The sequence below is a fragment of the Ziziphus jujuba genome, chromosome 12 (assembly GCF_031755915.1).
Source record: "Ziziphus jujuba cultivar Dongzao chromosome 12, ASM3175591v1".
Classification (NCBI taxonomy): Eukaryota; Viridiplantae; Streptophyta; class Magnoliopsida; order Rosales; family Rhamnaceae; genus Ziziphus; species Ziziphus jujuba.
Genome location: NC_083390.1, coordinates 12536751 through 12655721, shown reverse-complemented (window position 1 = coordinate 12655721; position 118971 = coordinate 12536751). Strand labels below are relative to the sequence as shown.

The 118971-nt window shown below is 33.4% G+C and overlaps 2 protein-coding genes and 2 non-coding genes across 5 annotated transcripts; 3 read left to right on the top strand and 1 right to left on the bottom strand.

Moving 5' to 3' along the window:
• The first annotated feature begins 53550 nt into the window (after nt 1–53550).
• On the top strand, nt 53551–55882 carry LOC107434336 (amino acid transporter AVT1I). Of its 2 annotated transcripts, none has more exons than XM_025067442.3 (3): nt 53551–53712; nt 54077–54684; nt 55221–55882. In XM_025067442.3, exons 1-3 carry the CDS (start codon nt 53619–53621, stop codon nt 55731–55733), a joined length of 1215 nt encoding a protein of 404 aa, XP_024923210.3. In that variant the 5' UTR covers nt 53551–53618; the 3' UTR covers nt 55734–55882. The 2 variants fall into 2 exon arrangements, with proteins under 2 accessions (XP_024923210.3, XP_024923211.3); XM_025067443.3 differs by having other exon boundaries at nt 53686–53824.
• Nucleotides 55883–57026: 1144 nt separating this feature from the next.
• On the top strand, nt 57027–59162 carry LOC107434337 (pentatricopeptide repeat-containing protein At2g02980, chloroplastic). The gene has a single exon (XM_016045795.4). The coding sequence runs from the start codon at nt 57169–57171 to the stop codon at nt 58954–58956; it is 1788 nt and encodes a 595-aa protein (XP_015901281.3). The 5' UTR covers nt 57027–57168; the 3' UTR covers nt 58957–59162.
• Nucleotides 59163–66036: 6874 nt separating this feature from the next.
• On the bottom strand, nt 66037–66143 carry LOC112493258 (small nucleolar RNA R71). The gene has a single exon (XR_003057686.2). It is a non-coding gene; the product is annotated as a small nucleolar RNA R71 (small nucleolar RNA).
• An 18222-nt stretch (nt 66144–84365) lies between these two features.
• LOC112492659 (small nucleolar RNA R71) lies at nt 84366–84472 on the top strand. Its single transcript, XR_003057106.3, has one exon. It is a non-coding gene; the product is annotated as a small nucleolar RNA R71 (small nucleolar RNA).
• Nucleotides 84473–118971: the final 34499 nt, after the last annotated feature.

Sequence of the window (118971 nt, the reverse complement as noted above, 5' to 3'; positions counted from 1 at the left end):
TAAATAGAAACCAAATAATTAACTAATTTCCTAAAACAAAAAGTCAAAATCAAATTAGGAAACTAGTTGACTAGCTTAACTACTAAGGTATCTTTGAGCTTGTTCGAGCTCTAAATCAGCTTCCATATGCCATGTAGGATGCCAAATATGATTAATAATGATTCCCACACGTTGCCCCGTGATTGGAATAAGTCAAACTTGCTTGAACAAGAATAAAAGTCAAAGCGAACGGCTAAACATCACATTTTCGACCAATTTTCGATGTTGTCCGTACAAGATGATTTTAGGTGCTTTTGATTTTGCCTTGTCATGAATCCATGGCCTCTTGGTGATATCCATTGAATCCAAGAAGTGTTGGATCCATCCATGGATGTTCGGAGTCCATATTTGCACTAAAACAACTATTTGGGTCTGTAACGGCTTCCACCACTTGGATGCTCAAAACAGGCTTTGCATCTACAGGTATTGATAAGCCCTTTTGAGAATTGATTACTCCCTATATAAATGCAGACAAGTTGTCCTTAAATCTCTTGGTTTGAGTCCTAGTGATCTGTCTTGTCTTCATCTGTATCGAATCAACACCCAACCGGGTTGTCGATTGTACGGGTTCGGACGGATTCTTATTAAACTATTAATTCAATTACCATTGGAAATAGTTTTTGAGATGTTATAAAGGAAATCCCAAATTTAGATAATCATACTCGTTTCAAGGCATCTAAGATCCTAAATACCAAGGAAAGAAGATTGAATTTTTGGAAACAACACTGAAGAGCAAATTGAATTGATATGTTTTGAAACAATAAGAGTAGTATTTCTTTGATTTTTTAGATGACTAGTAATGACTTATATTATTTTTAGATGTCAGTTACACTATCTTATGATTTTATTTTATTTTATTTTGAGTAATAATGGATTCTCTTGAATTTGGAATGTTAATTATATTGTTTTATGAGGTTCTTTTTTCTTTAAAAAAAAATTAAGCTAGCAATGACTTTTTTTAGAATGTTAATTAACTATCTTATGGGTTTTGTTTTATATATTTTAATTTAGGCTAGTAATGAACTATATTTTATTGGCAGCTAATTATATTATTGTTGGCTTTATTATTATTATTATTATGTAAGAAGTACACAAAAATGTAAAAGACATTAGATGTTTTAAAATACATGTTCATACATTATTTTTATTTTCTTTATTTAGGGATATACAATGTCTTAATCTAACATGGAGTAGAAGAAATGGAAAAAGAATTATATGAAGCTATAAGGTATTCATTGATGGCAATTTGTCAAGCAATTTTACATGTGCTAAATGAGCTTATATAGTTGCAATGCGTTATTAACATGTCCAATGCCCACTAACTAGGTAGCCAAAAATTAGAAATGGATATAAATATATACATAAAATATTGAATGAGGATCTAAACATTTTCAACAACTTTATAAAATATATTTTAATGTGTTGTTAAAGCTATGCAGCATCATTAAAGAAAAACACTTTTACACGATACTAGGTTATTTGTGTTGAAGAAATGCTTGCAACATTTTTATTGACTGTCGATCAAAATTCTCAATATTGCTTAGTTTGTAAATATTTGATCGATCATATTTTGCTTTAAACAAAAATTTCAACAAGATTTTGAAGGCATTGAACACAATCCCAGTAAATATGATGGCCAAACCTAGATCCACAATACCCAAAAAAAAAAAAAAGGAAAAAAAGAGAGGAAAGTACGAGGTCTTTTCCTTACTTTAAAGTAATTGATGACATTATTGTTGCTGTTATTAATGATGATATAATTATTGCTGTCATTATTTATTATTATTTTAGAATTGAATTGGAGCTATTGACGACATCCATATTTCAACAATGGTAACTGAACGTGATATAAGCAGCTATTTTAATCGTTATAGAATAATTTCACATAATGTTTTAACCGCTTGTAATTTTGATTTAGAATTTATATAAGTTTTTAGTGGGTGGGAGGGGAGAGATCTGCACATGATTCAAAAGTATTAAATGATGCTTTATCAAGGAGGAATTGACTTAATGCCACAAACTTTTTTTTTTTTTAATTACCATTCTTTGCACTTTCTACCACCACTTCTTTATCTAATTAATGTTTTTTTTTTTCTAATTATACTTGTTATATATATTGTTTACTATTTTCATTATTATTGTATGTTTGGTAAATATTTTTTGGTCGATTGTGGATTTCCAATTCTTAACTTCTCTTTGAGGTGTTCATTATTATATTTAAAAATTAGCTGGTCAAGGTCGTAATCCTGAAGATACAAATGAGTTATTAAATCATTAGCATTCTCTTTTAAGGAATGTAATTGAAAAGATATTTGGTATATATAAATTGCAGTTCACAATTTCCTCCATTTCCATTTCAAACACATGCAAAGTTGGTATTAGCTTGTGCAAGATTATACAACTTTTTATGCAAAGAATGTCATTATGATGAATTTCCAGTTGAATTAGATGATGAGGTTTCATCATCTTCATCATTACCATTGAATGAAGAAGATGATTTTGAATTAATTTTTGATACTCAAGAGTAACAAAGGATCAATGGAGGGCTGTTATATCTTCTATTTGTCTTGAGTTACCTTCAACCTTCACGAATGATCCAAACTTTATCGACTGTCCAACACACAGTTAGGACCTCTAGGCTGCTAATCACCAACCTCATTCCTACATATAGGAGTTCTACATTGCCTCCCATATAAGGCTTCATAAGGTGCCATACCAACGCTCGAATGGTAACTGCTATTGCAAGTGAACTTGGCCAAAGATAGATGAGACTCACATGTCCTTTTGAATTTTCGTATACAAGATCTCAACATATCCTCCGAAGTCTATATAGTCCTCTCGACAACCCATCTATTTATGAGTAAAAAGGCAATACTAAAACCTGGTTGTGAACCATGTGTCTTTATCTGAGATAATAGACGCAGGAACTCAATGTGAACTCACAATCTCCTTCACATAAAGTTTGGCTAAGTCTTGCAATGTATACGTGTCATGAATCGACAAGAAGTGCAAGACCTTCATGAGTTGGTAAATAATAACCTAAATATCATCATGACTTGCCTAAGTACGAGGAAGTTTAAACAAAAAGTCCTTAGTGATATGCTCTCACTTCTATACTGGAATAGGCAAAGGTTGCAAAAGTCCTAAAGGCTTTTGCCTCTCTACCTTCACTTGCTAAGATACCATAAACTTGGATACATAATATGTGAACTCCATCTTCAGCCTTCGCCACCAATAATGCTCTTGTAAAATACGATACATTTTGGTTCTGCCATAATGCATGGCATATGCTAAACTTTGAACCTCATCAAGAATCTCCTTCTTAAGTTCCTCATTTGTAGCAATGCAAAGTCTAGTACCCATAATCAAAGCTCCATCATTTCTAACTATAAAAGCTGTACTCGAGCCTTTACAACCATACCTCTCAACTTCATAATATTGGGTATCATGATTGAGATCAATAAGTATAGGTCAAACTCGAAAACTAGTCAAAAGAGCTCTTAAGGGTCCATCCTCAACACATCGCCTAACTTTCACAACTCTACCATCAAAGAAAGCTGGATAATTTGAACGTATGCAGAAGAACCTATAGCATTTCTACTAAATATATCAGCTACCACATTTGCCTTACTAGGATAGTAGTTAAATAGTGCAATCATAATCTTTAAACAGCTTCATCTATCTCCTTTGCCTTAAGTTTAATTTCTTCTGATAAACAAATGCTTAAGGCTCTTATGCTTGGTGTAGATCTAACAAATAGATTCATACAAGTAATGTCTCTAAGTCTTCAAAGCAAAGATTCACCGCTGCAAGCTTCAAGTCATGAGTTGGATAGTTTAACTCATGCTTCTTTAATTGCCTAAAAGTATAAGCCACTACCATCTTTTATTGCATCAATACACATCATAAGCCTTGGTGAGAAGCATCACTGTAAATCTTAAATCCTTTGCTGCTTTCTGGTAAAGTTAGAGTGGGCATTGAAGTTAATTTTTCTTCAACTCTTGGAAACTTTACTCACATCTATCAGTCCATAAAAGCTTAACTCATTTCCTGATTAGATAGTGAAGTGGTCCTATTATTTTAGAGAACCCTCGATGAACATGTGGTAATTACCCCACTAAAACCTAAGGAAACACTTTACCTCAATCATTATGATAAGCTACTCCAAATTCAATATCATTTCCACCTTCTGATCACCCATATTAATGCCATTAGTAGAAATGAAATGTCCAAGGAAACCCAATTTATCTAACCAAAAGTTGCATTTGCTAAACTTAGCATACAACTAATACTTCCTCAAAGTCTATAACATGAATATCATATACTCCTCATGCTCCCCATCACTCAGAGAGTAAACAAAGAAGTTTTCAATAAAGACTATAATGAATCGATCTGAAAATGAGCAAAAGACTCCATTCATAAGGTTTATGAATGCTGTAGGAGCATTGATCAACGTAAAAGACATCATTAAGAACTCATAGTCCATATCAAGTTCTTAAAGCAGTCTTAGGAATATTAGATTTCTTAAACCTCAACTAGTGATACCTTAACCTCAAGTCAATATTGGAAAATACCTTAGTACCTTCTAGCTGATCGAACAAATTATCAATATGCAACAAAGGATATAAGTTTTGCATGATAATCTTATCCAGCTGCTTATAACCAATGCTTAATCGCATAGTGCCATCCTTCTTCTTTACAAACAGAATCGGTGCACCATAAAGGAAAACACTCAATCTCACAAATCCCTTATGAATTAGCTCCTACAACTAAATCTTCAACTCCTTCAACTCTGCTAGGACCATTTGGTATGGTAGTTATGAGATAAGACCAAAATCAAGAACTAGATCAATAGTAAAGTCTATCTCTCTCTTTGGATACAATCTAGGAAGATCATTGGGAAACACATCTAAAAAGTCCCACACTATGTAAATATTCTCAAGCCTACCTTATTAGCTTAAGTATCAATGATGTGTGCCAAAAATCCCTTATACCCTTTGAACCACACAGTATGCAACAATAATAGAAATCAAGTTGGAAGGCAGAATCTTGCACTTCCCACGAAATATAACCTTAGCTAAGCTTGGTCACTTAAATAAAACATCCTTACTAAAATATTCCACAGAAGCATGATTGGTTGCAAGCCAATCCATCCCCAAAAAGACATCTAAGCTCTGAAGCTTTAACTGAATTAGTTATGCTTAATCTCGTGGTCACCATTGGTAATCACACACCTTTTTCTCACCTGATTTGGCCATAATGACTATCCTATGGTTGTGGAAACATCTATGGTCGAATTTAAAGGAACAAGATCTCTATCCAACCATGCTATTAGACAACGTGATACAAAGGAATGTGTAACTCGAGGATTGTCAACCTCAAGAATTGATATCATAACTATAACTAAATCAGGTGTGGCTAGAGCCTTCTATTACATCATTAAAACTACTTTACCTCTAGCACGTAGTCATTCTCGCTGACCATTGCTTGAGTCCCAAGTGTTATTGGTGCTTTACTACCTAAATAAGTAGCATTAACTTGTTTTGCTTGAGCACCTTGCCTGCTCAGTAGCTAGGACCAACTTGCTAATAGGATCCAGTTTGCTAATAAGATCCAATTTGATGATATGGGTAGCTAGACTCAATAGCTCTCATACTTGCCCCCAAACAAAGAGAACATTCCCTTTTAAAATGATTCCGCTGTCTATAATATAAACACCCACCACTAATTTGGTGTACACCTGTATGAAATTTGCCATAAATGTTACAAAGTGTATGGGTGGTTCACTAGATTGATCTCCCTAATAGCCATTGTACTATCCAAAATGTTGAATTCCAATGCCACTTCTAATAGACCGCTGATCAGTACTATGACTACGGGCACCCCATGCATTGGTAGTATGTCTGCCTCTTCTAAAATCATCTTTGCTAGATGCCTAATAACCAAAACTGCCATTCTTGGACAACCCCTTATTAGGACTGCCCATAGATGTACTCTTCAAAGGTCGCCAATGAGGCCATGCATCTTTATATGTGCCTTAAGCTATAAGATTGTCTCATGCAGAGCTTGATAAGTAGGATGGTGAGCTCTTAAGATGCTTGTAACAATGTACTCACTCAATCCATTCACGAATCTCTACTTCTTTGTGGCATCATCAGGAATCATGAAAAGGCCAAATTGTAATAGCTTTTTGAACTTCTTCTCATACTTTGCAATAAATATTGTCCTCTAAGTCAATATCTCAAACTCCAACCGTTTGGACTCCGTGTAGGCTTGAAGGCAATATAAAACATCAAAGGTCTCCTTAAATCGCTCCCATGTGTGATTCCATACTGCTTGCTGATCAACACACTAAGTGCAAGCATCACCCTCCAAAAGGAAATTGACAATCCTAATTTTGTCTTCATCGGGACATTGCATGCCCTCCTCCAGAATCTTCTCAATCGTAGCTAACTAAGCCTATGTTGCTAACGGACTCAGTGGTGCCTTTAAGTGCTATTGCTCCAAACTTTGTAAATTGTCATACTATGGAACCCGAAAGGTTAATACACATACCCTTCGCCATAGCCTTATCCAATCGCTCTATGTGCTCAACCTCTAGGGTGGCCTCACCCATACCTTGTACTGGCTCCTGCTGACGTCTAAGTCTACCATGTTTGGAAGGCATCTTTGAATTTGAATATAAAAGACAAATTCAAATCAATATGATATTCAATCCAAATCAAATAAGGGAATGAAACAATGTATATGAAGAAGGAACAACATCAAAAGGCTATGATACACACAGCAGTGCGCATTCAATGGAATCCAAAAAACCTAATGCTTTGATACCAATTTGACAAGATCACTCTCGGGGCCCTTTTTGAGCACCCATGATGGTCGAGCCTAAGGAAATCCCATTCAATCGGTACCAAAATTTTAGTGAAATCTCCTTATAAATTGGATATAACCCACTAGCATAATAAGAAAAATAAATGCTTTTAATGGAAGTTGTGAAATCATAATCATGCCTATCACGGGTTACAACTCGAGAGAAAGATAAAAATAATACATATTAGATTAATTTACTATAGCATACTAAAGGGAGTAAAGGAGTCGAAAAATAAAAAAAATAAAATAAATAGTAGTTTTACAAGAAAGCATAATAGAGACAAGATAGAGTATGCAGCAACTATCAACTACAGTCTAATGAAATAGTTTAAAATATGAAACTATAAGATGAACTTAGTAAGTGAACAAGTAAGATATTATGAAAATAAATAATATTCTTAAAAAACATCTTTTAAGACCTCACTTTCATTCTTTGAACGTTCCTTTATTTTGACAAACGATTTTCACAAAACCCATGATCATCCCCAAAGCATTGCAAATTCATAAAACACTGAATAAGGAAATTAAAATCAAATAATATCCATCACCTCATAAATAATTAATACTTTTACGAATCATAATTTATGAGTATAGATAATCAAATATATACATGTACATAAACATATAAATATATACTATAAACAATATCCTTATGTACCATAACTACTACCATATCTTGTTGCACAACCATAACTAGCGTCTTAATGTATCTTTGATTACTAAGGGATGGGGAAATTGCCAATGCGACACTTAGTGTCCTAGAGGCATTGCAAATTGGGACCTTCTATCAAACCTTAAGAATCACATGAACAAGTAGAGAATGGTAAAATAAGCGCATGTAATCATAATCAAACAAAATTCATATCTATGATACAGTATGGTATACAATACTTCATAACCCAGGATCCAACTCATAACCCAAATATTTATAAAATTTATCAATTAATACCTATAATCATCATATCAAAATATTCTCACAAATACTAACATAAACACATATATATACTTGTATAGCCATATACTATAATTTATTATGCTAAACCATTCCTTTTAATGTCTATAATATGATAAATTAAATAATTTTTTCATAGCATGTAATAAAGTATATGACTTAAAGAATTCCAGAAATAACAATAATAATATAATTTATGTATCATATATGATCAAATACATAATTTCCAAAACTATTTTAGAAAATAAGGTTCACTCATAAATCACAGCTTAAACCAACTCCTATACCTGATCGCATCTAGTATCAGTCTTAGTGCCTAAGATAATAGTAAAATATTTGTCACACTCCAAAAATTAGCCTAAAGATGGTATATACCAATGTTCAAAAATAACTTTAGTAACTTTAAAATTTCAAAAATTGGACATCGAATAGTCTAATTATATTGTGTGCCCTAAATACCTAACACCTAAAATTGAGATTTTTCACTTAAAGGCCAATTTAATGAAATTAAACCTTCTGTTAGGTCCCATTGACACTAATTACACTAACCCAATTTTAGTTTTGTTCAATTTATCTAATTGTGTCCAAATATAGTCCAATTTTTATTTGATATTAAACTAATTGATCCAAACATGGAAATATTATCAAACATATCCAAAATTTACAAATTTTATACTGATGGAAAGCCCCATGAGAAAAGGAATATGATGGTGTACTCACCTTAGTCCATAAGCCTTGTCGATGGTCATAAAACCTCCTTTAAATTTTATCCAAACTTGATGGATTTCTCAAACTATGAGGAATTTTGACAAACAGAGACCAGATTTGAGCTTAGATGGTTAAAAAATGGTAGGTAGGAGGTATGGGATAGGCTGAAGTGGCTAGAAAACGACCAAACTCTATTGACCTGATTGGAGCATAGCTGCTGGCTTCGTTGGCCCAATCCGAGTGCATCTAGCAGTGGTTTTGGCAGAAACTCCATGGTTTTGGTCACTAGCTTATGGCTTTGCTAGGTGGCTGAAGGTGGCTCAAATTGGTGTTGACCCAGTTTGTTGTTAAATGGGTCATGAGTGAGGTTCTAGTTGGGTTCGTGGATTTGGAGCTTGTTTAGACTTTTTGGATTTTTTTTATTTATTTGATGATGGCATGCATCTCCACAAATATATATAAACCTAGGGTTAACTAAATGGCAGAATCTAGAACTGGTTTGGAAATAGATAAACACTGATATTTAAAATTTTTTCAAAGTTATAACTTTCTAACTGTAATTTAGAATTAGGCATGCCGTCAATTTATGAATTTGTATTGACGAGCTCTACACTATGGTATACCAGTCAAACTAAAATTCTTGACGAATAAAAGTCAATCATAAGACTAGTCGACACATCATTGATACAAGTTTATAGGCTAGCGACATGCTGAATTTCGAGTTGTGTTGAAAAGTTATAGTTTTGGAAAGTTTCTCAATATCTTAGGTAAAATTTTCAACTAAAATAACCTTAAAATACATTTTAACGCTCCAATTATGATAAAAAAAAGATTATTGTGCATAATTCCATTAAACTCTATAAAACCTTGAAAATAAATGTTGGAGATCTTATCCTCAAATCATTAAATTGCATCCTGAAGCTCTCGAAAAAAATCATGTCTAGTTGATCTTCATAAACTTGAAACGTTTAGGCCCCAAAAAATGCATCTCTCCAAAATTTAACTCAAAGAATCCAAATTATAAACAAATTTACCATATTTTAGTCTTTTTACCTATAAATAATAAAATCAGAAAATCAATATATTTTTGTTCAAATTAATAACAAATTTCTAAGAACATAACAAATAATAAGTAATAAAATAGGTTATAAAATAGGAATATTTTATGCCTAACAGTATTATTAAGAGAGGTTTCCAAAGTAAAATGGAAGATAAGTTTCTAGCAAATTATTTAATTGTTTATATTTAAGTAGAGATTGCTGACACATTTGTTTTGGATGAAATAATGGATGATTCTTATGAATTTAAAGATTATAAAGTGCAATTATAATGTGATCCTTTTCTCTTTTCTAATATTATTTTTATGGTAGCTTTTCTTTTTGTATTAGTAAATAATACTTTAGTAATATATTATTATGAAATTCTTAATTTAATTAATCTATTTCAATATAATTTTTTTGTTTTTGAATATACATATATTGTTATACTATGATCCCTTCATTGAAATTTCTGGACTCGCTCTCGAGGTCATGCTCACGGCAGGGTATATCTATGGATCTTTTTCAATTATTCACGCAATGCAAAGCAGCTCTAGAAGGATCGAATATTGTCGTTTGTAATATGCCCTCAAAATGCTCACGTCTACCCATGCATGCATGCAAAAGTGTACCATATTTGTTCGTCATCTAATGATAGCTAGGCAGACTTTTTCAAGAAGATTCTGAAAGGATATTTTTTTTTATATGTTTTGGAAGATTTTTTTCTCCAAGGAAAAAGTTTATAAAGTTGTAATGTTAGGAAATGATAAGTTTCATGATCAAATTGAATTTTACACAAATGTTTTTCATTTAATTTTTCCAACAAAATATCAATGGGTGGAAAACATATAAAAAAGGAAAATATTATTTATCACTATTGAAGACCATATTACCAATATGTTTTCATTACCTCTCAATTTGTGACAAATTCATATTGAGAGTTCACCTACATAGATTTTTAGTTTAAAAAATCAAAATTAATTTAAAACATTTAATTACTAGTTAACATGGAAAACCTGTACATAAATTCACCAAAAAATTGAAAATGCATATTGATTAATGAGCTTTATATTCACCAATGTGGTCTATTTTAACTTAATTATTTGTTTGTTTCTAATTTTGGTGATGTTTGATATGTTTTGTATAATTTTGTAGAAAAAGCTTCAATAATGGAAATGTAAGAATATTAGCTTATTTTATGGAGTTTTAAAGCAATTTCAAATGCTTTTCATCTTAGAAGTCAACGTAAATTAAGATATGATTATTTTCAAGATATCATATTAGTTTCCAAATATATTTTGAAGCAGCAAACCTCAGTCTTAAGCTAAGAAATAATCGAAAATGGACCTTAAGACCCGCTCTTGCATGCAGATTGAAGATTTGGGCATGCATACTTCAAGAAGAGGGTTGTAAACGCCACAATTGAGCCATCATATGGAAAACCAACAAGAGTGGCATGTATACTCTCTATCCGAGGTGTACACACCACTTATTCGACCGGTACTAGAATTTCTAGCATGTGCATGGCCTGTTAGAGAGAGTGGGCAAGCCCAATTTGCCAAAATGACACATTTTCCTTGGATTTTGGCTACTTGGAGCCGAAATCTTATGTTTTTTAAATAAGCATGTGAGGGGTAAGGGTGGAGTCAGGAATGTCTCTAGGGAGAGGACACGTTATGACCAAAAAATAAAATTTAAATATATAAAATAAAAGAATTTTGTATGATTCTTTTAATAAAATAATAGTAATAAAGGAAAGAAGGTAGCTTTTTTAGGATATCATACTGATTTTATTTTTGGATGGATCATTGAAATAGAAATAATGATAATATTGGAGTTTTTTTTTTCTTATCTCATGTTAGAGAATGTATTTATATTAGCTAAATGGAAAACATTCACAAATATCAAATATTAAATTACAAAATTACAATAAGAAAAAAGGGTACAACATACATAATCAACGGAAAACAACCACATATAAAAAGTAACATTAATTAACAAGTAATTAGAAAATTAAAAACTTCAAATGAAATGCCAAAAGTTCTAGCGAATGCTAAATAAAATAAATATTAAGTATTAAATTTGAAAACAAGAATACTCATTTAATGCATCCTTATATTAATATATTAATTAAACTAATTAAGTTTATCTTTTAGAAGCACTTACAAAAAAATAATAATGTAGATAGAAAAGATAAATATTTTGAACAAGAGGGGGAAAGGAACAGGAGGGAGTGCCATTATCAAATTATAGAGTTATTTTCATAATTTTTGAAAAAACACTTTATATATCTAAAAGAAATTAAAATGCTCGGGGCGACCATGGCCCCCCAGTTTATAACGTGGCTCCGCCATTGGTGAGGGCACATAATTTGATATGGATTATTCGATCAAGATTTAAAGGAGATTAGGCTAATAAAGCAAGGGTTTTTGCCTTGTCTTTTGAGATGGAGACTAGGATTTTCAATCAACAGGCAATTTTACACAAAACAAAGAGGAGCTTTTGGGAAGGAAGAACATATACTTAGAGAAAGAAGCTCTAGTCTTGAGAGCTCGAAGAACACATACTACTAAATTTAGAGAGAGAAAGTGCTTTCTAGAGAAAGAAGCTTTAGGATTTAAAGGTTTGCTTGAAGATATTAAGGAATTGGAGTATCAAGACCCTTCATCTCTTAGTTTTCTTTAGTCTTTTTACTCTCTCTCTTAAATTGTGTAGAGAGACTTTTTGGGATTTTGTATAAAAATGGTTATTAATATAGAATTCTCAGTGTATTATTTTTGGGTCTTGTTTATTTCTATGAATATGTGTAGATCTTTGATCAAGGATCCTGACATAACTTATATTTGGACTATGATGATATAATTTGGTTGATTATAGGTTTAATTTCCCTCCGGTTATTTGTATTTCCTTAAGTCAATTGAACAATATGCCTATTTAGAATAAGAATTTAGTTGGGTGTTGTTTAGTTTTTTGGATGGTCACTTGAGAAAGCATAATTCGCAAATTGGTCAATAACAAGACAAAACTCAGGCACTAATTAGAGCTTGAGAAAGCCAAATTTGGCTTGCATAACCTAAATCTAGGCTTGAATTTAGTTTGAGAGAACCAATTTAGCTTGGGTGACTAAAAAAGAGTCTCAATTGCACAGTTAATTGGTATAATTTGGAAGAGACTCTAAATTGAGTAAATTTTTCATAAATCTTACTTACCTTGAGTGGGGGAGGGAGTGAATTTAGAAGCCATTTATTATAACAGGATTGAAATTGGTCATTAATTACCAATTAGGTGGTCATATGATAGGTTTAAGTGAAATCAAGGTTTTAGACTTTTAATTCATAGATTCCCTTACATAATCATTGATGTTTGTTTATTCATTCCGATTATCTCTAATGTATTAAATTAGTATTTATTATTTAGTTTATTTATTTATTTATTTGTTTGCCTAAGTAAAGTTGGATTATGATTATTAGGGTAATTTGCTAAGTGTAAGTTTATACAATTTTTGTGGGAACAATACCATACTTATCATTTTATTATTTGTGCACCCTATACACTTTTAGAATTAATCAAGTTTTTGGCATTTAATGAAGACTTGGAATGTGGTCATTCATGCATATAAAAGTGAAATTTTAGTACAAGTCTGTTAGTTATTAATTGACACATAAACTACTAGGGTCACTGGTGGTGACAAATAGAAGCACTATAACAGATGGTGGTTCATCACAAATAATAAGAAAGAAAAAAAATAAAAATAGAAAGAGTCAAAAAAGAAAAATAAAATCTCTACCAATTAGGCTTTATTTGACGTGATTTCTAAAATGTTATTTGTGAGTGTTAAAGCTCAAAAGCTCAAAAACATCTTTTGAAGTGTTTAGAATTTTCTAAAAAAGCTTAAGTCTATGAAATATAGCTTCTCATAAAATTTTTTCTAAAAAAAAGGGAAAAAAAAAAAAAAAACACAACTATAAAGAAGCATACTAAAAATTATTCCGAAACCATCAATTTCATGGTTCTAGTTATTGGACTAAAATTAGCAAAAGAAACGTAAGTTAACATCCATGAGTAGCAACAATCTTACATATCAATACCAACACGCAACAACATGTACACGGAATCTCTTATAACGACAGACACAAGCAAATATATCTAATACCATATGGAATCTTTTATAACGACAGAAATAAGCAAAGATATCTGATACTACGTTTATCTAATAGATTGCATGGAATATTAAACTTTAATTCGTAAGTCGACAAATGATTTATGCGGAGAGAAAGATATGGTTCGCTTTTGCTAAAGCCCTTTACAAAAGTTCTTCAAATGGAAAATGGTTGCTCTATGATTTCTGATAAAACGTTATCTTGTCCGCAGTAAGAGGCGGAAGGATTGGTCTCTGGGGCATTTCATTTTAGCACATATCCATTAACTTTTCTGTATGGGAGTTGACTGGCATAGGATATATATCTATTACGCATAAAGTTCCTTCTTTATTATGCATGCATGCCAAGTTTTTCGTGATTATTATTTTTTATTTTCAATCCAATTATGAAGCAAAAAGCACCTTTTCTATCAACCACGCACTCGCATAGATAAATATACAGTGATTCTCTTAAAAAGGGATATTGGACTTATTATTATTATTATTATTATTTTGTTGTCCAATACGAACCTATTACCAGTAGAGCACTTTGTCCAGAGTCCTTGTTAAGAAATTCTTTTCCTTTTTACATTATTTTTCTACGATATAAATGTATGTACGGTTTTAACGTGTGAACGCACTTTAAAAATGATGTTTTTGAGAATATTATTGTGGTGTTTGGGTGATAATATTGACAATTAGCATATAAGTTCTACTTTTAGGATCCACATAAAAAAAAATATATGTATATATACATATTGATTAGTGAGCTTTATACACATTAATTTAGCCTATTTTAGATTAATTATTTATTTGTTTACTCAAATTTTTGGTGACATTTGATATGCTTTGTGCTTTTTTGTAGGAATAGCTTCAATTATGGAAAAGGAGGAGTATTTGTTCAATTTATGGACTTTCAAAAATATTTTGGAAACATCTCATCTTGGAAGCCAAGACATAACAAAAGATGAGCATTTTCAAGGCAACATCATGGTTTCCAAGTATATATTAAAGCATCAATACTCATCTTGAGCCAAGAAGATAGTCAAAGAAGAGCCGAGGACCCTTTTTGGCATGATGATAAAGTCTAAGGCATGCACACTCCGACAAATGTGGTGTACATTCCATTTTTGAAGTGAAACACCTTCCTAAACAGCAGATGTGGCATGTGCACTCTCCCTGAAAGAGTGTACACAGCCTACAACCTTGCATCATATTTTAGAATGTGTCCACACCCAAAAGGAGTGCACATGCCTAAGCATGCCTGAATGACCTTTTTCCTTTGATTTTGGCTATTTGGAGCCAAGATATTATTTTCTAATGAGCCACATGAAGGGCATGTGACTTAAGATGGACCATTTAATCATGACCTAAGGGTTTTTAGGTAAAAAGAGCTAGTGTTTTTGTCCTACTTTTGGAGATGAAGTCTAAGGATTTCTATAAAGAGGCAATCTTACACAAAGCAAAGGGAGGTTTTGGAAAGGAAGAACACACACACACACACACTTAAAGTGAGAGAACTATAGCTTTTGAGGGAGCTTTTGGAAAAGAAGAACACACCACAAAATTTAGGGAGAAAAAGTGCTTTATAAAGGGAGAAGCTTGAGTATTTGGAGATTTACTAGAAGAAACCAAGGAGTTGGAGCATCAACGACATTCCTCTTGTAGTTTCTCTAATCTTTCAACTCTTTCTCTATATTTGTGTTGAGATTTTTTGGTGTTTTTGTTAAAATGATGATTAATATGGAATTCTCTTTGTATTATGTTTACGTTTTGTTTATATCTCTAAATATGTGCTAGATTTTTAATCTAAGGCTTTGATATAGCTTTGTTTTGGATTGTGATGATATAACTTCATTGATTAATGATATAATTCTATTATTTGTATTTCCTTAGATTAATTGATGAACACACCTAAATAGATTGAGAAATTGGTTTGGTATTGTTTATATTTGTGTACCTTAGTTTGAGAAAGCATATTTTGCTAATTGATCACTAGGTAGACACAACTTAGGCACCAATTAGAGCTTAAAAGAGCCATATTGAAGCTTGGTAACCTAAACCTAAGTCTAAATAGAGTTTGGCGGAACCATTTGAGATTATACAAAGGGACTTAGTTGCATGGTTAATTGGTAGAATTAGGAAGAGATTGAAGCTTGGGTACCCTAAATCTCAGGCACCTATGAAAGCTTGATAGAGCCATATTGGAGCTCAGGTAATCTAAATCTGAGTCTTAATAGAGTTTAACAGAACCATTTGAGACTATACAAGGGACTTAATTGCATGGTTAATGATACGAACCTAGGTCGACTCTCATCTAAACCCGTATTACATAAGCCCGGATCATGATTAAGTTCAAATTCTTATGGAAACCTCAACCCCTAATCAACTTGTGATTAGAAATCTTGGTATAGATTGAAGACGCCACAATAGGTGATGGATGTACTATTGATAAGTCAAACTAAAATACTCATTCTCTAATGGTGTTTTATGTATTCAAAGAGAACTAAGATCTCATAAATAAATTTCTGAATAATATTAAAGGTGTCTTCTCATTGAAAAATAAGCCCTTAAATAGGCTAAAGTCAAAATAAACCCTAACTTGCTAGGTAAAATTCGACCCAAAGGAATTAGGAAACAAGTTTGGCCGAATTTTTCATGCTTTTTCTAAATTAATTTTTATTAATTAATTTCTTTATTATGAATTAGGAATTAATTAATTTACAACTTAAATAGTAAAATAATAACTTTCCTAAGTTATTTTTTCCAGCAAATAAATAAACAAAAACCAAATAAAAGACTAATTTCCTAAAACAAAAAGTCAAATTCAAATTAGAAAACTAATTGACTAGTTTGACCACTAAGTAATCTTTGACCAATTTTCAACTTGTAAAGGCTCCAAATCAGCTCCCATATGTCATGTAGGATTCCAAATAGGATTAATTATGATTTCCATACGTTTTCCTTGATTGGAACAAAGAGAAAATGCTTAATCATCAAAATATAGTAAAGCTAATAACAAATACAGCAATTTCAGCAAAAAACTTCTTCTATGCACAAATGGCTTCTTTGATTACTTTTTCTTCTACCTTGACTTGTTTCCATAAATTCTTAGTGATATCAACTGAGTTCAAGAAGTATTGAACCCATTCCTTGCTGTTCGGAGTCCAAAAATGCACTAAAACAGCTATCCGGGTCCATATTGGCCTCCACCACTTAGATGCATGAAATGGATTTTGGATCTTCGAGTATGGATAAACCCTTTTAAGAATTGATAACTCCTTGTTGTCCTTAAACATCTTGGCTTGAGCTCTAGTGATTGGCATGGTCTTCAACTGTATAGGATCGACACCCTAGCAGGTTGTCGGTTGTACGGGTACGAGCGGATTCTCAGTTAATTGGTAGAATTAGGAAGAGATTCCAATTTGAGTAAATTTTCCTTATATCTTTCTTAACTTGAGATAGGAAGTGAGATAATTTAAAAATCCTTTGCTAAAAATTGGTTTGGAATTGGTCAATAATTACTAACTAGGTAGTCACATGATATGTTTAAGTGATATTAAGGTGTAAGATGCTTAAATTCATAGATATTCTTCCATAATCATTCATGGATGCCTATTCTTTCCAATTGTCTCCAATAGATTAGATTATTAATAAGTATATTAGGTTAGTATATAGTATAGAGCTTAACGTCTATATGTTTATAGCCTGAATAAGGTTGGATCATGATTGTTATGATAATTGGCATAGTTTTTTAGGTCTAAATAATCATCGTGGGAATGATACTCTACCATTTTTTTTTTTTTGGTAAAAACTGGGATTCCATTGAAACCAAAAGATTGATACAAGAGATTGACCCAGACTCAGGGAGTTTCCAAAGGTGCACTATCCCAAGTCTCACACTCGTTGCAAAAGAAAGGTAGCAAATGAGGGTCAACAGGGCCACTAAAACTTTGTTTAGTTGCCCGTTTTCCCATGCTGTGCGCTACCTTGTTGGCCAGCCTTAGGGCCCAACCAAAAGAAATACAGTCAAAATGAGAGATAAAAGATATAATGTTTACAACAATACTCTCTGTTGCCCAATGCAAACATGAGGTATCTTTCTTCGTAGTAGCTTGTTTAACTATTAAAGCGTTAGTTTCCATGTAAATAGTTCTCCATCCAAAGGCCGATCCTACTTGGATTGCTCTCCAGATAACTTCAGCTTCTCCCACTTCAGGGATGGATATATCTGACCGAAAAGTCTGGATATGTAGGACGTCCCCCTTTTCATTACCCGCCACCATAGCCAGGAAGCAGCCACCTATTGTCATTGCTGCATCAATATTAACTTAATCACACCGGTCGAAGGTTGCTGCCAAGTGTGCTAGAAAGGCATCGTTCCATCCATGGAGGTTGTCGTATCATCGGTCTTAGAAGCTTCTAAGATTTCCCTCTATCTGTTGGTTACACTGTTCACCACATTTATTGGATTAACAATGGCATTTTTATGAAGGGTTTGGTTACGCTCCAACTGTAAATGCTCCAGAATTAAAACACTGAAAATGAAGAAATTTTTCTTATCATCGTGGTGAACTGGTATATTGCCTTTTGGTTTCGCTAGGCATTTGAGATAGGAAGTGAGGTCATTACATCCAATGTTTTCCCATCATACACTCCACAAGTAGGCAAACCAGACTCATTTGGCCACTTCACAGTGGAAGAGAAGATGCAATTCATCTTCGCGGCACTGACAACCATGAACGCGGTGATTGTAGTCAACCTTAATACCTTGGGCCTCTAAATTGGAATACACCGGTAACCCATGATGGGCAAGTTTCCAAAGGAAGAATTTTGATCTCTCATGAATTTTACTTCCCCATAAGATCTTCCACCACTTTGCACCGGGCAGGCTTCCTCCTTCCTTAAGCTTATAGGTAGACTTCACGGTGAACCGACCTGACTAGACCCTAACCACACAACTTTTTATCTTCTTGGAACATATTTGTCCAGAACATTCCTTTTATATTCTCCACCGTTTGTTGGTCAAATAGGTTGTTGATGTGATTCTAATTCCATTCACCATTACTTTCCTTCAATGAACTAACCATGCCCATAAAAGGGGGAGGATGGTCCATGGAGTCGGTATAAAATTAGGATTATTGGGGATCCAAGGGTCTTCTTATAGGTCTATGGAATTTTCTCCCCTAATTCGATAGTAGAGACCTTTTGCTAACAAAGGCCTTACTTTGAGGATGCCAAGAGCATCCATTTTTCTTTTTGCATCTCATAAAAGTAAAGAATGGAAAGTATTTTGACTTCAATGCTTTAACCCACATCTTGTTTCCTTCCGCAGCCAGGCTCCACCCTAACTTTGCTACAAGGGCTTTGTTGAAGCTCCATAGGCGATTAAAGCTGAGCCTGCCAGATGCTTTTGGTTGGTAGCTAAATTTCCATGAGACTGGAGTGAGAACTCTCAAGGCATGCATATCATTTCTCCACAGAAAAGCCCTGGCCATTTTCTCTATGTTTCGCACCATCCTTTTGGCAATAGAAAGGCGGACATTGAGTACACTGGGATTGAAAATGCTACATGCTTGATCAATGTGGCTTTTCCTGTTTGAGATAATAGCTTTGGCTTCCAGCCTTGAAATCTCATTTCTACCTTACTACTTAAATCTTCAAATGCCACTTTTATATTTTTTCCTAAAAATAGAGGGAGTCCCAAATATTTTGCTGCCTTCTCAAGTTCCTTCATTCTTAAGCATCTTCGAATTAGCACTCTATTTTATGGGGGGACGATGTTAGAGAAGAAACATCCAATTTGTCAATGTTGAAGATTGGCCAGTCCATTTGCAATAAAGGCGTAAGCACTTCACAAAATTTTTAACTTCTTCCAAGTTCGCTCTACAGAAAATGAGAATATCTTCAGCAAACATAAGGTGGGTAATAGCTGGAGAGTTTCTTCCAATCTTGACTCCATTCAGCTTCCCATTTAAGAAGCATTCATGAGAGAAATTCTAAAAAAATGATGAAAAGGAATGGTGATAGAGGGTCTCCCTGTCTAAGACCCCTTTCCATAGGAATGTAGCCAAAAAATGCCTCCATTGAGCAGTAGCTCCATCGATGTAGAAGAGATGCAATTTAAAATCAACTTAATGAATCTATCTGAGAAGCCAAAGAGTAAGAATTCTCGAGAAAACAACCCAATCGACTCTATCATATGCTTTTTGCATATCAACTTTAATTCCCACTAATCCTTTCAAGCCTTTCTTGTGTCTCATAGAATGTGATGAGAATTTGCCCGAACCCACACAATCTACAACCCACTAGGGTGGTGAACCAATACAAATGAAGATCGGGCCAATCACTAGGGGTCAAGTGATGTGATTCCGCCCGAACAGGCTCAACCGATAACCCGCTGGGGTGCTGACCTGACACGGATAAAGACTAGGCCAATCACAAGAGCTCAAATTAAGAGATTTAAGGACAAAATGGGAGCATTTATACAGGGGGTAATCAATGTTAACAGAGCTTGTCCATACTTGAAGATACAAAGCCTATTCTAAGCATCCAAGTGGTGGAAGCCGATATGGACCCGGGTAGCAGTGTTGGTGCAAATATGGACAACGGGCAGCATGAAATGGTTCCAACTCTTTATGGATTCAATACATATGTCTAAGAGGATATGGAATCAAGTCAAGCCAGCTTCACAGGCATTCAAAAAGGGGTTGTACGGACAGCTTCAAATTTGGCCTGTTTTTTATTGTATTTTGTGCTGGCTATACTGTATTTTTCTGAGTTGGCTTTTTCTTCCTCTTCCAAGCATGGGAAATGTGTGGGACTTCATATTCAACTTATTTGGCATCCTACAAAGCATATTGAAGCTGATTTGGAGTTCAAATTGGTCAAAGATTGGTCAAAGTCAACTTAGTCAAAAAGCTAGTATTTTAGTTTCCTAATTTGATTCTACTTATTGTTTTAGGAAATTACCATTACTTTTTAGTTTTTATTTATTTATTTTCTGGAACAATAAGTTTAGGAAAGTTATGATTTTATTATTTTCATTGTAAATTAATTAATTCCTAATTCAAAATAAAGGAATTAATTAATCCAAATTAGATTAGAAAATGAGTGAGAATTTCGGCCACCATAGGAAACTACTTTGTATGGCCGGTTTTCCCTTTGTTTTTAGGGTTTTATTTCGTGGCTTTGTAGCCTATTTAAAGGCTTATTTTTTCAATAAGAATACAACTTTGATTTGATTGAGAAAATACTTGTGAAATTAATTATCTCTTTGTTCTTTGAGAACACCTAAAACACCATTAGAGAATTGGTTGTTTTAGCTTGACTTATCAATAGGTTTTCCATCCCTTATTGTGGTGTCTACATTATACCAAGGTTTCTAACCATAGGTTGGTTAGGGGTTGAGGTCAATTCTATTAGAACTTGAACTTAATTAAGATCCGGGCTAATATAATACGGGTTTAGGAGCAGGTCGTCCTAGGTTCGTATCATTTGGTATCAAAGCTAAATTTTGTTCAGGTTTGATCTATCTTTATTTGCTTTATTTATTTTTGTGTTAATTTACAATTTTAGCATTAGGTTAAGATTGCATCCATCCCATACACATTCTGCATCTTAAAAAAAAAATAAAAATTCATTCCTAGTTGAATTAGGATTTCCTAGTTTTACCGTATTATTTTTGTTTCCTAGTTTGTTGGTTGTCTTTCATCATTGTTCTTTTAATTTGGTTATTGTTGATTTTTTTTGCTGTTTTAGTCTTAAATATTTGAATTCATCTATTCAAAAAAAAGAGTTTGCGGCAACATTTTAAAAAAAAAAAAAAACTGCACATTTGTGTTTATTTTGAGGTCACGGGTTTGGTGAATTTTTGGAGTTGGAATTCGAAATTTGTGTTTATTCTTGCTACTACAGTTTGTTTGATATTTAGTGAGTGAAAAAAAAAAAGAAAGCCGAATATAAAAAAATATATATATAGGTTTGTTGAAGTTTGTTGCTGGAAATTTCTTGTAACTGCTGCTGTGTTGATTATTTATTCCATATTTGGAGTTTCTGGAGAGTTGTTTTTGCTGCTGGATATTTGAGTTTGAGTGCTAAATTATTTGGATGAAAATTAGTTAAAGGATTTGATACAAAACTTGAATTACAAGAACAACAACCAACACTTTTCTATATTTTTGTTCTCTTTGATTCTTGTCCGTATTTGAATATCTTTTTCTAGAATTTTATTCTTGAACTCATAATATATTACCATCTGGTCCAGTTCTTCAAAATTCCAAAGTTTTCTCATTAATTTGCTTTATTTTGTCTAGAAAAACCGAAAATAGGTATTTTCATTCCGTTCGGTATTTGTTTATTTTTGCTCACTGTTTTGTTGATAAGTTTAACTAAAACATACTAGTGATCTAATTGCTGTTTTGTGGGTGTTTTAATTAGAACTTTGAGATAATTCATTGAGTGGAAAAAGGCAAGAGTGTGTGAGCTTAAAAGAGGGTAAAAGCCGAAATTAGTGTGCAAATACGAGTGTCGAGACCTTGTTTGAGCGAAACACGTGAGGGAGTGAATATTGTGAGGATTTATTTTATTTTTTTGTAGTATTTTACTAACATGGCAGATTCTAGAATAAGAAGAGGAGACACATCACTGAGAATTAATGAAGAAGAGTCCGTAGGATTTCATGGTGATCCACGAGCTATCGGGAGTGGTGAGCAAACAAATTTGAAAGCTGTTTTGGAGCAATTACAGCGGGTGAGTGCTCAAGTTGAGCACATGAATCAAAGGATGGGAAGGCTAGAAGTTTCCCAAGGAATTTCGAACACAAGAAATAGGCAAGAATTCCATGAAGGTCGAGGTCGAGGACGAGGAGGCTGTGAAAGACCGAGAGAGGAATTTGAGGAGGAGAATTTCGGTGGAGACTTTGAGGAAGGCATGGACGAAACCTTTACTGTCCAAGAGAGAGCTGGCCAGGGAAGGTATAGGAGAGAAGAAATAGATGACAATCTTAGCAATATCAAGATCAACATCCCACCATTCATGGGAAAAAGTGATCCCGAAGCATAATTGGAGTGGGAAGAAAAGATGGAGGTGATATTCGACTGCCATAATTATTCGGAGGGTAAGAAGGTGAAGTTGGCAGCAATGGCCATTATGAACTCCAATGGTGGACAAATGAGCAAGGCACTCGGAGGAGAGTTGGTGATGACTTGATCACAACATGGCGACAAATGAAAGGAGCCATGAGGAAGCGGTTGGTACCATCACATTATCATAGGTTGCTGCATCAAAGGCTTCAATCCCTATCTCAAGGAAGTATGTCCGTGGAGGATAATAACAAGGAGATGGAGATGCTTATGATGAGCTTAAACATGAATGAGGATAGAGAAGCAACCATGGCAAGATTTCTTGGTGGTTTGAATCGTGACATAGCCAATCAATTAGAATTGCAACAATATGTAGAATTAGAAGAGATGTTGCATGTGGCTATTAAATTAGAGCATCAATTTAGGAGGAGGGGTGTAGGCTCACGGTTTGGAGGAGTTTCCAACAGCGGAAGATCAGTTCCAAGTGGCTGGAGAAACAATCCCACCTTTGAAGCAAGACAAAAACCGAAACTATGAGAAGAAAGCTCCATTCGGCCAAGAAGGGAGTCCAAAGCCGAATCTGTCCAAGCACCTAAACATGAGGTAAATCTGATCCTAAACCTTCAAGATCTAGAGAAATTATTTGTTTTAAGTGCCAGGGACAAGGACACATCGCTAGCCAATGCCCGAATAGAAGAATCATGGTGTTAAACGCCAATGGCAAGCTAGAATCGGAAAGTGAAGAAAGTGAGGATGAAGCCAAGCAAGAGGAGGAGGACTTGGAGGATGAACCCGAAACCTTGCAAGCATCCACGACTGAATTAAACTTGGTTTCTAGGAGAGTACTTGCTGCATACAAAGATGAGGAAGAAATTCAAAGAGAGAACATCTTCCACACCCGATGTGAAATTCAAGGTAAGATTTATAGTATGATTATTGATAGTGGAAGTTGTAGAAATGTAATTAGTAATCTTGTAGTTGATAAATTAGGTTTAACCTCTATTAAATATCCAAAACCTTATAGATTACAATAGCTTAATGATAGTGGTGAAATAAAAGTCAATAAACAAGCCAAGGTAGAATTTAACATAGATAAATATGTGGATGTATTTTGTGTGATGTTGTGCCTATGCATGCCGGACATATTCTATTAGGTAGACCATGGCAATTTAATAAAGATGCTACTCATTTTGGTCGAGAGAAATGTATTGTTTTTAGATTCAAAGGCAAGAAGGTCAAGCTGGAGCCATTAACTCCAAAGGAAGTATATAGAGACCAATTACTAATCCAAAAAAGGAGGGAAGCCGAAAGGCTTAAAGAGAAGGCTATTATGGTACCAAGGGTTCCACCATCCATTCAAGAGGAGAAAGGTGAGCTTGCTGTCCAAGGTAAGTCCTCTAAAACCCAGGTTGAGTGAAAAAATTTAAACAAATCCGAGAGTAAGAAAATTGGAGCAAAAGCCGAGAGTGATGCAAAATTCAATGAATCCGTGAGTGAGAAAGGAAATGAAAGAAAAGAGAGGAAAAATAGAAATTTTTATCTTAGCTTTGGTGATGTTAATAAATTAATTATGAATAAGAAATCATTGTTGGTCATGAATATTAAAGATACTTATTTAAAGATGTTTTTGTTGCAAAGAACTTTATCTGCATTATTGAAAGCTTTACTTAGTGGAAATTTGAAAATTTGGGAGAGATTATTTGCTAAAATTAAAACGTGCAATGAACCTGTATTTCTAGTAGTTTTTGTGATAGTATTTGACCCAGGAGATTGGTTTTGGTTTCAACCAAGGAAGGAGAGGATTCCCGAACAAAGAAAGTCTAAGCTTATGCCACGAGGAGATGGATATTTTCAAGTTTTGGAAAGGATCAATGAGAATACCTACAAACTTGATTTAACAGGTGAGTATAGTGTTAATGCCACATTTAATGTTGCTGAGTTATCTTTTTTTGCTGCAGGTGATAATCTTGATTTGAGGACAAATCCTTTTCAAGAGGAGGGGAATGATGTGATTCCGCCCGAGCCAGCTCAACCGATAACCCGCTGGGGTGCTGACCCGACACGGATGAAGACTGGGCCAATCACAAGAGCTCAAATTAAGAGATTTAAGGAAAAAATGGGAGCATTTATACAGGGGGTAATCAATCTAAATAGAGCTTGTCCATACTTGAAGATACAAAACCTATTCTAAGCATCCAAGTGGTGGTAGCCGATACGGACCCGGGTAGCAGTTTTGGTGCAAATATAGACAACGGGCAGCATGAAATGGTTCCAACTCTTTATGGATTCAATACATATGTCTAAGAGGATATGGAATCAAGTCAAGTCAGCTTCAAAGGCATTCAAAAAGGGGTTGTACGAATAGCTTCAAATTTGGCCTATTTTTTACTGTATTTTGCTGAGTTGGCTTTTTCTTCCTCTTCCAAGCATGGGAAAAGTGTGGGACTTCATATTCAACTTATTTGGCATCCTACAAAGCATATTGAAGCTGATTTGGAGTTCAAATTGGTCAAAGATTGGTCAAAGTTAACTTAGTCGAAAAGCTAGTATTTTGGTCTCCTAATTTGATTCTACTTATTGTTTTAGGAAATTACCATTACTTTTTAGTTTTTATTTATTTATTTTCTGGAACAATAAGTTTAGAAAAGTTATGATTTTATTATTTTCATTTTAAATTAATTAATTCCTAATTCAAAATAAAGGAATTAATTAATCCAAATTAGATTAGAAAAGGAGTGAGAATTTCGGCCACCATAGGAAACTACTTTGTATGGTCGGTTTTTCCTTTGTTTTTAGGGTTTTAATTCATGGCTTTGTAGCCTATTTAAAGGCTTATTTTTTCAATAAGAATACAACTTTGATTTGATTGAGAAAATACTTGGGAGATTAATTATCTCTTTGTTCTTGGAGAACACCTAAAACACCATTAGAGAATTGGTTGTTTTAGCTTGACTTATCAATAGATTTTCCATCCCTTATTGTGGCGTCTACATTATACCAAGGTTTCTAACCACAGGTCGGTTAGGGGTTGAGGTCAATTCCATTAGAACTTGAACTTAATTAAGATCCGGGTTAATATAATACGGGTTTAGGAGCAGGTCGTCCTAGGTTTGTATCATCAAGCTAAGAGATTTAAGGAAAACCTAGCTGCATTTATACAGAGAGTAATTAATTCTCAAAAGGGCTTGTCAATATCCGAAGATATAAGATCCGTTTTAAACATCCAAGTGGTGGAAGCTGTCACGAACCCAGGTAGCTGTTTTAGTACAAATATGGACTCCGGGCAGCAAGAAATGGTTCCAACACTTCATGGATTCAATACATATCTCTAAGAGGTCATGGAATCAAGTCAAGGTAGCTTCAAAGGCAATTAAATAGGTGGTGTGCGCAAAGGAGGAAGTTGGCTGATTTTACTTTATTTTGTTGCTAGCTTTATTGTATTTTGTTGAGTTGGCATTTTCTCTTTGATCCAAGCAAGGGCAATGTATGGAATTCAATGATAATCCTATTTGGCATCCCACAAGGCATATGGAAGCTGATTTGGAGCTTAAATTGGTCAAAGATTGGTCAAAGATAGCTTATTCAAAATGCTATTTTAGTTTCCTAATTTGATTTATGCTTTTTGTTTTAGGAAATTAGTCTTTTATTTGGTTTTTATTTATTTATTTGCTGGACAAATCAACTTAGAAAATTTATTATTTTATTATTTTCATTGTAAATTAATCAATTCTTAATTCAACATAAAGGATTTAATTAATCAAAATTAGATTAGGAAAAGAGAGAGAAAATTCGGCCACCTTTAGGAAACAACATGCTTGGCCAGTTTTTGCCTTAGTTTTTTGGGTTTATTGCTTTGTGACTTTTACCTATTTAAGGGTTATTTTTCAATGAGAATAGAAGCTTGAATATTTTACAGAAAATTAATTGTGCGATTGAATTTCTCTTTGTTCTCTTTGAACACTTAAAACACCATTAGAGAGTGAGTGTTTTAGTTTTGATTTATCAATAGGATATCCATTATCTATTGTGGCATCTTCATTATACCAAGATTTCTAATCACAGGTTGGTTAGGGGTTGAGGTCATTCCATTAAAATCTGAACTTAATTGAGCTAATATAATACGGGTTTAGGCGCTTGTTGACCTAGGTTCGTATCAGAATGCACTATTTCATTGCCCAAAAAAGTGTTTTCCCTGCTCCATCTTCCAAGAACAAAAGTTGATTGGTTTGGAGAAATGAGATTCGTGAGAAAGGGTCGATAGGATTGGCTATGATCTTCGAAATGATTTTATAGGCTATGTTGTACAACTTGTTAAACGGAAATGTTTAACAGATGATGCCCTGTTGACTTTAGGAATTAAAACAATAAACGAATGATGTCTCTAGGTAATAACCCCGAGCAAAAGACATTTTGAACCATTTTGACATTACTGCCAACTATATCCCAATACTTTTGGAAGAATAAGGCCGACATTCCATCAGGCTCGGGAGCTTTGATGGGGTGCATAGTCTTAACTACTGACCAAATTTCTTTAGCTGTTGGGATTGCCTCTAACTGTGAATTCTCTTCATTGGAAACACTGCAATTGATAAAATCAGCTAGTCGTTCACATCTTCAAAATTCCTTTGCTTTGAAAAGCTTCTTGAACTCATTTGTGAACGAGGATCCAATTTCTTCCCTCGTAATTTTCCACACCCCTTCGTCATCTTTCACGGTAGGAATAAAGTTCCTCCTTCGATTTGCCACTGTCGATGCATGAAAGAATCTGGAATTTTTGTCCCCTTCTTTAAGCCATATTTCTTGACATTTTTGTCTCCATAACAATTCCAACCTCTTCCTCAATTCATTTAAATCCCTTTGGAGTTCCCTCTCCTCTTGTAGAAAAGTTACTTAAGGCTGTTGATTTGAATCCACTTGATTTTCTCTTTAATTTCATTCACTTTTGATTGGCAGAAACCTTTAAAGCTAGAGCCATGCTATGTAATTTGTATCTGACCGAAGCCACTCGGTTTTCATGATCCACCTTTGTCCATGCATCGTGTACCACCTCTCTGTACCGAGGATCTCTCGTCCAAATTTCTAGGAATCTGAACGATTTTTTCTTCGGGGTATGATCCATAGTAAATTGGAGTTGTCTAAGAATGTGATCGGATAATGCACTGGAAAGATGAATCACCCTTGTTCAGTCAAATTACCAGTGATTGATTTAAGATTTATTGAATGTGTTTTCGTTTTTAGATTCAATTAGGTCTTTCGAAATGTCGCATCAACAAGTCATCCTAAGCTTTGCTCAATAGCATTTAGAGCCATTTCATAGAGCATGGTGGAGTTATGAGGAGTTAATTTGATGATTTCCTTTCCATGGCTTCTCGAATGAGTGTCAAATGTAAATTTTCCTCAACTTAATGGCTTTTATACTACAACAAGAACATGGATCAAAAATGAATTAGTACCACATTTTTCTATCAGCTATCCGATGATTAGACATTTTGGTTATTAAAGGATATAGCGGACTTTGATCTTCAGAGTTGGAATTACATTTTAGAGCCATGGTTTGTAGCTTAATCTAAAAAAGAACACGTTTCTTTCGATCTAAAAGCTCTTTTAACACAATTTATGGAGGAATGTGGGCTCTTTAGAGGGAAAATAGTGACAAATGAAGCACTTCACCCACTACAAGTTTTAGTTGATGAGTTATAAGAGGAAAATTTAAGGTCTATGTCCATTGAAACCTCTCAAGTGCAGCTATGGAAAGGAATCTAAATTTGGTGGAGTTAAGTGACAACTTTTAAACAACTAATGAAGTCTACCACCATGAAGAACTAAATTCAAAACTTGTGTATCAAAAGTTGTTGAATGTCGATTCTCTGGCAGAGGAAGAGGTTCAAGACATATGTATTAAAGAAGACTTGCAAAAAGAAGTTGGTACAGATAAGCTTAAGAGATAACCATCACCATGACATCTTTGAACAAGCAATAGCATATTTATGATGACCCAATGTGGTAAGCAACATTTCCTTTCAAGCCTTTAGCATTGTTCATTCAAGCATGCCAAGCTTATAATTTGGAGCGTTTTGTTGTTGAGCATACAAGTAAAAAATTTCTTAATCTAGCCAAACTTGAAGGTGTCTGTAATCAAGCTCTTAAGGAGTGGAAATGCATTAAGCAAGAGTTAATTCTCAAGTTTTGGAAGAAAGAATTGATAAAGAGCATAAAAGTTTGAAAATTGGAGCTTTGGACATGTTTTTGGTGTGGAGGACTGATGAAAACGCTTAGATTTTGAAGCAATTAAGAAGAAAGTACACACGCCACCATTTGAAGCCATCAAACTTTATCAGTTAAGAAATGGCATGCATAGGTGGTTAAGCAATTATACATGCTAGCTAACTTTCTGTTTGGCCGTTTTGACAGCAAGATTAGCATGTGCACCCTTTTTTGGTTAAGTATCAGACCTTTGAGCCTTATTTAAAGAGTAAAAGTGCACACTCTCCCTTTTGAAGGGCACATGCCAATCAAGCCTAAAAGTGCAACCGAGTCACCACTTAAGCTCCTTTCCCTCTTTTTCTCTTTCTTTCTATGTCAATTCTCTTATACCCTCTTCTTTGACCTCTCCATAGTTTAAATTTCATTTCACCTAAAGTCTAAAACATAAATTTTCAATTCTAACAAAATTTCATACCTTTAATTCATATAATTTAAGATCCATTACTTAGTTTACAAGAATTCAAGTGGCATTCATGGCTTCATATACTTTTCATCAAATTTAGGAGATAAGTTTGACAAATTATTGGAGAAGCTTTTAGGCAAGCAAAAATTGAATTTTTAAAGCTTCATTAAAGTTTAATTATCCAAGTAAGTGTTTCTTCCAAGCTCTAAATTATAAAAGGGGATAATTAGCTTGAGTTTTTATTGAATTTTTTAAGAAGAGTGGTAGTGGTGCCAAAATCTATTGGGGTGTTGAATTCTTGATTGCTATTTATTGTTGGTTTGGTTTGAGTATTGTTTATTTGTTGGTTTTGAAGTATTTGAGGACTTGGGAAATCATTTTCTTACTTTAATTTCGATTTGGGCAAAGTTAAAAGATTCAATTTCTTTATTGGGAGAGTGTGTCAGCTTATACGCAGAATATGTTTGATTAAAAGTTCTAAGTTACAATTTGGAGGTGGAAGTGAAGTTTTGCATTTGCTAATTAATCTTAGGTAATGACTTTTGTTAAATTTTGCCTTTTCGGAGAATGAAGGAGCATTAATTTGTACATGGACACATTATTAATAGGTAATAAAGCAGCTAATTAGGTGAACGAGTAGTAAAATTTTGAGTGAGGATTTTAAAGGTTAGGGCTTTCATATGTGTTATATTTTAAGCTAGTAAGATGAATTTTGAAAATAAAAGGTTTATTTTAGGGATATAAAAATGAAGAGAATGTTTATGTATTGGAAAGAACAATATAAGCCAAGTCCAAAACAATAGAATATATATATACACACACACACATATATATATATGCAAAGAAAGGGGAAAAAAAATAAAAATCAAGTTGTTGACAAGTTAACTTTCCCTAATTAGGTCAAGCATAAAAGAGACTAAAGTAAATTTGTTTTGAAGTTATCACTCTAAAAAAAAAAAAAAAAAAAGAAAAGAAAAGAAAGAGATTAAGAATAAAATTAACAAGTTTTGGGCTTGTTTGAAAAAGAAAGGAACCATAAGCATACATTCATTAAACTATCTTGCTAAGGTTTAGGTGTAAATGAAACAGAAGATTATGATAGTTTATGTGATTGGAAACTTAAGGGATGAAGGTTGAAGCTAAAAAAGGAGGTAAATAAGTTAAAAAAAAAAAAAATTGGTATAAGCAAGTATTCATTGATTTTTTATTCTAAGTTGCCTTCTTGCTTTTATTTTCCCATACTTTTTCCTTTTTTTAGTCTTCGTCTCTTAACCTTAACATTACAAGATGTTAATGACCTATTGATTGGAGGCATTGCATCTAGTCTACATTAGTGGAGATCATTACGTTTTATGAGGAAACAAAATCTTAAAATTTTAAGGTCTTGGCTTGTGTCAAATTTATTTAAGAGCATGAAATTGATTGGATTAATTGGCTATACACAAACACATTTCGAAGTACAAATTTGCATACAGTCTACTTTAGTGGAAATCATTAGGTTGTATGAGCATATGAACTTCAAAATCTTAAAGTTTTAAGACCTTGGCTAGTTTTGAGTTTATTCAAGAGCATGAAATTGATTGTATTAATGGGCTGTACACATAAACACAAACTTGGAAGTGATAATATATTAAATGGAATATGAGTGTTGGGTTTCATTGCTACTTTGAAGTTATTTTACGAATTACACTTGATAGAAAGAGAAAACTTTGAGGTCTCTAGATCACATTATTTACTTCTCATTTACTTCTCTTTTATTTTATTTTTTAACAAAGAATTGAATAAATTATTTTTAATATGAATTTTTAATCTTTAGTTTTTGTTTTAGTAGTTTTTAACGCTTTTGAATAAGAGGTGCTCTTTTGCTTGAAGATAAGCAAATAATTAAATTTGGGGGAGTCATTAATGAGATTTATATTCACTAATCTAACCTGTTATAACTTAATCATTTGTTTGTTTCCTCAAGTTTTTGGTGATATTTGATATTTGCTCAATTTATAGAGTTTTTAAACTATTTTGGAAGCTTCTCATCATGGAAGCGAAGGCAAAGCAAGAGATGAGCACTTTCAAGGTAGTATCTTGGTTTCCAAGCACATTTTGAATCACCAAGTCTCATCATAAGCTACAAAGATAGTTAAACAAGAGCCACATTCTTGCATGGACATCATGTTTATGGTGTGTACACTCCACTGAATAGGGTGTACAAGCACTGCTAAAGAGTAACAAACCCCTAAATGATAGTTGTACCTTGTGCACCCTCCATGCGAGAGCACTCTCCCTTAGATATTGTACACACCACCCTACACTCTTGCATCAGATTTTAGGGCGTGTGCGTGACCAATGAGAGCGTGAGCATGCCCAAGCATTCTTAAATGACCTTTTTCCTTGCATTTTGGTTACTTGGAGTCCAAACATTGTGTTTTAATGATGCATGTGAGAGGCATGTGACTTAATATGGATCATTCGATCAAGATCTAAGGTTGTTCAAGCAAAAAAAGCTAGGAGTTTAATCTTATTTGAAGGCTAGAATTTTCCATAAAAATGCAATCTTACATAAAGTGAAAGGAAGCTTTTGGAAAGGAAGAACACACATAATTAGTGAGAAAACCTATAGTTCTTAAGGGAGCATTTGGAAAAGAAGAATGTACCACCAAATTTAGGGAGATAAATTGCTTTCTAGAGATGTAGCTTTAGGATTTGGAGATTTGTTATAAGAAAGTAACAAAATGGAGCAACAAGGGCGCCCATTTCTAGGTTTTCTCTAATGTTTATACCATTTCTCATAATTTGTATAGAGATTTATACGGATTTTATGAAAAAGATGATTAATGTGGAATTCCCTTTGTGTTATGTTTGGGCTTTGTACATATATCTATGAATATGTGCTACATATTTGATCTAGGATCTTATTGTAGCTTAGATTTGGATTGTGATGACATAATTTGGTTGATTGATGATATAATTCCTTTTCAATTATTTGTGTTTCAATTGATTAATTGATGAATAAACTTAATTAGTTAGTTAGGTGTTGTCTAGATTAGTGAATCTTAGCTTAAGAAAGCATGATTTGCAAATTGATCATTAAGAAGACATAACTTAGGCACTAGATAGAGCTTGAGAGAGCCAGATTTGAGCTTGGGTAACCTAAATATGAGTCTTAATGGAATTTAAGAGAATTATTTGAGATTGGGATTATAAAGGGGGATTTACTTGCATGATTAATTAGTATAACTAGTAGAAGATTTCAATTTGAGTAAAATTTTCATATGTCTTGCTTATCTTGAAAGAGAGAGAGTGTAAGTGAATTAAGAAAACTTTTGTTAATAATTGGATTGGAATTTGATAGTAATCACCAATTAGGTAGTCACATGATATGTCTAAATGAAATTAAGATCCTAAACATTTGAACTCAATGTTTTCCTTGCATAATCATTGATATGTGCCAATTTTTTCCAATTGAATATGTCAGGATAGTATTTAGTATATTGGGTTAGTAGATAGTGTTTAGTTTAATTTTTATATGTTCGGTTGCCTAAATGAAGTTCGATCGTAATTAATAGCATAATTACCCTTATTTTGGAATTCTCATGGGAACAATTACTCTATCACTTTATTATGTGAGTGACACATACACTTGCGATAATCAATCAAACATAACCAAACTCATATCAGGTTGATATATTGGTTTTACCATCTATATTTCCTTTATGAGCCATTGGATCTCATCAAGAATTGAGATTTAAAAATACATTTATGGTTTTTTGGATTTCTAAAGGATTAATTTTTCCTAAATAGGATTTTAATCTATCATCAAATTCATTTTAGACCATTATTTGAATTGTAAATTTTAGCTTCTAAAGTGATCTAATGACTAATAAAATAAAATCCAATATGTCAAATAAGGTTGACTTAGTTTGTATACCACTCACACCCTCACTTGGATAGTTAAGCATTTGATATACTAAGGTGTGCCGTTTTGGGGGTGGGGAGGCGGGAGGGGGGGGGGGGGGATTAATTGCTATAAATGACAAAAAAAAAAAAAAGACTAACATTAAGGCTTTAATGTATGTACTATATTGAGCTTGTAAGGTGATTTTTACAAATAAAGGGTTCATTTTAGAGAGAATAAAATGATAAGATTGTTAACGTGTTGCAAAGAACAAGATAAGCGAAGTTCAAAACGATAATATATATATATATAAATCAGTAAAGAGAGGGAAAAAAAAAAAGAAGAGAAAATGATGGAAAAGAATAAGTTTTGGCCTTGTTGAAGAAAGAAAGTAACCATAAGCATGCATTCATTCAAAGTGTCTTACTAAGGTTCAAATGTAATTGAAAGAGGAGATTTAGATGGTTTATGTGATTAGAACCTTAATGGATAAAGCTTGAAGCTAGAAAAGGAGGTAAATAAGTTAAGAAAGTTACATAAGCAAGTAACCATTGATTTTTGAGTCTAAGTTGTATTCTTGCTTTTATTTTCCTATACATTTTCTTTCTTGTAGCTTTTTTCCCTTAGCCTTGACATTACAAGCCATTAAAGAGCAATTGATTTGAGGCATTGCACATAGTACGTCAGTTTAGATCATTAGGTTATGTGAGCATATGAAGATCAAAATCTTAAAATTTTAAGCCTTGGCTAGCATTGAGTTTATTTAAGAGCCTAACATTAAGTGTATTAATTGGGTTATGTAAGCATACAAAGTACAAAATCTTAAAATTTTAAGGCATTTACTAGTTTGAGTTTATTCAAGAGTATGGCATTGAGTATATTAATTGCTACACACACACACACTTGGAAGTGACAATATGTTGAATGGAAAATAAGTATTAGATTATGTTGTCGCTTTAAAGTTATTTTGGAAATTGCAATTGGTAGAAAAGAAAATTTTAAGGCATCTGAATCACATTATTTACTTTTCTTCTATTTTTTTTTCAAAGTTCTGAATAAATTATTTTTTATATGAGTTCTAATCTTTAGTTTTAGTTTTGGTAGTTTTTAATGCTTTTTAATAAGAAGGTGCTGTTTTACTTCAAGGCTTTTAGACTTTATGACAATTTTAGCCACATAATCTATGTAAACCCAAGACGTATTTAAAGCCAATGGAGTATTTTCCTTCTTGTTTTCATGCTTGTATTAGGTCATTTAGGATTTCTTTTGTTAAGGACTTTGAAGCAGGTGTTTAAGAAAACCAAATGACTTGTAATTAAGCTTAAAAGCTAACTTAGGTCACAAGTTAAAGCTACTTAAGGAGCTTGAGATGCTTAACCTACTTGGATAAGGTTGATGCGGCAAGTATGGATTTGACCTAATTATTAACCAATGAAGCATGTGACAATTTTTCAAGCCATAATGGTACTACTTTGCCATGAGGCAAAACTATATGAAAGAGGCAAATGTTAAGCTTCCATTAGACTATGGCAATAACATTGCATTCACACCACTTGTTGCTTCACTTTGAGGCACTTACTTTCATTTCCTTACGTGGACAGTTTTGTAGGTTCATGTTTCAATTATAATATACTAATAACAGCAATGGGTGGTAAATATTTTTAGCTAATATTGATATTCAAAATCAAGAATAAAGACTTAAAAACCCATCGGCTTTAAAAGACCTAAAAATCTTCACTCTTTGTTTTCATATCAGATAGCTAAAACTTCGACAAGGTCATATAACAAGAATTGAAACACCTTTTTTTTTTCTCCTTTAGAACCAACATTGCCTTACAAAATTAGAGCTTGTTTCAATCCTTTGTTAAGCAAGTTTTTAAGTGAGAAACCAAAGAACACCCATCAGTTTCAATGGCATTTTCTTATTTTTCAGCACCAATGAAAGTGAATAAACATGCCAAGATGAAATTTAGCATAGATAAATATGTGGATGTTGTTTTGTGTGATGTTGTGCCTATACATGCCGGACATATTATATTGGGTAGACCATAGCAATTTAATAAATATGCTACTCATTATCATCGAGAGAATTGTATTGTTTTTAGATTTGAAGGTAAGAAGGTCAAGTTGGAGCCATTGACTCCCAGGGAAGTATATAGAGACCAATTGCAAATACAACAAAGAAAGGAGGCTGAAAAGCTCAAGGATAAAGCTAGTATGGCACATACGGCTTCACCATCCATCCAAAAAGGTAAGTCCGAGCTTGCTCTTCAAGGTCAGCATTCTAAACACAAATTGAGTGGAAAAACCATGAGAAAGCCAAAAGGAGTGAGAAAAATAGAGAAAGCGGAAACCCAAAGTGAGAAACCCAAGAGAAAGGAAGAATGTGTGGTGGTCGAGAGAGAGAAAGGAAAAGAAAGAAAAGAAAGGAAAAATAAAAAATTTATTTGAGTTTTAAGGCTATCTTGAGTAAGAAACCATTACTAGTCATAATTTATAAAGCTAATTATTTGAATGATCAAACTAATCCCGAAGAACTTGAATTGCCAATCTATTTCTTCTTTTTTACAGGAATTTTTTGATGTTCTTCGGGATGAAATTCCAAATGGATTACCACCTATTAGAGGGATTGAACATCAAATTGACTTTGTTCCAGGGGTTTCCATATCAGATAGAACTGCATATAGCAATAATCCTGAAGAAACAAAGAAGTTACAAAGGCAGGTAAGTGAGTTACTTGACAAAAGTTACATTTGTGAGAATATGAGTCCATGTACTATTCCTATTTTGTTAGTGCCTAAAAAAGATGGTTCTTGGCGAATGTGTATTGATTGTAGGGCTATAAATAATATCACCATTAAATATAGACATCTAATTCCTAGATTAGATGATATGCTTGATGAATTGCATGGTGCTTGCATGTTTACTAAAATTGATCTTAGGAATGGATACCATCAAATGAGGATGAAAGAAGGTGATGAATGGAAGACTGTATTTAAGACTAAATATGGGCTGTATGAACGGTTAGTCATGCCTTTTGGATTAACTAATGCACCTAGTACTTTCATGAGGCTTATGAATCATTATATGTGTCCATTTATTGGTAAATTTGCGGTTATGTATTTTGATGATATTTTAGTGTATAGCCGAAACTTAGATGAGCATGTAGAACATCTTAGGCAAGTTTTAAATATTCTTAGGAAAGAAAGGTTATTTGCCAACATGAGAAAGTGTGATTTTTGTAAAGATGAGTTGGTTTTCTTAGGATTTGTAATAAGTGCTGCAAGTATAAAAGTTTATCAATCTAAAGTTCAAGCCATTCAAGATTGGCCGACACCAACATCTATCACAAAAGTGAGGAGCTTTCATGGTTTGTCTAGTTTCTATCAAAGATTTGTCAAGGACTTTAGCACCATTGCAGCACCTTTGAATGAAGTTGTAAAGAAAAATGTTGGCTTTAAATGGGGGGAAGTACAAGAAAAATCTTTTAATTTGTTGAAAGAAAAATTATGTAATGCACTTTTACTAGTTTTGCCAAAAATTTTTAAGACTTTTGAAATTGAGTGTGATGCTTCGGGTGTAGGTATTAGAGCTATTTTAATGCAAGAAGGGAGGCCCATAGCCTACTTTAGTGAGAAATTAAATGGAGCTACACTTAATTATCCGACATATGACAAGGAGATGTATGCTTTGGTGAGGGCTTTGAAAATGTGGCAGCACTATCTCATGCCAAAAGAATTTGTGATTCATACAGATCATGAATCTTTGAAGCATATTAAAGGTCAAGGAAAGCTCAACTCAAGGCATGTCAAGTGGATTGAATTTCCATATGTGATCCACTGCAAGAAAGGTAAGGAAAATGTGGTTGCTGATGCATTATCCTGAAGGTATGTACTCTTTTCTACCTTAGATGCTAGATTGCTTGAGTTTGAACAATTAAAGGAACTATATGACCATGATAGTGACTTTGGAGAAATATTTAGAACCTGTTTGAAACATTGATTTAATAAGTTTTACATATTTGAGGGGTATTTGTTTAGGGAAAACAAACTTTGTGTGCCTAATTGTAGTATTAGGGAGTTACTAGTTCGGGAAGGTCATGGGGATGGTTTAATGGGTCATTTTGGAGTTTTTAAAATTTTATCCTTGCTGCAGGAACATTTTTATTGGCCTAACATGAAGAGAGATGTTGAAAGAATTTGTGAAAGGTGCTTGAAATGCCGAAAGACCAAGTCCACATTGAAACCGCATGGGTTGTACCATTTATTGCCGATTCCTTCCTTTCCTTGGGTGGATTTATCTATGGATTTTGTATTCTTGGTTTACCTAGGTCAAGGACAAGTAAGGATTCAATATTTGTTGTTGTAGATAGATTTTCTAAGATGGCACATTTTATTGCACGCAATAAAACTGATGATGCATCTAATGTTGCTAACTTATTTTTCAAAGAAATTGTGAGATTGCATAGAATGCCTAGGACTATTATGTCAGATAGAGATGCTAAGTTCTTAAGTTATTTTTGAAAAACTTTGTGGGCTAAGTTAGATACTAAGCTATGTTTTTCAACTATTTATCACCCACAAACTAATGGCCAAACCAAAGTAGAGAATAGAACTTTGTCTGCATTGTTGAGAGCATTAATTAAAAGAAATTTGAGAACTTAGGAGGAATGTTTGCCACATGTTGAATTTGCTTATAATAGGTCTTTGCATTCAGTGACTAAATATACACCTTTTGAAATTGCTTATGGGTTTAATCCTTCGAGTCCATTAGATTTAACCATTTCTGACAGTACCCGCCCCGGGAACCCTCCCAGGACCTCCCGGGTGATCCCGCCTAGTGAAGTCCCACTAGACAATCCCTAGAAAATATCCAATGGAACCTCAACTTAAAAACATAGATAATCAAATACCAGCATTAACATTAATACCTCAATATATATATATATATAAATAATTCCACAACCGACCTACTTTACTATAGTCCATAACTACACACATGAGTACCATGGTCTCTACTGAGTCCCATAATTAAAATCAGAGCATTCTAAGAGTGTCAACAAAGTCTATGAGTACCAATAAATAATAAATAAGTCCAGAATATAACAATAGGTGAAGAAAGGATAAATACGGCTGCTGTGGTGGAAGGAAACAAGCGATAAGCTATGCGCGAGGTAGACTGCTACTAGCTGTCTGGGCCTAGGGGAACGAATTTAAAACAATAAAACGTGAGATAAAGAAATCTCAGTGAGTGGCATAGTATAATAGAAAAATAATGATTTATTTCTGAAAAATCTTTCTCTCAAGACCTCTCATTCCACTTGTTGAAAAGTTCCCCGTTTAAAAATTATTTCACAAAATCCAAACTTGTACCCCAATTAATATCATAAAAACCGATGCTAAAAAGTATGAATGAACGATCATTGTAATATTATGAAATGTCTCAAATCCAGATATAAACATTTGAGCATAAACTATAATAAATACAGTTCCACCAAATAAATATGAAAATGCAGAAATCACCACAATATCTGTAAATCAACAATATATACAAACATATACAATGTACCATACGATGTACCAATATACAAACCGTGGGATATACCCACTTCACGACCCTCAATATATGAACGGAGTCGTGGAAATAATAAATAACCGTCGAGATGTACCCAACCTCATGGTCCATGGCAATAATAAACCGTTGGATGATACCAACCTCAAGGCACCATGGCAATAATAATAAACCGTCGGATAAACTCGACCTCACAGTCCGTGGTAATAATAGATAATTGTTGGATGAAACCAACCTCGCGGTACTGTGGTAAACCCAGCGCGTGGTAATATAATATAATATAATACTGATCCAAGGTATTGGCATTACATGGTACATCAATTTAAAAATAACCAATATAGTATACATGAAACAATCTTGTAAGATTATATATATACTTTTCCAAATGATACTGTATCATAAATCATAATTTAACATTTAAACTTCCACCGCTTAATTAAATACTACCAAATCTCAAAACATCATTTCATACGAAAACCAGATGACCCGGTTCGACGATAAACGGGTCGAAACAACCCAGTTTGGACCCACGGGTCTGAGGAGAGAATTTATCGGGTTTTGGGGAAAAATGGGTATTTTGGGCTTTATTTCTTGTTTGACACACTTACCTAGGCTTATATAAAGCCTTGGGTCACTAACAGACAAAAACTGGGGACTGGCTTGGACATTGATTTAAAACTTATGCTTGAAACTTCTTAGAACCATAACTTTTTGTCCGTAACTTAGAATTTGGCGTGCCGCCAGTCTGTGAACTCGTATCGACGAGATCTACACAATGGTACCTCAGTCAAACCAAAAATATTGGCTATTGAAAAAGTCAACTTGAACCCATATATTATTCACTTGGTCAAACTTAGTCAATTTGGTCAAACTTGTTTAATCATGTATATTTTTTGGTACGGGGTGTTACAACCTACCCCCCTTAAAGAAATTTCATCCACGAAATTCGTACTTTAGTTTTGGAAGAGGTAAGGACACTGACTTCACATTTGATCCTCTCGCTCCCAAATCGCCTCCTCGACAATTTGGTTTCTCCAAAGAACCTTCACCAAAGCTATAGTTTTGTTGCGAAGCCTTTTCTCTTCCCTTCCTAAAATCTGCACTGGCTGCTCCTCATAAGACAAGTCATCCCTAAATTCAATCTCTCGTGTCTCCAACACATGTGATGGGTCTGAGATATACTTGCGGAGCATGGAATGTGAAAAACATCGTGGACTCGAGAAAGCTCCTCCGACAAGTCAACCCTGTAAGCCATTGGACCTATCCTCTCTACTATCTCATATGGTCCAATGTAGTGAGGACTTAACTTCCCTCGTTGTCCCAAAAGTACTACACCTTTCCAAGGAGAGAGCTTTAAGAATACTCGATCGCTAACCTCAAACTTAATATCCTTCCTACGCACATCCGCATAGCTCTTTTGCCTATCTTCTGCTGCTTTCAACTTGGCCCGTATAATATTGACCTTATCTACTGTCGCTTGAACAATCTCAGGGTCTAACATAATAGAGTTCGACATTGTCTCTCATACAATGCCTCATAAGGTGACATCTTCAATGTTCGAGTGATAGCTATTGTTGTAGGTGAACTTTGCTAAAGGTAGATAATCATTCCATTTCCCTTTGAACTGTAGCACACATGACCTCAACATGTCCTTTAAGGTCTGAATAGTCCTCTCAGATTGTCCATCGGTCTGAGGGTGAAAAGCGGTACTCAAATTCAACTTGACACCAAGTTCATTCATTAATCTTCGCCAAAATCTCAAAGTGAACCGTGGATCTCTGTCAGATATAATCAATGTTGACACTCCATGCAAGCTCACTATATGATTCATAAAGAGTTCCGCTAACTTTTGAGGAGAAAACTTCTCACGAACGGGTAGGAAATGTGCAGACTTAGTGAGTCGATCCACGATCACCCAAATACCGTCATGCCTCTGAACTGTGGGGGGAAAGCTTGAATACAGAATCCATCGTAATGCGCTCCCATTTCCATTCTAGGATGGATAAGGGCTATAGAAGTCCAAAAGGCTTTTATCTCTCTACTTTCACTTATTGGCAAATGAAACACTTGGATACATAATCAGCAACTTCTCTTTTCATCCCTGCCCACCAATAATGCTTTTTCAAGGTATGGTACATTTTGATGCTACCAGGGTGCATGGCATACGCAGAACTATGCGCTTCATCTAGTACTTGCCTTTTCAGCTCTTCATTTGCGGGAACACAAAGCCTAGAACCAATCACCAATGCTCTATTGCCTCTGATAGTGAAATCTGACTTCCCCCTTGTTTAGCTTTCCTTCTTATACTCATTAAGTAAGGGACTTCAAATTGGATCTCAAAAACACAATCCATAAGTATTAGTCATAGTCAAAAGCTAGAAAAAAGTCCTCATGAAGTATGCATGCACAAATTAACACCCAATTGTGCAACTCAAACATTAAAGAAATAGTGCAATCATAATCTTTGAGCAATATATCCATCTCCTTTACCTTAAGTTCAAATCCTTCTAAGTAAACAAATACTTAGTGCTCCTATGATCAGTAAGGGTCCGACAAGCAACTCTATACAAGTAGAGCCTCCAAGATTGCAATATAAAAAAATTCATTGCAACAAGCTCTAACTCATGAGTTGGATAATTCAGCTCGTGCTTCTTCAATTGTCTAGAAGCATAAGTAACAACTCATAACTTTCTAAAAAAAAAAAAAAAAAAAACTCCATGCCAATTCAAAAGAAGGCTTAGGACTTAAATCTAATTTTCTCGAATCAAATACTAGTGTCACAAAGTTAAAATGTAAATTATTCTCTTTACCTCCGATTACACTCCTAGTACTTGCAATTATAAGATCCATGTTCCTCATTGATTATCCAATTTCCTTAACCTCGACAAACATCTTTCTTTTAACCAAATTCATCAAAGTCATAAAACAAAGTTCCTTATATTTATTCCAATGGAGAGCTTTAGATTGCTTATAAAGCCTAAAGAAATCCTCAAGATTGTCAACACCAAGAAATATGAAGCCAAAAGATCAAGTCCGAGTCCTCTCATCATCTCAAATATCATTCTTGAAGATACCTCAAATTCTTCCAATTTCAAATAAACTCCAAGAATACATACCTCGAGCAATAAGAAATTTTAAATCTTAATTCTAATATCACAACCAAATACTATAAACTAGTTACAAGATTCTCAAATCATAAGAAAACATTTATTACTTGCTTATATTCTAGTTATGCCCCAAAAATCATATTTCTTAGGAGATTAAGTTATCATCAAGAATATCAACCACCTTAGATCCATAAAACATCATCGATATAAAACCCTCAATCTTCAAGAAAACAAAATATCAAAACCAAGATCTAAAATCATCATCCAAAAGCATATGCTACCAAACCAACTTATGAAATTCACCACTTAATTCTCAGCAAATTGTCCTACACAAGATCACCAAAATGCATAAACAAACTTTACCTATACTAGATTCTAATATTAAGAACCTTAATTTCCATGCAACGAAGATAACTACTCTTAAACACCTGACAAGGTTAAAAGAATCCTCCTATGGATGTGGAACCTTTCAGGTAACACCCCTAACGAACTTGAGTCATCTCGACTGGAGTAACATATTCATGTCAAACAAAAGAATGTGTGGTCCTTGAGCCAATAAAATATGTCCGTCACTATCAAGCGTAGATAATGTATCTGTCACAACATCAGAGTGATCCTCCTAATTGATCATAACATATACCTTACCTTTGGTAAGTTGTCATCCCTTCTAACCTCTACCTTTGGCTGTGGACGAAGATCGTTGTCCAGTGTTGATAGAATCTCTTGAAGTCTGGCCTGTTTATGTATCATATACTTTGTACCCATCAATCAGTTGAAATTGTGCACCCGGTCGTAAAGCTCTAGCATGACCATATTCTCGATAAGGTCAATCATTTTTAAAGTGTTTCGACTGCTTGTAATGAAAGCATGATCCATCCCATTGGCACTACCTATCATGAAACCTGCCACATAAGCTACCTCGGACTGCAGATCTCTAAAAACAAAAAAAAAACAAAAAACAAAAAAAACAAAAACAAAAAAAAACTACTATCGTTGTTCACTATCCATTGTTCTGAACCCTAAATGGTGTCTCAACTTTAACCTCTTAATCTTAATAAAGGTTGGAGAACAAAGCTCAATGTGAAATGTAGTCTTAAACTATGTTCAAGGGTGATGTCTCCTAGTCCTTCCATACATCCACCACTTCCTCGAGTTTCCTTCTAGCATAAAGCTAACTAATGTGACCTTGTCCTCAACCGGACATTGCATAGGATCTATGGAGCCATCACAACCAACTGCTCCACGTCTACAAGCCTACTTAACAGAATACCTAATAAACCCACTCCTCTCGAGTGATCAAGCCAGCGCTCGACAAGATGCTCCTCATAAGTGGGTGCATCCGTACTTTCGGATGAAGCCTGCTGAGACCTACGTCTACCTCTGCGCGCCATAAGGAAAAAAAAAAAAAGGATTTATTTCCATGAATAAAAGAAATGAAATCAATGTCAAGAAATAGGTTGGGAAAGTATGCAAAACATAAGATGAGTTTCACAGCAATGCGCAACCCCGAGGAATTTAGAACCTAAAGCTCTGATACCAAGCTGATAGGACCCGCCCCGGGAACCCTCCTAGGACCTCCCAGGTGATCCCGCCTAGTGAAGTCCCACTGGACAATCCCTAGAAAATATCCAATGAAACCTCACCTTAAAAACATAGATAATCAAACACCAGCATTAACATTAATACCTCAATATATATATATAAATAAGTCCACAACCGGTCTACTGTACTACAGTCCGATATATCGTTGGGAAAAAGCAGAAGAAAAGGGGTTCACGGGGAGAAGAAGGGAAGTTCGGAAAAGCCTAGCCGGCGGGACTATCAACCCCTTTCTATTAAGACCTCGGCACCAATCTTCAAGTTCAGATAGCAAGACAGTGAAGAGTTATCAGTGTGACCATGAAGCTGGGTGAGAGTGTATAGTGAGGCATATTGGGATAGGTCGATAAAAAAAAAAGGGCTTTTGAGACTCCGTTTTGTTAACAACAGGTACTGTTTCTGCCTTCACGGGTAAGGATCGTCTGTGCTATGAGTTTATCATAGCCTCGATAGTGATCTAAGGCAAGTAGAAATCTACACACATGAGTACCATGGTCTCTACTGAGTCCCATAATTAAAATCAGAGCATTCTAAGAGTGTCAACAAAGTTTATGAGTACCAATAAATAATAAATAAGTCCAGAAGATAACAATAGGTGAAGAAAGGATAAATACGGCTGCTGTGGTGGAAGGAAACAAGCGATAAGCTATGCGCGAGGTAGACTGCTACTAGCTGTCTGGGCCTAGGGGAACGAATTTAAAACAATAAAACGTGAGATAAAGAAATCTCAGTGAGTGGCATAGTATAATAGAAAATTAATGATTTATTTCTGAAAAATCTTTCTCTCAAGACCTCTCATTCCACTTGTTGAAAAGTTCCCCGTTTAAAAATTATTTCACAAAATCCAAACTTGTACCCCAATTAATATCATAAAAACCGATGCTAAAAAGCATGAATGAACGATCATTGTAATATTATGAAATGTCTCAAATCCAGATATAAACATTTGAGCATAAACTATAATAAATACAGTTCCACCAAATAAATATGAAAATGCAGAAATCACCACAATATCTGTAAATCAACAATATATACAAACATATACAATGTACCATACGATGTACCAATATACAAACCGTGGGATATATCCACCTCAATATATGAACGGTGTCGTGGAAATAATAAATAACCGTCGGGACGTACCCAACCTCACGGTCCGTGGCAATAATAAACCGTTGGATGATACCAACCTCATGGCACTATGGCAATAATAATAAACCGTCGGATAAATCCGACCTCACAGTCCATGATAATAATAAATAACCGTTGGATGAAACCAACTTCACGGCGCCATGGTAAACCCAGCGCGTGGTAATATAATATAATATAATACTGATCCAAGGTATTAGCATTACATGGTACATCAATTTAAAAATAACCAATACAGTATACATGAAACAATCTTGTACGATTATATATATACTTTTCCAAACGATACTGTATCATAAATCATAATTTAACATTTAAACTTCCACCGTTTAATTAAATACTTCCAAATCTCAAAACATCATTTCATACGAAAACCAGAAATACTATAGTGAAATATATTCACCATAAACCAATTTTAAGCACATAAAATTATAAAATATTTGATCGTGCTTAAAATTATATGATTTTCAATCTAGTTTCTCAAACCAAATAGTTTCCAAAATGATTTAAAATCTCAATTTAATTACCAAGATATTTAAATACCACAAGTCCATTTATGGACCCATTAAAATTTAAAATCACTTAAAATATTATCAAAAGTCATATAAAATAATAAGACATATATGTGAAAGCAAATATTTATATATGCACAAAACAACATTTCAATCAAATGATATATACGTAAAATATTTAAACCCCATATATACTATACTATATCCCAAATCATTTAAAAATGATATAACCACTTACAGGACTGTAGATGCTCATGCCTGCTCCTCTACAAGATTGCCTCCAGGCTCAACTCGAATGCCTGTAATATAATAAAATATTCCTCAGGCTCCAAAACAACTAAACCAGAGAGACTTATATAACCTAAATGTCTCAAAATAATTTACAGTACTACAAAATTGCATAAATTGGACACCGGGTAGTCCAATTATACCGCATGTTCTTAGGACCTGGTATCCAAAATTGGGGATTTTTACCCGAAGCCTAATATTTCAAAATCGAACCACCTAATGGGTCCTAATAATATCCAATTTCACTAATTCAACTCCAATTTTAACTAATTTGACTAATTTGTCCAAACATAGTCCCCAACTTATCCGAAAATTAACTAACTGATCCAAAAATGGAAAAATTATCAAACGACCTCCAAAATTCACAAACTTTATATTGACGGAAAGCCCAAGAGACAAAGAACTCATCAGTATGCTCACCTTGGTCCAAAGTTTCCTCCGGTGGCCGGAAAACACTGTTGAAGCGTCGGCCGAATTTCTCGTTATCGAATTTTTCAAACGTTGAAGAATCTGGACAAAATAACCATGGAAATGAGCTCAGAGGGGTCAAAAATAGTGGAAAAGGTTTATGGGTTGGCCTAAAAAGGTCAAAAAATGAGAAAATCCGATGACCTACCTCGTCGGCCGCCGTGAACTTCACCGGCCCAATCTGGGCGCGTCCGACCACTTCTCACCGTGAAATTTCACGGCTGAGCTCACCTTCAGGTGACCTTCCTAGGTGGCTGGCCCATGTAAGTGGTGGTTGGCCGAAAATGGGCAAAACGGCGGTGACCAGGTTCGACGGTAAACGGGTCGAAACGACCCAGTTTGGACCCATGGGTCTGAGGAGAGAATTTCTCGGGTTTTGGGGAAAAAAAGGGTATTTTAGGCTTTGTTTCCTGTTTGACATGCTTACCTAGGCTTATATAAAGCCTTGGGTCACTAACAGATAAAAACTGGGAACTGACTTGGACACTGATTTAAAACTTATGCTTAAAAGTTTTCAGAACCATAACTTTTTGTCCGTAACTCAGAATTTGGCGTGCCGCCAGTCTGTGAACTCGTATCGACGAGATCTACACAATGGTATCTCAGTCAAACCAAAAATATTGGCTATTGAAAAAGTCAACTGAACCCATATATTATTCACTTGGTCAAACTTAGTCAATTTGGTCAAATTTGTTTAATCATGAAAATTTTTTTGGTACAGGGTGTTACAATTTCCTTTAAGTGAATATGCTAATCTAGATGAAAAATAAAAAGCTGATTTTGTGAAGCAGATTCATGAAAAGACTAAGGCAAATATTGAGAGGAGGACCGAGGAATATGCAAGGAGTACCAATCAAGGCCGAAAATAAGTTATCTTTGAACTTGGAGGTTGGGTTTGGTTGCACTTAAGAAAGGAAAGGTATCCCAATCAAAGGAAGTCTAAGCTTATGCTTTGTGGCGATGGACCTTTTCAAGTTTTGAGTGGATAAATGACAAAGCTTACAAATTTGATTTGCTGGGTGAGTAGTTAGTGCTACATTTAATGTTGCTGATTTATCTCCTTCTGCTACAGGTGATGACTTTGATTTAAGGGAAATCCTTTTCAAGAGGAGGAGAATGATGAGAATCTGCCCACGCCCACACAAACGACAACTCGCTGGGGTGCTGACCCAATACGGATAAAGACCAGGCTGATCACTAGGGCTCAAGCTAAAAGGTTTAGGGAAAACCCTGCTGCCTTTATCCAGGAAGTAGTTCATTCTCAAGACGGCTTGTCCATACCCAAAGATCCAAGACCTATTTTGAGCATAAAAGTGGTGGAAGCTGATACGGACCCGGGCAGTGGTTTTGGTGCATGTATGGCTTCCAGACAGCATAAAATGGTTCCAATGCTTCATGGATTCAATGCATATGTCCAAGAGATCATGGAATCAAGTCAAGGCAGCTTTAAAGGCAACCAAAAAAGGGTTGTGTACATGGTGAAGTACTTAATAAGGCAACAATAAGGCAGCTTCATAGTGAAGTAATCAATAAGACAGCAACACTTGTCAAAATTTTAGGAAGCATGTAATGAAGTTACCTTTACACATATACCTACTTCACCATGAAGCACTTAGAAATTATTGGTACTTATGTTCGACAATGGTGTGCTTTCATACCAATTTAGTAACCTATAAATATGCACAACATTTCAATGAATGAATGAATTTTAAGTTTTGGCACAATATCTTAGTTTTTCATTTGAAAACAAGAGAAACATCCATATTCGCCTTAGTGGAAAATTTCAGCAGCTTATTCAAACCAACAAGACTAAGCATTACAAAACACTTCCAAAATCAATTTCCAACAGCTTTGAATCCTTGTCCTCTTTAGATAAACCTTGCCTTTCATCTTTTATTAGATCATTTAGAACCTATTTTGTTTAGGGTTGTAAGTAGGTATCAAAAACATTAAATGACTTGTGATTAAGCTTAGAATCCAACTTAGGTCATAGACTAAGAAAGCTACTTAAGAAGCTTAAAGAGCTTAACATACTTAAAGAAGCTTTATGATGTGACAAGCACGGATTTTACATAATTCTCAGCCAATGAAGCATGTGACAAGTGTCAAGCCATGAGGAGATTACTTCACTATGATGCAAGCTATGTGAGAGAGCAAAAAGTCAAGCTTTCATTGGATCATGATGATGGCATTACATTCACAACATCTATTGTTTCATTTTGAAGTACTTCACTCTCATTTGCTCACATGGACACTTTTCATGCTTATTTTGATTGTAATATATTAACAATAACATTGATTGAAAAAAAAAAAGAAGTATATATTAACAATAACATTGATTGAAAAAAAAGAAGTTTTTCTAGCTCATATTGATATTGAAAATTGAGAACAAAGACCTAAAAGGCCATCAGTTTTAAATAAGCAGCACAAAATCTTCAATCTTTGTTTTCATATCTGAGAGCCAAAACTTCAACAAAATCATATTACCATAAGCCAGACATTTCTTTTCGTCTTTATAACCAACCTTGCCTTGCTATAAGGACAATCAAATAACTAAATTTAGGGGTAGGATTAATGACTTTCATACTAACTAATCTAACTTGTTTTGACTTAAGTGTTTGTTTGTCTCCTTGAGTTTTTGGTGATATTTGATATGTTTTGTGTGTTTTTACAGGAAAAGCTTCAATTATGGAAACGAAGGAGTATTTGCACAATTTAAGGAGCTTTTAAACTATTTTCGAAGCATCTCATCTTGGAAGCCAAAAGATAAGCATTTTCATGGAAACGTCTTGATTTCGAAACATATTTTTAAGCATCTAGCATCATCTTAAGCTAAGAAGATAGTCAAAGAAGAATCCTAAAACCCTATCTGTATGGAGATGAAGTCAAGGGCATGCCTACTTTAGGGAATGGGGTATACACACCACTTTTGAAAAGTAACGTACCTTTGGAAAGTAGTTGTGGCATGTTCTCTCTTCCTAAGAGAGCATACATGCCACCCTACACCCTTTCATCAGAGTTTAGGCATGTGCATGCTCAATGGAGTACAAATGCCCAAGCATAGCAAAATGACCTTTTTTCTTGGATTTTCACTACCTGACTTGTGTTTTAGTGAAGCATATGAGGGGCATGTGACTTAATATGGTCTATTTGATCAAGATATAATGATTTTTAGACAAAAGAAACTAGGGTTTTGGTCTTGTTTTTAGAGATGGAGGCCATGATTTTCTATAAAAGGCAATTTCGCATAAAGCAAAGAGGAACTTTTGGAGAGGAACAACACATAAACATAGAAAGAGAAGCTTTAGTTATTGAGGGAGCTTTTGGAAAAGAAGAACACACCACCAAATTTAGAGAGGGAAAGTGCTTTCTAGAGAGAATAGCTTTAGGATTTGAATATTGCTTGAAGAAACCAAGAAATTTGAGCATCAAGGGCCTTTATCTCTTTTGTTTCTTTTGATCTTTCTACTTTCTCTCAATTTGTTTAGAGATTTCTTGGGATTTTATATGAAAATAATAATTAATATGGATTTCTCTTTATATTATGTGTGGGCTTTATTTATATCTGTGAATATGTAATAGATATTTGATGCAGGGCCTTGATGTAGCTTAGATTTGGATTGTGATATTACAACTTAGTTAATCAATGATACAATTCCTTTTCCATTATTTGTGTTTCTTTGGATTAATTAACGAATACACTTAATTAGATTGAAAAATTGGTTAGGCGCTGTTGAGATTTGTGAATCTTAGCTTAAGAAAGCATAATTTGCAAATTGATCACTAGAAAGACATGACATAAGTTCTAACTGGAGCTTGAAGAACCATATTGGAGCTTAGGTAGCCTCAATCAAAGTCATAATAAAGTTTGAGAGAACCATTTGAGACTAAAATTGTAAAGAGAACTTAATTACGTAGTTAATTAGTAGAAGTAGGAAGAGATTTTAATTTGAGTAAAATTTCCATATATTTTGCTTACCTTTAGAGAGGGAGTAAGTGAATTTGGAAACCCTTCTGTAAATAATTAGATTGGAATTGGTCATCAATCACCAATTAAATAGCCACATGATAAGTCTAAGTAAAATCAAGGTCTTAAATGTTTAAATTCATAGATTTCCTTGCATAATAATTGGTGGTTGCCTATTCTTTCCAATTATTTCAAATATATTAGATTAGTAATTAGTATGCAGTGCTTAGCTTAATTTCTATATGTTTGGTTACCTAAATAAAGTTTGGTTATCATTATGGTAATGACCTGGTTTTGTAAGTCTAAACAATTATCGTGGAAACGATACTTTACTATATCTCAATATTACTTGCGCGACTTGTATACTTATGTTAATCAATCACATATAACTAGGCTCATATCACGTTGATTTAATGGTTTTATCATTTTTATTTCCTTATCAGCCATTGATCTCTTCAAAAACTGAGTTTTAAAAAATACATTTATGGTTTATTTGATACTTAAAGAGTTTATTTTTGTCTAAATAGAATTTTATTATGCCGTTAAATCCATCTTAAACCGTTATTTGATTTTTAAATTTTAACTCTTAAAGCGATCTAATGACTAATTAAATAAAACTTAAATATTTAAGTAAAGTTGACTTGACTGGTATACCATTCATACATTCATGTAAAAGGTCATGTGTTCAAGATATCCAGATATAGGGCTAAAGAAAGGGAGAGGGGAAGGAGGAATTGCTATCAATGATAAAAATAAATAAATAAATAAATACCTAATGCTAAAACCATTAGATTGATATGATTTGAGCCTAAATCTGTCTCTCTTTCTCTCTCTCTCTCTCTCTATATATATATATATATTATGTAATATATACACATCATGTTTTTTTTTTTTTTTTTGGGTGCTTATTATATACACATAATACTTTGTCCGTGAATAACTAATTTGTATATATAGTGGAAAAAAAAGAGCATCTTATTAAAGTGAGCAGAGATGTGCTAAATTAAGCTTACAGCTAGCTAGCTATACCTACTGATTATGATGCCGCTAAAGGGATCTGAATATGCATAGTTATAATAGTCATTTCGAATACTATGCATATGTATGCGACCAAGAGAATTGAGAGATCAAAATGGAGGGTGAGAATGATCCCATACTCTTCCTTTGGAAATTAATTGCCTGCGCCACAATATGTGGATATGCCATGTCTTTGCCACTAGTACTCATGACTTATGAGGTCACACCAATTGAGCTGATTAGATCATGCGACAACTTTGCTGGCAGGTCGGAGATGCTTAGGAAAATTAGGGACCAATCCATCTTTCATTTTGCATGAAGTGCATGTTCTCAATTAAACAAGAAAATCAAAAAGCGAAAAAAAAAAAAACAATTTAATTATTTCATTAGGAAATAAAGGGAAAATACCGAAAACAAGAACAGAATGTCCAGACAACTAGGAAACTTTGGCTTTAATACACCTCATTAGGGCAAACAAGCAGTCAAAATATAGCTAGTAGCTGGTTCCATTTAAGATTAATGGCACTTTTTATGTTTGATTTTTAGAGTTTTGTAATTTAGATCCTCATTTTCCAAAATAGTTGTTTAGATCTTCAAATTATTTAGTTTTTTTGCAGATAGTGAAATCTCAACTTAGCCAAACAAACTATAGCTGTTTTATCAAGAATTTATTCTTATAATAGAATTGAAAACATAAATCTCTGGAGAAAGAGAAGAAAACAACCAAGTAGATGAAATAATTATCAATTTGTATGATCAAATTGGAACATACAAATTGGAAATTGGATAAATTTGTTACGAATTGAAAATTTGAGAATTTAAATTACAAAATCATGAAAGTCGAAAAGATTAAAATACAATTAACATATATTTTATTTTATATACTAATTAAGAAATAAGGTGCTCTGTGGAGTCCTTGTTTCCCTCTTGTTTTTTATTTTATTTATTTACTACTATTAGCAAATGGCGTAAAGAGCTTTACATTGAAAAAAATATATATATATATATGATATTAAATTTTCATAGGTATAGAACGATCACCTATTCTTCTATATTTGTATGATTATATTTTTTTTTCTTTTTTTCTTTTTTTCTTTTTTGTTTCTATTTTTATAAAGTATCCAATCCCTCCTCTTTTCTCTAGACTTCTACTGAAACCATTCCATTAACGGAATGCGGGTGTGAACTTGTGATTATGAGGCACAAAATGCATGAGATGGAGTGGAAAAGTAGACGTTTCCTTAACGATATACATAAATATATGAACTCATATTTTAGTCATGTAAAGAGTATGAATTTAACAACCTACAAAAAAATAAAGAATTAGAAACCTACGTTCTACTCGCGGCTAAAGATTTAAAGAATAATGCAACAGTACTATTATAAATTGAAAATATATTTTTAGCTCGATCCCCATGTAATTATGATTAAAAAATTAAAGGCAAATAAAATTCACACTAAACATATGTCGCATCTACAAAGCGTTTTGTAATTCCAACAGTTTTTAATCAACAATGCTCTAAAGATCAACTCGCTAAAAAGTCATACATTTTGCCCTTCCAAAATTTTCAATGGCTTCGTAAGGAAACTACATATTAATTGTGACACATTTTTCAAATTGCAAATTTGTTTATTTTTTGTTCATTGTTTGGTCACCTTGTTTTTAATTAACCTCATTGGAGATTGAGATCATGAATTTCTAGTTCTACTTAATTGATTTGTATAATATGTGTGTTTGGTTGCTCATCCATATCCCGTGGCGAGCTGATTTAAAAAATTTCTAGTGGCTTTATGGATTGTAATGGGTATAGAGATAAAAAAAAACTTTTAAGGTCTGAATGTCTATTTGGTGGACATTTAATTCTATATAAAATTTATATCTAATGGTAATGTTTAAATTTTAACTAATTAATAATGTATATATTCTTAACAAAGATTATATCTGTTAGACCATCTAAGATAGATAATTTCTTTGATAGTATCAATTTATTTTTTTTATTAAATCAAATTGATATAATATTTAGACAAAACCATTAGAGATATCTTTTTTGAATAAATATTTACATTTCTAGGGTAGCAAACAAAATTCAGCCATCCACAAAGCCGGTAAGATGGTTTTATATCTTATTCCAGTAATAAATACCAAAAATAATTTATAATATTTATCAAATCTTGATGCAAAATGGCCCGTTTGAATTAAAATAAATGAAACTCAATTGAATAAGCAAATGTTATTTGGAAAAGTTTTATTTTTTTGATAAAATTAATATAAAATTTAATAATTGTTGGTGACATGTGAGTGGAATTCCTTTATAAAGTTTGACTAGTAATTTTCACCGATTGCAGATGACATGCCTCTAATTGCTTTTTATTGTTGAACTTTGAATGGCTTGTCTACTCATACACCCACTATCTCCTTTTCTGGAGGGAGACTTTTTTCTCTTTAATAAAATGGAATACTTATGGAGATCCTTTGACACCCACTTAGAAAATCCAATATATAGTGCCCTTATATAAGATTAGAGGGCAACAAAAGAAAAGTCTCAAAGCAAAGAAAATGGAGATCCAAAATCAAATATCACAGCCACAGCAACCAAGCAAAGGCACTACCATAGTCAGAACTTGTTTCAATGGGATCAATACATTATCAGGTCTGGCTCCTTGTGGGCAAAATATGCACCGGTATTCACTTCTTAGGCACTAGCCTTCTAACAAGGAAATCCTTGGCAATAAAACAAATTTGAAGCTGTCAAGTATTTTCTTGTATGTACCAATTACGCCAACTTTATGATATATGCTAATAATTTACTGCATATGTATCGATCAATCTTTATAGTCATTTTCTGATTAAAGGTAGCTTTTCTTTTTTCTTTTTTCTTTTTTTTATTCCTAACCCTCTTTCATATTTTATCATTCAAAAAGCATTTTATAAGCTTACAATGCTATATGCTTTTAAAATTTTATTTTTCTGTTCGGAGAATAATTTATAGATTTCGTACATAATCATTTTTTCAGGTGTGGGAATACTGTCAATTCCATATGCACTTTCAAAAGGAGGGTGGCTGAGCTTAATACTTCTTTTCATGGTGGCTATGCTGTGTTTGTACACAGGGTTACTTCTTCAACGATGTATGGACACGAGCCCCCTTATAAAAACTTATCCGGACATAGGACATGCAGCTTTTGGGCACAAAGGAAGAACCCTGATATCTGCGTTCATGTACGTGGAGCTGTTTTTAGTAGCGGTTGAGTTTCTGATACTTGAAGGCGATAATATGGACAAGTTATTTCCAAACACTAGTTTTAAAATCTTAGGCCTACAACTTAAAGGTAAACAATGTTTTGTTCTACTCACTGCCCTTATAATATTGCCAACTACATGGCTAAGGAGCTTGGGGTTGCTGGCATATGTGTCGGCTGGAGGGGTTCTGGCTTCGGTCATTGTGGTGGGTTGTGTTTTATGGGTTGGTGTAATTGATGATGTCGGATTTCATGAAGGAGGTATGCTTGTAAATTTTGGAGGACTTCCCACAGCTATAAGCTTGTTTGTCTTCTGTTACTGTGGTCACGCAGTTTTTCCCACATTATGCAATTCCATGAAAGATAGAAGCCAATTTCCAAAGGTAAAAAAAAAAACTTGTGCTGGGAGTGTTTTTCATTGTTTTTTCGTCTTTTTGTTTTTTGTTTTTTGTTTTTTTTTTTTTTTTTGGCTGCTTATTATTTGTTTGTTTTTTTTTTTTTTTAAAAGCATCTTCTATCTAATTTTTTTTGTTTTCTTCCTTTGTACTTATCATTCATATATTGTCATTTCATTTATAAATATTAATAAATAAATAAAATAAAATAAATGAAAAGAAGTATCTACTTTAGAATGTGGGGTTAGATTATATTACTAATATTATAGAACATGAATGAGAAATAATAAAAAGGAAATGGAATCTCTCTGTTTTTTTAATTATTAAAGAAATGGTTAATACCTTTGTGATAACATAAACCCATAGAGTATAGAAATATGATTGCAATATGATAACAACTTATTTCGCTTGAGCAAAAGAAAAAGTAATAGTGTTTCACCAAAAAAAAAAAAAAAAAAAAGTAATAGTGGTTATATTGATAATATTATTTGGACTTATCAGCTTTCTTTATTTCCTTATTGCAGGTATTACTTGTTTGCTTTATTACAACCACTATCAACTATGCATCAATGGCCATAATAGGCTACTTGATGTACGGAGAATATTTGAAATCTCAAGTGACATTGAACCTTCCTTTAAGGAAAATTAGTACAAAAATAGCAGTTTGTACCACATTAATAAATCCTCTCACAAAATATGCAGTTATAATTACTCCTATTGCCTCTGCTATTGAAGATAACTTCGTTTTTCGCAACAGCCAATTAATTAGTATCCTCATTAGAACATTACTTGTGATAAGCACAGTATTTGTGGCTTTAGTGGTTCCATTTTTCGGGTATATAATGGCCTTTATAGGTGCGTTTTTGAGTGTGACAGTGTCATTGTTGTTACCTTGCCTGTGCTACCTTAAGATTAACAAAGCTGCTAGGAATTTTGGGTTTCAGTTGATAATAATTCTGGGGATTTTGGTCGCTGGGTCTTTTGTCGGTGTAGTAGGTACTTATACTTCGTTGAAACAACTTATAACCCATCTCTAAAATTCAGGATTATGGTACATTTTAAGCTCTTTTATAGATATGATTCGGATCAAGACTTGAAGCCTTCAGAAAGTGTTGATAAGAATTGCTCACTGCTATGTTGTCATTCGTTTATTAAAGTTTATTAGAGAGAGAGAGACAGAGAGAGAGAGAGAGAGAGGGGGGGGGGGGGGGGGGGGGAGACTGCTGTGGTGTCCCTATTGGGACGAGTGTGCGCACGTTAAGCTTGTAATGTATATATAATTTTATAATAAGATTTTCGAAGAATATAAGCTTTTCTTAGCCAATAATGGAAAACACATTGATCTGTGGAAAATTAGTTTTTATGCTTGAAATATCCAAGCAGCTTGATCTGTAGCTAGAAAAAGAAGTAGATAAAGGATGGGGAACAACTACATTAAAACCCCATCTCGTGCAATAAGATCCACGCACACCATATGCAGCCTTTCATACACGTCAAGACATCACGGTTATGTAATTTGCTAATCAGCTTTCAATTAAATAAATAAATTAGGCAGGTTGTTGGAACCTAATTAAAATATTATTAATTGCTTTTCTTAAAGAATATATTAATAATTACTTAAAATTATTTTATATTATTTAACTTTCCTTATTTTTGTAAATTTTATGGTTTAAACTATTTTATAGCAGCCATAATTTTCTAGTTAGAAATCATTGATTTTAATAATCAATAATTCTTATATCAATTACATGACAAATCATAAAAATTACCGTATTATATTTGAAATTTTAGATTTGAATTCAAATATTAATTATAATATATGATCATATAATATTCTTTAATTTATAATAAAATGCTGATTAAGTTGGTAGTAATTTGAAAATTTTAACCTAATCAAAAATAGGAATTGGAGTTCAAATAACTTATTAGAAGAAAAAATACTTATGAATGCTTAAATTCTCAAACGGAGAATAGATTTATTCAATCATCTCTTCGCATAAATTCTCAAATAAAACCCTCGTTAAGGCTCATCATATTGGAATCATAACAAAGAACAATGATATGCCAGCACATTTTTTAAAGAAATTAAGGAAGAAAAAAGAATAATATGTTGTGCCCTTGGTAAAATATATTATCTGCTGTCTGCAAATACAAGCAATTCTTTCAAAATAATATTTAAATTAAAAAAGAAATTAACATACTACTTTTGAAAAAAAAAATATTATTCATCAGAAAATTGATAAAAAAATTCAAATTATAAACTTTTCTTTAGTTTTAGACATTATTCATCGTCGCTAACATGGCAGCCAAAATAATTTTCCTTTTTGGCTTTTTCGGCAAAATTAAAATTTCTGGTATTTGAGAAGGTTAGAAAAAGACAAAAAATAATAAATAAATAAATAAATGCCCACCTCATCCGCCCTCTTTCATCCTCTCGAGACTCCGTCTGAAACTTTTCTGTAAGCACTTTGCATGGCAGCCCCACCTCTTCAAATAAGCCCCTTTTCTCACCCCAAAACCAAAACCAATACAAACACTCCCCTCTCTCTCATACCCAAGTGCAGATCTCTCTCGGAGCTCAAGCAAATCCAAGCCTTCACCGTCAAAACTCATCTCCAATATGACATCTCTGTCCTCACAAAGCTCATCAACTTCTGCATACTCAATTTTAACTCCGCCTCCATGGACTATGCCCACCAACTGTTCGACCAAATTCCTCAACCCGACATTATCGTCTTCAACACTTTGGCCCGAGGCTACGCGCGCTCTGATACCCCACTTAGAGCGATTTCGCTCTTCGCTCAAATTCTATGTTCTGGACTTCTCCCGGATGACTACACATTTCCATCCCTCCTCAAGGCTTGCGCTAGTGCCAAAGCCATGGAAGAAGGTAAACAATTGCATTGCCTTGCCATCAAACACGGCCTTAGCCTGAATGTTTATGTATGTCCAACCCTCATCAACTTATATAGTGAATGCAATAATGTCCATTCGGCGCGTCGAATTTTTGATAAGATTCAGGAACCTTGTATTGTCATGTATAATGCCATCATTACTGGGTACGCTCGAAGCAGCCAACCAAATGAGGCATTGGCTTTATTTCGAGAATTGCAGACGAGTGATGTTAAGCCCACTGATGTTACTATGCTTAGCGCTCTTTCGTCGTGTGCTTTGCTAGGAGCATTAGACTTGGGTAGATGGATACATGAATATGTTAAGAAGAATGGGTTTGATAAATATGTGAAGGTGAACACAGCGCTTGTGGATATGTATTCCAAGTGTGGAAGTCTGGACGATGCAGTTTGTGTGTTTGAGAATATGCCTGTGAGAGATACCCAGGCCTGGTCGGCTATGATTGTGGGATATGCTACTCATGGGCATGGTTCAAGGGCCATTTCTTTGTTTGAAGAAATGAAGAGGGCAAGAGTTAAACCTGATGAGATTACATTTCTGGGTCTGTTATATGCTTGCAGTCATGCTGGATTTGTGGAGGAAGGTTTTAGATATTTCTCTGGCATGATTGACAGATATAAAATTGTTCCTGGGATCAAGCATTATGGATGTATGGTGGATTTGCTAGGCCGGTCTGGACGCTTAAGGGATGCCTACAAGTTCATAGATGAGTTGCCAGTTAAGGCAACACCAATACTCTGGCGAATCTTGTTATCGGCTTGTAACAGCCATGGAAATGTAGAACTGGGAAAACAGGTGATGGAACGGATATTGGAATTAGATGACTCTCATGGTGGGGACTATGTGATCTTATCAAACTTATGTGCTAGAGCTGGGAGATGGAAAGATGTGGATTTCTTAAGGAAATTGATGAAAGATAAAGGAGTGGTAAAGATTCCTGGATGTAGCTCCATAGAAGTGAACAATGTAGTTCATGAGTTCTTTTCAGGGGATGGGGCATCTTCTGTTTCACCAGCGTTGCATCAGGCATTGGATAAGTTGGCTGAGAAGTTAAAACTTGCTGGGTATGTACCTGACATTTCTGTAGTTTCTCATGCTGATATGGAAGATGATGACAAAGAACTTACTCTTAGATATCATAGTGAGAAATTGGCCATTGCTTTTGGGCTCCTGAAAACTCCCGCTGGAAGAACAATCCGGGTAGTGAAGAATCTTCGGGTATGTGGAGACTGCCATTCTGCTACTAAATTTATATCATTGATCTCTGGCAGACAGATAATTCTTAGAGATGTTCAACGATTCCATCATTTTAAAGAGGGAAAGTGCTCTTGTGGGGATTATTGGTAATCAACGTTTACGAACAACGTATGATTTATATTGCACAAGTGTACATCCCTTCACCTCATTTCGTATAAGAAAATGCTGCCATGCAATGTGTGAATGCTGTCAAAAATTGATATTTTTTTGAGGGCTACTACTATGCGCATATGTATGGATACACATGAATCTCGACCATTAAAAAGCAAATGGGTTTGGACTTTGAACAGGTTTCACTTACTACCGTTTCAGCATGTTACAACTTTAAAAACGCACAGTAGTTATAATGATTCATTGCAATAATATGTGATTAACATATTAAAGCATAGAAAATATAAATTAAACTTAAATACAAAAAGTGACTTCAAAAGTAATTTGTAATTTAAGATTGACACAAAATGATAAAAGTACATATTAGTAAAAAATAAAAATAAAAAATAAAAAAACAAAGAAAGTGATTTTAAAAGGTAATAACTAATTGATTTTGATTTGTTGTATATTAAATAAGTGAAAGAGTGATCAATATGAAATGTGATCAATACACAAAAAGATTAATCACATTATTTATAATATGAATACATGTATGTAATTTGGTCATAAATATATCATAAAGGCCACAAATGTATAATTAATAACAGTTACATAAATATAACTTGGTTATATATGTATAATAATAATAATTGTTTTAGTTGCTAGGTTTTGTTTGTGAAAGCATTTTGAAGTGTTTTGAAGTATTAATTTTGATACTATTGGTTGATTTTGACATCGTGAGTTGTTATGGAGGTATTTTATGCTTATATTTTAAAGTTCAATATAGATGTTCATTTTATTCTGTGAAATTGAGTAGAAAATTGTTGTTGGAAGTTATTGCTAGGAATTATCTGAAGCTAATAAAGTTTTTGTGAAGTTATTGCTTGTCATCGAAGTGTGGTTTTGCATATTTAAGTAATTTTTGTAGGAAAATTTGAAAATAGAATTTGACGAATCAAGTTCTAGGAGGAGGACTGGAACAAATTACTAAGAGACTCCATTTGTCTATATTTCTAGATTATTTTTAATTGTGGAAGCATATGAGAGATGTTTAAAGCTTGGAACGAAGAGTATTGTGATGGACAAACAACATAGACCGAGAGGGATCAATCCCTTGCATTTTAGATTGCCAATTAAGAAGGAAATCTTATTTTCAAGACTTGAAGAACTACATCAAAAGTGCAGAAAAGAAGCATTTGGGTGACCTTAAAATTCAGTTCTAAGCTCTCTTCCTTGGAATTTTTAAGAAATCTGAAGAAATTTTGAATGGGTATCTAAGAGTAGAGGTCAAATTTTATATGTAGCTTTTGAGTATAGGATTTTGCTTTTCTATATTGAAATTTCCATCACTACTTGATTAGAGAATCATGGCAATTGTTAGCAATGAACTATGCAAACCTGAGATCAAGCAAGGCAAACCCAAGACCAAGCTAAAATGCCTTGGCCAAGAAGTCATAACCTAAGTTGCTTTGTATTTTTGCTTGTATTTTGTTCTAGCAATTTTGTGTAATCTAGGCTAGATGAGTTGGTGCACAAAGACACCAAAATGTGTTATTTAAAGTGTATCAACCAAATCAAGGTTTAAGAAAACTAAGCACCTCGATAACACGAAAAGCACATTGGTGACAAGGATCATATCATAGAAGCTACTTGGTGACATAGAGCTTCATCATTCGGCCTTTCTCTCATCCAATGCATGGAAGGACATGTGTCATCATGCATGAGGACTACTTCAACATGAAGCACCTAATGAGGCACCAACACTTGTCAACAACTTAATAAGGATGGTGAAAGTTACCGTGCACATGTGATTTGCTTCACCATGAAGGACTTGTTTTGTATTGTTGCTAAAACTGGCCATGGTGTGCTTTCACACCTATTTTGTATATTATAAGTATGTATTACATCTCAATGAATAAATTGTATTGAATTTTGGAGAAAATACCTTAGTTTCCATTTTAAAACCAAGAGAAACACAAACCAGCCAAAAGTGGAAAATTTTTCCAGCAACTTATTCAAATAAGCTGAATACATCTAGATTCCAAATCAATTCCAAGCTTTGAAAAACCTTGATCTCTTTAGATTAACCTTTCCCTAATCCTTTCAAATTGGTATCAAAGACTTGTTTTTATAAATCCTTGTTCAAAAACCGATTGAAAACTCACAAAACATAAATCGGCTTTAATGGCATCCTCGCACTTTTCAACACCTTCATCTCCTATCTTTGATGGCCAAAACTATCCTATTTGGGCAATCGAAAAGAAAGCCTATCTTTAAGCTTATGACCTTTGGGAGCTTGTTGAGGTTGATTACGAGATAGAACCATTAAGAGCAGGTGCTACTGTGAATCAAATCAAACTTCATCATGAAGAAAATACAAGACTTTTTAAGACTCTCACAGCAATGCAAGCTGCTGTGACCAATGACATCTTCACTAGAATTCTGACTTGTACAACACCTAGACAAGCTTGGGAAGAGCTTCAAGAAGAGTTCCAAGGAAGTACAAGATCAAAAAAAATGCAGCTGCTCAACCTTAGAAGAGAATTTGAAAATTTGAAGATGTTGGAGCTTGAAACCGTGAAGGAATTTTCCAACAAACTTATGAAGATTGTTAACCAAATCTGGTTGCATGGTGAATCCTTTCCAGACCAAAGGATTGTTGAAAAGATCCTTATATGTGTTCTAGAGAAATATGAAGCAAAGATCTCAACTTTGGAGGAAACAAGAGACCTTACACAACTCACAGTTGCTAAATTGATCAATGCCTTGCAAGCCACAGAACAAAGGAGGAGTCTTCGGCTACAAGGTGAATCAAGCTCAAGTGAAGCAGCCCTTGCAGTAAATAACAAAGGCAAATCAATTTAGCAACCAATGCCTTTTCAAAGGCAAAATAGAGGCAAGGAGACCACCAACCAAACAGGAAACAAGATGACCTATGGTCCTTGCATAATATGCAAGAAGCAAGGACACATGGCCAAGATATGCTGCTGGAGACTGGAATGCTCAATGCAAGATTTGCAAGCAATTTGGTCACATGGAAAGAGTTTGTAGGCAAAGAAACGAAAGGCAAGAGGCAAGACAAGCTCATGAACTTGAATAATCAAATGGAGAGCATGAGCATACGTTCACAGCAACTAGCAATCTTGCAACCATAACCAAACACCAATGGATTTTGGACAGGGGGTGGACAAATCATATGTGCAACAACCGTGATTTGTTTATTAATTTTAACTTAAGAATCACAACAAAAATCAGGATAGCAAATGGACAAATCATGGAAGCACAAGGAAAAGGAGATTTGGTCATTAAAACACTAAAAGGTACAATTTAAATAACCAATGTTTTATATGTACCAAGTGTGCCACAACTTATGAAGAAAGGATACAGTTTGAAGTTCTTAGATGCAAGTTGAGAAATATCTAAGGATGATAAAATTGTATTAGCTGTCCATATGAAGAATAATAGCCTTGTAATTGATTTTATTCAACAAAATCAAATGACTATGAATACCAAAGTCCAAGAAGATTCAAGACTATGGGCATATAAGGCTCAACCATTACAACTATGCCACCATGAAGCAAATGCATACTCAACAAATTGTTGAGAATTTACCACAAATCCATGAAGATGAAGCTGTTTGCTAAACATGTCAACTTGGAAAAATCAAAAGACAACCATTTCCTTTGACAACACTCGGCAAAGCAAAGGAAAAGTTACAAATGGTGCATTCGGATTTGTGTGGACCAATGAATAAACCAACTCATGCCGGGAGGAAGCATTTTATCATCTTTATTGATGATTATTCAAGAAAATGATGGATATATTTCCTCAAACAAAAATCAGAAGCAGTAGCTACATTTGAAGAGTTCAAAACACTTGAAAAAAACCAAGCACAACCAACTATTAAGGTGATTCGAACCGACAATGGTGGAGAGTACGTATCCAAAGCTTTCCAAGATATTTGCAAGACAAATGGCATCATACATCAACTCACTACTCCATACACACCACAACAAAATAGAGTGAGTGAAAGGAAGACTAGAAGCATCATGGAGATGTTAAGATGCTTACTATTTGAGAAGTGCTTGCCAAAGAAATTTGGGCCAAAGCTGCCAATACAAGCGTATACCTTCTAAACCGACTTCCAAGTAAGGCAATTGAGTCTAAAACTCTAAATGAATTGTGGTATGGTTTTAAACCTTTAATTTCTCACTTAAAATTCTTTGGAAGTATTTGTTATATGCATTATTAGGTCTAAAATATTGATGATTTTATGCCATATTTATAGCTTAATATTTGTTAGTTTGTGTTAATTTGTTATGGAAAGATACTTAATTATGTATTTTTCTTAATCTACGTAAAATAGGAAGAATTTTAAGAAAACAACCATAAAAATGGATTCCTTGGGTCGAATTATGGTGGAAAGCAAGATTTGAGCTCGAACGGACTAAGCATTAAAAAGATTCCAAAAAGATACCTTGAAGATTCCATAAAGATTCTATCGGGAATTTCATGATGGAAGTGGATGTCATATGAATCATCACAATCTGAGGATTTCAAATGTCTCGTTATTTTTGGATTTCGAGGTGCGAGCAAAGAGTTATCATCATTTAAAGTTTAGAATTTATAAAAAATAATATTTTAGTTAAATCTCCACCATTGATCAAAAGAGGGAATCAAGGCAATTTGAGGGCCAAGATAAAAACAAGTGGTAATAATTGGTTAATTTATCATTAATGAGGCACATGTCATGTCACATGCTTCATTAAGAGTAAATTAGACTAATTAACTATTTTTTTAGCAGGAATTAGATAAAAGGAAAGTAATAGAGTGCAAGTAATATCCAGTTTCCTTTTTACACATGAAATTCGTCCAACCCCTTTCATGGCCTAAAAAAGGTATCTTCCAATACTCCCACATTGAAAATAAAGAGAGAAAAAGATTCCCAAGGTCCTATATATATAGCCCCACCACATTGAAGGAAGATATACAAGTTTAGAGAGTTATTTAAGAGCTTTTAGGAACCTTAAATAGAAATAAACCAAATTTTGGGAGTTTCTAAGATTCTCTTAAGGGTTCTAGGGTTTTAAAGTTTTAGAGTTTTAGAAGATCAATTGGAGAGCTTGGAGGAGGCAGAGAGACGTGGGCTTGCTTGGAGAAGAAGGCTACGACTTTGAGAGCTATTGGAGTAGAATTTCTTCAATAGTTTTTATTCTCTTTTCCTTTTTCTTTAATTGTAATCTTATTATTTTTAATAATTATGGATGTTGAAATTATTTTTACCTTGAACTAATTTTCATAGCTAGGGCTATGATGTAGCCCTAACTATGAAGGTTTAATTATTTTAATATATGTTGAGTTTTATTTAATTAGTAATATGTTTTGTTAATAAATCATTAGTATACTTAATGCTTTCATAGGCCGGAAGGAATGAATGATTTTAATAATATTTGAGCTTGGAAAAGGATAATATTATGGATCTCCAATGATTTACATGAATGCATAATTGATTGGAAAATAGTTATGTCTTATGCCATATTATTTGCTTAATCTATGCTTGATGAATTTGCATGATTTAATTTATAGGCTGGAAGGAATAAATTAGGTTATGTGAATATTATCAATTGTGAGTGGAAACTACTTTTGATTAATTTTGTGATTAAATGTGGTTACCAAAATTACTAGTTAATTAAATTCACATATTTAAGTAATTAAATTGGAATAGTTAGTGGTGAAATCAAATGCCCTAGTATTATAATTATTCAATTCTCTCTCTTACTTGAAATTGATCTAATTTTAATTGATTGCTTTTGTTTAATTTAGTTTATTTAGTTTTCAATTGCCATCTTAAATTTTAGTTCAAATATTATCAAAGCCTAATTATCTTTGGTACTTAATACTTAATCCCTTGGGTGCGACAACCCTATTTTTCCACTTTATTACTTGAAAACGATTCGTGCACTTGCGAGTTGATTTTACACATCAAGTTTTTGGTGCCGTTGCTGGGGATTAAGGCATTAATATTAATTCGGATTGGGTTTAGTAGTACTTTGATCATTGTTTTCTTATTTTAAATTTTTATATTTGTTTCTTAATTTTGGTTTTAGTGTTGCATGCTAGGGTTTTAATTCTTTGCTTGTTTGGCCAACTTGCTTTGAATTTTTAATACTTATTTTGTGGTACTTGAAACCAAAATTGTGTTTTTAATTTATTGGTGCTTAGGTTACAAGTCTAGCATACTTAGGGATTTTATTATTATTTTTTATTTGTTTGGTTGAATAAGATTAGGTTTAGCTTACTTTTAGTTGAAATTTTAGTTTGGCATAATTGTTTACTTTAAAAGCATACCTGCACAAAATGGTTTAATTTTTTGCATTCTATTCATTTGGTTCATTATTTCCTAGAGTTATTTTCATTTATCTTTTAGTTAATTGTTAGTTTGTTTTTCTTTATTGCTAATTGATTTTAATTGTTAGATTAGTTAGCAACATTAGAATTCTAATAATTTTTTTTCTTGTTCAATTTTCTAATTTATTTTACTTGCTCTCTTTTTAGGAATTAGGTGTTGTGTATGAGTCATAGTGGTGATCAAGATTTCAAGGAGGAAGTTGACTTAGAAAATAAACCAGCACCTAGAAAACAAGCCATAAGGGGTACTTGGGTATGTATAGACCAAGGAACTCAAGAAGGTGCAATGGCCAACCAAAGAGAAGATGATTTGCCCATATGCGAGTATGCTGCTCACAAGAAAGTTGGTGATTTGTCTTGCATAAGGAGACCACCCATTGAAGCAAACAATTTTAAAATTGAAGCATCTACTACTTCTTTGCTTAATATGTTCAATTTTGTGGTTTGCCTCATGAAGATCCAAACATGCATATTTCTAGTTTTCTTCAATTGTGTGATATGTCTAAACAAAATGGTGTTTCTGATGATGCTTTTCGATTAAGACTTTTTCCTTGGTCTCTTAGAGACAAGGCAACAGTGTGGTTAAATTCTTTACCTGCAGGTACTATCACTACATGGGATGCTATGGAGGCAAAATTCCTAGACAAATTTTTTCCTCCATCAAAGACCGCAAAATTGAAAAGTGATATAAACAATTTTTGTCAATGGGACCAAGAGACTTTGTATGATGCATGGGAACGCTTCAAGGAACTATTAAGAAGATGCCCACACCATGGTTTTCCAACATGGATACAGGTACAGATTTTCTATAATGGTCTAGATTATGGTAACAAACAATTGGTAGACGCAGCTGCAGGAGGTTCTTTAATGAAGAAGAGGCAATCAGAAGCATTTGAATTAATTGAAGAGATGGCCCATAATAACTACCAATATCCAAGTGAGAGGAGACTAAATGGAAGAAGTCATGTAAAGGCCGTGGAAGACGTTGATATTAACAACTTAGGAGCTCAACTTGCAACCCAATTCATGAAGACCTTGAACACTCAATTTGGTCAAATAGGGGTGAATTCTATCCAATCTACTAATAATTTTTTATTTTGTGATTTATGTGGTGCTCATGATCATAAGAGTGTGGATTGCCAAGTTGGAAATTTCTTTGCTTCTGATGATGTTAATTTTGTAGGGAACTTCCAAAAGCAACAAAACAATCCATATTCTAACACATATAATCCAGGATGGAGGAACCACCCAAATTTTTCATGGTCTAACAACAACCAGCAATGGTCTAATCAAGGACAAAGTGGAGGGTTTCAAAGACAACAATTCCAATCTCCATTCTACTAAAAGCCGCAACTTGCACATCAAAATCAAAATTCTTCTCAAGCTCAAACTCAATTTTCTTCACTTGAACAATCCTTGCAAAAGTTATCTAATAATACTAATTCTTTCATGCAGAGAACTAAGCAACAATTAAAAAACCATAGTCAAATGTTCAACAACCAAATGGCTGTAATCAAAAGCTTGGAAAACCAAATAGGTCAATTAGCAACTCAATTCCAAAGAAGTCAAGGAACTTTGCCAAGCCAAACGGAGAAGAACCCAAAGGAGCAGGTTCAAGCCATTACATTAAGAAGTGGAACGCAAGTAGCCGGGCCTAAAGAAAGTGACAAAGGGATGGTAATTCTTGATGATGAAGATGAGGAGAGCCCTATAGACTCAACATCACACTTGGTCACACATGACAACTCAAAATCAAATGTGGAGCATAATAAGGCTTATAGGAGAAAAGATGAAGGTTTAAGTGATGCCATGAAGTCTCCACCAACAAAGTACATACCACCACATGTAAGAGAGGCCGAAAGCTCACCAATTGGATCAAAGAAAGTTGAACCAGCACCTTACCTAACCAAACCTATTGACAAGCACAACGAAAATGAGGAGAAGAATCAAGCCTACAAGAAAACCCCACCTCCACCTTTCCCATCTAGGTTTAGGAATGCAAAGTTAGATAATCAATTTAAAAAGTTTCTTGATGTATTTAAGCAATTGCATATAAATATCCCTTTCATAGATGCCTTAGAACAAATCCCTTCCTATGTTAAGTTTTTGAAGGAGATATTGTCAAACAAGAGGAGGTGGGAGAATTATGAGTTAGTAGCCTTGAGTGAGGAGAGTAGTGCTAGGTTACACCATAGGATTCCACCCAAGTTAAAAGATCTGGGAAGCTTTGATATCCCTTGTAACATTGGACATTATAATTTTATGGCTCTTTGTGATTTAGGTGCTAGCATTAATTTGATACCATATAGCATTTATAGGAAGCTTGGAGTGGGAGATGTGAAGCCTACCACAGTGACTCTTCAAATGGCAGATCAAAGCATCAAAAGGCCAAGGGGAATATTGGAGGATGTACTTGTAAAAGTAAACAAGTTCATATTCCCTACAGACTTTATGATACTTGATATGGAGGAAGATCACAACATTCCAATCATTCTTGGAAGACCATTTCTTGCAACCGGACGTGCCCTAATTGATGTACAACAAAGGCAAGTAACCCTTAGAGTACTCAATGAGGAGATAAGTTTTCAAATTCCTAATGTTGTTAAATTTCCTAATCTTGATGAAATTTCTTGCTGCTTTCTTGTCGATGCATGTGATGAATTGGTAAATGATATGGCAAAGGAAAGTAGTTTAGATCCCTTAGGATTGAGTGAGTTATTTGGACCATGTACAAAAGAAGAAAAACAAGAGTGTAACATCATAGATATAGCCACCCATTGTGAGGTAGATTATGTTGGAAAGTTTGAGGATTTAGGTGAGAGTGGACCTAGAAAGATACCGAGTGTGGAGCACCCATCTATAATTGATTTGAAGCCATTACCTAGTAATTTAAAATATGCTTTTCTAGGATTTAATAATACCCTTCCAGTAATAATTTCATCCGCCCTTAGTGAGGACCAAGAAGCCAAACTTTTAGAAGTTTTAAAAGAACATAAAACTGCACTAGGTTGGACTATAGCTGATATTAAGGGTATTAGCCCCTCTATTTGTATGCACAAAATACTTATGGAGGACGACCATAAACCGACTGTAGAACATCAAAGGAGGCTTAATCCTAATCTTAAGAAAGTGGTTCATGGTGAGATTTTAAAGCTTTTAGATGTCGGGATTATCTATCCTATTTCGGATAGTAATTGGGTAAGTCTTATTCAAGTAGTTCCTAAGAAAGGTGGGATGACTGTGCAAGAGAATGATAAGAGTGAGTTTATTCCTACTATGTTAGTTACTGGGTGGAGAGTGTGTATTGATTATAGGAAGCTTAATAAGGCCACTAGAAAAGACCATTTTCCTTTGTCATTCATTGATCAAATGTTAGAAAGGTTAGCCTGTAAGGAATATTATTGTTTTCTAGATGGTTATAGCAGTTACAATCAAATAGCTATTACCCCTAATGATCAAGAAAAGACTACTTTTACTTGTCCTTATGGAACTTTTGCCTATAGAAGGATGCCTTTTGGTTTATGCAATGCACCTGCAACCTTTCAAAGGTGTATGATGTCCATCTTTTCGAATATGGTAGAAGATATCATTGAAAATTTTATGGATGATTTTAGTGTATTTGGTGATTCTTTTACCTCTTGCTTGCAGAATTTATCTAAGGTTCTTCTAAGGTGTAAAGAAACGAATCTTGTGCTTAATTGGGAAAAATGTCACTTTATGGTTCAAGAGGGCATAGTTTTAGGTCATAAGGTTTTTCTTGGGCATGCGGGCTTTTATAGGAGATTTATTAAGGATTTTTCCAAGATAACTAAACCTCTTTGTAACTTGTTGAATAAAGATGTTCCCTTTGTTTTTGATGATGAATGCATGCATGATTTTACTCTTTTGAAAGAAAAATTAATATGTGCTCCCATTATGTGTACTCCTAATTGGAATCTACCTTTTGAAATTATGTGTGATGCTAGTGATTATGCTATAGGAGCTGTTTTGGGACAAAGGAAAGATAAAAGACTGCATGTTATTTATTATGCTTCTAGAACTTTGAATGATGGTCAACTTAGTTATGCTACTACTGAGAAAGAGATGCTTGCCATTGTCTTTTCTTTTGATAAGTTTAGAGCATATTTGTTAGGTTCTAAGATCATTGTCTATACCGATCATAGTGCAATTAAGTACCTCATGAGTAAGAAAGAGTCTAAACCTAGGTTAATTAGATGGGTTTTGTTACTTCAAGAGTTTGACTTAGAAATTTTGGATAAAAAAGGAGTAGAAAACCTAGTAGCTGATCACTTGTCTAGGTTGGAATTGAGTGAGGAAAAAGAAGAAAGAGATATAGAAGAGTGTTTTCCATATGAGAAAGTGTTTAAGGTTGATGGTATGTTTGATGTACCTTGGTATGCTGACATTGTTAATTATTTGGTTACTAATGTTATGCCGCCTAGTTTGGAAAGACCATATGAAAAGCATAAGTTTCTTAAGGAAAGTAGGTATTACTTTTGAGATGACCCCTATCTTTTTAAGAAGTGTGCCAATGGTATAATTAGGAGGTGTGTTGCTAGAGAAGAGACAATGTCCATTATTAAAAGTTGTCATTCTAGTGAGTATAGGGGGCATTTTGGGACTAGAAAAACCATAGCAAAAATTTTAAATTCTGGATTTTATTGGCCATCTATGTTTAAAGATACTAATATTTATGTGCAAGGGTGTGATAGGTGCCGGAGAACCGGGAACGTATCAAGGAAGAATGAGATGCCTTTGAAGAATATCCTTGAGGTAGAATTGTTTGATGTTTGGGGTATTGATTTCATGGGTCCTTTTTCTTGTTCTTGTGGTAATAAATATATTTTAGTTGCTGTGGATTATGTTTCTAAATGGGTTGAAGCTAGTGCACTACCTACTAATGATGCACGAGTTGTAGTAAAATTTTTTAAAAAATACATTTTTACTAGATTTGGTACACCCCGAACAATCATTAGTGATGGTGACACTCATTTTTGCAACAAACAACTTGAATCCCTTCTTGCTAAATATGGTGTTAGACATAAAATTGCTACTCCTTACCACCCACAAACTAGTGGGCAAGTAGAAATTTCAAATAGGGAAATAAAGAGGATTTTCGGGAAGACGGTCAATGCTTCAAGAAAGGATTGGAGCGTAAAGCTAGATGATGCACTTTGGGCATACCGGACCGCCTACAAGACCCCCATTGGTACTTCTCCGTATAAACTGGTTTTTGGTAAGGAATGTCATCTTCCCGTGGAATTGGAGCATAAAGCATATTGGGCAACCAAGTTTCTCAATTTTGATCAAGAGGCTGTGGGCAAGAATAGGCTATTGCAATTGGATGAGCTTGAAGAATTTAGGATGGATGCTTTCAAGAATGCAAAGATTTATGAAGAAAAGACAAAGAGATGGCACGACAAGATGATTAAAAAGAGGAACTTTCATGTTGGACAAAAGGTACTTCTTTATAACTCTCGACTTAAATTGTTTCCAGGTAAATTAAGATCAAGATGGAGTGGACCATATGATATTGTACAAATTTTTCCAAGTGGAGCGATTGAAATCACCAAACCGGGACATGAAATTTTTAAGGTGAATGGGCAGCGGTTGAAGCCATATTATGAAGGTGGAGTGCTTGAGACTAGCCTCTACTTGGATGATCTTAATTAAGTTAAAGGGAGGAGTCAAGCTAATGACTTTAAACAAGCGCTCTTGGGAGGCAACCCAAGTTTCTTTCTTTACCTTATGTTTATCTATTTATTTTAGTTGTTTTCAGTTGTTTTCTTGTTTTTAGGTTGTTTTGATGTGTTTTGTTTGAGTTTTTGCAAGGTTTTAAAATGTTTAGGTGTAAAAGAGCAAAAGATGAATGTTGAGAATTTCAAGTCTAAAGTTAGGTTTTGGAGTATAACCACCTTGAATATGCATTGGAGTACATCAAATTGTATGGATACATGCCCTTCTTTTTGGCCACGTGGTGTGTAGGGAAAATGCAACATGTAGGCTTTTCACAAGTTTTCACATTACGAGGAACATTCCATGTCTTCAAAGGGGAGTATTCTTTACCTTTTATTTACTTTTGCTTTATTTTATGTTTTTCACAATGAGGACATTGTTCATTTTAAGTTTGGGGGTAAAAAGCATGCTTTGCATCTTTTAAATCTTGTCCATTTAAGTGTTTTTATAAGTTTTCAAAAATGTTAGTTTTAGTTTTTATTTTCCTTCATTATTAAAAAAAAAAAATTGTTTTTGTGGTGTTTTCTTAAGTACTTTAATGAGCCAATGATAAGACTATGATTCAAAATAAATTGGTTTTTAGATGGTGGATTTGTTTTTGTGTATGCCTAAATGCTTGAATTCACATATTGTTACTTTCAATAAATTTTGAGCACATAATCAATAATGCATAATTTAGATTGTGTTTTGAAGAAGGTTTGCATGAATTAGAGTACTTTATTATTAATTGAACTCTAGAACTTGCTTGATTATTGCTTGAGGCGAAATCCTAGGTGAATGCATTACTAAGAATATGATTTAGGTCATCTTTGTTTAAGTTTGAGCCTTTCAAGCCAACCTAATACATTATCTTCCACTAGTACCTTATTTGAGCCTTTAGGATGCATAAAGATGTATTAGAGCCTTTTCTTCATTAAAGCACATTTACTTACCCTTTTTGAGCCTTAAATTTCTTTTTCCTACCTTGAACATACTACAAAGAGAGCTTTAATTAAATCGATATGAATATATGATTGTGAGCTTGTTTGAGTGTTGAAAAAGAAAAAAAATAAAGAAAAAGGAAAAAAAATAAAGTTTGGAGGTTAAGTATTTGGTGAATTTGGCTCTAGTATGCATTTTTGTGTAAATTGGAGGTTTAAATGTGCAATAAGAAGAAAAATAAGTTTGGGGGTTTAGTGGAAAAGAAAGAAAAAAAAAGAAATAAAGAAAGAATATGTGTGATTTGAAGAATGTATGCACAATAAAAGGGAGAAAAAGGATATTGAAATTGAAGTTAAAATAAGAAAAGAAGTTCTAATAAAGAAACAAATTTTACAAGTAATTTATTCACTGATATTTAATTTTAGCTTTCTTTCTTTGATTTATTATATCCTATCCTTTTCTTTCTTTAGCCTTATCCATTAGCCTTAACAATAGAAACCATGAAGTCGTAATGATTTAAGGTGGTGTATTAACCTACATTAGTGAAGAGTGATAATTAAGTCAAGCATATGGTAGTTCATACGTTATTATCAATCTCTAATTCTTGTAAATTTATTCAAGCATATGATAATTAAGTGTATAAATTGATTTCCACACACACACATTGGAAGTATCATATATGTTGGATAGAATATAAGGTATTGAGTTACATAATTACTTTGAAACCATTTGAAAAGTCATATGTTATACAATCTTTGAGGCACCTCATTAAAGTATCTTATGTTCTTTAAATAAAATTTCATTTTCTTATTCTTTTTCTTTGCTAGGGACTAGCAAATCTTAAGTTTGGAGGGTATTTGTTAGGTCTAAAATATTGATGATTTTATGCCATATTTATAACTTAATATTTGTTAGTTTGTGTTAATTTGTTATGGAAAGATACTTAATTATGTATTTTTCTTAATCTACGTAAACGAGGAAGAATTTTAAGAAAACAACCATAAAAATGGATTCCTTGGGTCGAATTATGGTGGAAAGCAAGATTTGAGCTCGAACGGACTAAGCATTAAAAAGATTCCAAAAAGATACCTTGAAGATTCCATAAAGATTCTATCGGGAATTTCATGATGGAAGTGGATGTCATATGAATCATCACAATCTGAGGATTTCAAATGTCTCGTTATTTTTGGATTTCGAGGTGCGAGCAAAGAGTTATCATCATTTAAAGTTTAGAATTTATAAAAAATAATAGTCTAGTTAAATCTCCACCATTGATCAAAAGAGGGAATCAAGGCAATTTGAGGGCCAAGATAAAAACAAGTGGTAATAATTGGTTAATTTATCATTAATGAGGCACATGTCATGTCACATGCTTCATTAAGAGTAAATTAGACTAATTAACTATTTTTTTAGGAGGAATTAGATAAAAGGAAAGTAGTAGGGAGCAAGTAATATCCAGTTTCCTTTTTACACATGAAATTCGTCCAACCCTTTTCATGGCCTAAAAAAGGTATCTTCCAAGACTCCCACATTGAAAATAAAGAGAGAAAAAGATTCCCAAGGTCCTATATATATAGCCCCCACCACATTGAAGGGAGATATACAAGTTTAGAGAGTTATTTAAGAGCTTTTAGGAACCTTAAATAGAAACAAACCAAATTTTGGGAGTTTCTAAGATTCTCTTAAGGGTTCTAGGGTTTTAAAGTTTTAGAGTTTTAGAAGATCAATTGGAGAGCTTGGAGGAGGCAGAGAGACGTGGGCTTGCTTGGAGAAGAAGGCTACGACTTTGAGAGCTCTTGGAGGAGAATTTCTTCAATAGCTTTTATTCTCTTTTCCTTTCTCTTTAATTGTGAATCTTATTATTTGTAATAATTATGGATGTTGAAATTATTTTTACCATGAACTAATTTTCATAGCTAGGGCTATGATGTAGCCCTAACTATGAAGGTTTAATTATTTTAATATATGTTGAGTTTTATTTAATTAGTATTATGTTTTGTTAATAAATCATTGGTATACTTAATGCTTTCATAGGCCGGAAGGAATGAATGATTTTAATAACATTTGAGCTTGGAAAAGGATAATATTATGGATCTCCAATGATTTACATGAATGCATAATTGATTGGAAAATAGTTATGTCTCATGCCATATTATTTGCTTAATTTATGCTTGATGAATTTGCATGATTTAATTTATAGGCCGGAAGGAATAAATTAGGTTATGTGAATATTATCAATTGTGAGTGGAAACTACTTTTGATTAATTTTATGATTAAATGTGGTTAACAAAATTACTAGTTAATTAAATTCACATATTAAATTGGAATAGTTAGTGGTGAAATCAAATGCCCTGGTATTCATAATTATTCAATTCTCTCTCTTACTTGAAATTGATCTAATTTTAATTTATTGCTTTTGTTTAATTTAGTTTATTTAGTTTTCAATTGCCATCTTAAATTTTAGTTCAAATATTATCAAAACCTAATTATCTTTGGTACTTAATACTTAATCCCTTGGGTACGACAACCCTATTTTTCCACTTTATTACTTGAAAACGATTCGTGCACTTGCGAGTTGATTTTACACATCATTTATGTCCATGACTCCAAAAGAATCAAGCTTGATAAGAAAGCAAGTATTGGTATATTTGTAGGCTATAGCTTGATTTCAAAGGGCTATAGAATCTTTTATATATCTAAGATGCAGGTTGTTGTCTTTAGAGATGTTATTGTAGATGAGAACTCATATTGGAGTTGGAAGGAGCATAAAGTGGAAGAAAATACTTATATTCAATCAAGAACTCCTTCCACCGATCAAAGTGATTTTGATGTTGTTGATTATGATGATGACCCGACCAATGAAGATTATCAAGGGAAGAGAGGCATAAAATCAACTGCAGAACTTTATGCAAGTGCAAGGATGGCAACACCTGATCCTACAACATATAATGAGGTTTCACAACATAAAGAATGGCAAGCTGCAATGGTGGAGGAGCTTTACATGATAGAAAAGAGCAAAATTTGGAGTTTGGTGCCGAGACCAAAGAAAGGACATGTAATAGGTGTCAAATGGGTTTTTAGAACCAAACTAAACCTTAATGGAACCTTGAACAAATACAAAGCAAGGCTGGTTATAAAAAGCTATGCTCAGCAATATGGTACAGATTACATGGAGACTTTTGCATCGGTGGCAAGATATGAAACAATTCGACTTCTACTTGCATATACAGCCAATAATTCTTGGAAAATATACCATTTGGATGTGAAATCAGGATTTCTAAATGGTATTTAGAAGAAGAGATATATGTTGAACAACCTGAAGGTCTTGTTCATACGAACCTAGAGTGACCTACCTCTAAACCTGTTACAAATATTGAATTAGACCGTCTAATTACAAGTTATCAATGGAAGACCTCGACCCATTACCTATATGTGAGGTAAGAACCCTTGGTATGGTGAAGACGCCACAATAGGGTACGGAATAACCTATTGATAAGTCAAATTTGAACTCCACAAGTACAGCTTGAAAAGTTCAATATAGTTCTTAGAGAAACAAGAGAATCACTCTCACTTTGAATCAAAATTGTAATCTGAATTTTATTCATAACTTGTGTGCTTTTAAATAGGCAAAATAAATTACAAAGCTTTCCTAAATTTGCTAAAAATAATTATGGACGAAAATTAGTGTTTAGGAAACCTAATTTTGATAGGTTTAGGAAACCTAATTTATCTCCTAGTTTTCTAATAAGAATAGGAAAGTAATTTAAAAATCTAATAAAACTAAATTCAGAAAATAAAATAGGCAACATGCCAAAATCCAATCAAGACATAAAATAAAAACTAATATTTTCTAATTATAAAATTCAGCCACTGCCATGTAGGCATATATCATCCTCCACATGGCAAAAGTGCCATGTCACCATATGATGCCACATCACTATCCATGTCATCAAATTGTGCCACATCACCATATTATTGGATTCCATGCGTTAGGCTTTCTTTCATATTGGCATCCTCCGTTCCAATCATATGAACCAATTTTGGTTCATCTTCATTAATGAACTTGCTTTCTTGGGATGTGAACACCTCTTGGATTAAACCATTTAATGCTTCTTTAAACCTCTTTGCTTTTACCCTGGTTATTGGTCTTGTAGAGATTTGAAGTGGCTCTAGGCTCCATCTTGGAATACTCCTGGTCGTCCTCATCATTTCCCTTCTCTTGAAAAGAATTTGTCCTCAAATCATCACCTGCACAAAAAGGAGATAAATTAGCGACATTAAAGGTAGCACTTACATTATACTCACCTGGAAGATATGATTTGTAAGCATTGTCATTAATCCGATCCAGACTTGAAAAGGTCCATCCCCACGTGACATAAACTTTGAATTTTGTAGCTTCGGAAACCTCTCCTTTTTTAAGTGCAACCAAACCCAATCTCCCAGGTTAAACACTATCACAACAAGTCTTAGACATACAAGCTCATTTCGACAAAAATCACACTTTTTAATATTTGCAAATAATCTTTCTTTCCTAAGCACATCTAAAACTATTCTAAGATGCCCTACATGCTCTTCTAAACTCCTACTATGTACAAAGATATCATCAAAGTACACAACCACAAACTTTCCAATGTAAGCACGCAAAACATGATTCATAAGTCTCATAAAAGTACTAGAGGCATTAGTTAACCCAAATGGCATAACCAACCACTCATACAAACTGTGCTTTGTTTTTAATGCTGTTTTCTATTCATCATCTTCCCTTATGCGAATTTGATGATAACCACTTTTAAGATCAATTTTTGAAAACATGCATGCACCATACAATTTATCAAGCATATCATCTAACCTAGGAATAGGATGACGATATTAGATAGTTATATTATTAATAGCCCTACAATCTACATATATTCTCCATGTTCCATCTTTCTTAGGGACTAATAACACAGGTACAGCACATGGACTCATGCTTTCTCTAATATATCCCTTCTCAAGCAATTCACTTACCTGCCTTCGAAGTTCCTTTGTCTCCTCGGGATTACTCCTATAAGCTGGTTAGTTTGGTATTTTTGATCCTAGAACAATATCAATTTGATGTTCGATCCCTCTAATCGGTGGTAACCCACTTGGAATCTCCTTGGGAAAGACATCATCGAACTCCTATAAAACAAAAACAATGGAACTGGGCAAAACAAATTCATCAGCATTAGTTAAATGATTCATATATCTTTCTTTGTACATCATTACAATCATAGGCTTTTTACAATAAAAAAGCTTCTTTCCACTCTTTTTCTTTTCTTTTTCACTCACACTCTCAGCCTCACCACTCTTTTTCTTCTCTTGGTGGTTGGATATAGTTTGATTTTGTTGTTGTTCAGCTTCTCTCCTCCTTTCTAAAGCCAATTGATCATCAAAAACCTGTTTAGGAGTCATTGGCATAAGCACCATTCATTTACCCTTAAAGTTGAAGACAACCTTATTAGTACGACCATGATGATTAGTATCTCTATCAAATTGCCACGGACGACCTAAAAGCAAATGACCAGCTTGCATTGGTACCACATCACAAATAACCTCATCTTTATAATCACCAATAGAGAATGCAATCTTCACTTGCCTATTCACCTTTAACTCTCCACAATCATTAAGCCATTGTAGCTTATATGGTTCTGGATGCTTCATAGTGGGTAAACCTAGTTTTCCAACCATAGTAACACTAGCAATAATATTATTAGTACAACTCCCACCATCCATAATCATACTACATACCCTATCCTTGACTTTGCACCTAGTATGAAAGATGTTCTCCCGTTGCACTTCCTTCTCATCTTTATACACAGTTAAAGCTGTTCTAGCAACCAATGACAAGTCCCCACCAACTGGATACTTGTAATCTCCTTCATCTTCATCACCAATGGTGGCATGGATTCATTTTCTGATTCTTCCTCTTCAGTTTTAATGTCTCCACTTTCCCGAATCACCATGACCCTCTTATTTAAACATTAACTTACAATATGACTGTTAGGTCTAAAATATTGATGATTTTATGCCATATTTATAGCTTAATATTTGTTAGTTTGTGTTAATTTGTTATGGAAAGATACTTAATTATGTATTTTTCTTAATCTAGGTAAAAGAGGAAGAATTTTAAGAAAACAACCATAAAGATGGATTCCTTGGGTCGAATTATGGTGGGAAGCAAGATTTGAGCTTGAACGGACTAAGCATTAAAAAGATTCCAAAAAGATACCTTGAAGATTCCATAAAGATTCTATCGAGAATTTTATGGTGGAAGTGGATGTCATATGAATCATCACAATTTGAGGATTTCAAATGTCTCGTTAGTTTTGGATTTCGAGGTGCGAGCAAAGAGTTATCATCATTTAAAGTTTGGAATTTATAAAAGGGAATATTCTAGTTAAATCTCCACCATTGATCAAAAGAGGGAATCAAGACAATTTGAGGGCCAGGATAAAAACAAGTGGCAATAATTGGTTAATTTACCCTTAATGAAGCATGTGACATGACATGTGCCTCATTAATGATTGGCTTGAAAGGCTCAAACTTAAACAAAGATGGCCTAAATCATGTTCTTAGTAATGCATTCACCTAGGATTTCGTCTCAAGCAATAATCAAGCAAGTTCTAGAGTTCAATTAATAATAAAGTACTCCAATTCATGCAAATCTTTTTCAAAACACAATCTAAATTATGCATTATTGATTATGTGCTCAAAATTTATTGAAAGTAACAATATGCGAATATAATTTCAAGCATTTAAGCATACACAAAAACAAATCCACCATCTAAAAACTAATTTATTTTCAATCATAGTCTTATCATTGGCTCATTAAAGTACTTAAGAAAACACCACAAAAATAATTTTTTTTTTATTTTTTTTTATAATAATGAAGGAAAATAAAAACTAAAACTAACATTTTTGAAAACATATAAAAACACTTAAATGGACAAGATTTAAAAGATGCAAAGCATGCTTTTCATCCCCAAACTTAAAATGAACAATGTCCTCATTGTGAAAAACATAAAATAAAGCAAAAGTAAATAAAAGGTAAAGAATACTCCCCTTTGAAGACATGGAATATTCCTCGTAATGTGAAAAAAATTTTATGTACTCCAATGCATATTAAAGATGGTTATACTCCAAAAACCTAACTTTAGACTTGAAATTCTCAACATTCGTCTTTTGCTCTTTTACACCTAAACATCTTAAAACCTTGCAAAAACTCAAACAAAACACATCAAAACAACCTAAAAACAAGAAAACCACTAAAAACGACTAAAATAAATAGATAAATATAAGGTAAAGAAAGAAATTTGGGTTGCCTCCCAAGAGCGCTTGTTTAAAGTCATTAGCTTGACTCCTCCCTTTAACTTAATTAAGATCATCCAAGTAGAGGCTAATCTCAAGCACTCCACCTTCATAATATGGCTTCAACCACTGCCCATTCACCTTAAAACTTTCATGTCCCGGTTTGGTGATTTCAATTGCTCCACTTGGAAACATTTGTACAATATCATATGGTCCACTCCATCTTGATCTTAATTTACCTGGAAACAATTTAAGTCTAGAGTTATAAAGAAGTACCTTTTGTCCAACAGGAAAGTTCCTCTTTTTAATCATCTTGTCGTGCCATCTCTTTGTCTTTTCTTTGTAAATCTTTGCATTCTCGAAAGCATCCATCCTAAATTCTTCAAGTTCATCCAATTGCAATAGCCTATTCTTGCCCACAGCCTTTTGATCAAAATTGAGAAACTTGGTTGCCCAATATGCTTTATGCTCCAATTCCACAGGAAGATGACATTCCTTACCAAAAACCAGTTTATACGGAGAAGTACCAATGGGGGTCTTGTAGGCGGTCCGGTATGCCCAAAATGCATCATCTAGCTTTAAGCTCCAATCGTTTCTTGAAGCATTGACCGTCTTCCCGAAAATCCTCTTTATTTCCCTATTTGAAATTTCTACTTGCCCACTAGTTTGTGGGTGGTAAGGAGTAGCAATTTTATGTCTAACACCATATTTAGCAAGAAGGGATTCAAATTGTTTGTTGCAAAAATGAGTGCCACCATCACTAATGATTGCTCGGGGTGTACCAAATCTAGTAAATATGTATTTTTTAAAAACTTTCACTACAACTCGTGCATCATTAGTAGGTAGTGCACTAGCTTCAACCCATTTAGAAACATAATCCACAGCAACTAAAATATATTTATTACCACAAGAAGAAGGAAAAGGACCCATGAAATCAATACCCCAAACATCAAACAATTCTACCTCAAGGATATTCTTCAAAGGCATCTCATTCTTCCTTGATATGTTCCCGGTTCTCTGGCACCTATCACACCCTTACACATAAATATTAGTATCTTTAAACATAGATGGCCAATAAAATCCAGAATTTAAAATTTTTGCTATGGTTTTTTTGTTCCCAAAATGCCCCCCATACTCACTAGAATGACAACTTTTAATAATGGACATTGTCTCTTCTCTAGCAACACACCTCCTAATTATACCATCGGCACACTTCTTAAAAAGATAGGGGCCATCCCAAAAGTAATACCTACTTTCCTTAAGAAACTTATGCTTTTCATATGGTTTTTCCAAACTAGGCGGCATAACATTAGTAACCAAATAATTAACAATGTCAGCATACCAAGGTACATCAAACATACCATCAACCTTAAACACTTTCTCATCTGGAAAACACTCTTCTATATCTCTTTCTTCTTTTTCCTCACTCAATTCCAACCTAGACAAGTGATCAGCTACTAGGTTTTCTACTCCTTTTTTATCCAAAATTTCTAAGTCAAACTCTTGAAGTAACAAAACCCATCTAATTAACCTAGGTTTAGACTCTTTCTTACTCATGAGGTACTTAATTGCACTATGATCGGTATAGACAATGGCAATGGCAAGCATCTCTTTCTCAGTAGTAGCATAATTAAGTTGAGCATCATTCAAAGTTCTAGAAGCATAATAAATAACATGCAGTTTTTTATCTTTCCTTTGTCCCAAAACAGCTCCTATAGCATAATCACTAGCATCACACATAATTTCAAAAGGTAGATTCCAATTAGGAGTACACATAATGGGAGCACATATTAATTTTTCTTTCAAAAGATTAAAAGCATGCATGCATTCATCATCAAAAACAAAAGGAACATCTTTATTCAACAAGTTACAAAGAGGTTTAGTTATCTTGGAAAAATCCTTAATAAATCTCCTATAAAAGCCCGCATGCCCAAGAAAACTCCTAATACCTCTTATTGAAGTCGGTGGAGGCAATTTCTCTATAACTTCTATTTTAGCTTTATCTACCTCAATTCCCCTTTTAGAAATCTTATGACCTAAAACTATGCCCTCTTGAACCATAAAGTGACATTTTTCCCAATTAAGCACAAGATTCATTTCTTTACACCTTAGAAGAACCCTAGATAAATTTTGCAAGCAAGAGGTAAAAGAATCACCAAATACACTAAAATCATCCATAAAGATTTCAATGATATCTTCTACCATATCCGAAAAGATGGACATCATACACCTTTGAAAGGTTGCAGGTGCATTGCATAAACCAAAAGGCATCCTTCTATAGGCAAAAGTTCCATAAGGACAAGTAAAAGTAGTCTTTTCTTGATCATCAGGGGCAATAGCTATTTGATTGTAACTGCTATAACATTTAATCAATGAATGGCAAAGGAAAACAATAATATTCCTTACCGGCTAACCTTTCTAACATTTAATCAATGAATGGCAAAGGAAAATGGTCTTTTCTAGTGGCCTTATTAAGCTTCCTATAATCAATACACACTCTCCACCCAGTAACTAACATAGTAGGAATAAGCTCACTCTTATCATTCTCTTGCACATTCATCCCACCTTTCTTAGGAACTACTTGAATAGGACTTACCCAATTACTATCCGAAATAGGACAGATAATCCCGGCATCTAAAAGCTTTAAAATCTCACCATGAACCACTTTCTTAAGATTAGGATTAAGCCTCCTTTGATGTTCTACAGTCGGTTTATGGTCTTCCTCCATAAGTATTTTGTGCATACAAATAGAGGGGCTAATACCCTTACTATCAGTTATAGTCCAACCTAATGCAGTTTTATGTTCTCTTAAAACTTCTAAAAGTTTGGCTTCTTGGTCCTCACTAAGGGCGGATGAAATTATTACCGGAAGGGTATTATTAAATCCTAGAAAAGTATATTTTAAATGACTAGGTAGTGGCTTCAAATCAATTATAGGTGGGTGCTCCACACTCGGTATCTTTCTAGGTCCACTCTCACCTAAATCCTCAAACTTTCCAACATAATCTACCTCACAGTGGGTGGCTATATCTATGATGTTACACTCTTGTTTTTCTTCTTCTGTACATGGTCCAAATAACTCACTCAATCCTAAGGGATCTAAATTACTTTCCTTTGCCATATCATTTACCAATTCATCACATGCATCAACAAGAAAGTAGCAAGAAATTTCATCAAGATTAGGAAATTTAACAACATTAGGGATTTGAAAACTTGCCTCCTCATTGAGTACTCTAAGGGTTACTTGCCTTTGTTGTACATCAATTAAGGCACGTCCGGTTGCAAGAAATGGTCTTCCAAGAATGATTGGAATGTTGTCATCTTCCTCCATATCAAGTATCACAAAGTCTGCAGGGAATATGAACTTGTTTACTTTTACAAGTACATCCTCCAATATTCCCCTTGGCCTTTTTATGCTTCGATCTGCCATTTGAAGAGTCACTGTGGTAGGCTTCACATCTCCCACTCCAAGCTTCCTGTAAATGCTATATGGCATCAAATTAATGCTAGCACCTAAATCACAAAGAGCCATAAAATTATAATGTCCAATGTTACACGGGATATCAAAGCTTCCTGAATCTTTTAACTTGGGTGGAATCCTATGGTGTAACCTAGCACTACTCTCCTCACTCAAAGCTACTAACTCATAATTCTCCCACCTCCTCTTGTTTGACAATATCTCCTTCAAAAACTTAACATAGGAAGGCATTTGTTCTAAGGCATCTATGAAAGGGATATTTACATGCAATTGCTTAAATACATCAAGAAACTTTTTAAATTGATTATCTAACTTTGCATTCCTAAACCTAGATGGGAAAGGTGGAGGTGGGGTTTTCTTGTAGGCTTGATTCTTCTCCTCATTTTCGTTGTGCTTGTCAATAGGTTTGGTCAGGTAAGGTGCTGGTTCAACTTTCTTTGATCCAATTGGTGAGCTCTCGGCCTCTCTTACATGTGGTGGTATGTACTTTGTTGGTGGAGACTTCATGGCATCACTTAAACCTTCATCTTTTCTCCTATAAGCCTCATTATGCTCCACATTTGATTTTGAGTTGTCATGTGTGACCAAGTGTGATGTTGAGTCTATAGGTCTCTCTTCATCTTGATCATCAAGAATTACCATCCCTTTGTCACTTTCTTTAGGCCCGGCTACTTGCTTTCCACTTCTTAATGTAATGGCTTGAACCTGCTCCTTTGGGTTCTTCTCCGTTTGGCTTGGCAAAGTTCCTTGACTTCTTTGGAATTGAGTTGCTAATTGACCTATTTGGTTCTCCAAGCTTTTGATTGCAGCCATTTGGTTGTTGAACATTTGACTATGGTTTGTCAATTCTTGCTCAGTTCTCTGCATGAAAGAATTAGTATTATTAGATAACTGTTGCAAGGATTGTTCAAGTGAAGAAAATTGAGTTTGAGCTTGAGAAGAATTTTGATTTTGATGTGCAAGTTGCGGCTTTTGGTAGAATGGAGATTGGAATTGTTGTCTTTGAAACCCTCCACTTTGTCCTTGATTAGATCCTTGCTGGTTGTTGTTAGACCATGAAAAATTTGGATGGTTCCTCCATCCTGGATTATATGTGTTAGAATATGGATTGTTTTGTTGCTTTTGGAAGTTCCCTACAAAATTAACATCATCAGAAGCAAAGGGATTTCCAACTTGGTAATCCACACTCTTATGATCATGAGCACCACATAAATCACAAAATAAAAAATTATTAGTAGATTGGATAGAATTCACCCCTATTTGACCAAATTGAGTGTTCAAGGTCTTCATGAATTGGGTTACAAGTTGAGCTCCTAAGTTGTTAATATCAACGTCTTCCACGGCCTTTACTTGACTTCTTCCATTTAGTCTCCTCTCACTTGGATATTGGTAGTTATTATGGGCCATCTCTTCAATTAATTCAAATGCTTCTGATTGCCTCTTCTTCATTAAAGAACCTCCTGCAGCTGCATCTACCAATTGTTTGTTACCATAATCTAGACCATTATAGAAAATCTGTACCTGTATCCATGTTGGAAAACCATGGTGTGGGCATCTTCTTAATAGTTCCTTGAAGCGCTCCCATGCATCATACAAAGTCTCTTGGTCCTATTGACAAAAATTGTTTATATCACTTTTCAATTTTGCGGTCTTTGATGGAGGAAAGAATTTGTCTAGTAATTTTGTCTCCATAGCATCCCATGTAGTGATAGTACCTGCAGGTAAAGAATTTAACCACACTTTTGCCTTGTCTCTAAGAGACCAAGGAAAAAGTCTTAATCGAAAAGCATCATCAGAAACACCATTTTGTTTAGACATATCACACAATTGAAGAAAACTAGAAATATGCATGTTTGGATCTTCATGAGGCAAACCACAAAATTGAACATTATTAAGCAAAGAAGTAGTAGATGCTTCAATTTTAAAATTGTTTGCTTCAATGGGTGGTCTCCTTATGCAAGACAAATCACCAACTTTCTTGTGAGCAGCATACTCGCATATGGGCAAATCATCTTCTCTTTGGTTGGCCATTGCTCCTTCTTGAGTTCCTTGGTCTATACGTACCCAAGTACCCCTTATGGCTTGTTTTCTAGGTGCTGGTTTATTTTCTAAGTCAACTCCCTCCTTGAACTCTTGATCACCACTATGACTCATACACAACACCTAATTCCTAAACAGAGAGCAAGTAAAATAAATTAGAAAGAAAATTAGAAAATTGAACAAGAAAAAAAGTAATAAATAAATAAATAAATAAGTTATTAGAATTCTAATGTTGCTAACTAATCTAACAATTAAAATCAATTAGCAATAAAGAAAAACAAACTAACACTTAACTAAAAGATAAATGAAAATAACTCTAGGAAATAATGAACCAAACGAATTGAATGCAAAAAAATTAAACCCTTTTGTGCAGGTATGCTTTTAAAGTAAACAATTATGCCAAACTAAAATTTCAACTAAAAGTAAGCTAAACCTAATCTTATTCAACCAAACAAATAAAAAAAAATAATACTAAAATCCCTAAGTATGCTAGACTTGTAACCTAAGCACCAATAAATTAAAAACACAATTTTGGCTTCAAGTACGACAAAATAAGTATTAAAAATTCAAAGCAAGTTGGCCAAACAAGCAAAGAATTAAAACCCTAGCATGCAACACTAAAACCAAAATTAAGAAACAAATATAAAAATTTAAAATAAGAAAACAATGATCAAAGTACTACTAAACCCAATCCGAATTAATATTAATGCCTTAATCCCGGCAACGGCGCCAAAAACTTGAGGCACATGTCATGTCACATGCTTCATTAAGGGTAAATTAGAGTAATTAACTATTTTTTTAGGAGGAATTAGATAAAAGGAAAGTAGTAGAGAGCAAGTAATATACAGTTTCCTTTTTACACATGAAATTCGTCCAACCCTTTTCATGGCCTAAAAAAGGTATCTTCCAAGACTCCCACATTGAAAATAAAGAGAGAAAAAGATTCCCAAGGTCCTATATATATAGCCCCCACCACATTGAAGGAAGATATACAAGTAGAGAGTTATTTAAGAGCTTTTAGGAGGTTTAAATAGAAACAAACCAAATTTTGGGAGTTTCTAAGATTCTCTTAAGGGTTCTAGGGTTTTAAAGTTTTAGAGTTTTAGAAGATCAATTGGAGAGCTTGGAGGAGGCAGAGAGACGTGGGTTTGCTTGGAGAAGAAGGCTACGACTTTGAGAGCTCTTGGAGGAGAATTTCTTCAATAGTTGTTATTCTCTTTTCCTTTCTCTTTAATTGTGAATCTAATTATTTTTAATTATGGATGTTGAAATTATCTTTACCATGAACTAATTTTCATAGCTAGGGCTATGATGCAGCCCTAACTATGAAGGTTTAATTATTTTAATATATGTTGAGTTTTATTTAATTAGCAATATGTTTTGTTAATAAATCATTGGTATACTTAATGCTTTCATAGGCTGGAAGGAATGAATGATTTTAATAATATTTGAGCTTGGAAAAGGATAATATTATGGATCTCCAATGATTTACATAAATGCATAATTGATTGGAAAATAGTTATGTCTCATGCCATATTATTTGCTTAATCTATGCTTGATGAATTTGCATGATTTAATTTATAAGCCGGAAGGAATAAATTAGGTTATGTGAATATTATCATTTGTGAGTGGAAACTATTTTTGATTAATTTTGTGATTAAGTGTGGTTAACAAAATTACTAGTTAATTAAATTCACATATTTAAGTAATTAAATTGGAATAGTTAGTGGTGAAATCAAATGCCCTAGTATTCATAATTATTCAATTCTCTCTCTTACTTGAAATTGATCTAATTTTAATTGATTGCTTTTGTTTAAGTTTATTTAGTTTTCAATTGCCATCTTAAATTTTAGTTCAAATATTATCAAAACCTAATTATCTTTGGTATTTAATTCTTAATCCCTTGGGTACGACAACCCTATTTGTCCACTTTATTACTTGAAAACGATTCGTGCACTTGCGAGTTGATTTTACACATCAATGACCCCTGCCTTGACATTTAAAGTACATGATATCTCAAAATCTAGTTGAAGATGAATCGAATTTAGTTACTTGCTTGGATGAGGATGGTTCAGCCTTAACTTCGAATTTAGGCCGTGTGGTGGCTTTATCTTCAAACTTGGGCTGATTGGGTTTCAATGTGGTTGGGCTTGCTTTCTAAGTATTTTGAGCAATACTATGTCTTGTGGTACCCTTCCTCTTGAGTTGTTGCTCTCCTTTGATGGCCATGTGCAACATCTCCTCAATCTCCACATAATGATGCAAGTCCACTTGATTTGCTATTTTCCTATTCAAACCAACCAAGAAACATACCATTGTAGCCTCCCTATCCTCCTCAACATTGGCCCTCATCATAAGGATTTTCATCTCCTTATAATAGTCCTCCACACTCTTATTTTCTTGAGACAAGCTTTGTAGTTTCTGAAAAATGCTTCTATAGTAATGGCTAGGTACGAAATGCTTCCTCATCAAAGCCTTCATCTCCTCCCATGTATCTATAGGTCTTTGACCTACTCGACTCCAAGAAATTGTCATTTTATCCCACCATCCAATAGCATAGTCCGTGAATTCAACAGCGGCTAATTTAACCTTTTTAGCCTCGGAGTAGTTCTGACAGTCAAATACCATCTCAATTCTCTTCTCCCACTCGAGATATACTTCTGGATCATTTTTACCTTGGAATGATGGTATTTTCATCTTAATTCCTCCAGTCATTGCCTCGGTCTAACCTCTCACTCCCATGGAATTGATTGGTTCCCGAACCAATGTCTCCGAACCAATGTCTTCTTCTTCTTCCTCATAGTCATCTCCCAGTTGTTCCCAATCTACCCTTCTTGGAATATCTCTTCCTTTACCACGTCCATGAGCAAACCTTTGTGTAGGTCGTTTTTGTGGCGTTTGGATTGATGATTCCATCCTATCCAACCTATCATGGATCTGCCCCATCTCCAACCGTAGTGCTTTTTGTAGTTCTCCCACCATGGCTTGAATGTACAACTTCGGATCAGCCACACCTGAAGTTTCATCCATGATTTCTTTGCTTTTGTCTTGTGACATGATTTTTCTGCAAAACTTGTTAGTAAAAAGGACCTCACAACACTCCCTCACGTGTTTTTGGTCAAACTCAAGGTCTCAATTCACTCGTGTTTGCACTCTAGTTATAATTCGGCTTTTACCCTCTATAATTCTCACCTCTCTTGCCTTTTACCACTCTAGTAATTCTATTTGATTCTTTGCAAACTCATTCCAAACTAAAAAAAACTAGCAAGTAACAATCCAAATAGACCTACCAAACAGTTATGAAAATAAGGCTACAAGACAAATAGAATGAAAAGTGACAAGAAAAAGGCAACGATGAAAGCTCAACAAGAAATTTGACACAAACAAAAGAAATTAGAATGTGAGGAACAAATTGGAATGAGATTTGCAAAGTGGAATTAGTGAATATTCAACAAACCTTATTTTCGGTATTGATTTTGGCTTTTTTTTGTGCTCCTCAAATCAACCAAAAAAAAAAAAAATTTCATGACCTGGTTTCTCTTGAAATCTCAATAATTCAATGCCACAAATCACAAGAACAAAAAAGAAAAATTTAAGAATGAATTTTTGTTTTTGTTTTTTTTTTTAAATACGATCTGAACAGAATGAATGAAGAAGAACACAAAAAACAAAATGCAAAGAAAAACGCAGCAACCCAAACGCAAAGAACAACCAAAGAAATCAAATATGCAATTCTTAACCTAATGCTAAAAATCACCAAAAAAAAAAACCAAGAAAAACAATGAAACAAAAGAAAAGAAATACATAGATCAAACTTGTAATTACAAACTAGCCTTGATACCAAATTGATACGAACCTAGAGCGATCTGCTTCTAAACCCGTAACAAAGATTGAATTAGACCATCTAATTACAAATTATCAATGGAAGACCTCAACCCATTACCTATGTGTGAGGTAAGAACCTTGGTATGGTGAAGACGCCACAATAGGATGCGGAATAACCTATTGATAAGTCAAATTTGAACTCCGTGAGCAAAGCTTGAAAAATTGGATACAGTTCTTAGAGAACCAAGAGAGGTTACTCTCACTTTGAATCAAAACTGTAATCTGAATTTTATTCATGACTTATGTGCCTTTAAATAGGCAAAATAAATTACAAAGCTTTCCTAAATTTGCTAAAAATAATTATGGAATAATTATGGACGAAAATTAGGTTTCTTAATTTTGATAGGTTTAGGAAACCTAATTTATCTCTTAGTTTCCAAATGAGAAGAAGAAAGTAATTTAAAAACCTAATAAAACTAAATTCAGAAAATAAAAATAGGCAACGTGCCAAAATCCAATCAAGACATAAAATAAAAACTAATATTTCCTAATTACAAAATTCAGCCAATGCCATGTAGGCGCATATCATCTTCCACGTGGCAAAAGTGCCATGTCACCATATGATGCCACATCGCCATCCATGATCAAATTGTGCCACATCACCATATTGTTGGATTCCATGCATTAGGCTTTCTTTCATGTTGGCATCCTCCATTTCAATCGTATGAACTAATTTTGGTTCATCTTCAGTAATAAACTTGCTTCCTTGGGATGTGAACACCTCTTAGATTAAGCCATTTAATGCTTCTTTAAACCTCTTTGCTCTTGCCCTGGTTATTGGTCCCATAGAGATTTGAAGTGACTCTAGACTCCATCTTGGGGTACTCCTGGTCATGTCCTCATCATTTGTCATAGAAGGAGAGGAGGGGAAAGTGTACAAGCTTCATAAAGCCTTGTACAGGCTTAAACAAGCTCCAAAAGCTTAGTATGCAAGAATTGATGACTACCTCACTCATGAAGGCTTTTCAAGAAGTGATAATGAGGCTACACTCTATATCAAAGGCAACTCACATGAAGATGCAATGGTATTCTCTCTTTATGTTGGTGATTTGCTTATAACAACAGGTTGCAGTACCAAAGGCATTCAAAATTTAAAAAATAAAGTGATGGAAACCTTCTAGATGTCCGACCTTGGCCTAATGAATTACTTCTAGGTTTGGAGATCAAGCAAATATAAGTAAAGGTAAAATTCTATCTCAAGAAAAAAAATGCTTTGAATTTGCTTGATAAGTTTCAACTAGAAAATGTTAAGATTGTTAACACACCAATGATTCAAAATGGCAAGTTCGAACTAGATGATGGAAGTGAGAAAGTGAATGCTTCGGTTTATAAATGCTTAATTGGTAGCTTATTTTATTTGTGTGCTTCAAGACCTGATATTATGGTTACTGTAAGTGTGCTATCGAGGTTCATGAGTGCACCATCACAAAACCATTACCAAGCTACAAAAAGAGTCCTAAGATATGTAAAGGGCACGGACAACTTTGGAATCCTCTACAAGCTTGGTAATATGTGTGAATTAGTTGGCTATTGTGATAGTGATTGGGCAAGTAACTTGAAGGACATGAAGAGCGCCTCTGGATATTTGTTTATATTTGATTCAGGTTCATTTTCATGGTGTTCACACAAGCAAGGAACCATAGCACAATCAACAGCAAAAGCTGAATGCATCTCGGTAGCAGCAACATCAAACAAAGTAATTTGGTTAAGGAAATTGCTTGATGATTTAGGTTGCAAGCAAACAAATGCAACCACCATTTATTGTGATAACACTTCAACCATTACCATCACCTACAACACAGAAGAACCAAGCACATCCCTATGAAGTACCATAGCATCCATGAGGCTGAAAGAAAAAAAGAAATCAATTTGATGCATTGTTCAACACAAGACCAGCCGGCTGACATTCTCACAAAACCATTGCCAAAAGAAAGACTTCAAATGCTTAGAAATCTTCTTCACATCATGCCTAACATTGCCAAGGAGGAGTGTTAGAGAATCATGACAACTGTTAGCCATGAACCATGCAAACCTGAAACCAACCAAAGAAAACCCGAGACCAAGCTAAAATTCCTTGGCAGAGAAGTCATAACCTAGGTTGCTTTGTATTTTTGCTTGTAAATTCTAGCAATTTTGTGTAATCTAAGCTAGATAAGTTAGTGCACAAAGACATCAAAATGTGTTATTTAAAGTGTATTAGCCAAATCAAGGTTTAAGAAAACTAAGCACCTTGATGACATGGAAAGCACATTGGTGACAAGAATGATGACATAGAAGCTACTTGGTGACATGGAGCTTCATCATTCGACCTTTCTCTCATCCAATGTATGGAAGGACATGGGTCATCATGCATGAGGACTACTTCAATGTGAGGCACCTAATGAGGCAGCAACACTTGTAAACAAATTAAGAAGCATGGTGAAAAGTTACCTTGCACAAGTGATTTGCTTCACTATGAAGGACTTGTTTTGTATTGGTGCTAAAACCGGCCATGGTGTGCTTTCACACCTATTTTGTATGCTATAAGTATGTATTACATCTCAATGAATAAATTGTATTGAATTTTGGAGACAATACCTTAGTTTCCTTTTTGAAACCAAGAGAAACACAAACTGGCCAAAATTGGAAAATTTTTCCAGTAGCTTATTCAAACAAGCTGAGTACATTTAGACTCCAAATCAATTCAAAACTTTGAAAAACCTTGTTCTCTTTATATTAACCTTGCCCCAATCCTTTCAAATTTGTCTCAAGAAAACCTTTTAAATTTGAATTTTAGATTGATTTAACCATATTTGACTAAATTAGACTTTTACTTGGAACCACAATTGACTTTTCTTTATAATGGGATTTGGCTTTAACTTTTGTACCATTGTATAAAGCTCATTGATATGAGTTTAGAGATTAGTTGTGCACTTAAATTTAAGTTGTGATCAAAAAGTTATAATTGTCCCTTGTTGAATTCAATTATCAATATTATATCAATGTCCAAACAAATTTCGAATTTTGTCTATGAGCAACTTAAAGGTCCATATATACCTCATAAGGCATGCCATGGGATTAAGTAAATCCAAAAATAGTGATAATACATCCTAAATAACTGCAAACCTGAGCAGCCTTTCCTCCCTTGTTGGATTTAGCACCATCACCTTAAGACATCCAAAAAGCTGCAAATTGACCCTCAATTGCCAAGATTTAACCCACATGTGTCAAATTATCTTGAAGCCCACCCCATGACGATCCACATTCCAAAGTTTTTTTGGTTCTTTTGGTTCAAAGATGGAGGTAGATTCAGTTCTTTTGGTTCAAGGATAGAAGTTATTTTGAAGATAGAATAGTTTACTATCAAATATGTTTTATTAGATTTCTTTACAAAGAATTTACATTTCTTTCGATGATTACATCAATCTTAGTTGTTACCCCACAAAAGGTAGAGAACTCTTCCCCCATGATTTAAATATGCTTTTTCTACATGACATTTACTTCGTACGATGAGTATTCGATACACACTTCTTATCTTGAATATTTGAAGATCTTCATTCAATTGACTTTACAAATGACGGCCTAATAATCTTCTGATTTACCACCTAAACAAGAAACAAATTTTTAGTAATTTTATTTATAGTTGTATGATGTTCATATAAGAGGAGCAACCGATAAAGATTCACTACAAGAGAGATTGTATGTTTTGCCCGATGACCTTGCCACTAAAGAAAATATTATAAAGGAATCATGTAAATGAATTAGCTATATAGAGACCTAAGGAGCATATGTGAGCTTAACTGATACGAAACTAGAGCGATCTGCCTCTAAACCCGTAATAAAGATTGAATTAGATTGTCTAATTACAAGTTATCAGTGGAAGACCTCAATCCGTTATTTATATTTGAGGTAAGAACCTTGGTATTGTGAAGACACCATAATAGGGTGCAGAATAACCTATTGATAAGTCAAATTTGAACTCCACGAGCAAAGCTTGAAAAGTTTGATATAGTTCTTAGAGAACCAAGAGAATTCTTCTCCAAGCAAGCTTGTGTCTCTATGCCTCCTCCAAGCTCTCCAATTAATCTTCTAAAACTCTAAAACTTTAAAATGTAGAACCCTTAAGAGAATCTTAGAAACTCCCAAAATTTGGTTTGTTTCTATTTAAACCTCCTAAAAGCTTTTAAATAACTCTCTAAACTTGTATATCTTTCTTCAATGTGGTGGGAGTTATATAGGACCTTGGGAACCCTTTTCTCTCTTTATTTTCAATGTGGGAGTCTTGTAAGATATCTTTTTTAGGCCATAAAGAGGGTTGGACGAATTTCATGTGTAAAAAGGAAACTTGATTTACTTGCTCTCTACTACTTTCCTTTTATCTAATTCCTCCTAAAAAAAAATAGTTAATTAGTCTAATTTACCCTTAATGAAGTATGTGACATGACATGTGCCTCATTATTGATAAATTAACCAATTATTGCTACTTGTTTTTATCTTGACCTTTAAATTGCCTTGATTTCCTCTTTTGATCAATGGTAGAGATTTAACTAGAATATTCTTTTTTTATAAATTCCAAACTGTAAATGACGATAACTCTTTACTCGCACCTCAAAATCCAAAAACAACGAGACATTTGAAATCCTTAGATCGTGATGATTCATATGACATCCACTTCCATCATGAAATTCCTGATAAAATCTTTATAGAATCTTTATGATATCTTTTTGGAATCTTTTTAATGCTTAGTCCGTTCGACCTCTAATCTTGCTTCCCACCATAATTCGACCCAAGGAATCCATTTTTATGGTTGTTTTCTTAAAATTCTTCCTCTTTCCCCTAGATTAATAAAAATACATAATTAAGTATTTTTCCATAACAAATTAACACAAACTAACAAATATTAAGCTATAAATATAGCATAAAATCATCAATATTTTAGGCCGAACAAATACCCCTAAACTTAAGATTTGCTAGTCTCTAGCAAAGAAAAAGAATAAGAAAATGAATTTTTTTTTTTTAAAAGGACATAAGATAGTTTAATGGGTTGCCTCAAAGATTGTATAAAATATGAATTTTCAAATGGTTTCAAAGTAATTATGTAATTCAATACCTTATCTTCTATCCAACATATATGATACTTCCAATGTGTGTGTGTGGAAATCAATTTATACACTTAATATCATGCATTTGAGTAAATTTATAAGAATTAGAGATTGATAATAAAGTATGAACTACCATATGCTTGACTTAATGATCACTCTCCACTAATGTAGGTTAATGCACCACTTTAAATCATTAAGACTTTATGGCTTTTATTGTTAAGGCTAAAAAGGTATGGCTTAACAAAAAGAAAATGATAAGATATAATAAATCAATGAAAGAAAGCTAAAATTAAAATATCAATGAATAAATTACTTGTATAATTTTTTTTCCTTCTTAGATTTTCTTTTCTTCTTTTAACTTTCAATATAAACTTACAAATCTTCTATTTCTCCTTTTCATTGTATATATATTTTTTGTTCTTTTTCACATCACACACACACACATATATATATATATATATATTCAATTGTTTTGCTTTTCTTTTTCTTTTTCACTGAACCCCCTTATTTTTCTTCTTATTACACGTTCGAACCTCTAACTTACACAAAAATACATACTAAAGCCAAATTCACCAAATACTTAACCTCCAAACTTTAGTTTTTCCTTTATTTTTTTATTTTTTATTTTTCTTTTTCAACACTTCAACAAGCTGACAAGTATATATTCATATCAATTCAATTAAATCTCTCTTTATAGTATGTTCAAGGTAGGAAAAAGAAATTTAAGACTCAAAAAGGGTAAGTAAATGTGGTTTAATGAACAAAAGGCTTTAATACATCTTTATGCATCCTAAAGACTCAAATAAGGTACTAATGAAAAATAATGTTTTAGGTAGGCCTGAAAGGCTCAAACTGAAACAAAGATGGCCTAAATCATGGTCTTAGTAATGCATTCACCTAGGATTTCGCCTAAAGCAATAATCAAGCAAGTTCTAGAGTTCAATTAATAATAAAGTACTCTAATTCATGCAAACCTTCTTCAAAACACAACCTAAATTATGCATTATTGATTATGTGCTCAAAATTTATTGAAAGTAACAACATGTGAATATAATTTCAAGTATTTAAGCATACACAAAAACAAATCCACTATCTAAAAACCAATTTATTTTCAATCATAGTCTTATCATTAGCTCATTAAAGTACTTAAGAAAACACCACAAAAGCAAATTTATTTATTTATTTATAATGAAGGAAAATAAAAACTAAAACTAACATGTTTGAAAACTAATAAAAACACTTAAATGACAAGGTTAAAAAGATGCAAAGCATGCTTTTCACAAAAACTTGATGTGTAAAATCAACTTGCAAGTGCACGAATCGTTTTCAAGTAATAAAGTGGAAAAATAGGTTTGTCGTACCCAAGGGATTAAGAATTAAGTACCAAAAATAATTAGGTTTTGGTAATATTTGAACTAAAATTTAAGATGGCAATTGAAAATAAATAAACTAAATTAAACGGAAGCAATCAATTAAAATTTTATCAATTTCAAGTAAAGAGAGAGTTAAATTAATAATTATGATACTAGGGCATTTGATTTCACCATTAACTATTCTAATTTAATTATTTAAATATGTGAATTTAATTAATTAGTAATTTTGTTAACCACACTTAATCACAAAATTAATCAAAAGTAGTTTCCACTCACAATTGATAATATTCACATAACCTAATATATTCCTTCCGGCCTATAAATTAATCTTACAAATTCATCAAGCATAGATTAAGCAAATAATATGGCATGAGACATAACTATTTTCCAATCAATTATGCATTCATGTAAATCATTGGAGATCCATAATATTATCCTTTTCCAAGCTCAAATATTATTAAAATCATTCATTCCTTCCGGCCTATGAAAGCATTAAGCATACCAATGATTTATTAACAAAACATATTACTAATTAAATAAAACTCAACATATATTAAATTAATTAAACCTTCATAATTAGGGCTACATCATAGCGCTAGCTATTAAAATTAGTTCATGCAAAAAATAAATTCTACATCCATAATTATTAAAAATAATAAGATTTACAATTAAAGAGAAAAGAAAAGAGAATAAAAACTATTGAAGAAATTCTCCTCCAAGAGCTCTCAAAGTCGTAGCCTTCTTCTCCAAGCAAACCTGCGTCTCTATGCCTCCTCCAAGCTCTCCAAATGATCTTCTAAAACTCTAAAACTTTGCGTCTCTATGCCTCCTCCAAGCTCTCCAATTGATCTTCTAAAATTCTAAAACTTTAAAACTGTAGAACCCTTAAGAGAATCTTAGAAACTCCCAAAATTTGGTTTGTTTATATTTAAGCCTCCTAAAAGCTCTTAAATAACTCTCTAAACTTGTATATTTTCTTTCAATGTGGTGGGAGCTATATATATAGGACCTTGGGAACCTTTTTCTCTCTTTATTTTCAATGTGGAAGTCTTGTAAGATACCTTTTTTAGGCCATTAAGAGGGTTGGACGAATTTCATGTGTAAAAAGGAAACTTGATATTACTTGATCTCTACTACTTTCCTTTTATCTAATTCCTCCTAAAAAAATAGTTAATTAGTCTAATTTACCCTTAATGAAGCATGTGACATGACATGTGCCTCATTAATGATAAATTAACCTATTATTACTACTTGTTTTTATCTTAACCCTCAAATTGCCTTGATTCCTTCTTTTGATCAATGGTGGAGATTTAACTAGAATATTTTTTTTATAAATTCTAAACTTTAAATGACGATAACTCTTTGCTCGCACCTCGAAATCCAAAAACAATGAGACATTTGAAATCCTCAGATCGTGATGATTCATATGACATCCACTTCAATCATGAAATTCCCGATATAATCTTTATAGAATCTTTAAGGTGTCTTTTTGGAATCTTTTTAATGCTTAGTCCGTTCGACCTCAAATCTTGCTTCCCACCGTAATTCGACCCAAGAAATCTATTTTTATGATTGTTTTCTTAAAATTCTTCCTGTTTCACCTAGATTAAGAAAAATACATAATTAAGTATTTTTCCATAACAAATTATCATAAACTAACAAATATTAAGCTATAAATATAGCATAAAATCATCAATATTTTAGGTCTAACAAGAATCACTCTCTCACTTTGAATCAAAATTGTAATCTGAATTTTATTCATGACTTGTGTGCCTTTAAATAAGCAAAATAAATTACAAAGCTTTCCTAAATTTGCTAAAAATAATTATGGACAAAAATTAGGTTTAGGAAACCTAATGTGGTTAGGTTTAGGAAACCTAATTTGGTTAGGTTTAGAAAACCTAGTTTATCTCCTAGTTTCCTAATAAAAATAGGAAAGTAATTTAAAAACGAAATAAAACTAAAGTGGAAAAATAAAATAGGCGACATGCCAAAATCCAATCAAAACATAGAATAAAAACTAATATTTCCTAATTATAAAATTCAACTAATGCCATGTAGGCGCATATCACTCTCCACGTGGCAAAAGTGCCATGTCACCATGTGATACCACATCACCATCCATGTCATCAAATTGTGCCACATCACCATATTGGTGGATTCCATGCGTTAGGCTTTCCTTTCATGTTGGCATCCTGCATTCCAATCATATGAACCAATTTTGGTTCATCTTCAGTAATGAACTTGCTTCCTTGAGATGTAAACACCTCTTGGATTAAACCATTTAGTGCTTCTTTAAACCTCTTTGCTCTTGCCCTGGTTATTGGTCCCGTAAAGATTTGAAGTGGCTCTAGACTCCATCTTGGGGTGCTCCTGGTCATGTCCTCATCATTCCCCTTCTCTTGAAAGGGATTTGTCCTCAAATCATCATCTGCATAAAAAGGAGATAAATTAGTGACATTAAAAGTAGCACTCACATTATACTCACTTGGAAGATCCAACTTGTAGGCATTGTCATTAAGTCTCTCCAATACCTGGAATGGACTATCTCCACGCAGCATGAGTTTTGACTTTCTTTGTTCGGGAAATCTCTTCTTCCTCAAATGTAACCAAACCCAATCTCCGGGCTAAAAAATAACTTGTTGGCGCCCTTTGTTGGCTTGCTTCATGTATTGTTCTGTTCTCCCCTCAATATTCGCTCTAGCCTTCTCATGTAGTTGCCTAACAAAATCAGTTTTCTTTTTCCCATCTAAATTAGCACGCTCACTCAAAGGTAAAGATGTTAAATCTAATGGAGTTAAAGGATTAAAACCATATACAATTTCAAAAGGTGAAAATTTAGTGGCTGAATGTACAGATCTATTGTAAGCAGATTCAGCATGAGGTAAACATTCTTCCCAAGTTTTGTTATTCTTACTTATCAATGCAAGCAACAAAGTAGACAAAGTTCTATTTACTACCTCTGTTTGTCCATTAGTTTGTGGATGACAAGTAGTAGAAAACAACAATTTAGTACCCAACTTAGCCCACAATGTTTTCCAAAAGTAAATCAAGAATTTTGCATCTCTATCAGACACTATTGTTCTGGGCGTTCCACGCAACCTAACAATTTCTTTAAAGAACAAATCAGTAATATGAGATGCATCATCGGTTTTATGACATGCAATAAAATATGTCATTTTAGAAAACCTATCCACAACCATAAAAATTGAATCCTTACCTTGTTCTAGGCAATCCTAAAACAAAGTTTCATTGAAATGTCTACCCAAGGGTGGCAAGTGGTTGCAGTGGTGATTTAGATTGCTTACATTTAATGCATCTATCGCAAATTCTTTCTACATCTTTTTTTATATGTGGACAATAAAAATGGTCTTGTAGAACAGCTAAGGTTTTAGCTATTCCAAAGTGTCCCTTTAAGCCCCCACTATGAGATTCTCTAACAAAGTAAATCACGCAAAGAACAACTTGGCACACAAAGTTTATTTTCCCTAAACAAGAATCTCTTAAATCTGTAAAACTTTCCCTCAGCATGCCTTTCACAAAGTTTATACATTTCACCAAAATCATGATCTAAAGCATATAATTCTTTAATTTGTTCAAAACCAAGTAATTTAGCATCTAAAGTAGAAAGAAATACATACCTGTGGGATAATGCATCAGCTATAATATTTTCCTTACCTTGCTTGTAGTGAATGATATAGCGAAATGTCTCAAGGAATTCTATCCATTTGCCATGATGCCTATTGAGCTTTTCTTGTCCCCTTATGTGTTTCAAGGACTCATGATCTGTGTGAATCATAAACTCTTTAGGCCATAAGTAGTGCTACCATGGCTCCAATGCTCTAACGAATGCATATAGCTCTTTGTCATTAGTTAGATAGTTTAAGGCAGTCCCACTTAGCTTTTCACTGAAATAAGCAAGTGGTTTTCCCTCCTGCATCAAAACAGCACCTATACCTATTCCTGATGCATCACATTCAATCTCGAAAGTTTTGGAAATGTTAGGCAACACTAATAAAGGAGCATTTGTTTGTTTTTCTTTTAATAAATTAAATACCTTTATTGAGCTTCACCCTATTGAAAACCTACACTATTCTTAATAACATCTATCAAATGTGCAACAATAGTACTAAAATCTTTAACAACCTTCGATAGAAACTAGCCAAACCATGGAAGCTTCTAACTTGAGTGATGCTAGTTGGCATGGGCCACTCTTGAATGGCTTTCATCTTCTCTTGATCAACTTTCATACCTGCAGCACTAATCACAAAACCTAGAAACACAAGCTCAGATTTACAAAAGTCACACTTTCTAAGATTGGCATAAAGTCTTTCTTTCCTAAGAACATCTAACACTAACCTAAGATGCCCTACATGCTCTTCTAAACTCCTACTATATAAAAGGATATCATCAAAGTACACAACCATAAACTTTCCAATGTGAGCACGCAAAACATTATTCATAAGTCTCATAAAAGTACTAGGGGCATTAGTTAACCCAAATGGCATGACCAACCACTCATACAAACCATGCTTTATTTTAAATGCTGTTTTTCATTCATCACCTTCATGCGAATTTGATGATAACCACTTTTAAGATCAATTTCTGAAAACATGCATGCACCATACAATTCATCAAGCATATCATCTAACCTAAGAATAGGATGACGATATTTGACAATTATATTGTTAATAGTCCTACAATCTACACACATTCTCCATGCTCCATCTTTCTTATGGACTAATAACATAGGCACAGCACATGGACTCATGCTTTCTCTAACAGATCCCTTCTCAAGAAGTTCACTTACTTGCCTTTGAAGTTCCTTTGTCTCCTTGGGATTACTCCTATAAGCCGGCCGATTTGGAATTGTTGATCCTGGAACAAAATAAATTTGATGTTTTATCCCGCTAATCGGTGGTAACCCACTTGGAATCTCCTTGGGAAAGATATCATCGAACTCCTGCGAAAGAGAAACAACGTAACTAGGTAAAACAGAATCATCAAGGTTAGTTAAATGATTCATATATGCTTCTTTATACATCATTACAATCATAGGCTTTATATAACAAAAAAACTTCTTCATCTCACTCTATTCTGCATAAAAACTCTCTTTCTTATTTCCACTCTTTTTCTTTTCTTTTTCTCTCACACTTTCAGCCTCACCACTCTTTTTCTTCTCTTGGTTGTTGAACACAACTTGATTTTGTTGTTGTTCTGCTTCTCTCCTCCTTTGCAATGTTAATTGATCATCAAAAACCTGTTTAGGAGTCATTGGCATAAGCACCACTCGTTTACCCATGAAGTTGAAGACAATCTTATTAGTACGACCATGATGATTAGTATCTCTATCAAATTGCCATGGACGACCTAAAAGCAAGTGACTAGCTTGCATTAGTACCACATCACAAATAACCTCATCTTTATAATCACCAATAGAGAATGCAATCTTCACTTGTCTATTCACCTTCAACTCTCCACAATCATTAAGCCATTGTAGCGTATATGGTTCTGGATGCTTCATAGTGGGTAAACCTAGTTTTCCAACTATAGTAGTACAACTCCCACAATCCATAATCATACTACATACCTTATCCTTGACTTTGCACCTAGTATGAAAGATGTTCTCTCGTTGCACTTCCATCTCATCTTTATACACAGTTAAAGTTCTTCTACCAACCAATGACAAGTCCCCACCAACCGGATACTTGTAATCTCCTTTATCTTCATCGCCAATGTCTTCCAATGGTGGCAGGGATTCATTATCTAAATCTTTCTCTTCAGTTTCAATGTCTCCACTTTTCCGAATCACCCTGACTCTCTTATTTTGACATTTACTTGCAATATGACCCCTGCCTTGACATTTAAAGCACATGATATCTCAATATCTAGTTGAAGATGAATCGTATTTACTTACTTGCTTGGATGAGGATGGTTCGACCTTAACTTCGGATTTAGGCTGTGTGGTGGCTTTATCTTCAAACTTGGGCTGATTAGGATTCCATGTGGATGGGCATGCTTTCCAAGTGTTTTGAGCAACTAGGTCTTATGGTACTCCTTTTCTTGAGTTGTTGCTCTACTTTGATGGCCATGTGCAACATCTCCTTAATCTCCACATAATGATGCAAGTCCACTTTATTTGCTATTTCCCTATTCAAACCAGCCAAGAAATGTGCCATTGTAGCCTTCCTATCCTCCTCAACATTGGCCTTCATCATAAGGATTTCCATCTCCTTATAATAGTCCTCCACACTCCTAATTTTTTTTTAGACAAGCTTTGTGGTTTCTGAAAAATGCGTTTATAGTAATTGCTAGGTACGAAACGCTTCCTCATTAAAGACTTCATCTCCTCCCATGTATCTATAGGTCTTTGACCCACTTGCCTCCCAGAAAGTATCTCTTTGTCCCACCATCCAATAGCATAATACATGAATTTAACAGCGGCTAATTTAACCTTTTTACCCTTGGAGTAGTTTTGACAATTAAATACCATCTCAATTCTTTTCTCCCACTCGAGATATGCTTCTTGATCACTTTTACCTTGGAATGATGGTATTTTCATCTTAATTCCTCCATAGTCATTGCCTCGATCTAACATCTCTCTCCCATGGAATTGATTGGTTCCCAAACCAATGTCTTCCTCTTCTTCCTCATCGTCATCTCCCACTCGTTCCCAATCTTCCGTTCTTGGAGTATTTCTTCCTCTATCACATCCATGAGCAAACCTTTGTGGAGGTCGTTGCTGCAGTGTTTGGATAGATGATTCCATCCTATCCAACAGATCATAGATCTGCCCCATCTCCAACCGTAGTGCTCTTTGACGTTCTCCCACCATGGCTTGAGTGTATAACTTTGGATTAGCGACACCTAGAGTTCCTTCCACACTTTTTTTGCTTTGGTCTTGTGACATGATTTTTCTACAGAACTTGTTAGTAAAAATGACCTCACAACACTCCCGCACGTGTTTAGCTCAATTTAAGATCTCAATTCACTCGTGTTTGCACTCTAGCTATAGTTCGGCTTTTACCCTCTATAATTCTCACCTCTCTTGCCTTTTACCACTCTAGTAGTTCTATTTGGTTCTTTGCAAACTAATTTCAAACTATAACAAACTAGCAAGTAACAATCCAAAAAGACCTATCAAACAGTTATGAAAATAAGGCTAAAAAGACAAATAAATGAAAAGTAACAAGAAAAAGGCAACGATGAAAGCTCAACAAGAATTTGGGCACAAACAAGAGAAACTAGAATGTAAAGAACAAATTGGAATGAGATTTCCAAAGCGGAATTAGTGAATATTCAACAAACCTTATTTTCGGTGTTGATTTTGGCTTGTTTTTTATGCTCCTCAAATCAACCAAAAAAAATTTCACTACCTAGTTTCTCTTGAAATCTCAATAATTCAATACCACAAACCATAATAACGAGAAAAAAATTTAAGAACGAATTTTTGTTTTCTTTTTTGTTTTGTAAATAAGATCTGATAAGAATGAATAAAGAAGAACACAAAAACAAAATGCAAAGAAAAGCGCAACAACCCAAATACAAAGAACAACCAAACAAATCAAAGATGCAATTTCTAACCTAATCCTAAAAGTCGCCCAAAAAAACCAAGACCCATTACCTATATTTGATGTAAGAATCTTGGTATGATGAAGACGTCACAATAGTATGCGGAATAACCTATTGAGAAGTCAAATTTGTACTTCACAAGCAAGATAAAGTTCTTAGAGAACCAAGAGAGTCACTCTCACTTTGAATCAAAATTGTAATATGAATTTTATTCATGACTTGTGTGCCTTTAAATAGGCAAAATAAATTACAAAGCTTTCCTAAATTTGCTAAAAATAATTATGGAATAATTATGGATGAAAATTAGTTTTAGGAAGCCTAATGTGGTTAGGTTAGGAAACCTAATGTGGCTAGGTCTAGGAAACCTAATTTGGTTAGGTTTAGGAAACCTAATTTATCTCCTAGTTTCCTAATAAAAATAGGAAAGTAATTTAAAAACCTAATGAAACTAAATTGGAAAAATAAAATAGGCAACATGCCAAAATCCAATCAAAACATAGAATAAAAACTAATATTTCCTAATTATAAAATTCGGCTAATGCCATGTAGGCACGTATCACCCTCCACATGGCAAAAGTGCCATGTCACCATATGATGCCACGTCACCATCTATGTCATCAAATCATGTCACATCATCATATTGTTGGATTGCATGCGTTAGGATTTCTTTCATGTTGGCATCCTCCGTTCCAATCATATGAACCATTTTTTGTTCATCTTCAGTAATGATCTTGCTTCTTTGGGATGTGAACACCTCTTGGATTAAACCATTTAGTGCTTCTTTAAATCTCTTTGCTCTTACCCTGGTTATTGGTCTCGTAGAGATTTAAAGTGGCTCTGGACTCCATCTTAGGGTGCTCCTGGTCATGTCCTCATCATTAACATTCTCAGCTTTCTTGTTGACATGGATATTAAATTTCAATGACAGTCTTGAGGTGGTTTTGGTGTTTCATGTAGTTCATGTTGCAGACATCACTGTATGGTTGTCAAAGGCAAGATGATTATTTCTATTATAGATAGTTGGGTCATTTTAAATGATATTGGAGTTCTTAAAGCTAGCAATAGGTTACTAATGCTGAAAGATATGGGGCATAGGCAACCTAGACTACAAAAGGTTCTACTAGCACTTGGCAGTATTCTATAGCTACAGGTATAGGCAGAGATCAAGAAAGATGATAGATATGTAGAGATAGAGTTGTTTGCATGACCCAGCATAACACCCAGATTGTTTTGATGATGTGAAAGAATTTTCACTGTTATAAAAAATCGTTTATGGTATAAACAGATGCTTAATAATGTTTTTTTTTATGGAGAGCAGGGATAACTACACTCAGGTTTGATTTTTATTTTTATTATGTGACATTTACTTCTTAAGGAGTGTACTAGATACTTAGCTCTTCGTGTTAATACTTTTTGACGATTTTTCATCTTTTAAAATTTTTGTTGTTTTGGAGTTTATAGGACTTTAAGAGGTAATGTGGGTATTTTTCCATAACTTGAGGTCCTGCAATTTAGTATCTTAGTGCTAACCTATAATTATAATTACAACTTAATTTCTTTGTGCTATGAGTGATGAATCCTTGTAGTTTGCTTGAAATTGGAAGAAAGTGTGGTTGAATCCTTGGACTTCGATCTCTTCGATTTTTTATTCCCTTTCGCGTTTCATTTAGGTAGTTTATTAATATCTTTTACTACTTGTCGGTTGATAATTTTGAGAATTATATTTAGTTTTGTGAAAGATTTAAAGTCTTTTGATAGAATGAGTGTAGAAATTTTGTTTCGTGACTTTAGTAAATTAATGAGTAAGACTATATTGTTTGAGAGCCAAAAGATCAAAGAATCAGTGAAAACTAGGAACATTACAATTGGAAGTACGATAAGTTTAGAGCAAAGGTAAAAAAAACAATTTAAGTTTTAAATTTTCTTCTAGGGTTTGATAAATGGATTATCAAAGTTATTCATCACTAGTAAGAGATGATTTTTGTAAGTTTAACATTAATGGTTATGAGATGACTTTGGAATTGCTCATTGGAAGATAAATTATTTTGTGTTTTCATTTTTAAAAGTTTAATAAAGATCTCTTACTACAGTTGTGATTTTTTGTGGATTTGTTATTGATCATTTTATCAAATGTTGTTTCCTTTTAGGTTCACTTATGGAGATGTTGGAGTTTGCTTTGAATTGTGGTTTTGGTATTAGAGAGATTGATCATTTTTATGAAATTTGAAGAATATCCTTTTAGGGTTGGAAAAATAAGCACTTAGTGGTTTATACTTTGTGGCATTAGTATTCTCTTAGTGTGCAATTTGGTTGGGTTAAATGAGATCTATTGGACAAGTAGCTTTTAATAATGAAAATTTTGTGGATTCTCATAAAGTGGGAGCTATGTTTTACTGTGAATGTGAGGATTGTAACACCCAGACTTGAGAAAATACTTCTAATTTGAAATTTTAACCAAAGTTGATTAGGATTTACTAAGTGGTCTCAAGGTTGACTTTTTGCTGTGAGAGGTATTTCACATTAACTGAGGTACCTTGGCGAAGTACTCATTGACACGAATTCGGAAACTAGTAGTATGCTAAAGTCAAATATAATTTTAGAAAGTTATAGTCAAAACAAAGTGCGGTCCAAACTGATTAGCCACTCCGAGTTGAATTTTTATTTATATGGAGTTTGATTTTGACTTATGTACTAGGTGATAATATTCATCGATATGAGTACGTAGACTAGTGATACGCTTAATTTTACACTACGATTAAAAAGTTATAGGTCTACAAGGTGTGTTTATTTTTCTGCGATTGACTTTACCAGGTAGTAGAATATTTAAAGAAATCCCTGATGGATATCACGCGTCACCAATTAATGGATGCCATGTGTCACCAATTGGTAGTGCCATATGTAACCATTGAAAAAATAGAAAATAAAGAATATTTTTTGTCTCTTTTTCTTTGCTTTTTCTTTTTCCCCCCTCCCCCTCTATTTTTCTCTCTTCCTCTCCACAAAAAGGAAGGCTCTCTCTCTCTCTCTCTCTTTCTCTCTCTCACTCTCACACACACACACACACACACACACTTTATCTATCCTTCTCCCATTGAATGGCCGTTGGCTGTGCTCCGGCTAATGGACGTCAAAATGCATCAGCCGATATGGTGTCCCACTGCCGACTGATCCTGACCATCCAATGCGCCGATTTTTCCATCCAATGCTAGTGGTTCATGTTTCCCATTGGCCTATTTTCTGGTAGTTTTTGACCATGAGCTTGGTCTCTCCCCCTAGTTTTCGACCCCCTGATCTCAAAAGTGGCTTTCATTTTTTCAAATTCTTTGAAAGATACATGAAATAGAAGTTTGGCCAAAACTTTCTGGTCGTTTTCCAGCCACCGACAATGAGATTAGAGTATTTGAACTAGGTATCTTTAATGCTTGCCTTACAAGCTTTTATTTGATATATAATTTGCTAATTATGGTAGTGCATTTAATATTTCTCCATTTTTTAGCTAATTTAGATATTGTTGAAAAAATTGGACTGTATTGGAAGTCTTCCATAAGAAAAATTGTCACATGTAGGTTCATAGTAGGTAATAACAACTAATGGAATAACTAATTTTATAGAAATTGGTTGTAATTAGGGAAGCATTGAATTTTGGGTGATAGATCAATTGCAGATTAATGTGTAGCTAGACTCGTTTAAAGCCCAATATTGGAAACCCGAGTTATAGGGAGTGAGTTTTAAAATATTTAGAGTATTCTAGTGTTGTTGGAAAATACGTGTGTTAATGGGTAATATTTTTTGTGTATGTTAGGCATCAGTGGGACTTGCAGCGAATCCTACGGTAGAGCAAGGATGGACAATATCATTAGAGCGAGTGGTCCTTTTCCAAAATTTTTTTTCAGCTATTGAAAATATATATATACACATTTTGTTTTACTTAAAATTTTGAAAAATATTATATATGTTTTAAAATTTAAGAAAATTGTTAGTTGATTTTATTGTGTAGATTTTATGTGATTTAAATATATTTGTTATGTAAAATTTATATTTATTGTTTTAAATAAATTATTGTGTTAAATTATTGTTAAATTTTTTGTCATATTTTACCATCGAATTTATTATGCAAAATAAAGTATACTTACATGTGTTTAATATAATTCTTGCATAAATTAATTTTAAGGAATTAAGAAATATAATAATTTTTAGTCTGTAAAATATATTTGTGAAACTAAAATTATTTTAGTAATAATTAATTTTGAAAAATTGTTGAATTTATGTGGTTATTTAAAAGGAAATATAAAATTTTATTGGTTTAATAAAAGTGTATCAAACCTGGTGGTATTTTATCAAATTTTAGTGTTTATAATATTGTAAATTTTTATAGTTTTTAGATACACAATACAATAATGGTATTCTATACGATATTCTTGATTAGCGGTCATATATGAATGACCATCATGTGGAAGCTATGAGCTTTCAGGTTGACAAGTATTTTGTACACACATATATATATGGCCATCCTGTGGGAGCTATGAGCTTTAGGGTTGATGATGTGTAAAATCAACTCGCAAGTGCACGAATCGTTTTCAAGTAATAAAGTGGAAAAATAGGGTTGTCGTACCCAAGGGATTAAGTATTAAGTACCAAAGATAATTAGGTTTTGATAATATTTGAACTAAAATTTAAGATGGCAATTGAAAACTAAATAAACTAAATTAAACAAAAGCAATCAATTAAAATTAGATCAATTTCAAGCAAGAGAGAGAATAATTATGAATACTAGGGCATTTGATTTCACCACTAACTATTCCAATTTAATTACTTAAATATGTGAATTTAATTAACTAGTAATTTTGTTAACCACACTTAATCACAAAATTAATCAAAAGTAGTTTCCACTCACAATTGATAATATTCACATAACCTAATTTATTCCTTCCGGCCTATAAATTAAATCATGCAAATTCATCAAGCATAGATTAAGCAAATAATATGGCATGAGACATAACTATTTTCCAATCAATTATGCATTCATGTAAATCATTGGAGATCCATAATATTGTCCTTTTCCAAGCTCAAATATTATTAAAATCATTCATTCCTTTCGGCCTATGAAAGCATCAAGTATACCAATGATTTATTAACAAAACATATTACTAATTAAATAAAACTCAACATATATTAAAATAATTAAACCTTCATAGTTAGGGCTACATCATAGCCCTAGCTATGAAAATTAGTTCATGGTAAAAATAATTTCAACATCCATAATTATTAAAAATAATAAGTTTCATAATTAAAGAGAAAGGAAAAGAGAATAAAAACTGTTGAAGAAATTCTCCTCCAAGAGCTCTCAAAGTCGTAGCCTTCTTCTCCAAGCAAGCCCATGTCTCTCTGCCTCCTCCAAGCTCTCCAATTGATCTTCTAAAACTTTAAAACTTTAAAACCCTAGAACCCTTAAGAGAATCTTAGAAACTCCCAAAATTTGGTTTGTTTCTATTTAAGCCTCCTAAAAGCTCTTAAATAACTCTCTAAACTTGTATATCTTCCTTCAATGTGGTGGGGGCTATATATATAGGGCCTTGGGAATCTTTTTCTCTCTTTATTTTCAATGTGGGAGTCTTGGAAGATACCTTTTTTAAGCCATGAAGAGGGTTGGACGAATTTCATGTGTAAAAAGGAAACTGTATATTACTTGCTCTCTACTACTTTCCTTTTATCTAATTCCTCCTAAAAAAAATAGTTAATTAGTCTAATTTACCCTTAATGAAACATGTGACATGACATGTGCCTCATTAATGATAAATTAACCAATTATTGCCACTTGTTTTTATCTTGGCCCTCAAATTGCCTTGATTCCCTCTTTTGATCAATGGTGGAGATTTAACTAGAATATTCCTTTTTATAAATTCCAAACTTCAAATGATGATAACTCTTTGCTCGCACCTCGAAATCCAAAAATAACGAGACAATTGAAATCCTCAGATTGTGATGATTCATATGACATCCACTGCCACCATGAAATTCTCGATAGAATCTTTATGGAATCTTCAAGGTATCTTTTTGGAATCTTTTTAATGCTTAGTCTGTTCTAGCTCAAATCTTGCTTCCCACCATAATTCGACCCAAGGAATCCATCTTTATGGTTGTTTTCTTAAAATTCTTCCTCTTTCACCTAGATTAAGAAAAATACATAAGTAAGTATCTTTCCATAACAAATTAACACAAACTAACAAATATTAAGCTATAAATATGGCATAAAATCATCAATATTTTAGATCTAACAGTTGACAAATATTTTGCACAGTGAGCATCAGCTATTCCCCCTTGGCCGCAGATTGCTAGTTATTATATTATATTGTAGCGCATAGGTTATAAATATTGTCGTCCTTTATGAGTGGTGGTGAGAAAGGATAGGCAAGTATTTTGCGATAATTAGCCACCCTTCCCGCGAAGGATGACTGGTTTAACCATGACAGATTATTAGCTATTGGTGCCATGAAACACTAAGGTCAGGTTTTTCTCTTTAAACCCCATGTCAAAGTAGTGTTTGGGATCTTGAGTACTATCTGAAACCACCGATATATCGTATGGTGCATTAAGTGTCCTTTCCATGTATACATATAATATATATATATATATATATATATTATGTTATGTCCGTGTATCTCACATCGTATGGAGGCGATGACCCAATTTGGCTCATGAATAGCTTAGTTTCGTATCTCTACCTTTGAGGAGACAAGAGGGTTGGACGGCCACTATAGACAAATTACCCCAGATCGTAGTGGTAGCAGTGTACTTACAACAATTGTTATCATGGAATAATGCTTCACCATGTTATATGAGTGTGCGGGTTATGTAGTATAGTTATAAATTTTAAATTCTATTTTACTTTATTCTATCTATTTATGATTATGAATTTCTATTATTGTTATTATTTATTGTAATTATTATTATTGTTATTATTATTTATTATTATTATTATTATTATTATTCATCATAGTTACTATTGATAATCGTTATAGTATTTATTATTATTTATTATGATTATTATTATTGTTATGAAAACGGTTGTTGTTGTTGTTTTTGTTGTTATTTATTATGGTTATTATTATTATTTACTTTTGTTGTGGTTCTTCTTATTATTATTATTATCACTACTAGTTGTTATCATTCTTACTATTGTTATTATTATTTATTGTTATTGTTATTATTATTGTTGTTGTTGTTATAATTATTATCATTATTGTTATCATTATTACTTGATATTGTTATCATTATTGTTATTATTATTACTTGCGATTGTTGTTATTGTTAAATATTATTATTATTCATGTTAATTTTCATTTTCAACTCCATATTTATTGTATTTGTCTGTATGGACAAGTGTTGTAACCTTTGAACAAGTATCGTAGCCTTCAGGTAAGTATTCTAGCCTTTTGGCAGGTACTGTAGCCTTTGGATAGGTTGTCCAAATTCTTGAGAGGTTGTATCTATATTATTTTCATTATCATTGTTTTTATTATTTTCTACTTGTACTTATGAGTTTGATACATTCATGAGGTGCTATAATAATGTTTAATTCTAATAAATGGATGGTGTGCTTGGACATGAGTCATAAAGGTATTTGTTGTTTATTAATTTATTTCCAAAACCTGTATTCTTATGCTTTTGTTATTGAAGTGTTGCACCTTGTGGAAACCTTTGTAGCAAGGTATAAAGAATAAGGTGGTGCTTTATTGAACTGCATTTATATGTAGGGAATTTTAGCGTATGTCCAATCTCTAGGATAGATACTGTAGGATTCTCTATAAGAAGGTACAGTAGTATTTCCCAAGTCAATGCTTGACTTGGATTCTAACAAAGAATCTTGGATGGGTTCTAACAAGGACCATGTAGAGCCAGCATCTTTTCATGTTCCACTAATAAGATATAAAATTTCAAGGATGAATTTTTCATAATGGGGATAGGTTGTAACCTTCTAAATTTGAATTTTCAAGTGATTTGATTAAATTTGACTAAACTACACTTTTATGAAGGACCAAGTTTGACTTTTCTTGAGGAACAAAATTTGGCTTTTACTTTTATACCATTATGTAGAGCTTGTCAATACAAATTTGTAGACTGGCAACATGCCTAATTTTGAATTACAATTGAAAACTTATGGTTTTGAGAAGTTTCGATCATCAGTAATATATTATTATCCAACTAGTCTTAAATTTTTATTTGTTAGTGAATCAAAGGCCTATGTATACCTCATAAGGCATTCTATTATATTAAACAAATTATAAATGCCCAAAATACCCCTTAAATAACCCTAAACCCATGTAGCTCTTTCTCCCACATAGGATTTTCACATCACCACCACTATATATTGGAAAAACTTCAAATCAACTGCTAAGTATTGTAGCCTTTTAGTAGCTACTGTAGCCTTTGGACAGGTTATCCAAATTCCTGAGAGGTTGTGTCCTTATTATTGTTATTATTATTATTATTATTATTATTATCATTATCATTGTTTTTATTATTCTCTACCTGTACTTATGAGTTTGATACATTCATGAGGTGCTATAATAATGTTTAATTGTAATAAATGGATGGTGTGTTTGGACATGAGTCATAAAGGTATTTGTTGTTTATTAATTTATTTCCAAAACCTATATTCTTATGCTTTTGTTATTAAAGTGTTGCACCTTATGGAAACCTTTGTAGCAAGGTATAAAGAGTAAGGTGGTGCTTTATTGGAGTGCGTTTATATGCAGAGAATTTTAGCGTATGTCCAAACTCTAGGGTAGATACTGTAGGATTTTCTATAGGAAGGTACAGTAGTATTTCCCAAGTCAATGCTTGACTGGGATTCCAATAAAGAATCTTGGATGGGTTCTAACAAGGACCATATAGAGCCAGCATCTTTTCACGTTCCACTAATAAGATATGAAATTTCAAGGATGAATTTTTCATAATGGAGAGGTAGGTTGTAACCTTCTAAATTTGATTAAATTTGACTAAACTACAGTTTTATGAAGGACCAAATTTGACTTTTCTTGAGAAACAAGATTTGGCTTTTACTCTTATACCATTGTGTAGAGCTTGTCAATACAAGTTTGTAGGCTGGCAGCATGCCTAATTTTGAATTACAGTTGAAAACTTATGGTTTTGAGAAGTTTCGATCATCAGTAATATATTACTATCCAAACTAGTCTTAAATTTTTATTTGTTAGCGAATCAAAGGCCTATATATACCTCATAAGGCATTCTATTATATTAAACAAATTATAAATGCCCAAAATACCCGTTAAATAACCATAAACCTAAGTAGCTCTTTCTCCCACATAGGATTTTCACATCACCACCATTATATATTGGAAAAGCTTTAAATCAACCACTAATCCCTGATATTTAACCTACAAATGCCGGACTATCTTAAAACTCACCCCACTGTAACCTCAATCTAATAGTTTTAGGCCAAACATCAAATAACAAGGCTAGAATTAGAAGGAAATCCATCGGAATCTACTCACTCATTGTGCTGCCAAAGTTTCCACCTTGAATTCCCCTAATCTCCAATGTTGGTGAATCTTATAGCCCACACCACTATCCCATCCTAATACCAAATTTTTACTAAATTTTTTGGTTAAACCACCTTCATACGCATTGGGATAAACCTTTTTTCGACTATAATGCCATTTTCCCTTCTCCGAAAAATTTGTAAGGTTTTGGTAATTTAAAGCTAGGCTATTCATCCCTCAGTCCTATTTATGCCTCTTGATTTCAAATATGGCCTCCATTTAACTCATTTGCCCACTATTTAAGAGATTTAACAACCTTAAGTTTGGCCATAACTTTGCATATATCTTTTGGCCATTTGTGACTTTTTGGACCCAAGTGATCTTACTATCATGTTACCCATTCCATAAGCTTTGATTTGATATAAAATTTGTAAAGTCTGGTTACTATTGAGTATATTTCCATATTTTTGGGTTAATTAGCTTTCATGTACAATAAATCTTAGTTTAGACAAACTAGAACCAAATTGAAATTGGATATGCATAATTAGAACCCAATGGAAGATTCAATTTCATAAATTGACATTTGGGTGAAAAACTCTAATTTTTGGTATAGGATTCTATGGGTTTGCAGTATAATTTAACCCTTTCACATCTAATTTTGAAAATCTTAAAGTTGTAAAAGTTGTTTTAGGACATTGAATATGCAACAATATCTTTGATTTAATTATTAGAAGTCCAAGAACTATCTTGTTATATTCTAGGCATCAATACTAAAATTATAGGTGATTGGATAATGGATAAGGCATGTGTAGTATCTTTATGAGTGAATTTTTCTTTTCATAAATATTTTGGTCATGTTAAATTTATAATTTCTTGATTTTGAAATTGTATGGAAATTTCAATAAACTATGGTTACATAATTATATATGTTTATGTACAAGAATATATATAAAACTTATCATTTGATATGATTTTTGGTAAGTTTTTAAATGTTTCAAAATTCTAATGTGCTCATGGTGAAATTAGAAATGTTGGTATTTTAAAAGTTTTGATAATTGGATTGATTATAGCTATATAACTTTATACGATAATATTTTTAACATCGAACAAATACTTATGATTTGATTATTTAATTTACCTTATGATGAGAATTTGCCTGTATCCGTACAACCTACAACCCACTAGGGTGCTGATCTTATGCAATTGAAGACGAGACCAATTACTAGAGTACAAGCTAAGAGATTTAAGGATAATCTGATTAAATTTATTCAAGGTTTGATTAAGTCTCAAGATGGAATGATTATACTTGAAGATTCTAAGCCCGTATTGTGCATCCAAATCATGATTGCATAAATAGATCCAGGAAGCTGTTTTGGTACATTTATGGACTTTGGGCAGTAATGGATTAGTTCGTTAGCCTATGAACGTTATTGAGATCACCAAGAGGCCATGGAATCATGTCAAAGCAGAAGTAAAAGCATCCAAGTTCATCATTTGTGCACAAGCCTTTAATTTGGCCGAAAATCACCTTTTCCATGCTCGGAGGGTTCTTTCTTACATTCCAAGCAAGTTTTGCTTAGTCAAATCAATAACAACGTATGGGAACCAATTATAATCCTATTTGGCATCCTACATGGTATAGTAGAGTTGACTTGGAGCCTAAAATAGTTGGTGAATAGATAAAGACAGCTTGTTTGGCAATATGGTCAACTAGTTTCCTAATTTGAAATTTTGACTTTTGTTTTAGGAAATAATCTTTTATTTTGGTTTTTATTTTATTATTTACTGGATAAATTAATTTATTAAGGTTGATTTTTATTATTGTAATTGTAAGTTAATGAATTCCTATTTCAAAATTAAGGAATTAATTAATACAAAATTAGTTTTGGAAACTAGGGGAAATTCGACACTTTCCTAATTTTTTTTCTATGATAGCTGAACTTTCCTAATGTCTTTAGGATTTAATTTCTTGTAACTTTAACCTATTTAAAGGCATATTTTTCAATGGAACCGCAACTTAGATAATTATTTAAAAAAATTATTTGTGAGAAGAATTCTTTTTGTTCTCTTTGAATACCTAAAATATCGAATAAAGATCGATAGTTTTAGTTTGACTTATGAATAGAACATCTATCACCTATTGTGGCATCTTCATTATATACCAAGGTTTCTAATCACAAGTTGATTAGAGGTGAAGATGACCATTAAAATCTGAACTTAATTTCGATCCGGGCTAGTATAATACGGGTTTAGGAGCAAGTCGACCTAGGTTCATATCACTTTATTTATTTATATTTGCATATGATTTTTCAAATAGTTTCATTGAGTTTTGAAGTATCGATATAATGAAATAAATGATATTGTGTCAAGAGATATATGTGAGATATGGATTTGTGATATTATGTGTCAAGCACTGCCATGGTTATAGATACAAATATGTATATGATTATGAATACAATTATGATTACATACATATATATATATATATATATTTATATAACTCAACCCTGCTATTATCACATGATGTAGAGACTGATTGAGAGGTCCTAGCTTTACAATGCCTTTGGGACACCGAGGGTTATATGATAGCTTTCCCCTTTCTCATTGGCTCTATGATGCTTTAGGACACTAAAGGTTATATGACAAGATTTGATGTTTGACTGGCACACAAGTTTTGGTATTATATGGATTATGTTTATGAAATTAGTATTTTTGCTTATAAATTACTCTTGGAGATTGTAGTTTATTTAGTTAAGTACTAAAGGTTATATGACCAGTATCATATTTACAAATATTTTCATATGAAATATGAGATTGCTTATATTTTTGGAGAAAATTCGTGGGTTTTGTGAAAGGTGCTTCCCAAAATAAGAAAACTTTCAAAGGAGTAAAAGTGAGGTTTTGAAAATAAATTATTATTTTTATATTATTATTTTAGTCCACATAGTGAACTTGCCTCATAGTTTTGTTTTTAAATTGTTTCCTTAGGCCCTAATAGACAGGTTATGTAAATCACGTCTTAACATCTTCATGTTGATATTGTATTATTCTATTGCTAATGTACTATTCTTTTCCATTGACTTTGTTGATAGTATATAATCTTTCTTTTGCTAATTCTAATGTATAAAATATATGAAGCACTTTCTATATTTTTAATATATATAGTTCTTATATTGTTTTATGATATTTTATATAAACTATTGGGTTATATCCAAATTACGGTGAGGTTTTACTAGATTTGCAATAGTTAATTTGGTAAGGTTTTGTTATAAGGTTTCTTTATGGAAGTGTTTTGAAGGATTAATATTGAAATACTTGCTTGATTTTGACATTATGAGTTCTTGTGAAACTATTTAATGCTTCTATTTGAATTTAAATGTTCACTTTATCTAGTGAAGTTGAGTAGAAAATTGTTATTAGAAGTTGTTGCTCGGAATTACTGGAAGCTAATGGAGTTTTCTTAAAGTTATTGGATGTCTTGAAGTGTGGTCTTGCATATTTAAGTAATATTAGGAGGAAAATTTGAAAATAGAATTTGAAGAATCATGCTGTAGGACGAGGATTAAGATTTTTGGTTTTCAAAATTCTATTTTAGGCAATGTTATAGTCAAGCTAGTTAAATTTAATTTAGGATAGGACCATTTAAATTTTGGCATTAGTGTTTTTCATTATTTATTTAACTTTTTTTGTTTTGTACTCTTGTAATTGAATGCAAAGAAGTCAAAATACAGACATTATACCTTACAACCCGGAGTTAGGGAAAGCTTTAACCTTCAGACAAGTGAGAAAAGAGAAGAGTAAGCTATGGCGGAGAACAATAATACTGAAACTCCAGCATAACCTTGTTGTATTCGAGATTATTTTAAGCCATTTACATTTGAGCATATTTTAGGATTTCATAGACAACCTATCAATGCAAACAATTTTACATTGAAACCCACATTGATAACAATAGTGCAATAAAGCCAATTTGGTGGATTTGCTAATGAGGATCCAATACTCATCTTGCTATGTTTTCAAAATTAGGACAGGACCATTTAAATTTTGGCATTAGTGTTTTTCATTATTTATTTAACTTTTTTTTGTTTTTTACTCTTGTAATTGAATGCAAAGAATTCAAAATACAGAGATTATACCTTACAACCCGGAGTTAGGGAAAGCTTTAACCTTCAGACAAGTGAGAAAAGAGAAGAGTAAGCTATGGCGGAGAACAATAATACTGAAACTCCAGCATAACCTTGTTGTATTTGAGATTATTTTAAGCCATTTACATTTGAGCATATTTTAGGATTTCATAGCAACCTATCAATGCAAACAATTTTACATTGAAACCCACATTGATAACAATAGTGCAATAAAGCCAATTTGGTGGATTTGCTAATAAGGATCCAATACTCATCTTGCTATGTTTTCAAAAGTTACTGTTACGATCAATGTAAATAGTGTTGGAGATCATGCAATTCGATTAAAATTATTTCTTTTTTTCTTTTCCAATAAGCTCTTAATTGGTTACACACTCTACAACCAGGATCTGTCTCTACAAAAGAGAAGATGGTGGAGAAATTTCTTAACAAATTCTTTCCATCTTTCAAGTATTCACAATTGAGGGGTTAAAATAGCCAAATTATGCAATAGGATTGTGAGCTATTGCATGAGATTTAGGAAAGATTCAAAGATTCATTAAAGAGATGTTTGATGTGTAAAATCAACTCGCAAGTGCACGAATCGTTTTCAAGTAATAAAGTGGAAAAATAGGATTGTCGTACCCAAGGGATTAAGAATTAAGTACCAAAGATAATTAGGTTTTGATCATATTTGAACTAAAATTTAAGATGGCAATTGAAAATAAAAAAACTAAATTAAACAAAAGCAATCAATTAAAATTAGATCAATTTCAAGTAAAGAGAGTGAGTTTAATAATTATGAATACTATGGCATTTAATTTCACCACTAACTATTCCAATTTAATTACTTAAATATGTGAATTTAATTAACAAGTAATTTTGTTAACCACACTTAATCACAAAATTAATCAAAAGTAGTTTCCACTCACAATTGATAATATTCACATAACCTAATTTATTCCTTCCGGCCTATAAATTAAATCATGCAAATTCATTACGCATAGATTAAGCAAATAATATGGCATGAGACATAACTATTTTCCAATCAATTATGCATTCATGTAAATCATTGGAGATCCATAATATTATCCTTTTCCAAGCTCAAATATTATTAAAATGATTCATTCCTTCCAGCCTATGAAAGCATTAAGCATACCAATGATTTATTAACAAAACATATTACTAATTAAATAAAACTCAACATATATTTAAATAATTAGACCTTCATAGTTAGGGCTACATCATAGCCCTAGCTATGAAATTAGTTCATGACAAAAATAATTTCAACATCCATAATTATAAAGAAAAAAACAATAATGTTCACGATTAAAGAGAAAGAGAAGAAAATAAAAACTATTGAAGAAATCCTCCTCCAAAAGCTCTACAAATCGTAGCTATTTTCTCCAAGCAAGCCTTCGTCCCTATGCCCCCTCCAAACTCTCCAATTGATCTTCTAAAATTTTAAAACTTTAAAACCTAAAACCCTTAAGAGAACCTTAGAAACTCCTAAAATTTGGTTTGTTTCTATTTAAGCCTCCTAAAAGCTCTTAAATAACTCTCTAACTTGTATATCTTCCTTCAATGTGGTGGGGACTATATATATAGGACCGTGGGAACCTTTTTCTCTCTTTATTTTCAATGTGGGAGTCTTGGAAGATACGTTTTTTAGGTCATGAAGAGGGTTGGATGAATTTCATGTGTAAAAAAGGAAACTTGATATTACTTGCTCTCTATTACTTTCCTTTTATCTAATTCCTCCTAAAAAAATAGTTAATTAGTCTAATTTACCCTTAATGAAGCATGTGACATGACATGTGCCTCATTAATGATAAATTAACCAATTATTGCCACTTGTTTTTATCTTGACCCTCAAATTGCCTTGATTCTCTCTTTTGATCAATGGTGGAGATTTAACTAGAGTATTCCTTTTCATAAATGACAATAACTCTTTGCTCGCACATCGAAATTCATAAATAATGAGACATTTGAGATCGTCAAATTGTGAGGATTCGTATGACATCCACTTCCATTATGAAATTCCCAATAGAATCTTTATGGAATTTTCAGGGTATCTTTTTGGAATCCTTTTTATGCTTAGTCCATTTAAGCTCAAATCTTGCTTCCCACCATAATTTGACCCAAGGAATCCATTTTTATGGTTGTTTTCTTGAAAGTTTTCCTCCTTAATCTAGATTAAGAAAAATACATAATTAAGTATCTTTCCATAACAAATTAACACAAACTAACAAATATTAAGCTATAACTATGACATAAAATTATCAATATTTTAGACCTAACAATGTCTACAACATGGTCATGAAAATTGGGTGCTTATTAATATTTTCTATTATTGATAGCTCAAATGGAGGATCTTCTATAAAAAAGATGGTTGAGAAGGCTTTTACATGATTGGAAAAATTAGCCTCTAGTTCTTATAATTGGATGATAAGCCATTAAAGAATATTTCTCAAGTTGCTAGTCCACAAAGTGAAGAACCAATTGAGCAATGTCAATTTCTAACAAAATAAAACAGGTCTTATGTTTTTTGACCTATCAATAATTTTT

Coding starts and splice junctions, on each gene's coding strand:
- LOC107434337 (XM_016045795.4), top strand. CDS start 57,169: ATGGCAGCCCCACCTCTTCAAATAAGCCCCTTTTCTCACCCCAAAACC.
- LOC107434336 (XM_025067442.3), top strand. CDS start 53,619: ATGGAGATCCAAAATCAAATATCACAGCCACAGCAACCAAGCAAAGGC. Junction 53,713..54,076: donor TGGGATCAATACATTATCAG/GTCTGGCTCCTT, acceptor TCATTTTTTCAG/GTGTGGGAATACTGTCAATT. Junction 54,685..55,220: donor ATAGAAGCCAATTTCCAAAG/GTAAAAAAAAAA, acceptor TCCTTATTGCAG/GTATTACTTGTTTGCTTTAT.